At 42.5% G+C, this 138177-nt stretch overlaps 2 protein-coding genes across 7 annotated transcripts in view; one reads left to right on the forward strand and one right to left on the reverse strand.

Moving 5' to 3' along the window:
• The first annotated feature begins 55580 nt into the window (after nt 1-55580).
• SERPINE2 (serpin family E member 2) lies at nt 55581-121299 on the forward strand. 5 transcript variants are annotated; one of them, XM_030916204.1, is made up of 10 exons: nt 55726-55827; nt 58965-59087; nt 94331-94611; nt 97922-98149; nt 104275-104472; nt 111549-111747; nt 113659-113759; nt 116040-116126; nt 118828-118911; nt 120544-121295. In XM_030916204.1, the coding sequence occupies exons 3-10, from the start codon at nt 94353-94355 to the stop codon at nt 120579-120581; spliced, it is 1194 nt and encodes a 397-aa protein (XP_030772064.1). In that variant the 5' UTR covers nt 55726-55827; nt 58965-59087; nt 94331-94352; the 3' UTR covers nt 120582-121295. The 5 variants fall into 5 exon arrangements, with proteins under 5 accessions (XP_030772066.1, XP_030772064.1, XP_030772065.1 ...); XM_030916205.1 differs by lacking the exon at nt 55726-55827 and adding an exon at nt 56257-56446; XM_010356037.2 differs by lacking the exons at nt 55726-55827; nt 58965-59087 and adding exons at nt 63704-64181; nt 64960-65095 and having other exon boundaries at nt 120544-121299.
• Nucleotides 121300-127381: 6082 nt separating this feature from the next.
• MRPL44 (mitochondrial ribosomal protein L44) overlaps nt 127382-138177 on the reverse strand; it is a 12175-nt gene continuing 1379 nt past the window's right edge. The window contains exons 2-5 of one of the 2 annotated variants that reach the window (XM_010356039.2): nt 136936-137404; nt 132682-132860; nt 129383-129593; nt 127382-127600 (exon numbers count right to left, since the gene is read on the reverse strand). In XM_010356039.2, the coding sequence (XP_010354341.1) occupies nt 129422-129593; nt 132682-132860; nt 136936-137404 (820 nt within the window). In that variant the 3' untranslated portion in view covers nt 127382-127600; nt 129383-129421. Of the gene's footprint in view, nt 127601-128742; nt 129594-132681; nt 132861-136935; nt 137405-138177 lie in introns of those variants that run through there. The other variant, XM_010356038.2, reaches the window with a different exon arrangement.

Below are 138177 nucleotides of genomic sequence, written 5' to 3' on the forward strand. Positions count from 1 at the left end.
ATCCTGTCTGCCACAATTCTAAGACGATCCCCAACATCCTCTCCCACAACCCCAGTATACACCACTTGCGTAATTCCCAGGATTGTGGATGTGATGGATTTTATTCCCAGGACTAGATTATATTATATGGCGTGGGTGACCTTAAGGTAGGGAGATTATCTAGGTGGGCCTGTCATAATACCATGAGTTCTTTAACGGTTTTCTCATTTAGAAAAAAAACCCCACAAAACACTGCTGCTCACTGTCAGCACTCATTTAATTTTACATAAACACACTATTTGAGGCTGAAGCAAATATGACTGATTTTCACTGTGAAAATAAAATATAAAAACTGTTCTTGGAATTATTATTTTTTGAGAGTTTGTTCTTTTTTTATTATTATACTTTAAGTTCTAGGGTACATGTGCACAACATGCAGGTTTGTTACATATGTATACCTGTGCCATGTTGGTGTGCTGCACCCATTAACTTGTCATTTACATTAGGTATATCTCCTAATGCTATCCCTCTCTCCCCCCTCCCCACAATAGGCCCTGGTGTGTGATGTTTCCCTTCCTGTGTCTTGGATTTATTTCTAAACAGAACTAACATGGGAATCATGTGACTCATCAGAATAATCTATTTCGGAAAAATCAGATTCATCCAATGAATCTTCGGCCAGCAACTGTTCGAGAACGATGTTAACATCACTCGTAGGAATGCTAAGTTTTCTAGGATTTGACATTTTCAGTGACCGAGAATTACTATATTTTGTAAGTGGAAAAACCACTACTAAAAACGAAATGCTATGAATAGAATGATGCCTTTTGTTCCCAAAATTGATACACTACAGCGATGTGAAAATAATAATGAAAGCGATATATTTTGTGACAAAGTTATCTACAAATAAATGCTGTAGCCGCAAGTGCTACCGGTGAGTGTCCTTAAAAGCAGAGTGTTTTCACCAGTTCATTGCAGAAAAAGAAGTCAGAGATTCAGAACTGGGGAAGGATTGGATACACTCTTGCTAGCCTGAAGATGTTGAGAAGGCCATTTGGCAAAGAATGCAGGCAGCTTGTAGGAGCTGAGTGCAGCCCCTGGCTGAAAGCCCACAAGGAAATGAGACTTTAATACTACAACTCTAAGGAACTGACTCCCACCAATAACCCGAATGAACTTGGTAGTTGATTCTTTTCCTGAAGCCCACAGACAAGAACTCAACTTGACTGACACCTTGACTTTGGCCTTTGTGACCCTGAGCAGAAAACCTAGCTACATCGTGCCTAGACTTTTGACCTGCAGAACTGCGACCTGATAAATGGGTATTGGTTGAAGCCACTAAGTTTGTGGTTATTTATTACATATCAATTGAAAACTAATACACAGGTAATGGTTCTTTGGTCAACCAAAGTCAAGGTTTTGAAATAGAAATGGATGTCCTCAGCCTCAGAGTCCTACTCTCTGCTCCAGGGAGGGATGGGACATGCCAGCGCAATCCCCAAGCCTCCAGAAAGTCATACATGTGTACAGTCCCAGGGTGGGATCTAAGATAGCCAGCTTGGTCTCAGACCACGAATTATTAGAAATACATTATTTAATGTTTATAATTTCCCCAGAATCTTTCTTCTTCCATTCACTGATACATGGGAAGGCTCCTCTCTCCCTTCCTCTCTCTCTCTCTGTCTTATTATTTTCCTCACTTATGAAATATTTTCTTAGGCATAAGAATTCAAGCTGTGTTCCTTCTATGTGCACCTAATATAGGTGGATGGAATGAACAGATGATGGTGTACAAGAGAGAAGAGGAAACAAAGATCACAGGAAAAGAGAAAGAAAAAAGAAGGAAGAGAAAGAAAATGAAAAGGAAGGAAAGAAAGAAGGAAGGAAAGAGGGAAAGCAGAATGAGAGAGAGGTGTTTCAGTTATCTATGTAACAAATCACTCTACAACTTGGAAGAGTTTGAGAAACAGCCGGGAGACCAATGAGTCTGGAATGTCCTGAGCTAAGAAGAAAGTTCAAGAGGTTGGACTCAGGAGAGGCTCAAGGGTTGGAGCAGGTTGTATGACACTTTGGAGATCATTGTAAGACCCTGAGTGGGGCACTGACATGATCTAGACTGAGTTTTAGAAGGATACCCCTGGCTTTGTGTCAAGGAGCAAGGGTAGAAGGAGGTAAAACAAGTTATTTTACTTTCTTCTGATTCTGTGGGTTGACTGGCCCAGCTGGATGGTTCTTCAACTCCATATGATATTAGCTGGGGCTACAGCCATTCAGGGATGTCACTTAGTGAAGCCACTTAGTGGTTTTACCTGGTCCAAGATGGCACACTCACATAGCTGAGGCAGTGTCAGCTGCTGTCTGGGAGCTCATGTGGACTGTCAACCACAGTCCCATGGCTCTTCTCCGTGTGGTGTCTCCATGTGCCTTGAGCTTCTCCCAGCACGACAGCTGTATTTCAAAAGGCAGGAAGTGAAAATGTTTCATCTTCTTTAGATTGGGGCTCAGAAGTTCAAGAACATCATTTTCCCTGCATTCCCACGGTTGGAGCCCACCATAACAATAGCCAAGATTCCAGAGGAGGAAATAAGCTCCACCTCATGGTGTGAGAAGCGATGTATGTGTACAAGTTGTCCTAAACCATCTTTGGAGACTCGCTGCCACAGGGTGAGAAAGAGAAGTGCACACCGCCACCCCAACCTCTGCTTCTACCATTGCTCCCTGACATGAAGCCAGGGGGATACTTCTAAAACAGACCAGATCAGGTCACTCCCCCACTCAGGATTTTACAATGATCCCCAAAGTGTCACACAACCTGCTCCAACCCTTGAGCCTCTCCTGAGTCCAATCTCCTGCACTCTCTCTGTCTCACTGCATTCCAGACTCACTGGTCTCTTGGCTGTTTCCCCAACTCCCCAAGCATATTCTTATCTCAGGGACTTTGCCTTTGCTCTTTTTTTAGTGTCTGAAACGTGTTCTCTGGTTATCTACAAGTTTCATTTCCTAGTTTCTTTTAGCTCTCAGATCAAGTGTCAGGGAAGATCATCCTGACCATCCTACATAAAACAGTAACCTCCATCATCCCACTGCTATGGACTGAGTTGCATCCCCCTAAGTTCACATCTTCTTTAGATTGTTTAGATGCTCTTCACATCCATCCCCAGCCCTCCCCACCATGCTAGGACACAGAAAAAGGCAAGGAAGAGAGGAAGAGAGCCCTCAGAAGGAAACAAATTATCCAGCACCCGGATCTTGGACTTTCCAGCCCCCAGAATTGTGAGAAAATAAATTTCTATTGTTTAGCCACCCAGCCTATGGTATTTGCTATGGCAACCCAAGCTGACTAATATATCTACCAACACCCTCTGCCTACCTAGTCTGCCTGTTTTTTTTACAGCCATTATCACCATCTGGATGATCATACATTTATTCGTTATTTGTGTGTTGTTAGTCTCTCTACCACCCCCCAGACTACATGCTCCATGAGGAGAGGTGTTGTCTGTTATAATCACCACCATCTTGTTAATACCTAAAAGAGGCTGCTCAAAGAAGTTGTTGATTAATATTTGATGAAAGATTTGAATGAATGGGAAAATAGGGATATTTTGTAGCATGAATAAAGGGAGGAGGAGCATTGTTTCTTTACCAGCTGAAAGCAGAATATTTCTCCTCTTTCCTAGCAAAGACAGCAGGTGTTTTCAAAAAGTAGCACAGATGAAATGCTGCAGAGATAACCCCTATTTAAACCCTACAACAACAGAGTGGAACAGGAAATAGAAGGGTATGAGAATGGTAGATGATTCTGGACAGTATCAGACAGCCCAGAATCTCTAATGCAGTGAGACTGCTCGATTTTCATATCTGTTTTCTCACCCACAGGGACCTGTTAGTGCAGCATAGGCTAGATAGACCTATCCACGGGGAAAAGGAGGTCCGGTTCTCATTATAGATCCATGATGTGTATTTTGAATCTGCAGCAACACTAAAGGTATATCTCAGAGCATCTTTTAAGAGCTCTGAGAGTTTGTTTCCATGGCAGGCTTGCTGACAGTGCCTACTGAGACGTTGCATCATAAGTCTGTGCCAGAAGAGTTTGATGCCAGAGCATTAACCCTTTATGGGGACTATCACTAACTCTTTAACACCAAAGGATAAGTTTGCAACAACCTCTGAGAGAGGTGAATTGGGAAGCAGCTGTCATGTGCTCCTTAGGCTGAACATATCTCACTTTTTTTTGTTGTTGTTAATGAAGATGATTCTCTCTTTCTGGCCAATGGTTGAATAAAGAAGCTGGTGTTGCAGTCCTGGTTTACCAACCAGGGAACTGATATTGAATAAATTGTTTAAAGTCGGGTCACAAAGGAATTAAAAGGAGAATCAAGATGAAGAGTTGAGAAATTCAAGCTAATGGTCTGACTTTTAGTGTCATTTTCAACAATTCCATAGCAAGAATATAAAAACTACCAACTAAGAGCCCACATTAAGGGACCATTTCTAGCTTCCAAACCAGAATGTCCAGCTCAGTTTCCTCTTATCAAACCATTTCTCTGCAAATGCACCATGAACTCCTAGGAGAAACCTGAGAGATACAGAAGGTGGATCCACAGAAACAAACTTGACAGGCACTCTGCATTAGTTGCTTTGGGTCGCCATAACAAATTGCCATGACTTGGTGGCCTAAGACAACAGAAATGTGTTCTTTCACAGTTCTGGAGGCCAGAAGTCCAAAATCAAGGCATCAACAAGGTTGGTTTCTCCTGGAACTTCTGAGGGATAATTTGTTCTATATCTTTCTCCCAGCTCCTAGTGGCTCTGGCAGTCCTTGGTGTTCCTTGTCTTACGGACACATCACTCCAATATCTGCCTCTGTCTTCACAAGGCTTTGCTCTCTGTATCCATTTGTCTTCTCCTTTTCTATCTCTTACATGGACATTCATCATTTGGATTTAAGTGCCCATCCAGATCCAGGATGATCTCATCTAAGCCCCATACCTTCATTACATCTTCAAAGACCCTAATTCCAAATAAGGTTACATCTTGAGGTTCTAGGGATTAGGACTTGGGCATATTTTTTGGGGGGAAACACTTGAACCCACTATACATTCTTAACCCAAACTCTCAGCAGGACCCCAGTCGCAGCCACAAATATTAGTCATTACTTGATTCTAAAGCACAGACAGAATGGAGAGCATTGAGCCCTCTCTAATCTGTAACACCTCGACTCCTCTCTAAAGTACTATTTAAGTTTTCTTCAAAGCTCTTCTTGACTTATATCTTCCCAAACACAATCCAATAATTTCTACAAATATCAGTCATCCCCTCCTAAAAACCCACTTGTTCTTCAGACATCTCCATTTCCATACATCTGTATGTAGTTACAGAGTATGCTGAAAAGCATATGGGCTTTAGATCCTGGCCCTGTCACATGCAGCACTGTCCCCATCACCATGGGAATGGGGTACCCACCCTCTCTCAGGCTCAGTCTCCTTATCTATGAAATGGGAGTTGCCACAAGAAGTAATGGAATTGCATGTAAAGCACCCAGCTCTGTGCCTTGCTCATAGATAGTAAGAGCTCAATCAATGCTGGCTAGTATTTTGTTCTTCCAGGAAAACATATTTCATCTGTGTGTTACTGAGTGCTTACTCTAGGTATGGCATGGTAACAGGCATTATGGGAGTTTTTCTGAGGCCAAAAAAGAAACATCGTTGCTCTCAGAGAACTCACAAATGGATTTTTTCCATTTTCTGAAATTCTTAGAGGAAGGTTTAGTAATGTTCTCAAATCAGAATGCATGGATCGTGATTCTTTCTGTCTCTACAAAGGCCTTAATGTTCTACCATTACCAATAATGGGCATTTATGCTAATTTAACATCTCTAAAAAACAAATTACCTTTCAAAAACAACCATTTCTCTCCTTAATATCTGTTTTCTGTCACAGCTTCCTGGCTACTCCTGTGAACTAAACAAGCCCATCTCCTAGTTTTCTTTGTGATTACGGATTTTCAACCATTGGGCACTTTTTAGCAATCTTCTGTTGTTTTAAGTTGTGGCATTTTGATTTGGCCAGCAAATTCCACAGGTCTAACCTGACCATGGCAAACTCATTATTAGCACTTGTACTGTTCAACAAGAAATGTCCCACTTTGAGTCTCTCTAGTGTAATGTGACTGTTGGTCAAAATAATGTCAGGCCTCTGAGCCCAACCTAAGCCACCATGTCCCCTGTGACCTGCACGTATACATCCAGATGGCCTGAGGTAACTGAAGAATCACAAAAGAAGTGAAAATGACTGGTCTCTGCCTTAACTGATGACATTACCTTGTGAAATTCCTTCTCCTGGCTCATCCTGGCTCAAAAGCTCCCCCACTGAGCACCTTGTGACCCCCGCCCCTGCCCGCCAGAGAACAACCCCCTTTGACTATAATTTTCTACTACACACCCAAATCTTATAAAAACAGCCCCACCCCTTCACTAACTCTCTTTTCAGACTCAGCCTGCTTGCACCCAGGTGATTAAAAAGCTTTATTGGCTCACACAAAGCCTGCTTGGTGGTCTCTTCACACGGACGCAAGTGAAAAAATAATGCCCCAGAAGCAGGGCTCCTCTAGAGTTCTCTGAACTATCAACCAAATCAATAATGATTAGGCTAGTTTGGATGATAAATATATTTCCTTCTCTGCTAAGTTCATAGGAATGGCAAATCCGCATATTGCTTGTAAGATAAAGCTCATGGATTGTAATCTTGAATCCTAAATCCTGACACTGTTATGCTCTTCCTCTGTTCCCTGATCCTACAAGGTAGCAGAACGGCACCATTTCCTAGGATCACTCTAGCTGCTATTGCTGAAATCATGCCTACACTTTTAAGGCTAACACAGAGCACATAGTCAGCCCATGTAATAATTCAGCTCACAAATGAATCTTACGTGGATGATATAGTGTAATTTCTTTGTTTTGCTTTTAGGGGGTAGGTGGTCCCCAAATTGAAATGGTCCTTTCTACTACTTACTGTGTTTTTCTCAATGTATGCTATTGCCTGGTCCCTGAAGGCATAGGAATTGCATATCCTCTAGTGAAATATAACAATTTCACTAGCAGACGTGTGATAGTATTGGTTAATAGGCCCATTTAGTGTTACTAATAATTCTTTGTCTACTAGGCACACCCATGTAGAGCTGGCTTGGTCATCGTGACTCATGGGTTCACATTTCAAGCTTACTCAGACAGTTAATTGTCAGATTGTTTGATTCCAAAAACCGCATGCTAAATTTCACCGAGTTATGGCACTTTGGTATTTCCTAAGTTATGGCATTTTGGTATTTTGCTGTTAAAATGCTGGAAACAATATACCTGAAATTTTCCCCTAGTAGAATATTTAATTTTTTAATTTAGCATTTTTATAATTTAAGCTGGCCCAATAAACCTCAGAACAGAGTTAAAAAAATGTATCCAGAAGCTTGAGTTTATGAGGCAGAACAAATACCAAACAGACTTACAAGTCTTTCTCACATGGAAAGCTTGACCTACTCATGTTGAGTGAGTGTTCCACAGAATAAACTTTCCTTGGTCGAATATTCTGGGAAAACTCTCTGATAAATATAGGTAAATAATTTTTTTGTTGGTCTTTAGTATGCTCCAAGAAGAGCTACAGTACACATTACTTCCCAAATACATTTGTCTAGTAAAGTCTTTTTGTACAAAATATGAAGTCTTGTACAAAATATAAAGTCTTTTGTACAAAATATCTGTTCACTAGTATTCTAAGGCACATGCTTTGAGAGAGGCTAATGGAAGCTGGTGAGCAGAAGGGGTGACAAACACTTAATAAACACTTAATCTTGGTGCCTGAGCTACCCCTAAACAACCATCAGCCCTTTTGAGCAAGTCTCACAACTGCTATGAGTTACTCTTCCTTCATTTAGAAAGTTAATAGGTTATATTCTCTTCCAGCTCAAATAGTTTCTGACTTGCCTCAGAGATTCATAATATTATATTTGGTCATTTTCACTAAATGATTAACGGAGACAAAGAAAAAGACTACTACTGTATTGAACAGAATTCTAGGACTTTCCAGGCCAACCTGATTTTGCAGAACTACAGTTAGTATTCCAAGGCAATACGGTAATAATTTCCCGAGACTCATGGCATTTTCTCTAAGAGGTGTTTCAAGTCATGAAGTGTTAAGATCACTAAAAATGTCTGCTGTTGGCTGCTTTATTAATCCAAGATTTTTCAATGGAATTATCACCAGAACCCTTAGACAATCTCACTTGTAGTACAGAAACTGAGAGAGCATAAAGAATTTTATTATTCAGTTTCTTAACCTTGGTAGAAGTAGGTCTAAAGTTAGGACCCCCAGGGTTTCCAATTTATCCATATGGTTGGGTTTTCCTTCTTTACTGCAGTGAATGAGGATGGAAAAGGAGGTCACAGGCCCATCTCCTCTCCTTCTGAGTCTTCACTTCCTAGGGTTTAAATCTAATGACTCATCTTCGGTATTAGCTTAAGTGGCCTGGCAACAACCAGAACACTATTTTCAACAGCAGTTTGTCTTTCAATGGCTCAGGAAGTGGGAGCATTTTGTACAAGTCACAAATACAGGCCACCGAGCTCCCCAGTTTATGACTTTTCTTTTTAAATTCAAGATATAGGAAAAAATATTCACTTGTTTATCAACCTAAGGAAAAATAGGTTTTCTTGTTATGAATAAGAACAAAGAGTTGGCTGAAAATACCACTTCTAATTAGGTAATGAAGTTGTAATAAAGTACATTGAAAATGAAAATTAATTTCCATTAAGCAACTCACTCTCAGCACTGTTTGTTCTTATCACAGATACAAACATATGCTTTGACTTTTCTTCTGGATGATAATCTGTGCTTGAAGAATGGAAAGTTTTCTGTTATATATTTGAGTCCAGAAAAACTACCTAACTGTCCTACATGAGAAATGGCCAATGTTTGGTGGTGGATGGAAAGCATACATGAATTGATATCTAATTTTTCCAACAAAGTTTGGTGGAAATGAATATGTGAGTGTGTATGTGTGTGTGTGTGTGTGTGTACACAAGAGATGGAAACAACTCAAATTAGCACTTAAGCAAAAAAAAAAAAAGTAATATATTGGCTGGGAAATCTGAAATGTGTGTCCAGTTTCAGTGTGAGAAGATCTGGGCCCCAGTTTGTGATTACTGTACTCTCTCCTCCCTCTCTCTCCACATACCTCTGCTGTGTTTCAATCTTAGGCTCTCTCTCCGTCTATCAGCAAGATGTCTGCTCATAGCCCCAAGCCCACCTTGTCCTTATAACTCCCAGCCCTCAGAGAAGACAGAGACTCTCTTTCCGCTTTCACAGATCACATCTCAAGGCATGGTTTTGGTGGGCCTGTTTGAGTCATGTGCTAATGTCTGAGCCAATCACCACAGTCAGAGTAATGGGCTACTCTGATTGGCCAGTCTTGGGTCATGTGCCCACCCTAGTGTCAGGGCAAAACAGGGCCCTTAACCTACCAACATGGAGGGAGGGACAACTTTCCAAAGGGAGAGAGGCTGGGAGCCACACACAAGAGACAGCTAGTCCAAAATACACAAACTTTCTGGCAATCACAGCACCAGAATGCTGAATGTAACCTCCAAGCTCAGTTATTCTCTTTCCTACACAAGGTCCTACTGAGGCACACAGCACATTTCCAAACCTCTTCCCCCCACTGACTATTTCCCTTCTCTGAGGTGCTCGCTAATTGGAGATGGAAACCCAGACACTCAAAAATGTAATAGAAACAGAAAGAGTAGTGAGACAGTTTCTAGAATTCAAGAAAAGCAAAAAGCATTCTTTATTGGGAAATTATGTTTTGCTTAGATATCAGGAATTTTCTTTCTTTTTTTTTTTTTCTTTTTTCTTTTCTTGGCCTCTGGTTTGCAATAGTACAAAATAAGGATAAAGAAAAAAATTAAACATAGCATTCTACTATCCTACTCAAATGTTCCCCAGCCTACTAGTCAACTGGTTGGAGAACTATAAAACATAGTTTATAGTCCATAGTTCGTAGGTGGAGAGCTATAAAACAAAGAGATGAATAACTGAGCTTGGAGGTTACATGTTTGTTTATTTGCCACGCACACATATACACACGCACCCTCACATACACCCTCACGTATTCACTTCTACCAAACTTTGCTGGAAAACTTAGATGAGTGAGCACCGACTTCTGGAAAACATTTGCTGAAGACTCAGGTAGAATCTATGATTCATGATTTTTTTCTTTTTCTTTTCTTTTTTTTTTGAGACAGCGTGTCACTCTGTTGCCCAGGCTCTAGTGCAGTGGCACTGATCTCAACTCACTGCAACCTCTGCCTCCTGGGTTCAAGCAGTTCTGTCATTCAATCTCCCGAGTAGCTGGGATTACAGGCACTGGCCACCATGCTCAGATAATTTTTGTATATTTAGTAAAGACAGGGTTTTGCCATGTTGGCCAGGCTGGTCTCGAACTCCTGGCCTCAAGTGATCCCCCCGCCTCAGCCTCCCAAGGTAGTGGGATTACAGGTGTGAGCCACTGCACTCGGACTTTTTATTCATTTTTCTTTAAATTTTGGCTTGCCCTCTGAATCATGGTTTTCCACACTTGCTGGTGGCCCCGTCTGGAACACCTGTTTTCCTGCCCACATGTGGCCTCTTCCATCCTCCATCTTTATGTCCACGGAGAAGCTCTTCTCCCCGGTCTATAATAATGACTCACTCATCGGTTTTACCAATCACAGAACCCCATTTGTTTCCCTCATGGAGAGAATCACAGTTGATTTGCCTATTTATTATTGGTCCTCGATTATAAGCCTCATGAAGGCAGAGTTCTGCTTAATTTGCCAATGCCCGCCAGCAACTAGCATGATGCCTGGCACTCTATAGAGGGCAAAAACTGAAAATAAAGTATACCAGAAGAAAGAGGTAACTTAGGACTTCTTGGTCCTTAGCCAGGCTGGAAAAAAAAAAAAAAAAAAAAAAAAAAAAAAAAAAAAAAAAAGCGGGCAGGCTTAACCTACTAGGCACAGATAGTTTATTCCTGGCAGAAATTGGGAATGTAATGAGATAGAGTCAGTGTTGGGCAAGCGGGGCCAGAGCCTCTGCTTCAGGCACCGTCTGTGATTCTTCCCATCTTCTGTACCCATTTCAGTGTATGCTCCCCATTCTCCATCCTGGCGAACTTGTTCTCAGGAAAGAGCAGATAAAACTCCTTCACTGTGTTGTATGTGACTAAAAACAGCTTAATATGGTAACCCATGCCAGGGCTTCTTGAATTTTCCTACAGACCAAAGCCTTAAAATCTTATCAGTCAATTTCAGCCACAGGACTGGGGAGGATAGGAGATATAAGGGGTGTCCTTAGAGTCTGGAAAAGAAGGCAAATATGCATAAGGTTGTCTATGATATTCTCAATGTGTAAAGTAATGAAGTATTATCTGTGTTTCTATACTTCATGGACTTAATCCTGTATTTCCCATTATGTACATATTTTCTAACATATATACAATATGTAATGTATATGAGAGGAGTGAATGTTTAAAACTCACACTTTTAGAAGGTTCTAGGGCTAAAATGAGAGAAAATGGATTCTTCTTGACCAGACATAAAGAAGGGGCAAGACAAATAGCCTAGCACTCTGGAAAAAATGGTCATAAAATGCTGTGGGGTAAGACACCGGCAGAGAAATGGGAAGACACAAGGGGAGAATGAGAAGGACAGAAGCCTTCTTAATCTTAGACTTCTAAGAGTGAGATTGGAAATAAACATTTTTGCCTGGGCTAGATGGACCAGGATCTAGAGTGTGTTTACTTACACGTAGGAACCTATTTTGTTGTTGTTTTTATCGGGGATTGAAGCTGAAGTCGGAATAAATCCATCCTTAACCACTGTAATTTGGCTGAAAAAACTGTCTAACCAACATTCGTGGAATTCAGGTTTCTAAAGAAAGATGCTTCTTCTGGGACACACCCTGTTGGATTACAGGTTTCTAATCTCTCTTGAAACAAAGAAGTGCATTTAATCTCTCTCTGGATGTGGAGCCAAACTGGTGGGTAAGGCCCCATCATAGTGTCCTGTTAATAAAGGCACTAGGTCACCATGGTCACATAGACAAAGTCTTTGCATAGTGGCCTGACCATATTGTGTAAGAATTCATACTTCCAGACTGTTCATTCTCAGCTAACCAGGTCTTTTGAGTCCTTGCAGATGAGCTCACTTCCAACCTGTTACCTACCCCTGTACCTCAGCTGTTCAGTACTGTGAGTAGTATTTACACTACCATGTCAACAAAATACTTGAATCCAACTTACTTAAGAAAGTGTAAATAATGCTACTAACAATTATAGGTGCTGGGCTTTAAATAACGTAACTTGCTTTTGAGTTTTTCTTTCTGGAAGTCCCCACTAGAGACTTAAGGAGGATGAAATGAATAGTTGGGTACCAGCAAATATCTTAATGCCAGAAAAAACTTTTTGACACCACAGACACCCAGAAAATCAGACCAGATATGACGTGTGGTACATATGAAAATGGCATCGACCTGTACAAAGGGACTGAGCCCAGTGTTCAACTGGTATCTCATGTCTGAGTCATAAGTTTCCTTAAGCCAAGATGACCATTTTTCTGTGGTTTTCTGCTAGGCCTTGGATTAAAGAACAAATCTAATGGTAATTTTATGCCCTTGTCCCTGCCAGTGAGCCTGTCAAGAGGATTTCTCAAGTTTCAATACCTCTGTCCTTAGCATGAAAGAACAAGTTGATACCTCAGTCAATACTGTCATTTCTTCAAGCATTTGTAATATTTTGAATGGACCACAAAAGCTCTGGATTTCTTGTATCACTTGTAACCATTTCAAATGGACCCTAATGCTTAATTTAATTTGTATTGGGGATTTATACACTGACTGATCATATTCTGTCTGTAAAGTGGTTTTGGAAATTGTGAATACTGGAATTTAATTACACAGACATATTTTTCCAATAAGGGCTTGTTCAATTTTGGTCATAGATATGCCTCGGGTCAAAACAAGCTGCTCTGTGAAAAATCAGATACATAAACCAGTTAGAAAGAGAAACTCCCGGCGTGAGGCTACAGCACAGACTAATGCACTCACACAACTCCAGAATGTACTCAGAAAGTTCTAGCTGCATAACCCTGGAATTAGAATGAACTCTTCTCAATTCCCATTTTATAGGCGAGACTAAGAGTTTGAAAGTCTTTTCCAGTCACAGGGTTGGTTAATGGCAGAGTAAGACTGAGCTCTGCACCATGACTTTAAAAATGAAGCATTGCCTTTACCTTATGATCCTTTTTAAGTAAAACCTGTTAATTTTCTCAATCAACAGAAACATAATGAGTCACTGATTACTAGGTTCCAGGTACTAAGAGTTGATTGTGAAATAGTGTAGACTGGGTCCCTGCCCCTGTGGAGCTCACATTCACATGAGTGAGACAGACAAATGCATAAAGTAATAACACGCTGGGATATGTACCATAAAGGAAACACTCAGGGGGCTGAGAGAGAATAATAGGGAGTATCTGCTTTACCTACCTAACAGTAACTCCTGCCTTTTGACAGAAGGGGCATTTAAGCTCAGAAATCTGAAGGATGAAAAAGAGATAGCCATGGAAAAAGTTTGGATGGCATAAGAAGAAGATTCCAGGCATTCAGAGGTGTCTTCAATGATGGTGAACATGAAACCAGTCTAAACTGTCTTCTGAAAAGGGCATGCCTATTGTTTCCAAGGATGGACCAACTGCCTGACCTCCAGATATATTTAATACCTGGTCAATTCCTCCTTCAGTTCAAGACAATGCTTCTTATATCCATAAGAAGGGAGCTCCTCTTGTTATTTAGAATGAGATGCACACACTCTTCCATCTTCTCCCCACCTCTGCTATCTATCTGTAAAGTAAATGCACCTGACAGTGGTAACTTAAGCATAGCCTTCAAATGGCACCTTGTATGGCCGATGCACCTTGTATTAGTCTGTTCTCACACTGCTATAAAGAAATACCTGAAACTGGGTGATTTATAAAGGAAAGAGGTTTAATTGGTTCATGGTTCTGCAGGCTGTACAGGAAGCATGACCGAGGAGGCCTCAGGAAGCTTACAGTCTTGGAGGAAGGTGAAGAGAAAGGAGTCCCATCTTACATGGTCAGAATAGGCGGAAGACAGTGACGGTGGAGGTGCTACACACTTTTAAACAACCAGATCTTGTGAGAGCTCACTCACTGTCATGAGAAAAGCAAGGGTTGAAATCCATCCTCATGATCCAATCACCTCAAACATTGGGGATTACAAATCAACATGAGATTTGGGAAGGAACGCAACCCAAACCATATCACATCTGAATGTGTGTTTTGAGTTAGGGAATTGGGTGCTGGCAATCCAGAGATTTCTTCCTAGTCCACGAAGAATATCTGAGCCCTGGGCCCATCCCATGGAACACGGGCCATCCAGGGGATTGAGGCCCTGAGTCTGGGTTGGATGGAGGTTGCCAGGTGGAGGTGGTAAGGGGAGGGTGTTAAGTGAACTGCGACATAAACTGCATGCTGTTTGCAAGTGGTTGCAGTTCTTCTGCCTAGCCCGTTGCCACACCACTGGGCTATGCAGTAATCTGGTTCAGCCTGCTGCCACTGAACTGTAGGTAAGGTGGATGGATACCTTGTTCAACTTTCTGTCACTGGATTCTCTTGCCTGTATGTAAGCCTCTAATAAAACCTCTTGTTTGCTGGCTCTGGGTCTCCTTTTCTGCCTCTTGAAACTGGGGCCTTCCCTATTGAGGTTAACAGGGGTTTGGCACAACAAGTAATTGATAAGGCAGGCAGGAGGTCAGAGAAAATCCTGAGAGCACCAAGACAATGGGATCAGGGAAGGGGAAATCGGTGGGGGAAATCCCAGGTTGGCCATCCACATCAACGTGGGGCCCAATAGCTGCTATCTTTGATGGATGGGGCCCACCACATGAGTACAGGATGCCCTGAAAATGCTGAAGGATCTTAAAGAATTGTTGCAGGGGGTGGATCCAACTGAGCATGGGTCAGATGCCTGAGCGGTGGCAGCCACGGTTGGCTGGCCACTTCTGACCACTCAGAGGCTGAGCTCCTGGCACAGGCGAGGAAGAGTTCATCTATTACAGAGTGAACTGTGATTACCACGAGGTGCCAGATACCGCCGAGACCCTGGCTTGTTGGTTGGCCCGTTTGAAGGGCCACCACCTTCCCCACACCCTCAGGGAGCAGACCCGCAAGATTTGTCCCTACCTGGAAGACAACAGCACAGCACAGTGCAGGACTGCACCACTGTGGAACTGGTGGAGCTGAGGAATAGGTTCATACAGAAGGGGAGAGTCAGTCATGGGGTGGCTTCTCCATCTATGGGACATGGGGGTGGAGGGTTTTATACTCTCTGAACTAGAGATGAATAAAATGGCACAGTCCACCCCGCCCTCAGGCAGTGCTGCTGTGGCGCTGGTAATGGGGATCAAGCCATCCCCCTCAGCTGGGGGATGCCAGTGGTAAAGCAGCCTGGCTAAATGAGGGAGATGCCCCCACCTCCTTCACAAAAGCAGACTATGGAGGAATTGTGGGAAATCCTCCAGGAATAAAGGATGAAGTATGCTCTCTATGCTGAGCATTACCGAGGTCGTCATGATGAATGTCTCCCTGCTGGCATGAAAGATGCTATTTTGCAGTCTGTACTTGGATAGAGCACCCTTGACATAACTAACTACATTTTAGAAAAAGGCTTCATTTTATATTTCATAGCATACTTTGCCAACAAGATATTTTGCTTAATAAATAAATAAAAACATAAAGTCTGCATCCAACCAATAAAAACACAAACAAGTTCACTCTTCCACCAGTTCTCACCAGAGGACTCCATGACTGTAAAAGAGCAAGCTTTCAGCTCAAAACGGCTGTCTTCACTGACATCATCTTGCAGCCACTCATAAGAGTTAAGCATCTGCTGCCTAGGGCTCTGCCACATCAAAGCCTCTTTCTTGCGAAACAGATAGCCTAGACCAGGACTCTTTTTGCCTTCTTTGCTCCCCTGGACTGGTTCATTAACTCTTTCTCCTATATCTTTTTCCTCTTGATGTTAAAAGTTACTTTGTTATGGAATACTTAATCTGTAACATTTATATTTTACACATACTATTATGTTTGGTTTGCAATATTGACTGACTGGTGGAGTGGCTTGAGCCTGGTGCCCATGGCTCTGACCACTGAGTGAATGGGAAGTACTAAGAATTGCCTCCTTTGGAACTCCATGCGGTTCGTGACTTTTGTGACTGAAATAGCATCAGTAAAGCCTGACATTGTGGAAAGACACAAATATGCACAGACCTGGTTATCTCTAACCTTGCAACACTCATGTCAGTACTCAATCAATGGTTTGGTGCACTAGTGTCTATCCTGAGCCTCCTGGTAGGACAACCATTGTCTCAGGTGGCCTTGGTGGCCACCAAATTAGGAAAAATGAAGAAACTTGTGTGGACGAGGGGTGCGTGTTGCTGGGATGAAAGACAAGGGATCCAAAGGGAAGGAGACAGCCAAGAGGCCTGTCGGAGTGACGTGCAGACAAATGTGATATAACCTGGTAGTAGCAGGGACACCTTTTTATTAAAAGGCTTAAACAGCCTAATGCTGTTCTAGGGGACAATGGCCAAAGCTCAAGCCAGAAAACAGTGCTTCACTAAAGAGCTTCAGGTTCAGCCAACTGCCCCTTGTGCAGAGGGAATGGCAGGTGCCAGCCCCTTTAGACTAGGATGAAGGCCAAGGCTCCAGAATTCCAGTAAGAGAAATGGTGGCCAGGTGTCTGGGGACCAGAAGCCACAGGTAGCACTAACTACATATTGGTTCCCTAAAATTAAACAGACTGTGCTGGATACTGGAACCGAACACACTCTCACATATGTTAACATTCATCAGTTCCAAGGGTCACTAACAGCAATAGATTGGCAGGGCCATGAAGGTCAGACAGGCTGACTAGTGTGACAAGTTGGGAGACTGCCACCAAAACTCTATTTAGTATACGCAGCTCCCATCCCAGAATACATTTTGGGAATGGCTATATTATCATGCCTGACCCTCCAAACAACTGCTGGGGGATTCTGATTGAGAGTTGGGTGGTGAAGCATGTGATTGGGGGAATGAGAAATGGACACCAGGACAGTTGCCAGTCCCAGGGTGAGTAGTAGCCCTGAAGCAGTACCATCTGCCACAGGGCATGATGAGATCACCGGGCTGTTAAGGAGCTAGCCTGGGTAGGCACTGGAAGGCCAGCATTCAGCCCATACGGCAGCCCCATGTGGCCTCTGCAGAAGCATGATGGGATGTGGAGAACGAAAGTAGATGACCAGGAATTAAATAAGATGGTCCCCTCAATGTATGCAGCTGTTCCCAATATCACCTCCTGTATTAGTCCATTCTTGCATTGCCATAAAGAAATACCTGAAAAGGGGTAATTTATAAAGAAAAGAGGTTTAATGGACTCATGGTTCTATAGGCTTGCAGGAAGTGTGCTGACATCTGCCCAGCTTCTGGGGAGGACTGAGGAAGCTTACAATATGGCAGAAGGTGAAGCAGGAGGCACATCACATGGCCAGAGCAGGAGCAACAGAGAGTAGGAAGGGAGGTGCCACACACTTTTAAACAACCGGATCTCATGAAAACTCACTGTCAGAGGATAGTTCCAAGGGGATGGTACTAAACCATGTGTGAGAAATCAGCCCCCATAATCCAATCACCTCCCACCAGGCCCCACCTCCAACAATGGGGATTACATTTCAACATGAAATCTGATATGAACACAGATCGAAACCACAGCACCTCCCTCTTGACAAGGGTAGGAGAGCCCTGGGCACATACGATTTTGTTAACGATTTAGCCAATGCCTTCTTCAGCATCCCCATTTCCGCAGAGAGTCAAGGCCAATGTGCATTCGCCTGGGAAGGAGAATGGACCTTTACCCTCTTATCCTAGGAAACTGACCCAGACGGGATACGTGATTTCCATTACATTGATGATACCATGCTAACTTCAGAATCTTTTTCCAGTTTACAAACTATGCCCCGACCCTGCTGCCTCAATCAGCCAACAGAGGGTGAGCAATTGGCACAAAGTCCAGGATCTAGGCTTGTCAGTCAAATACTTGGATGTCATCTGGTCAGGTGAGATTAAAGTCATTCTGTCTGAGGTTATGGAATGGTGCAGGCCTATCCACATCCCACTGCACCAAAGCAGAGCAAACCTTCCTAGGCCTTCTAGAGTAAGGGCTTCCTTCTATTCCTCATCTGGCCCAATTCCTTAGGCCCCCATACCACTTAGTCAAGAAGAGCACCTGCTAGGAGGGGCCCACGAGAAAGGATGCAGCTTTTGAATGAGCTAAAGCTGCAGTGAAACAAACACAAGCCTGTGTGTTCTAGTGCAGGGACAATCCCTGAGTTAGATGTGGCCAGTTACCCTGAGGGGCCTGAGTGGGGCTTGTGGCAAAGGCAAGGACATAAACATGTACCTTTAGGATTCTGGTCCCAACTCTGGAATGGATTACGACGTCATGGGGCAACAACTCTGTGGCATGTCGTGTCTTGCAACTGGTGGAGGACAGTGTGGAGGATGTCCTCATGCTGATGCACATTCAGGACACCATGGCAGGTTGGCTGGAGGATGCTTTTCAGAGACTGAGGTCTGGGAATACCCAGACACAGACTATGGCCAGTTGGCATGCATGCCTGCAACAGAGGAGCACATTGACTGGTAGCCCCTTGAGTGCCAAGTTCCATTTGGTGCTTGGCCCTGTCATCTTGTGTGACGACTGAAGGACAGTCTTTGACAGAGACCACTGGACTCTACAGTATCCCCCCTTCATACAGGAGGACAGGGCCCAATTCCTGACACACCTTTGCCCCAGCCTGGGCTCAAGGCAACCTCCTGTTGCCCTTATCACATGGCCTGCTCACCAGGGAGCACATCATTAAGTAGCTGCAGAAATAGCAAACCAGCTACTACCAGTTCAGTTTTCTTACCCCATGGTGGAAAGGCGTAGAACAAGTGATATAGGTCACACCTATTTTGTACTCTACTCCCACTCTGGGATGGTGAATCCCCTCATGCAGGAGGCCAATCATCCTCTCATTGTGGAACATGCAGTGTCCCAGTATCTTGCTCTGGCCTTCCACCACGTGTCAAAGAGGGGGAACAATCCATCTGGACAATAAACCAGGCATCAGGCCAGGGGTGATGTTCTCTCGGAAAGACATAATGATATGGTTTGGCTGTGTCCCCACCCAAATCTCGTCTTGAATTGTAATAATCCTCACGTGTCAAGGGTGGGGCCAGGTGGAGATAACTGAATCATGGGGGTGTTTTTCCCCATACTGTTCTCATGGTAGTAAGTCTCACAAGATCTGATGGTTTTATAAATGGGAGTTCCCCTGCACAAGCTCACTCTTGCTTGCTGCCGTGTAAGATGTGCCTTTACTCCTCCTTGCCTTCTGCCATAGTTGTGAGGCTTCCCCAGCCATGTGGAACTGTGAGTCAGTTAAACCTTTTTTCTTTATACCCAGTATTGGATATGTCTTTATTATCAGTGTGAGAACAAACTAATACACACAACTTCTTGTGTCTTGCTAAATGGCCATGTTTCTGGTACCCACTAAACTTCTCACCTTCCACCCATTGATGGTGTGCAGCAAACCTCCTTGCCAACTGGTCACAGATGATGGCCTCTCTTGAGAACAAAACTGAATATTGGGCCTGCAGAGAGCTGCCCCCTCCTCCTCCACAGGCCTGCTATGGCGCATCCAAGATCGACACCCTGGTGCTTGAAGGAGCTTCGTCATTATTGTGTTTGTTGTTCTTTTGTATTTGTAGTTTGCATTGCTGCTGCTGGCACCTGGCTGCAATGCTCCTCAGCATACCTGGCCCGAGGAAAGTTGCAGAAAAATGGCATGATAAGAATGTGAGAGTCATGCAAAGGTATGCTGGATTGGAATGTAGGGTAAACTTCACCTGATGGCAATGACTTGAGCATGGCCTTGGAATGGTGCTGTATGGCTGATCCACCTGAACATGTGTTCCGAGCTGGGGAATCCAGGAGTGGCCAGCCCGAAGATTCCTTCCTTGTCTATGAGAAGTATCTGAGTCCCCAGCCTGTCCTGATGGACAGGGGATGGAGGCCCTGAGTTTTGGGTTGGATGAAGTTTGCTTAGGTTTCCACTACATGCCCTGCGTAAGGAGTCTTGACTCCTTCCTGATTTAATTGAGGACCCATCTTCCTGGCAGGAAAAAATATATATATATATGCAACAAAACATAGGATTTGAGAAATTATTCAAATAGTTTCTGAGTTGAAGAAAATTCCACTTGCCCTCATCAGTTATATTTACAGCACAGTGAGCTCGTTCTCCTTATTTTACAGACTAAACTGACGTGTAACTGAAAAATGATGTTCAGAAAGTACTGTTGCATTGGGCCTGCTGATTTGATGACATGGAAAGTCCTGACCACATCCAGATCCATTGCCCTTCTTCAGATCTGTCTCATTAAAATGTCCTAGGGCCCATGAGGCTCATCTCTATTTAAATATTTTGTTGTTCCTTTGGGACATAAATAGGAAAGGTTTCTCAAAGTTTCAGCTGACCAGCCGGGCGCGGTGGCTCAAGCCTGTGATCCCAGCGCTTTGGGAGGCCAAGGCAGGCGGATCACGAGGTCAGGAGATTGAGACCATCCTGGCTAACGTGGTGAAACCCCGTCTCTACTAAAAATATAAAAAACTTAGCCGGGCGTCGTGGCGGGCACCTATAGTCCCAGCTACTTGGGAGGCTGAGGCAGGAGAATGGCGTGAACCCAGGAAGTGGAGCTCGCAGTGAGCCGAGATCGTGCCACTGCACTCCAGCCTGGGCGACAGAGCAAGACTCTGTCTCAAAAAAAAAAAAAAAAAGTTTCAGCTGACCACACTCAGATCCCCTCATGCCAGACCTCACATACTATGATGTAGTGTTTTGTAGATAACATGGACAGACACCCACCCTGTCTGCCTGATGTAATAAATAACTTTATCCATCCGCTGATCTTGGATTTGACTGCTGATGCCTGCCTGAAGCCTGGGTACTCTCTAGCCAGTTGGTTCAGCTGGGATGATACTAATGAAGCTGTAGCTACAAACTCAGTTCCACTGGGGACTCATTAGCTTTAGCAGAAAAAAAAAATTCCAAATTTTCCTCATAGCCCCAGCCATCTATTTTGGAAGCACACCCACTGGGGAACAAGGGGCATTCTACATCATTCTCCCTCTATGTAATCCCTCTTCTTCCCAATAAAGCTTCTTGCATGAGAGGTTTAGACTCGCCAAGCCACCTTATCTCTCAGTTATTTCTTAACTGTCTGGATTTCTTCCTCTTTCCAACATCATTGAAACAATTCCTACCAAAACCATCAGCAATCGGCTAACTGCCCTGAAATAAGGACTCTTCAGGGCCAACCCATTTCTCCAGAGAGGAAAGAAGAAAAGACAAACATAGTTCCTTCACAGAAGATAAATGAGCCCTAATGGATGCTATGCAGCCAGAGCCCTCCCAGCTGCTGGGACATCTGGGAGCTGAAAGCTGTCAGCTGAGTTGGTCTTTGGCATCTGTGTCAGCTAAGGAATTTGTTGCCGTCTTGCCCAGTTTTTTGCCTTTCTTGGGACAGCCAGCATCCAGTAACTGGTTGTTGTGGCATGGGTATAAAGTCCAGCCCTCTTGCCTTAAATCATGACAACTCTGAAGGGCCATTCTTGCTCCCAAGCTCCCTGTAGGATCAACCGAAAACTTTATCGTTACTGCCCTGATATGACATCATCCCTTGAGGAGACTGGCCATATAGTGACAGTGTGAGTATATTGGTCCCTGTAGGACATGAGTCCTATATAACATCACATTGGATCAAAGAACATTATTATGGTATCTCTGGGTCCCATTACTTACCATACTTTTCGTCAGCTAGAGGCCTGATAGAGCAATAGCATGGACTTTTGAAGGTACAATTAAGGTGTCGACTTGGAGATTATACCCTGCAAAGGTGCCCCCTCCCCCAAGATTCAACATACATTCTAAATCAGTTACGATTCTATAATGTTGGGTCTCCAGTATGCAGAATACACATATCCAGAACCAAGGGATGGAAAGAGAAGTGCTCTGGCCACCCTTGTGCCCAGCAATGTACATAAGTCTAGTCTCTGTGGATTAAAAGGTCCTAGTTCCCAGGGTGGAAACACCTGCACCAAAAGGCGAAGCAAGAGTCCCATTAAACTTTAAGCTACTGGGCTGTACGAAGGCATTTCAGGTTTCTCATGCCAAGAGACAAGAAAGCAAAGCGGGTTGTCCCCATCCTGGGAGGAGTGCTGGATTCTGATCCTCAAGAGGCAGTAAGGCTGCACAGTGGGAAGAAGGAAGAGTATGTTCAGCACCCAGGTGACCCACTAGAGTGTCTCTTCACACTTCCTTGCTCGATTTTGACAGCAAATGGATACATGCAGCAGCCACAGCCTGAGAAGGGCATATTGAGCAGTGTTCAGACCCCTCGGGGTTGAGAGTCTGGATCATTTACTAAGCGAACCACCTAAACCAGCAGAAGAGACAGCTGAGGGTGAGATACACCTAGCATGGGCAGATCAGGTGCTGCTTCAAGACCACCTATAGTGATGAAGCCTGTCATTCATCCCATTCACCTTTTTCTTGTAAGTTTTCTCAGAGAAAAAGATCAACCAGAATTCTGAGGGAGTTGTTCCCACAACTTGTTATATGAAAAAAATCGGATCCCAGCAGCATAGGGGGTGGACTGGAGAGCATGTTTTAATGAAGCACCCAGTTCCTCCCTCTCAGGGTGGCCACCCATTCACTAATTGGAGTGGTGGAAGCTGAAGACTTTCAGTTCAGTTGCCCTCCAGAAATTATCCTATGTTAAGTAGAGCAACCCCACACCAGGGAATGCTGTCTTCTCACTTGCAGTGCATGTCCAATGACTACTTCATCCTAGGAGGGTATAAAGAACCAGTTCCTCTAAGCTGGGCGAGGTTGCTCATGCCTGTAATCCTAGCACTTTAGAAGGCCAAGGCAGGCAGATAACTAAGGCCAGGAGTTTGAAACTAGTCTGGCCAACGTGGTGAAACCCCGTATCTACTAAAAGTGCAAAAATTACCTGGGTGTGATGGTGATTGCCTGTAATCCCAGCCACTCCGGAGGCTGAGGCATGAGAATCACTTGAACTAAGGAGGTAGAGGTTGCAGTGAGCCAAGATTGCACCACTGCACTCCTGCGGGCAGTATCAAAAAGAAACAAAACAACAAGACAAACAGCCCCTTTGCCTCAAGACGTGACAACTCTGAAAGGCCATCCCAGTTTCTGAGCTCCCCATGGAATGGGACAAAGCCTTTGTGACTGTACCACAGTCCAACTCCTCCCTCTGATCAACCCTGCTTTCGTCACTCCCCTGTGAGTATTGATATTGGCCACACTCCCCAAAGAACTTTTTACACACTAATCTCTTAGAGTCTGTTTCCTAGGGAACCTAAGACTGGAGTTTTAATATTGGAAGATGCTACAATATAGTGCTCAGGGGCATTGATTTTGAAGTCTCATAGAGCTAGTTCAAATCCCAGCTTTCTGTTGTTTTAAGCTACCAAGTTTGTGGTAATTTTTATGACACTTTTCCATAAACTACAAATCTGTGAACGCTTAAGCTTAAAGAATGCTTTATTTTCTAAGCTTCTGTTTCTGCATCTATAAAATGACAATAATGTGGGTCTCAAAGGGCTATTGTTAATGAGCAAATTAGATACAATGAATTTCTTAGCACAATGCTTGGCCATAATACTCCAGAAATGGAAGCACATATATTTAAGTGCATCTCCTGTGGCGTTCCCTCTGGAGCATACCCTGTGCCAAGTATTGAGTGCAGGTAGTTTATTGCAGAGGTGATCTCAGGAACCATCCATAGTGGAGAAGGGAAGTGAGATGCAGAAAGAAAGGAAGCCAAGACTGAGTACATTAATGTGAAAGTTACTGCTGTGGGCAGTTAAAGCTCGGTCCCACTAGGGACCTCTGAAAGACTGAATAGAACTTGCTTTTCTCAAGTGGAACCACCAAAGTAAGAATCTAAGGTATTGGCCCCCAACTTCTATTCTACATCTTTTCCCCGTGGCATTAACACTTTGATATTTTTAGTCGAAGTCACCTGCCCCCAGGCCAAACACAATGCAGCAAGCAGAGAAAGCCCTTAAGCAGACAGCGAAAAGTGCATACAGGTAGAAGCCATTGGTGTGCATGAGAGTGGTGAGTGCTGAGGGTATATGGATAGGATGATGACAGCATTTGCTGTGACATGTGTCTGCACATATTATATAATACCAGAAACCTCGTAGCTTTCACTGTATTTATTAACTTTCTTCTTCTCTTGGTTCCTTCACTGTCTTATATTTTGGGGGTGTAGTGAGTTGGATGATGTCTCCCCCAAAAGATATGTTCATGTCCTAACCCCTGGAACCTGTGAATGTGAACTTATTTGGAGAGAGGGTCTTTGCAGATGTCATTAACTTAAGGATCCTGAGATAAAATCATCCAGGTGGACCCTAAATCCAATAACAAATGTCCTTATTAAAAGAGAGAGGCAGTGGGAGTTTTGAGACAGAAGAGGAGACACAGTGTGACCACAGAGGCAGAGTTTGGAGTGATGTGGCCAAAAGCCAAGGAAGTCTTGGAGCTACCGGAAGCTGCAGGGGAGAATATTCTGCTGGAGCCTTCAGAGAGGACCTGCCAAGTCAGACGTCTCACTTCCAGAACTGGGAGAGAATGGATTTCTGTTGTTTTAAGCTACCCAATTTGTGGTAATTTTTATGACAGTCCTGGAAAACTAATACAGGGAGTTTCCGGGAATTTGTTTCTGACCCTTCTTCAGAGTGCCAGCAGCCTTTATAGCAATTGAGCTTTCAGGGAGTGGCTTGCACACAGACTGTCTCTCCAGTCATAACCAAGTTTTTTGCTTGGGGGACCTGCACCGACTGTATTTCCCAGAAGTACTTTAGGAATTGAGATCCCGGAGGTTCTAGACTCTGGGCCCCGGGCTCCGGGCTATAGGCGTAGCCCTTCTGTGAAGTTCACTGGACATTTCAGAGAAGCCAGAGGACACAAGGTATCTTCTATACTAAGAAAGCTTGAAAAAAATGAGTTAAATTAAAGCTAATCAATGAAGCTGATTATTCAAAAACACTCAAAATTTTCTTCAAAATGATGCACAAATTGGATACTTATTCTACAAACACTTATCCGCTTCTGCAGAATGCCAAGACTTCTGCTGGGTGCTAATATCTCACAGGCAGGAATCCCCAAGGAAAAGTAATCATGAGTTTATTAAATACACAGGTACTGAGGCTCATATTTCTACTCCAGGCAAAGGCTATGCCTGTGGTACGTCAGGGTGGAGAAGGTCTACTGTGGCTCTCTTCAGAGCGTTCCAGCTGTCTGGCCCTTTACTTGGTGTTCCTGATGTTCCTGAAATCCATCTGGTTCTGGTTGGGCTGTCTGAGATGTACTGGGAAAGCACTGTCTCCAGGCGACATTGGATGCAGAGGCCACAATGCCCCCAGAGCCCCACTCACATTTTAGAGGATGGCATCTCCATACTTGAAATAGAAGAAAAATATGACCCTTCTCACCTGTCCTTCCTGGACCGTCTAGTACAGCCTCCTCCAAAATGCTTCCCAGACTTTTTGGACCCAGTTAATCCATCCACCTGTGGTACTCTGAGCTGAACTATCAATGCTGAACATTTAGATTGTTGCCTAACTGCTTTGTTAACTGTTATCCGCCCAAGACAGTTGATGAGCACCTGGAAAGCAAGAACATTGTCCTAGCTCACTTGAATACTAATAGTTATCCAATAATTTGTTTGAATGAGTATTGAATGAAATTCACTCAACAGTTGAAAAAAAATGAATGAATCTTGACACTTCTCTGATCTAAGCCTCCCACTGTTTCCCTTCACACCCACAGGAAAAGCCAAGGTCAAGGTCATTACAGCTGCCCACAGGGCCCGCTGTGACCCAGCCACCCGCTCCCGTCAGGACCTCACCTCCTATCAGTCTTCCCCTTGCTCATTCTCTGGCCTTCTTGCTGTTCCTTGAACACACCAAGCACACCCTTTCCTGAAGACCTGGTGAGGGTTGCTAGATACAGCAAACCAAAATACAGCACTCCTGGTTCAAGCAGAATTTTAGATAAACTGACTTAATGTATATCTTATGCAACATTTGTGATATACTTACACTAAAAAATACTTGCTTTTTATTTGAGATTCAACTTGAACCAGCATCTTGCATTTTATCTGGCAGCCCTATTTTCTGGTTCCTCTGCAGGGAACGCTCTTTTACTAGATGACCACGTGGCTCAGTCCCTAACTTCCTTCTGATACCACCTTAGTGCAGAGACCCACCCTTTGCAGCATGTCTAAAAGGGCACAACACCATCACCAGCTCTATCCCTCTTCATCCCTGTTTCCAGACTCAGTCTTCTTAGCACTATGAAAACTGGACAGTATATTTCTATAGGCTCTTGTCTGTTTTGCTTCACTCTCAAGTCAACCCCATATGAGCAGGGACATGTGTCATTTACTGATGTATTCAGTAAACACCTGGGACAGTCTGGTACAGTGAGCCCTTAGTGACTACCTATTGAATGGCTTTAAATTTGAATGGCTTTTAATTTTCTTTAAAAAGTTAATTCCTTGGTTATTAAAAAGTCAGATAGTGGCAAGGTGGCAGAGAAAAGAAAACTTATTTCATTTTATTTTACTTTAAGTTCCAAGATACTTGTGCAGGATGTGCAGGTTTGTTACATAGGTAAACATGTGCCATGGTGGTTTGCTGCACCTATCAACCCATCACCTAGGTATTAAGCCCAGCATGCATTAGTTATTTGTCCTGATCCCCTCCCTCCCCACGCCCAACAGGCCCCAGTGTGTGTCATTCCCCTCCCTGTGTCCTTGTGTTCTCATTGTTCAGCTCCCACTTATGAGTGAGAACATGTGGTGTTTGGTTTTCTCTTCCTGCATTAGTTTGGTGAGGATGATGGCTTCCAGTTTCATCCATGTTCCTGCAAAGGACATGATCTCATTTCTTGAGAAAAGGAAATATTTATGCACTGCCAGTGGGAGTGTATATTAGTTTAGTCATTGTGGGAAGCAGTGTGGTGATTCTTCAAAGAACTTAAAACGGAATTACCATTCAACCCAGCAATGCCATTATTGGGTATACACCCAAAGGAATAGAAATCATTCTACCACAAGGACACATGAATGCAATTGTTCACTGAAGCACTGTTCACAATAGCAAAGACATGGAATCAACCTAAATGCCCATCGACAGTTGACTGGATAAAGAAAATGTGGGACATTTACACCATGGAATTTTATGCAGCCATAAAAATGAATGAGATCAGGTCCTTTGAAGCAACATGGATGGAGCTGGAGGCCATTATCCTTAGCAAACTAACACAGGAACAGAAAACCAAATACTTCATATTCTCATTTATAAGTGGGAGCTAAACAACAAGAACACATAGACATTAAGAGGGGAACAGCACACACTGGGTCCTACTTGAGGGTGGAGCAGGGAGGAGAGAGAGGATCAGAGAAAATATCTATTGGGTACTATGCTTATTATTTGAGTGATGAAATAACCTGTACAACGAACCCCTGCGACACGCAATTTACCTATATAACAAACCTACGCATGTACCCTCAAACCTAAAATAAAAGTTAAAAACTAAAAAGTAAACCAAAAACATGTTAATTCTTATAGAGACTTTTGGCAGGTAAATTTCCAAGTTTAAAATGTTAGTATGATTCCCCCTTTAGGAGAATGGTTCCCTCTCAGTCTCCCCTTCATCCAGCCTGACAGACCTTCTCAATAAGAAAACATCTCAAGTGAAAATGGAATGGGCCTTGCCTCTTGGGCTTCTTCTGTGCAGTCTTTTCCCTCCTTTGTTCTATGCTGAACTCCAGCTTGGAAACATAGATATTGCTTATTTAGAAGTCACAGGAAAACATTTAAGTTCTCATCCTTTAGTTGGCAGAAAAGTCCACCAATACTTAAATCAGAAGACGTGTTGGACCTTGAGTTTTCCCTGCGATGTTGTGTGAGCCAATCTATCTGTAATTGACCATTTGAAGAAGGCAATGATGAACATTAGTGATTGAGGGGATGACCGTGCTATTCCATCCCCCATGTCCCACTTTTCTACTTGGCCCTTGCCCACAGATACGAAGAGAAACTCTTCTCTGTTTCATTATAGAGTTCAGCTTTAAAGGAAATTTTAGCTATTATAACAAGCTGCCAGATGAGGCACACTATTCTCATTTCTGTCTCTTAAACATTTGAAGGATGAGGCATTGCTTGTAAGCATCTAACAGGCAATACTCTGGCTTTGGAGAAGTTGACAATAAGGAGAGGCAATCTCAGCTCACCCTGCCAGTATCCAACAGAGGACCTTTTGCCTTCTGAATCTTTGCCCAAAGCATATGCATGAGCCAGAATTGTGTTGGCTCAATCTGGACAAAATGGGCTTAGAACCTACAGCTCTCTGATACTCTAATAGTAAAGTCTTTGAGATTTTCTTCTGCCCCTACCACCACCACCACCACCACCATCACCACCACCACCACCACCACCACCACCACCACTACCTCCATATTAGGCCAGGTTTCATCACCATATGCTTGACATCCTGCCAATCCACACATGATTCCAGGCTCTGAAACTAATCATGATTGATCTGACTTGTTCAACAATTGTTAGTTTGTGGTACTCTAGGTTTCCGCCCCATCGGGAGTCTTCTGCCTGGCTTTCAAACCCGCCATCATCTACCTTCTACTTACCTGATCAGCCCCTACCCCCATCTCTCTAATTTTTAGCTTCTTTTCTAGTCTATATTCACCTCCAGGTATCTTTCAGAGTGTTTCTTTTGCCACCTTTATACACTGAAAACCTGTCTAGCTTTCAGGATGTACTTCAGCCTTTACTTATCTCTCCTTGCCCTAAAACTCCACATTTATCATTTGAGTAGATACTTGCTGCATTTTAATGTTTTCTGTTCCTTTTCTCCCCAGCTAAATTGTAAGTGTTTTAAGATCTGGAATAAAGATATGAAAAAATGAAAACTATATCTGATTATTGATTAATTTCCAAATGGCCCCAATGGCACAGTTAGCACCACACCTAAGTTGATAGCTATGCCTTTGGTTCTCTCCTACAAACAATAAGTAAAGGAAATGTCATTGTGGGTTCAATGGCTTCCTGACACGGGACTTTAAACAAGCTTATGTGAACATTTGGAGAATCCGAAGCAACTTGACCCCAGCACAATAAAAGCTGGTCTATAGCCTCTTTTGAGGAGTCTAAACATTTATGTGATCGACACTGATTATACATCATCCTAAATTCTTGTAATAATCTTGAATTGTTAACAAAAGGATTGTTATTTCACTCTAAGGTTAAAAACAAGCTTAGACAGGTCAGAAAATGTGTCCAAGTTCACATAGTTGGTCAAGGGTGAAGTGTGGATTTGAAGACATGGTGGGCTAACTTTCGAGCCCTTAAGCTGTGGCTTCCAAGGCACCTTCCATTCATACCACAGGTATTCTAGATTTCAAGCACCGACATCATCAGGGTAGAAATGAGTAAACAGAAGTGTGGACTCAGAGCAGCTATCTGCCAAATGCTGAAACACACTGGCAGCATTGTACGCCTAAGAGCTAGTCAACAACATTATTTCTTTACATTTCCATGGATGTTTGAAAAATCTAAATTCACAAAGCCTTCAGAGAACACTGGATTTCCTCAAAATTTTGACATGCTGAACTTGACAGTGCTCAGGAAATATTAAACATCTAAATATGATTGATTGTTCTCCTGAGGAAGGAAAAAAATCAATGTTTTACTTTTCCTCTAGTTTGGTAGAGTTTTCTTTTTTCAAGGCCTTCCTTTAGATGTCTAAATGCTTAATACAAATAAGTCCTAGAAACCTATATAACTCTCTCACAGTTGTGTTAAAAAAAATAGGTGGTTCAGGCCAAGTGCGGTAGCTCGTACCTGTAATCCTAGCACTTTGGGAGGCCAAGGCAGGTGGATCACTTGAGGTCAGGAGTTCGAAACTAGCCTGGCCAACAGGGTGAAACTCTGTCTCTACTAAAAATACAAAAAAGTTAGCTGGGTGAGGTGGTGTGTGCCTGTAGTCCCAGCTACTCGGGAGGCTGAGGCAGGAGAACCTGTAGGCAGAGGTTGCAGCGAGCCGAGATCACGCCACTGCACTCCAGCCTGGTCAACAGAGCAAGAATCTGTCTCAAATATATGTGTATATGTGATTCGGTAGTCAAAAAGTAACTTAATGGAAATTCTACTCTTTGCTTGCATGTCTCAGAGAATATCAGCGGGGATCAAATTGCTAAACCACGGCCTCTCATCCCCATTTCTTCTCTATACTGAAGTTGCACCAAAGCCTCTCATTTGCCACATCCCCAAAATTCTTTCTGATGTTCAACCCACAGCAATTCTCTCTGTTCCAGTTCTCTCCTCTCTAGTTGAGTATCCCTCTCCACCCATTCCTCTAGTCTGGCTTCACAAAACAACAACAATCAAAACCAGACTAGCAGAGTTGTTATATTCCCACCTACGGGAAATTAATAATGGCGTCCATTTTGCATGCCTCTGTCTATCCACACCGTTTGCAATGTGATTTTGTAGCGCCTCCTGACAAGGGGTGGAAATGACTCCGTGCTTGCTCTGAGCTCAGACCTCAGGAGGCCTTGCATACTTCCTCTTCCTTTCTCTCTCTCTTCTGCCCTTCCTCTTTCTCTCCCCTTCTCTTTCTCCGTCTCCCTAATAACCCTGACATCGCTATCGAAGATGAGTAGAGGACAGCCTACTTGTCCCAGCTGAAAACATCCCAGACCAACAACCAACCAACCAACCCAAACACACGAGAGTGTGCCAGCTGTCAGCTGGTCCACTAGTTCATCACAGATGCATGAGCAGGTCCAGCCAAGAACAGAAGCAGCACCAGGCCAATCCACAGTTTCATGAGCTAATTAATGTTTAAGCTGGTTTAAGCCATTCCTTTATGGAGTGGTTTGTTATGCTGCACTAGAAAACTGATATATTTGTAAAAGAGGAGACAAATCAGAGCTAGGAGAGAGGGGAAATAGGGAATACTTGCCTGTGAATAAATTGTGTTTGCATTGAGTGGAAGCTGATATTTATCAGTGAGAGTTTCTAACAGCAACACTAGGGTTCAGTGTTATGTTTTCTTCTTTTAGTGTCACCTACCAAACTAATTCTGGTAGAACTAATGTAAATGTAAAAACTATCCATAGACTTCCTATTGCAAATGTGGAATTTTTTCTAGCCCTTAGTTGACCATAATAATTTAATCTGCAATCTTCTCTATAATCCAAAGCAAAGGTCTTTTTCCACCACTCATGTGGCTTTTGGTCAGAGTCCATTGCTTAAGGATTTTGCTGAAAGCAATGCCTACTCTATCAAAGAAGCATTTATCACAATCTGTGAAAGGTTTATGTGTAAGCAACAGCAATGTGTATGTCACTGGGTCCTGACAGAGCTGTAATAAAATCTACATATTGGCTGTATCCACTTAGGATATAGTTCCCTTCTGAGAATATTTGTTTGCTTTCAGATATTTTGGACATAAATTGTTTTGAAGTTAGGGAATACACTTTTGAGGCATTGCCAAACAAGCTGCTTTCATTACATCCAAATTCTATCCGCATAAAAAAAGTCTATAGCTAAGTTTTTAAAAAGTAGAGCTACAACATAATGATGATGATAAAACATTTTCTCAAGATTTAACAAACACACAAACTTCAAGATAAATTGGATTAGGAAATTCTATGTAATGTCACCATCTGGTTACTCCTGCAAAATGTTACAACTATCTCGATGCCAATGATCAACATTTTATTAATGCCTTAAAGCAAGAAAAGATCATTTTTTTAAAGGACCTAAGAGAATTGTTTTTGCAGTCTTTGATAGTCTCATGAAGGACAACATATTGAAGTATCTTTGGGGATGCTTTGCTTCCAACACAGAAATCAACTGTAACTAAATTAAGAAAAAGAAAAACTTATTGAAAGGATACAGGCTCTCATAATCAGAAAAGGAAAAATTTGAAACACACACACACACACACACACACACACAAACAAGCAGATTTCAGAAAGGGTAAGGAACAGAGCAGCTCCAGGTACGAAAGCGTCAGAAACTATTTAATGTGTCACCTCAGATTGCGATTGTCATGATGAACAATCTCCAGCTGTTTTCCATCTTCTTGTGTCATATTGCTTAAGATTCCAATTGCATGAGGAGAGTATCTACTTGGCCTAACTTGTGTCAGTTACTCAACCTTGCCCAAGGGAGGGCTGGGTCACCTTGATTGGCAGTCCCCCCAGGACTGCTTCCAATGGAATCAAGTGTCTGGGAGAGAAGGAGGTAGTTCCCTAAGGCAACATCAAGGTTCTGTAACTCAAAGAATGAAAAATGAGCACAGGAAAATGAAGCAATAGAAGCCTACCACAGAAGCCCATGCTCAAAAGACTGGCAAATGGAATAAAACTTGAAGTCAAGACTCCATCTCCCATTCCTCTACCGTCTTCTACTCTATGTGGAGACTTGTAAATAGCCTTAAAAAATACTCCATGGACAGTGCCTGGGGTGGAAGTGGGGGATAAAATATTTTAATGGCAATTTAAAAGAAAAGAGGGTATTAATTTTCGACTTAATTGGACAGTAACTCTCATTATCATCACAGAAGCAGAGTGAAAAAGAAAATAGAGATTATGGTGAAGTGAAAGTGAACACAATGCAAGGCAAAGAAGAAAGAAAGAAAGTCGTTATCAGAAAAAAAAAAAAAACATGATAATTATTACTTCCCTATGAAACTACACAGAGTAGATAGACTCAGAATGGGTGTTTGCCAGTGTTAATGTCACTGCATTCTATGCCTTAAATGTACTTTCAAGGATCCCTAGGACAATCCCAATTTTTGTTTCTTTTGGGCTGGGTCTATTTGGACTATCTCTATACTCTCTTCTTTGTATCTAACCTGAGTCTTTCCTCTTATAACTTATTTAATTTATTCTTGTGCTGTTATTGGAAATGGTGGAGAATAACATGTCACAAAACTTCCTATAAATATCTTCTCATATGCTTATAGTTCCTAATCCTATTCTCAATCCTGCTATGAACCAAGCAGCATGATTCAACAACCTTCTGCCATCAGTCCTATGTACTGAGCCTTTAACAAGGTTTTCAGAAAAAAGAGGTGTCCATTTCACTGTGTTCCCAGAAGAGACAGGGGTCTGTTTGCTCTCCATTCAGAGTGGAAATAATAAAAAGAGGAAGAATCTCAGTGAACTGACTTGGGCGTTGATCACCAACCCTCCCTAAAAAATGTGTACATGTGAATGTCCTTTCACACAAATGCAATCACAGAATTTCCCTGGAGCACATTAGACCTGGAGATATGTTAGACTCTCAGCATCCCAGATTGGTGGGAAAAAGGCTAAAGTCATAACAAAAAGGAGCCAGGGCAAGGCCAGGGACAGTTCCTATCCCAGTTAACCAATTACGAAGCATACCAATATGAGAAAATAGTTAGATGTGCTGGACCTTATGCCAAGTGTTATGTATGAATGATCTCATCTAATTCTCTTATCCACTTTTGCTTTAGAGTTATTTTTCTTACCTACAGATGAAGAAACTAGAGCTCATAAGGTGAAGAAATGCATTCAGGGTTACACTTGTAGGAAGTATCAGAGCCAGAATTGCCACCAGGTCATCTGGTTCCAAGGCTTAGGCTGGAAAAAGCACCATATTCTCAAGAGCCATGATACTCAATGCTGGAGCTGGAGAGGGAGTGCCCAGTCTGGTAGGGGATCTGGAGGAAGGTGGAAGGCCACGATACCCAATGCTGGAGCTGGAGAGGGAGTGCCCAGTTTCCTAGGGGATCTGGAGGAAGGTGGAAGGCCAGTACTCCAGGAGGGGATGGGGGGTTCCAGTTTAGTCTGTCAGGGCTTGGGCCGGCCTCACATCTCAGCAGGAAACTATATGCCAAGCAGTGTCAGAGCCTGACTGCCTTAGGCATGCCCATTGTAAAGACTGGAGACCAGTTACCCACTGCGCCAATTCAGGCAGAGTTTGCCAGCCAATGAGAGGCAAGCCTGGCAACACATCCACAGCTCCCAAACCCTAGGGCCCTGCTCAGTATCTGGCCCAGAGCCTAGATTAAAAAAAAAAAAAAAAATTACCAAAGAGTCCCTGAGCCTGCTGTGTACTTCCTACACGAGCTACAGTGCCACTCACAACCAACACTACGTCCCAATCACTACATCCAGCCAGGTTCCTAATGAGTCCTCCATTTCCTGCTGGACCAAAACCCTAAAAATATCCCCAGCATCTTCCTACCCATTTCCCTCTCCAGTGAGCTGAATCCTGGCCCTCAACCCAGCAGTCATTTGTCAGTAATACTGGTTCATTCCAAATGCACCTTCCCTGGATTCAAAATAGTACTTTCCATTGATGCTGGCTGCCATGACCACTCAGAGATCTTATTACCCTTAGCCATCAAACTGGACCACTTGGTTCCTATTATCAGCCCAGATTAAATCCCATCTCACTCGGTGATTAAGGTGACTGGCTACCTCCCCTGGGCAGGCTCCCTGAAAAGGTCACTCCCAATTCTATCAGTCCCAGTGACCCCAGTCCAATCTGACTCAGTTTACTCCCCCTCTCTACCAGTCCGTTGGTTTGGGATTTTCCAAATGCCTGAAGGCCAAGCTCAAACATGTCATCATAACACAGGAAACAAAGCAGTGTGCAGTTTTATTGACTGGCTCTACATAGGATGGGGCAGGCTATCGTGAGCAGCCACACAGGTTCACAGTAGTTACCTGCATGACTGGTCATTGGCAGACAGGCTGGCATGAGCTGCAAGAGAAGGCCACCTGACTCTTGCTAGCAGAGCTAAGGATCACGAGAACTAACGTGCCTCACTCCCTATTGCACACCCTCCCACTTCTCAGCGTCTATACTGGATGTTTGCTTATGGAGGACCTGCCTCCCCTTGCCTCTGCCCCAGGTGATACGGTTTGACTGTGCCCCCACCCAAGTCTCACCTTGAATTGTAGCTCCCATAATTCCCATGTGTTGTGGGAGGGACCCAGTGGGAGGTAATTGAATCATGGGGGTGGGTCTTTCCCATGCAATTCTTGTGATAGTGAATAAGCCTCACAAGATCTGATGGTTTTATAAAGGGGAGTTTCCCTGCACAAGTTCTCTTCTCTTGTGTGCCGCTATGTGAGACTTGCCTTTCACCTTCCACCATGATTGTGAGACCTCCCCAGCCATGTGGAACTGTGAATCCATTAAACCTCTTTCTTTTGTAAATTGTCCAGTCTCGGATATGTCTTTATCAGCAGCATGAAAATACATGAGGTTTCCCCTGAATATCCACTAGCTTTTCCCATTTTGAAGCTGCATCTCTTCTCTGCTCTTGTTTTTGGAAAATACAGTTATAAAAGCCTTTTTTGTGGCTGTCCCCATGGACCATCTCTGTGTGGGTGGCACTGCTCCATTCAAGCACCAGGCTGTTAAAACTAATGGCTTCACTCATTCTGGGCAACACTGGACTACTCCAGGCAACCCTCACAGTCTCAACCTGGCTGCTGCCCAGTAGCTCTCAGAAACGTGAAAGAGAGGTCTATCGTTCATTATTCCAGAGGTCTATGATGATTTCTCTAGAGTCAAGGCTATGAACCTCAGGACTGAAAAAGGGCTTCAGGAGTCTATAGACAAGAGTCACCTGTACTAGTAAAATAATTTTTGGATGTGCATTTTTCTATAAAGAGGCTGCATAGCTATGAGGATATTTTCTCTCTCACCCGCTCTTCCTAAGTCCTAGCAGTATTATTCCCTGGGATATTTTGCCACTGGCATTCCTCCATCATCATTCTTATCCAAACTCTGAGAACTGCTACCACAGCTTCCCAGTGGCCTTCTAACCTATGTTCTTGCCTGCCCCCTACAATCAGACTCAGACACTACAGGCAGAAGGCAAATAAAAACGCAAACTTGATTGGGAAGGCCTGTTAACTTGAGTGTGTTCTTGTCTTCCACATCCATCCATCCACTAAAATATTTTGCTTTTGCTGCCTAATTTCCTCCCCTTTGCTCTGCCCTCTAATGCAGTTCTGCTTTTCCGGCCCAGTTCCTGTGATTGTTGTGATACTGAATCAAGATGAATGTACGGAGAGGTGGTACAGAGAGATGTGAGGAAAAGGGGAGGCAATGGTAGAGCAGTGGCCATTCAGTCTGAAAGCTGGGAAAATACTAAAGGTGAAAGAGGGACAGGGGAATGAAGTGAGAGTCATACAGCTGCCATGGGGTTCTGAGAGGAGAAAAATGGTGTTTTTAAAGCAGCACTGCTATGTGTTATAAATCTGGGGTACCCAACCCTTGGGCTGCAGGCTGGTACTGGTCCGTGGCCTGTTAGGAACTGAGATGCACAGCAGGAAGAGAGTGGTGAGTGAACCAGCATGACCACCTGAGCTCTACCTCCTGTCAGATCAGCAGCGGCATTCAGTTCTCACAGAAGCAAGAACACTATTGTGAAATGTGCATGCGAGGGATCTAGGCTGTGAGCTCTTTATGAGAACCTGAGCTCTAAGATCACCATGCCTGATGACCTGAGGTGGAAATTTCATCCTAAGACCATTCCCCTCCTCCTCCACTCCATGGAAAAATTTATTCCATAAAACAGGTCCCTGATGCCAAAAAGGTTGGGGACTGCTGTTATATCCTGTATTAGTCATTGTAGCAGGTAGAATAGTGTCCCCTCTGGAATGCATGTCCACCTAGAACTTCAGAATGTGATCATTTGGAAATAGAGTCTTTGCAGATCCAATTACTTAAGTGAAAATAAAGTCATACTGGATCAGGGTGGGCCCTTAATCCAATTGCTATGGTTTGGGTATTTGTCCCCTCCAAAACTCATGTTGAAATTTGATCCCCAGTGTTGGAGATGGAGCCTAATGGGAGGTGTTTGGGTCATGGGCATGGATTTTCCTCATGAATAGATTAGTGTCCTCCCTAGGGGATGAGTGAGTTCTCACTCTACTAGTTCCTGAGGGGACTGGTTATTAAAGAATAACTTGGCACCTCACTCCTCTCTCTCTTGCTTCCTCTTTCACCAGATGATCTCTGCACATGTTGGGTCTTTTTCTGCCTTTGGCCATGAGTGGAAACAGCCTGAGGCCCTCACCAGATGTAGATGCCCAATCTTGAACTTTTCAGCCATCAGAATCATGAACCAAATAAACTTTTTTTTCTTTATAAAGTACCCAGCCTCAGGTATTCCTTTATAGCAACACAAAGTGGACTAAGACACCAATACTAGTGTCCTTATAAGGCCATCTGAGCACACAGACATACACAGAGAAGGCTTTGTAAAGATGGATGCAAAATTGAAGTAAACAAGCTACAAGTTAAGGAACACCAAGGATTGCCAATAACTCCTAGAAGCTTGGAAGAAGGAGGGAAGGATTCTTCCTTCCACCCTTCAGAGGGATCATGGCCCCAGTGATACCTTGATTTCAGACTCCTAACCTCCAGAACTGTGAGAGAACACAGTTATGGACAGTATAATGACTTTTAGGTCAAAAACAGACCACACATATGACAGAAATCCTGTAAGACTAAAATGGAACTGAAAAAATCCTATCACCTAGTGATGTCATAGCCATCATACATCATAGCCTAATCATTTTATTTTTAAGTAAATTTTGTGTAGCCTAAGTGTATAGCAGGTCCTCAAATAACATCATTTTGTTCAAAGTCATTTTGTTATAACATTGACGAGAAAAAAATAAAGTCTACTCCCAGTTCAGGCCAGTGTCTGTGCGGAGTTCCCACATTCTCCCCAGGTCTGCATGGGTTTTCTCCGGGTACCCCAGTTTCTTCTCACATCCCAAAGATATGCATGTTTGGTGAAGTGGTGTGTCTAAATGGTTCCAATAAAGCCTACAGTCATGTAGAGTTGTGTCTTAAAAGCCATCGTATTCATTTGCCACTTACTTAGTGACTCACCCAAAGCAACTTCCAGTCCTGCAAGCTCCATTTGTGGTAAGTGCCCTATATAGGTGCGCCATTTTTTAATCTTTTATACCATATGTTAGTGTGCTTTTTCTATGTTTAGATATAGTTAGATACACAAATACTTACAATTGTGTTACAACTGTCTACAGTATTCAGTGCAGTGATATGCTGTACAGGTTCATATCCTAGGAGTAACAGGCTATGCCACATAGCCTAGGTGCATAATAAGCTATACCATCCAGGTTTGTGTAAGTACACTCCATGATGTTTGCACAATGAAATCGCCTAATGATGCGTTTTTCAGAATATATTCTCATTGTTAAGTGATGCATGACTGTAAATTTCTGTTGCCACCCAGTTTGTGGTAAATTGTTACAGCAGCCCTGGGAAGCTAGTATAGTCACGTTACACTGCAGTGACAAACGTGGTGAAAACTCAGGACCTTAAAAGGGGTATTTTCTTGGGCATGTGGGGAATAACCCTTCTCCAGCTTCCAGTGTGAACTGAGAAAGGGAAAGAAACGCTTCCTGTGGAGAAGCTGGGATCTTCCCAGCACCAGAAACTTCCGCAGGCCCCTGACTGACTCACGGCTAACCTTTGGGTGGGACTGGAGTTTCCTGAACAGGGAACAAGGGAGCCTTCCGCAGACCTCTGACAGGCAGGCCTCTGAGGGCCTGTGCTGTGTGCTGTTAGGATAGCTTGGTGTCATCTATAACCCATTATTAAGTTCTGTCTTAGTGTGTCCTCGCTGTTCATTGTCTAATATGGTAACATTTATTTTGGTCCTGACCCCTTCTGCTGCTGCTGGGTTTGAGCTTCAGTGCAGGTGGAATGACATTCAAATAAAGAAACACTTTCTATCAAAAAGAAAAAAGGGAGGGGATTTTATTTCTGATTCACTGAAGTCTGCTGCACATCACCAGCCATCTTACACCTTGAAGAGATGCCACTTGGAAAGATGGCCTCCAACATCACTGTGGCAGATGAAGCAAGGGCCACAGCATCATACAGAATATTTTTAAGAAAGAGACCTGGAAATGGCTTACATCATTGCCACCAGAACCCAGTCCCATGATCCCAACAAAACTGCAAGGAAGGCTGGAAAACGTAGAGAGGCACGTAGATATTGGGTGAGCTCTGATATGGTTTGGCTGTGTCCCTACCCAAATCTCATCTTGAATTGTAGCTCCCATAATTCCCAAGTGTTGTGGGAGGGACTAGGTGGAACATAACTGAATCATGGGGACGACTTTCCCCATACTGTTCTCATGGCACTGAATAAGCCTCAGAAAATCTGATGATTTCATAAGGGGTTTCCCCTTTCACTTGGCTCTCATTCTCTCTTGTCTGCCGCCATGATTGTGAGGCCTCTTCAGCCACATGGAATTGTGCATCCATTAAACTTCTTTTTCTGTATAAATTACCCAGTCTCGTGTATGTCTTTACCAGCAGTGTGAAAACAGACTAATGCAAGTTTTAATATTCTCTGCCCTTTAAAAGGCACAAATAATAAGAACTACCTTTGATTGCATTTCTCAATCCAATGAGAGTGTTTTGCATTTGAATACAATATTATGGCAAGACTGAGTCTTACGGTACTCAGAGGGTACCTTAGAATATATTAGATCATATAATCCTGTCTTTCTCAGATTAGAGCACTTCATTGTATTTCCTTTTTCTTCTAGGACAGAGAGAACAAGCCTTACTATGGTCTCCAAGGTCTATCCTATGTCATCTGAACCTTGCCAACCTCTTCAGTGTTAGATGTGCTACTCCTCTCTCTGTCTTTCTCCTCCTGTCCCATAGATCTTCTTCAGGTTCCTCCAGGGCACCACGCTACTTCCCACATGGAAGCTTTGCACACGCTGCTGCCCCACACTATTGCAAGGACACTTTCCTCCTTCTCCCTTCATTTTCTGATGTCAGTTCATTCATTGCTTACTAAGTGAAGTCTTACCTTAACAGGGCCTCTTCCCAAGCTAAATTCTATCCTTCAGTTGTTCTCATAACGTTTCTTATATTTTTTGTTCTTCTTACCGATCATACTTTGTCATATGTACGTGTGATTATTTGATCAATGTCTCTATCTTTTACTCCCATATTTGAGTAAATATTTGTTTAAAATCAATGAATGAATGAATTCTAGAAAGGGCCTAGGATCTAAAAATATTTGGTGACTGCCTTAAAATATTTTAAAGTAGTGTGTGTTCATTAAGATGCTTTTGGCTGCAAGTAAGGGAAATAATAACTAAAAATTGCCAAGACAACAGGAATATTTATCTTATCTAACAAGGGGGACCTTGGTAGGAGGCCGCCTGGGTTGGTTAATTCAGCAGCTCAGTGACACCATCAAAGACCCAGAATCTTTCTATCTTTTGTCTCTTCCACCCTTAGTATGTTGCCTTAATTCCTCTCATGGTCACAAGATGGCTGCTGTGGGTCTGCGCATCAAGTTGAAGAATGGATCTCCTTTTTGCTTGAATTTTTTTTAAAATCCTCAACACAACCTTTCTCAGAAGCTCTCCCACCAATTGACCATCATATACATAATTGGCTAAAATTAGGTCACATTTCCACCCCTAAGCCAAACATTTGGCAAAGAGAATGAAATGATCATGATTGGTCAAGATTAACCAGGATTTTCTTTTAAGGCAATTAGCAGATGGATAGATGGATAAATGCCTCAACAAAATCCAGATTCTGCAAGCAGAAAATGGGATGGTATTTACAGATAAACAACCCTATCTCCTACACACTACTATAATCAGTGTTATGGAATAAAATAAACCTTCCATGAATGTATTGCCAGGTTTTTATCCGAGTATATAATTTATTATGTGGATACCCATCTTGATGTGTTAAAAGGTATCAGCTAGAATGCTATATTGAGCTAATTGTCTTGATGTGGTCTGGCACTTTTTCATGACTAAGAGGCAGGAAGCATAAAATATTACCAAGCTATATGTACTGACACACATAAAAACCTCTTCACATGAGTAAATCAGAATAAGCATTCAGAACAATGGAGACACAGGGATAAAGAGGGACCAAGTGGATTATTTCATACCTATGCTCATGACGTGTGCACCAAAACCTTGACATTCAGAAGTGTGCCTCAGTGGCAGCAAACACACATAGGACCCAGATCTTGGTTTCTAAATTACTTTTCTCCAATAAAAGTAGCCCGGGCTCCTTGGAGAAATGTCTGATTCTAGGGCTAAGGTAGAGAAAATACAAGCTAAGCCTGGAACATCTTCTAGTTCCAGAAAGCAAAAAGTGGTCAAAACACAAAAGAATATTCTGTAAAAGTTAATGGATTCACAACATTTAACTTAAAAAAAAAAAAAAAAAAAGACAAAGAATGAGGGCATATCAAAGGGACACAAGAAGGGCTCCCAGTGGCCAACGCTGGAAAAATTTGAGCAATAAATGAGTAGCGTGGTATTCTATTACAGCTCATAACATAGAATAAACATAAATGAGCCCACATTTATATAAAAATATAATTCAATTAAATAAATGAATAGGGGAGAGGATACAAGTCTTTCCTACAAAAGAATTCCATCTAATTTAAGTAGACGGTAGCTATTCCCACCTCCAGAAGGCAGAACGAAACCTCCCTGAGTGTGAGCTGGACTTAGTGAAATGCAACCAAAGAACAGAATATGGAAAGGGGCAAAATAGTAACTTTACAGTAGAGAAACATGGCAAACACTACCTCAACCAAATTGATCAAGGTTAACTCCACCGCTGATGAGTCGTATTGATATCATGTGCCCTTGATTTGATGTGATGAGGACACTTCACCTGTCTGGTAGCCTTCCCCAGGACTCATAACCCCAATCAAATCATGAGAAAACATCAAACAAACATGTATTAAGGGATATTGTGCAGAACACTTGACCAGTACACCTCAGAGCTGTCAAGGCCATGAAAAACTAGAATGAGAAACTGTCACAGACCAGAAGAGACTAAGGAGACCTGACGACTAAATGCAATGAGTATTCTTCATGGAATTCTGGAACAGAAGAGGACATTGGGGGAAAAACTGTTGAAGTCCAAATAAAAGCTGGAGTTTACCTAGTGATAAGGTGCCAGTGTTAATTTCCAAGCTGTGAGAAGTATAAGAGAGATTCTCCATATTATCTTTACAATGTTTATGTTCATGTAAAATTACCTCAAAGTAAAAAGATTTACTTTTATTTAAGATTAGTTTTTTTAAAAAATAGGTTGACAACCACTGCTCTAAAAAATCTGTCCTCGGATTAGGCAACCACATCAATGTGGTTGGTTGCCTAGGTGCATGAAATAAATGATATTGCTACTCTGCCTCCACTCTCTCCATTACAGCATTTTCTGATTGTGCTTTGGTATAATGTAATGCCATCATTAGAGACAAATCTGCAACCCACCTCCAGGAGTTTCAGGACTTCAGACACAAACCTGTGTACCATCCTCATTCCTAGCTTCATGTCACTATCTTCTCTTTGTTCAGATTTCCATATATATCCCTGTAGTCAAAGGAGGAATAAAAGATAAATCCATATACAGGAATTGGGTCATTCATCTCTGGGCCCACAGTACACAGCTCAGCTTTAGGCTCACAGTAGCAACAACTCAGACACCACTTATTCTGAGCCAGGCACTCTTCACTCACCAAATATGCATGCCTTTCCACTTTATAACAACATGATAAAGTAGCTACTGTTCTCAACCCAATTTTACAAGGAAGGAAACTAAGGCCCAGGGAGGTTAAGCAACTTGTCCACATAACAGAGACAGTAAATGACAGAGTGTGGATTTGAACCCAGGAAGTCTGACTCCAAAGTCTGTGTTCTTAACCTTATAATGTCAAATGGTTTGCAAAATGAGAGAGAGGGAGAGAAAAAGGAAAAGAAGGTAGGGAGAGGAATAGATAGAGTGTGGGTCTCTAGAGACCATTTTGATGGAAGATGGTGCTGGCTGCTGCTCGCAGTCACAGGATTTGAGGAGTGCTAAAAGATTCCCATTGTCACTCCACTCAGATACATCTGTACCATGGATTGATACATTACTTACTCTTTGGGGGTCTGAGATAAGAAAAGTTGTCACTGAAATGCAAATATTTTAACCAAGGAGGTGAAAGAGCTCTACAATGAAAACAAATGAAAAAACACTGATGAAGGAAATTGAATAAAGCAGAAAAAAAAAATGGAAAGACATCTCACGATCATGGATTAGAAGAATTAATATTGTTGAAATGATCAGACTCCCCACAGTGACAGCGATCTACAGATTCAATCCAATTCCTATCTTAATACTAACGACATTCTTTATAGAGATAGAGAAAACAATCCTCAAATGTGCATGGAACCACAAAAAAACCACAAAGAGTCAAAGCAACCCTGAGCAGAATGAACAAAACTGAAGACATCACATTACCTGACTTCAAATTACACTAGAAAATTAGTTAGACTATTAACCAAAACAGCATTGTATCAGTATTAGAAACAGACACGTAGACCCGTAGAACAGAATAGAGAACCCAGAAACAAATCCATGTCTTTACAACTAACTGATTTTTTTTTTCACAAAGTCTCCAAGAACATACATTGGGGAAGGATAGTCTCTTCAATAAGTGATGCTGGGAAAACTGGATATCCATATGCAGAAGAATGAAAGTAGTCCCCTATCACTCACCATATGTGTATAAAGATCAATTCAAAATGGATTAAGGACTGACATGTAAGCCCCAAAACTAACTACTAAAAGAAAACAGACAGAAAATGCTTCAGGGCATTGGTCTAGACAAAGATTTTATGGCTAAGACTTCAAAGCCACATGCAACAAAAATAAAAATAGACAAATAGGACTAAATCAAACTAAAAAGCTTCTACATAGCAAAGGAAACAATCAATAAAGTGAAGAGACAATTTGTAGAATGGTAGAAAACATTTGCAAACTATACATCTGACAAGGAACTAATATCCAGAATATACAAAGAACTCAAATAACTCAACAGCAAAATACCAAATCCGATTAGAAAATGGGAAAAGGATCTGATGGATATTTCTTAAAAAAACAAAAACAAAAAAACAAACATCCAATATGAAAAATGCTCAACATCACTAACCATTGGGGAAATGCAAATCAAGATCACAGTGAGATATCATCTCACCCTAGTTAGAATGGCTGTGGTCAAAATGACACAAAAAATAAACACTGGTAACAAGGTGGAGAAAAGAGAACTTTTATACACCGTTGGTGGGAACACAAATTAATACAACCATTATAGAAAATAGTATGGAGATTTCTCAAAAAACTAAAAATACAACTACCATATAATCCAGCAATCCCACTACTGGGTATTTATTTAAAGGGAAGAAAATCAGTATATGGAAGAGATATCTGCATGTTTAAATGTATTGCGGTACTATTTACAATAGCTGAGATAGAATCGTTCTAAATGTCCATCAACAGATGAATGGATAAAGAAAATGTGGTACACATACACAACGGAATACAACTCGGCCATAAAAAAGAATGAAAGCCTGTCATTAGTGGCAATAAGGATGAGTCTGGAGGACAATTAAGTTATGTGAAATAAGTTAGGCACAGAAAGGTGTGTACATGCAAGTTCTCATTTGTCTATGGGAGCTGAAACATTGAACTCATGGAAGGAGAGAGTAGAATAGTTGTTACTAGAGGCAGGGAGGGGGAGGAGAGGGTGGCTAGGGAGAGGTTGGTTAATGGATACAAAATTACAGCCAGACAGGAGAAATGAGTTCTAGTGCTCTACAGTGCTGTAAGATGAACATAGTTAATGATAATTTATTGCATATTTTCAGTAAGGGGCAAGAGAGGATTTTGAATGTTCCAAACACAAAGAAATAATCAATCTTTGAGATGATGGATGTGCTAATTACCTTGATTTCATTATTACACATTAATACATGTATCAAAATATCACATTGCACCCCATAAATAAGTACAATTATTACAAGTCACCTACGAATAAAAGAAAAAAAATACTCTGTCACAGAAAAATGCAAATATTATTCGAAAGGAAGTAAAGCCAGTGTTAAAATTAATTAACTAGCCAGTCCTGTAAAATGAGGCAAGGGGCAGGTAACTTTTTTTTTTTTTTGAGACAGGATCTCACTCTGTTGCACAGGCTCAGTGGCACAAACACAGCTCACTATAGCCTTCACCTCCTCAGTGCAAGTGATCCTCCTGCCTCAGCCTCCACCTGTGTTGCTGGGACCGCAGGTGCATGCCAGCACACCTGGCTAATTTTTTGTTTTTTTGAAAAGATAGGAGTCTCACTATATTGCCAAGGCTGGTCTCAAACTCCTGGGCTCAAACTATCCTCCTGTGTTGGCCTCCCAAAGCGCTGAGATTACGAGTGTGAGGCACAGGTGACTCTTGATATGTGGAAGAAAGGCCCAGAATTTGTGGGGCTTCCCAGGAGACAGGAAGAGGTAGAGTCCCACTTTGGAAGGCTGTGAGAAGCCTGCATGAGAACACTGAGGGGGCAAAGGGAGGCAAGCACTCAGAGGTGAGAGGAAAGAGGGTGGGGAGAAGCCCCAGAAAGCTGTGGCGGAAAGTGTGGGCAAAAGCCTCACCCACCTGGACATTCCTCCCGTGGTTGGTTGGTTCTGCAGGTCTTCATGGACAAACCAAGCCAGAAAGAGTCAGGCAAGCAAATATCTGCAATCTCACAGCCGTACAGTTTTCTGTTCACTTTCCTCTGGAAGCCCCTCTTCCTTGTCCTCATTCTTACAAACCATAAAATCTAAATTAGATATAACACTAGTCTCAGAAAGACCAAATGTATCTAAGTACACTATTTCCCATTTCTTCTATGCTACATGGGATGCTTATGAAGCAGCACAGAATGTGGACATCTAAGTTAGAATAATGATTCTAACAGCTGATTATTGAGAGTTCTCTAGGTGCTTTCTACCTACTTTTCATTTTAACTTCTCAATGAGCCTCTGAAGCAGCATTGCTACTCCTTTAATAGAAAGTAACTTGAGCCCTAGAGGTATTCAGGGAATTACCAAGATTTTAGGCTGGCAAAGATGACAGCCTGGATTCTTGAACTGGCCTGTATAATTCTAAGCACAGGCTCTTACCCAGTGTTTCACGGGCTCCTCATTTACCTATGCAACCTTGGGCAAGTCATTCGGGTTCTTAGACCCCAGCTGCCTTGTACATTAGATAAGCAAGTTAACGCAGTTTTTAAAACTTTCACGTTCATATGACTTCACTGGGGATCTTATTAAAAGCTGCCAGGCTGGGCATGGTGGCTCACACCTGTAATCCCAATACTTTGAGAGACTGAGGCAGGAAGATCGCTTGATCCCAGGAGTTCAAGACCAACCTGGGCAACATATAATGAGCCAAACACTATAGGAAGTGTCTCAGTTTGCTTGGGCTGCTATAACAAAATACCTTAGATGAAGTGGCTTACAAATAACACAAATGTATTTCTCACAGTTCTGGAAGCTGGGAAGTTCAACATCCAGGCACCAGCAGATCCAGTGTCTGGTGAGGGTCTGTTTCCTACTTTCAAGAGATCAATCTTCTTGCTGTGTCCTCACATGGCAGGGGGGTAAGGATCATTCTTGGGTGTCTTTTATAAGGGCCTTAATCCCAATTATGAGGACCCTGTCCTCATGACTTAATCATCCCCCAATGCCACCCATGGATGATTAAGTTTCAACACAGGAATGTTGAGGGGACACAAACATTTAGACCACAGCAGTTTGCATAAGGCAGAACCAGCAAGGAACTAAATTGGACCAATGAAGATCAAATGTGTGCTTCGGAATTAATAATAGCAGTAATCTGTGAAGGTTTTTAGACTTTACAAAGTACTCCACCTATCTTATATTCTCTCAATAGCCCTATAGTAGATATTCAATTATCTCTTTATTTATTTATTTATTTGACAGACATGAGGAAACTGAGCCTCAGAGAACTCAAATGACTTGCCCAAGATCACAATTAAGAGGCGGTAGAAACTGGATAAAAACCCGGGTTTTCCAACTCCCAGTGTTCCGTTTTCTGAGTTCTTCCCATCATGCAATGCTCTAAGAGTTGGAAGAGGTAGGGAATGTGGGACGCATAAGGAGGAACAGAAGCTTGCAAACTGCCCAGGCACCAATTAGAATAGTAAAATTAATTGCATTTTTTGTTCATTCCACAAATATTTATTATGGACTTCTCTGTGCAAGGCACTGTATGAAAACATGAAAATATACAAGACATGGCCCATTGCCCTGAGGTTGGAACCTAAACCAAATGCTTACATCCAAGGCCGGATGTGGTTTTGTGGAATATTTAGCCCACACTCAGAACCACAAGAGCATGGAGTAAGGGGAAATCGACAGTGGCTAGGCTGAGAGGGGAAAACCGTGAAGAATGAAAATGATTTCAGTGGCAAAGAGTGGTGGCAGATTATGTCCAAAAATGGCCAAAGTAATCCCACTCCTCTCGCATGCCTTTTTGAAATGTGATTTCACCGCTCCTCTTATTATGAACTAAATTGTGCCCCACCAAATTCATATGTTGACGCCCCAACCCCCTAATGTGACTGTATTTGAAGGTAGGGTCTTTAAGGAAGTAATTAAGGTTAAATGAGATCATAAGGGTGGGGTCCTAATCCAATAAGACTGGTGTCCTTTTAAGAAGGGAAAGAGACAGCAGAGGCTGAGCTCCATGGTTCACACCTGGAATCCCAGCACTTTAGGAGGGCAAGGTGGGTGGATCACGAGGTCAGGAGTTCGAGACCAGCCTGGCCAACATGGTGAAACCCCATTTCTACTAAAAATAAAAAAATTAGCTGGGTGTGGTGGCATAAGCCTATAGTCCCAGCTACTCAGGAGGCTGAGGCAGGAGAATCACTTGAGCCCGGGTGGTGGAGGTTGCAGTGAGCCGAGATCGCGCCACTGCACTCCAGCCTGGAGTGAGTGAGAAGAGTGAGACTCCATTTCAAAAAAAAAAAAAAGAAAGAGAGACAGCAGCAGAGATCTCTCTATATATATGAAAAAAAAAAAAAGTGAAGCCACAGTGAGAAGGTAGCCATCTGCAAGCCAGGAAGAGAGGCCTCACCGGAAACCAACTCTTCTGGCACTTTGATCTCCAGCCTACAAAACTGTGAGAAAATAAACATCTATTGTTTAAGTTACCCAGCCTGCAGTATCTACTTACGACAGCCCGAGCTGTCTAATACACCTCTCATCAAGAGGTAGAGTCTACTTCTTGAATCTGAGATAGCCCTGTGACCTGCTCTGAATTGTGACAGCAGAGTGATATTGTACCAAATCCAAGGCTAGTCCTTAATAGAACTTGAGGTTTCTGTTTTCCCCACCTTGGAGTCCTGAGCCATCCTATAAAGCCTGACTACTGCTGGAAAAACCATGTAGGAAAGCCTTAGAGCTTGAAATCCAACAAGGTGAAAAAGGCCCATGAAGATGAAAAACTAGAGAGAAGACTGAGGGTTCCAGTCCTTCTCTCTGAGAGTCCACATGTATGAGTGTGGCCATCTTGAGTCCTGCAGCTGCACGAATGAGGTCAGACAACAGGAGGTGGAGCAGAGATGAACCATCCCAGCCAAACCATGCCCATTCAACCCAATCAATCACAAACAAATAAAATGCTTGTTATTTTAAGCCATTAAAATTTGTGATAGTTAGGGCCAGGCACAGTGGCTCCTGTCTATAATCCCAGCACTTTTGGAGGTGGAGGCAGGCAGATCACCTGAGGTCAGGAGTTTCAGACCAGCCTGGCCAACACGGCAAAACCAAGTCTCTACTAAAAATACAAAAATTAGCTGGGTGTGGTGGCATGCGCCTGTAATCCCAGCTACTCAGGAGGCTGAGGCAGGAGAATCACTTGAACCTGGGGTGTGGAGGTTGCAGTGAGCTGAGATTGCGCCATTGCACTCCAGCCTGGGTAACAAGAGTGAAACTCTGTCTCAAAAAAAAAAAAAAAGAAAAAAAGATAGTTTGTAATGCAACACTAGATAACTGATACAGGTGGAGTAAGAAAAGGGTATTCAGGTTGGAGAGAATGGTTTAAACAATGGCATGATGATGGAAAAACACAATCTTGATATAGGTGAGTAATTCTGATTGGGAAAGCCTTTAAAAACAGAGAAAATGAAAAGATAATGCAAGAAAGGTGGGTTGGGGTTAAATTGTAGAGAGCTTTCATTGTAGTAAATTTTTATTAAGCATTTACTGTGTGTCAAATACTCAGTTCTTTTTATGAATTAACTACACAATCCTCACATAGCCCTATGAGTGGGTTATTCTATTATTATTCCCCATTTTACAAAATGGACACTGAGGCTCACAGGTTAAATTATTTGAAAAAAAAATTACATAGTGGTGAAACTGGGATTTGAACACAGGCAATCTAACTTCAGAGCCTATGCTCATAACCTCTACAGAAGACTGACAAAACCAAGGAATCGGAACCTTTGTGATAAACGGTGGAATTATTTTAAGCTGGGGAATGGCATGACCGAAACAGCACTTTAGAAAGACTAAGCTGGCAGTTACAGATACAATCTGGAAGCTGAGAGAATAGTTAGGGTGCTTTTGGAGTGGTAAAAGTTTGAACTGACTTGCCAAAATGGAAAAGGGGTGACTCAGAGGGACTTGGGGGAAAAAATTTAAAAACTACTAACAGCACCCAAGGAATGGCTAGAAATGGGAGGAATAAAAAGAAGAAAAGGGGCTGAGTGTGGTGGCTCACACCTGTAATCCCAGCACTTTGGGAGGCTGAGGCGGGTGGATTGCCTGAGGTCAGGAGTTTGAGACCAGTCTGGCCAACATGGTGAAACCCCCTCTCTACCAAAAATACAAAAAATTAGCCAGGCATGGTGGCGCACGCCTGTAATCCCAGTTACTTGGGAGGGTGAGGCAGGAGAATCACTTGAACCCAGGAGGCGTAGGTTGCCGTGAGCTGAGACCATGCCACTGCACTCCAGCCTGGGTGACAAGAGTGACACTCTGTCTCAAAAAAAAGAAAGAAAGGAAGGCAGGAAAGAAAGAAAAAGAGAGAGAGAGAGGGAGGGAGGGAGGGGGAGTGAGAGAGAGAGAGAGAGAGAGAGAGAGAAAGAAAGAAAGAAAGAAAGAAAGAAAGAAAGAAAGAAAGAAAGAAAGAAAGAAAGAAAGAAAGAAAGAAAGAAAGAAAGAAAGAGAAAGAAAGAAAGAAACGAAAGAAGGAAGGAAGGGAAAGAAAGAAAAAGAAAAGAAAGAAAAGAAAGAAAGAAAGAAAGAAAAAGAAAGAAAAAGAAAGAAAGAAAGAAAGAAAGAAAGAAAGAAAGAAAGAGGGAAAGAAAGAGTCACAATTCCCATCTTTGTGCTTTGGTGACTGAGATGGAAGTCATGTCTGTAAAACACAAGGAACACAGGAGGAAGAACTGGTTTGGGGATGAAGATAATAAGTGGGTTTGACTTGTTAGGTGGGAGGTGATGGTGGGATATTAAGTGGAGGTGTCTGCCAGGCACTTGGAGATAGATGAGTGGTACCTTGGGATGGTGGCCAAGGCCATCTGTAGATACAGGCTTAGAATTCATCCAGAACTAAGAAAAGTTACATACATTTAAGATATGTCAGTTAGGCGTCCCAGGTTGCTAGCAACAGAAACTGAATCTGGCTAACAAGTAGAAAACTCTCACAGAAACAGAGTTCACTGTGGACCTCTGCTCAGACGGGACAGGGTCTAGGGCAGCTCTGAGGTCCAGATAGGAAGAACTCACAAATTCATCATTCATCAAGCTGAAATGAGTCAGCGGCAACTACTTTTTCATTCTTTTCAAGATTCAAAGAACTGGGAGGGAATCCAGTGAGCTTGGTCATACACCCATCCCCTGGCTAGTGAAAGTAAGGATACCTTGATTTCCTTCCCAATAAGATGCTGCATAAAATAGCAGAGGTGTTTCCACTATCAAAAGGCAAGGAGGGGAACAGGTGTTGGTGGCCACAGATAAATCAATGTTCATTCCATTAGGAGAGAGTGTGGAGAAAAGAGGAGGGAGCTGAGGACAGTCAACTGCATGGTGCCCACCTGTTGGAAGATCTGATGAAAAAAGGAAAAAGGCAAGTTAAGGCATCGGAAGAAAGAAAATAGGCAAAGGAGTTTCCAAAAAATGGGCACACACATGAGGGTGAAATCCTGCCAAGGACTCAAAGGTGATAAAGAATGTTGAAAAACTACTGGGTTTGCCATTGGAAGCTATTGGTAACCTTTGGGAGAGAAGGAGGGCCCGAGGAAGTGAGGGAGAAAAGGAGGGGAGCCCGATGACAGGGTAAGAAGATACACGGAAGAGACCCATGGAAATAAGGATACTGTTTGGTGGTAAAAGGAAAGAGAGGAGTGGGGTTGTTGTTTGAAGGGGTCAATATCACAATGACTCTCAGAACCTGGCTGTTACATCCTATTTGGTCACATATTACTAGAAAATAATACCCAGCCCAGGGCCAGGCGTGGTGGCTCACGCCTGTAATCCCAGCACTTTGGGAGGCCAAGGCGGGCAGATCATGAGGTCAAGAGATCAAGACCATCCTTGCTAACACGGTGAAACCCCGTCTCTACTAAAAATACAAAAAATTAGCCAGGCGTGCTGGCAGGTGCCTGTAGTACCAGCCACAGGCTGAGGCAGGAGGACGGCGTGAACCTGGGAGACGGAGCTTGCAGTGAGCCAAGATCGTGCCACTGCACTCCAGCCTGGGCGACACAATGAGACTCCATTTAAAAAAAAAAAAAAAAAAGCAAAGAAAGGAAAGAAAAGAAAACGGCAATTAATACCCAGCCCAGCACTTAGTAATATCTTTTCTCTGAAGCTCTTGGTGAAAACTAGTGACGACAATAGCAAAGTGCAAATTGATGCTCTGGTTTAATCTGTTTCAGAAGTTACAGAAAGAGGAAATTGAATTTATTAGAAAGCCAACTTTAAAGGGAAATAAAAAGACAAATGCCTTTTCTAAGCTAAAAAAAAACAAAAAAACAAAAAACCAAAGCAATGCAACAGTTTCAGAAACGAATTGTATAAGTGTACTGTTATTACCAGTCTCTTTTCCCCTGGTTGAAACAATCTTCCATAACAACATTTGCAACTATAATATTGTGTAACAAGCACTGTTATGGTGTAATGTCTTTTAAATAGGGCTTAACTAGGAGAGAAGTGAGTATCCATTATCTTATTATCATAACATCCCTCAGTCTTCCAGACAAAACACCATCATCCCACTGGGAGCTAAGGACAGTTTTTACTTAAACACAAGGTCATACTGTTTGGGTGCATGGGACAGCAGTGGAGGTGGGGTGGGGGATTTTCATTTATTCCAAGGCACTCAACACTGGACTTCTTCCAAGAGAGGAAACAAGACTAAATAGATCATTTGTTTTATTCTATTTGGGCATTTCTTGCGTTTCTCCCAACTGTGGCTTATGGACACAAAGCCAAACTCAGAGCCTGGCTGGAGCTGGCTAAACTCCAGGTCAAAGGAATAAACAATCTCAAGCTCTATTTGCAGATGAAGGCAAGCCACACAATTGCAGGACAAAATGAAATTCCGCTGTGAATGTGAAATCGCAAAGAAACAGCCAGGTAGAAGTGTTCAATGATTTGGATTTCTCAAACAAAACTGAAGTAGAGGTAGGAAGGAAATGTCGATTGGAAGTACACATCTATGAGAAACGCATCTCAAAAAGGGTCAAATATTGGAGAATACTGGAGGAGGAACCTGCTGCTTGTGGGAACCAACTGAGGTAGGAACACAACATCTTTGGAACAGCCCCTCATGGTGAGTGTCAAAGAGCCTGGCCATTTGAGTGTAATGGAAAGTGTAGTTTGGGTTATTACTTCCGTTTCCTCTTGCTGGCATCAGGAAGGTCGGCCAATACCAGTCATGCACACTCAGTAACAAGTATAGTTGGTATTCCCAGCATATCCCACTGGCAGAATGGGTCTTTGTCTTGAATCACTTTCCTTTGGGAGACCTCATGGTCGGCCTCATCGCATGTCTAGAGAGAGAGAAAGGAACATTAGTGGCTAGGCTTAGTTTAGCATATTAGTTAGCACTGCATCCTGTCTGATTTCGGAATTGACAAGTCATGTACAGTATTGCTCAAAATGTTCCTTCGACAGTACAGGAAAGAAAAGGAAATGAATGTCAGTCATTAAAATGTAACCCAAAGAGGTAAGTCCCAAGGACTTCCAATCTCTTTCATAGATGAAGAATTTGGACCCTATTTATACTCTAATTGGAAAAACAAAGAAGTTTTTTTTTTTCTTGAAAAACATTTGCTCCTTCAAGACAAGAGACTGAAACTCTTCAAAATAGCTATTTTGTGCATTTCTCTCACTGATTTAACTTTTGAGTAACTTTACTAAAAATTTAAAGTTACACATAATTAACCAAAGTGTGTGAGATAGGAATCAATGTATCAATGTTAATATCCTGATTGTGATATTATACAATGGTTTTGCAAAATGTTACCATTGAGGAAGACTTGGCAAAGTGTAAAAGAGACCTCTCTGAATCATTTCTTAACAACTGCCTGCCAGCCTACAATTATCTATATTACAAATTTTAATTTAGAAACGTGATTGAGACAGAAATGGATGCAGGGATTCTGGCACATTTTCATAATAATCTGGCTTCACCCACATTTCCCAGTTATTTCTCCAGTAGTTTCTTGAATGACTCCCTTCCATTTGGAAGAGGATACTCCCAGCTTTTCAACCACACTGAGCAAGTTCATTCACACCTGTGGGCTTTTCCCCTCCTTTGAATTGTTCCCAGCTCCAGCCCACCCACCCTAACGGGACCAAGCACAATACTGTCACTGGAACCGTTCTCAGCATGTCTAAAAGTCACTTGGCTAGTAGTTTATCCACTCGTCAACAAAATTTACTGAGTAACTGCTATAAGTGTGGTATGGCTCTAGGCAATTGGAAACAATATTGAGATTAGTTTCTCTTCCCTGGTCTCTGGGAGTATATTCCAATGAAAGAGAGTAGAAGAAAACTAGCAAGAAACCAGGTAAAAAAAAAAAATCAATTCATGATGAGGGCCATGAAGGAAGTCATAGGTTAGAGGGGATGAAGCGACTTTATCTCAAGTGGCTAGGGAAGGCTTCCTAGGGGAGAGGACATTTGAGTTGTGATCTAAAGTGTAAGGATGCAGACAGACATAGAAGATTCTGGGACAAAAAGCATTTCAGGCACAGAGAACAAGAAAGGAGGTATACCGTGCCCTGTAACTGAATATAAATATTTGGTATGACTGTAAAATAATTAAACATGCTCATTTTGTAGACTGTTTGCTCCTTATTTTAGGACCAAGCCTCCCATAACCTGTTTCCCTCTATGAGAGACTGAGAACACTGTTAGGCTGGTCCAGATTTTACACTTAAAGAGCAACCCCTTCCCCAACACACAAGTGCACACTCTAGCACGGCCATCTACATGCCAAGGCGTGACTGCAGGCTGATCTTCCAAGTGACTCTCATCAGTAACTGTACCCTTAATTAAGGGCTGTGTATAGGGAGATTTACATTTCTTCCTCGCTGTTGGGGCCATCTGCCAGCTAGCGAGGATTCTACACTAACGGCAACATAAATTATTGTCATTAAAGTTGGGTCCCTGGGTCCCCAGAAACCTAACTAGACGCAAAGGAGGAACCAACTAAGAGAGATCCAGGTAACAGAGCCCGGAGCGGGACGGTCATTTGTTGCAGGCCCCTGGGGTATGCGCCTTTCTACCGCGCACCGGGTCCCAGCAGCCGTGGTTACTGGCTGAGAAGGGCTGAGTTCCCAGGACGCTGCGGGTACCTCATACTGTCACCATAGCCAGGAATCCAGTTTTCTGGATCTCTTCGTCTGTATTTGCCTAAGGCGACCTGCCGCCGCTCCTCTGTCCCCTAGGCAGGGAGAAGTCAGTCTAGGACACCCTGCAAAACGACTCGAGGGGTTATCTGCCCCTTCCCGGCCGCGTCCTGGCACCGTTTTCCCCATCATCCGGAGGAGTGAGCACTGTCTCAGGGCGCCCTCTGTCTCTTCCAGGGGGCAGCCAAGACGACATGCCCTGGGTCTCAGGGACGCGGTACGAGCCCCGGTATCCCCCCCGCCACCTCACACACCCCCATCCGGGAGACCCACGTGCAGCCGGGCCCGGGCTGGCGCGGCACCTCGGGGTCTGTGCGTCTCCCCGGCGCGTTCCGGGCGCAGCCCCGCGACAGGGACCCCTGGGGGAGCGGCATCCGAGAGGTCGCGGGCGGAGAGGGGGCGTCCCGGAGGCCGGGCGCGGGGACGCTGAGGCCCGCGGCCACACAAAGGAGGCGGCGGGAAGGCGGGGCGAGGCGGGCCGGGGGCGGGGGCGGCAGGAAGGGGCGGGGGCCCGCACGGCGCCGCCGATAAAGCCCCCGCCGCCGCGGCAGCCAGCTCGCGCTGTGGGGCTGCCCGGGCTGCGCGGCGTCTGCAGGCGCCACCGCTGCCTCTTTCCGGCTGTGACCCTCCTCGCCGCCGCTTCGCTCCGTCCTCTGACCCCGCGCCGCCGAGACCAAGCTCCCGCTCCGGTTGCGGCCGCACCGCCCTCCGCGGCCGCCCCCTGGGGATCCAGCGAGCGCTGTGAGTACAGGCTGCGCCGTGACTCCCGGGCGCGGCCGGCGCTGCCCTCGGCGGGGGACGCTCCCCGGGGCTCCGCGCGCCGCCGGCCCCGCGCCCCGACCTTGCCCCGGGCCGGGAAGCTGCCGGGCCTGCGGGGCCAGCGGCACCCGGGGGTGCCGACGTCGAGGAGGAGTGAACTTTCTCAGCCTCCCGCGGGCTGCCTTGGCCGGGGCTGGGTGCGCGCCGGGCATCCCGGTCCCGCCCGCGGGGAGCCCCGAGCGGGACCCGGGCAGGGCAAGGCGGGGCCGCCCCGGAGTGGCGTCCAGAGGTACCCGCAGTGGGGAGCCCCGGGGCCGGCGTGGCTCCTGCCCGCCCATCCAAGCCGGCCCTGACCCTGAACCTGAGGTTTCCAGCTGCTTGCCGGCGTCCCCCTACCCCGGACTTAGGCTGCGCGCCGCCGGATGGGGAGAGACTGGCGCACTCTTACTTGTTACCTCTGCCTGTGCAGGGGGAGGTGACGCGTGGTGTGGGGAAAGCCTTTAACTTGGCCTCTGGCAGCCGGTTTAACCCGAGCGAGCAGGTCTTTGCTATTTTCATCATCTGTAGAAACGGGAGTTGCGAGGCGGATGAGTGACTGCAGGTAAAGTGGAAGTACGGTACTCAGAAATTCTGGAAGGAATTAGGCATTTAATGTGTCCACAAACTGAGCGGCGAAGGCAGGCTTCTATTACATAAGACAGCACTCCACCTTCAGGTATTATGGAAGATGCTATTGAAGGTTTTAGTGTTTTAATGAACGAAACACATTCTTTGTGTGTGTGTGTGTGTATGTGTGTGTGTGTGTGTGTCTGGAGAAATCTCGAATTCTGCTGTCTTGCTTTGACTACTTTGCAGGAGACGTTCTTATATTTAGCATCAGCATAAAAAGGTGTTCGAAGGTGTGAGATTTCCTCTTTCAAGCCAAGAAGCCGTTTCCTTGCCTGAACTGTTGTGGAACAATATATGTGATAATTGTGTACTTTGAAGATTTTATATCAGAACTTGAGCACAGATAACTGGAAGAAATGTCTACATTGCTAATTTATATATTCTAAACCACACTTCAAAAATTGAAGGCAGTTTCAACACTATCTGAAGGTCTAAATCAGTAACTGTTTGCTATTTGCAGTATTTCAATAGAAAAAATTTTGGCTATGCAAAAGAAGGTACTAACCTAAGTAAGCTAAGGTTTCTTTTAACCCCCAAATTTTGATTCTTTGTTAAAGTAATGTTTGAAAATATTGTACCATGCAGGGCAATTACTGAAGGTCATGAAAATGTCATTGTGTTTTATTCTAAAACAAAAGTGAATCTATGCAGAAAATTTCTGTGTCCCATGAACTTCATATTAGTTTAATTTTAAAATTACTGTCTCCAAAAGAAACTAATTTTCACTTCCACACAAGGGTGATTAAATACCAGTGAGAGATTGTTTGAGGTGATAGAGTTGGAAATGAGGTGGTGACCTGGCCACATCTCTGGGTGCATCTCCGCCTTGCTGTCCTCTTCCAGCCAGTTCCTTTCCCATTGCATGGGGACTTTGGCTCTTGGACTATTTCTCCACCTCTAGACCTAAAGTCCATGCGGGGGACGCTCTAGATGTGCACTTCCTTGACTGACTCAAATCCAGTGTCTTCCATGTACTCCAGCTACTAAGTCCTCTAAGTACCTCCGAGTCTTGCCCTCTCTGAGATGCTCAACTTCTGAAAACTCTTAGTGCCTCCATCCCGCAAGCTCTTTCCTTCTGGGTTGCAAACCGGACTCCCACTGTAATCTTCCATGCATCGATCTCCAATCCTTTTCCTCCTGCGGGTTTGGCAGATGACTTTGTAGCCCATTCTACCAAGAAAATAGAGGTCATAAGGGTCTCCTCACGTCCTCCCCCATCTCCCCTGTACAGACTTTTCTGTGTTTACCCAGTCATCCAATAAATCTTCTTAAGCTTCTACTGTGTCTCGGTACTTTGCTGGATACTCATAGGTGGTAAATAGAGCAGATCCTTGCTCGCTTGAAACTGTCATTCTTGTGGGAGAAAACCAACTAAAAGCAAACACAACATATTGTAAATGTATGATAAATGAATAGGGTAGAATTACAAAGAAAAATCAAGTTAGACTGAGAACTTAGAGAAATTTAGAGAGATGACATCCTTGGGGCAGTGACTAACGTCTCCAGCTGTGTCCTGAATCCCAACTCCCAATGCCTCTCTCTCCTTGTGAATGTTACTGCCTTTCCTTACTTTTATCTTCAGTCTCTCCCTATGAGCTTTTTTCTTTTTTAGTAGTATTTTAAGAATGCCTTAACCTCCCTTGTCCCTGCATCCTCAGCTCACCTGTAATGACCACCACGTCTCTCTAGGCTTCTTAAACTGGTCTCCCCTTCCCATCCAGCAATTTGCAAGCCGGCCAGAGTCTCCTCACAGTTCAAGGCCCATGACTTCCTGAACAAGCAATCTTTTTTTTATTTTTATTTTTATTATTATACTTTAAGCTCTGGGGTATATGTGCAGAACGTGCAGGTTTGTTACATAGGTATACATGTGCCATGGTGGTTTGCTGCACCCATCAACCTGTCACGTTAGGTATTTCTTCTAATGTTATCCCTGCCCAACACCCCCCTGCCCCGGCCATAGGCCCTGGTGTGTGATATTTCTCTCTCTGTGTCCATGTGTTCTCGTCTGAACAAGCAATCTTATGGATACCCACTAGGCTTCTCCGTGGCATTTGATGAGGTTCTTCCATTCCTTTCCGATGGTTTTTTTTTTTTCCACCCCTGGTTGCCACCTTCTGGTTTTCCTTCTTCCTCCCTGGCATCTCTGCTACCTCTTGAGGTTACCCAGGGTTCGCTGTCATCCCTCTTGTGCCCTGTGTATTTGGGTGAACCATGTTCCCACAGCTTCAACTGTTACCAATATGAAGTGAGTCCTAGATTGGCATGTAAGCTAGCTTGAGCATGCTCCTGTGTTCCAATCAGTTACCTGCAGTCTGGTGCACTTACCCATGCCCTTTAGACCAAAAAAACACCCCACAGTAAATCCAAAATTGATTTTAGTTTTCACCACCCACCCCATATTTGTTTCATCATTAGCCAAGATTTGTCCGTTTTTTTTTTTTTGGCAGTGGCGCCACCATTCATGGAGGTGTTGGAGCAGGAGCCTCACAGTGATGCCGGGTTCCTGCACTGCCCACATCCAGGCCGTCACCAGATCCTGTTGCTTCTCTATGCTGTGAAATTCCACAAAGGTCTGCTCTAGTCACGCTGGCCTTGCCTTGCTTTGGAGTCCAAAAGTGGCAAAATGGTGGCCGGTGTGCCACCTCTAGCAGTAGGCAGTGGTGTTGTTGGCCTGAACAAAGTATGTAAAACTTGAGTTAATATTTAGACATCTGGAGACGCCACTTGGATGTATAGCTTCTCTTAAAAGCTAGAAGACCTGGAATAGGCAGAGCGCAGTGGTTCACACCTGTAATCCCAGCGCTGTGGGAGGCTGAAGCAAGCAGATCACTTGAGGTCAGGAGTTCAAGACCAGCCTGGTCAACATGGTGAAACCGCGTCTCTACTAAAAATACAAAAATTAGCCGGGCGTGGTGGTGTGCGCCTGTAATTCCAACTACTTGGGAGGCTGAGGCAGGAGAATTGCTTGAACCCAGGAGGCAGAGGTTGCAGTGAGCTGAGATGGCGCCACTGTACTCCAGCCTGGGTGACAGAGTGAGACTCTGTCTCCAAAAAAAAAAAAAAAAAAAAAAAAAAACCTGGAATAGGATGCTTACATTTCCATGTGGCAACACTCAGCTGCTGCTGGCTTTCCAGTGCCTGTCTACACTGGAGGTCACTTGCTTTCTGGTTCCCCTGGACCTGTGACCCTTGCTTATAGTAGTGTTCTGACTCCCATGGGCTTCAGAGCTAGAGACCCTAGGCTGAGGTGACCATCGACGGCCTGGGAATGTCTAGTGCTTACTGCACAGTGTCGTGCACCTCTTGTTGCATCCCTTCTAACTCTCTTCCGTGTTGTTGCTGGTGTGACTTTCCTCCTGCTGCCCCAAATCCAAGTCTTCTTGGGTCCCTCCTAATAAAATTCGATGGCTCTCTCTTGCCTGAGCTTAAACCCCTGACTCTAAGGAAGTGGCCGTGTCATATCACAAGTTGGGTATCTCAGATTAAAAGATGAGCTCTCCGCTATCTTGATACAGTGACCCGTACCTGAGTTTCTGAAGATGCTTTTGAGCTTCTGTAGGGTAATTAATACAGAGTTCTAGTGTTGATGGCAGTCCCTACTGTTTAGAAACCATTTCTACAAACCTTACTACGGCCCCACTTCCTTGCAGCCCCCCTGGGTGGAGATAGGGCAGCGTCAATTCTACATCCCAAACAGCAGTGGGGAGTCTGTAAATATGGAGGCACAGGCCATCCCAGGGAGTCCCCAACCCTTAGAACATGGGGAACCTTGTTTTACGTGTGGTACCCAGAGTAATACAGTGTGTTCCCAAGGTCATTTAGATGCCTTAGAGTAGAGTCCTGACCCAGAACTCAGTTCCTGTCAGCATGCAGCCAGGGAACTTTCCACAGTGCTCCATGGGCTCACCAGGCTGCTGGCCATTTGTAATGACCCAACAGAGTGAAAGCTTTCTTCACTCCCTTCCCATCTCCCTGCCTTGCCCTCTGCCTGAAACATTCTTTTCTTGCAAAACTGCACCTCCTTTAAACTCCACTGGTACTGCCCAATGCTTTTCTGCCTTTGTTCCTTCTGTACCTCTGCCTGGAATTCTCTTTCTCCTCTGTTCATTGTCTGGCTGATTTCTCCTTTTCAAGACTCAGGTTCAAAAAGGCCTTGCTGGCAGTCACCACCCCAACCCTCTGTGGCACATGAGCGTGTACACCCCTCCCCGGGCGTACCTCAATGATGGCAGTTTTGTGTTGTAGCAACATGCCCTATCCAGGAGACTCTCAGCTCCAGAAAGACGTGCTTGTGTTTTAGTTTTATTTGCACCAGCAGCGGTGTGTGGCCCAAAGGCAATTACCAGATGTCTGAACTAAACCATACTCATATTTTTTGTAAGTTTACTGCATGCTTTATGGAAGAGTGTTTGTATTCCAGACTCAAAGGGGAGCTCTCCCTGCCAGACCACCAGCCCTCATTTTCGTACTCGCAAATTTAATATACATCCTCAGACATTTTAAATTTTTGATTAACCTTGTCTTTTGAGATAAAACATTACTAAGAGAAAAGCGGAAGTCTAATACAGAAGCGCTTCTCTGCCTGTGTTCACTTCAGTTATCCTCATCTGAACCTTCCTTTGGCATGGTTCTGCCCTCCTTGAGGTCTGTTGGCTGGGTTGCACTCTGCATTTCATGGTTTTACAGGGTAGGAGGATGTATTTTGGTTTATTTCTATTAACCTTGGTGATGGTGATAAATGACCTCTTGGTGACTTTTTTTTTTTTTTTTTTTTTTTTTTTGGCTGATATCTTCAATCAAATTAGGTAGAAAGAGCAGGCTGGGAGAGGATATGGGCCGCGCCACCAATAGAGTATGTAGGTTACCATCTAGAACTCAATTTCTTTGTCTATATATTGGGTATGTTGAAATAAATGATCTCAAAGGCGTCTTATTTTTAAAACCTATAAATTATTGGCTCCCTTTCCTTTTGATGTGGCTTTCTCATAAATGTCAAGTCTAGATAAAATTTTTTCACAAAAGCATTATCCTGTGCTTATATATCTTAAAGTTCTTGTCTCTCACTTTGTTAAGCCTATAAAATCATTCAGCATTAGTATTCAGAAAGAGCATCATGGGCCAAAGTGAAGATTTAGTTTGTATTCCTTAGAGCATTTATAAAGTTTTAAATAAATTAGGTCCCGTATACTTGAATCTTGTCAACCTGTTCTCCACACATAAATGTGCCCATCTTCTCTTTTCAAACCATCTTTCCTCATGAGTAGATTGCATGCCTAATCTGAAAACCAATGTTGGGTTTTTTAAAAATACCCTTAGGTACAGAATGGAGTCAAATGCAATAAACTACCTTTTTAGGTTATCTCTTGTCTCCAAGTTCCCAATTTAAGAATACTGAACGATTAGTACGATTTTATTTCTCTTTTGAGAAATACCACCTCCCATCCAACAGGCCAAGTCTATTTCTACAGTCAGTGAGTCTTGTCTTTATTCTGTTGTTAGATTTCTAGGTCTGGATGTAAGCCCAGCCCAGGAAAGTCGGCATCCCTTCTGGGATACTTTCTGTGCATGAGGATGGCCACTGAGCCCAAGCAATCCTCTATTTGTAATTCCACTCATATGTTTTGACAAACATGTCCTGGGATTCCTCCAAAGGTTGGGGTGGGCACCCTAGTTCAAGATTAGATCAGGAACACCCAGGCTTTTGCCACAGTTTGACCTAAGACATTATCCTTTGCTTCAGAAGATCGTTTGAGAATTGGAATTTACATCCATTGTGCCTTTCCATTTTTCTTATTTAATTCTTTGAAGAATAATACGAGGAGACTTTAATATAAAAGAAAAAAATCCCTTCAAGAGTCAGGATTTCCTGTTAGGGCTGCAAATCTTGGTAAACGCACTTTGTTTTTGTAAACCGTGCCCTACCCCCAACCCCTAGTGAGAACTCTGGTAACCTGGGGAATTTCTCTTGAGAGCATACCAAAATTAGCATAAGTGCTTTCTCTTACCCCTACCCCAACTTTCGCCCTCCATGTAGTGCCAGCAAATATAGCTATAGAAAAAATAACCACTTGTTTTTATCCTAAGTTTTTATGGGCCAAATCTTGAAGGTGGATGTGGGTATGTGAAAGAGTTTAATGCCAAATACAAAGCCCACTCGGAAATGAATAAGGTGACTACAAATGAAAACGGATGTTTCTTTCTTCCTTTCGTGAAAGTGCTATGTAAATAAAGGCAGTGTTTGCTTCCTCTACTAAAATTTATTTCTTCAGTTTTTAAATAAGAAATTCACTCAAGAAGTTATTCTTACTGAGGATTTGGTCACTGTTAAGATTATAGAAACTATTAACTACTGCATTATCTTTTGCTTACAAGAGCACAAACCCAAATCAAAATAACTTGGAAACAAGGTGGAGCTGTTGGCTGACAGTGCCCACTCTCAAGCATGGGAGAGGTGGTTCTGGCCCTGAAGTTGGCTGGAACCAAAGACTGAGGACTTGGAGGCTTTCTTCTCTCTCTCCTTGCCTCTCATCTCTGCTTCTCTCTGCTGATTGTGGTTGTCCTCTCCGGGACCATGACTGTAGGTAGCTCCAGGCTTACCTCCCTACAGCCTCTTGAAACAGGAAGAAAGAGGGGCTTTTCTGCCAGTTCCAGCCGCTGGGGAGTGGAGGAGGGGGGGGCAGAATCCTAGGGAGGAATTCTGATTGGTTCAGTTTCAGTCACATGCCCTTCTCTGTACCAATGACTGGGCAGCGGAATGAGGTCCTATGATGGGCTGATGCTAAGTCACATGGTCAAATGCTCTTTCCTGTACCAATGGCAGTGGGAAAAGTGAGGTCCTATGATTGGCTGATGCTAAGTCACATGGTCAAATGCTCTTCCCTGTACCAATGGCTGTGGACAGAGGAGTGAGGTCCTGTGATTGGCTGATGCTAAGTCACAGGGTCACACAGGGTCACATGCCCTTCCCTGTACCAATGGCTGTGGGAAGAGAAGTGAGTCCTATGATTGACTGATGCTAAGTCACATGGTCAAATGCTCTTACCTGTACCGATGGCTGTGGACAGAGAAGTGAGGTCCTATGAATGGCTGGTGCTAAGTCACATGGTCACATGCCCTTCCCTGTACCAATGGCTGTGGGCAGAGGAGTGAGGTCCTATGATTGGCTGAATTCCGAGTAGCATGGTCGATCTTTGGTTAGGAGGAAAGGGAGTGTGGAGAGGACCGTGCTGGCTGGCGTTCCCCAGCTGCCTTTCCTTAGGTTTCCCACCCAGCAGAGGCTCTGTGTGGTCTCCTAGAGCCTCGTGCCTTCCTCTCGGCTAGATGCTGATACCATTCCCACTCATGTAGTTGGGAAGGAAGGGTGTGGCAGAGATAAAGGGTCCACAGTCACACAGTGTGTGGGGATCACACAGCCTGTATGCCAGGGTCGCGCAGCCTTTATGTGTCAGTGCCGGAGCCTGGACCCAGGTCTGTAGATGTGTGAACTGTGAGCTGATACCATGGATTTTCAAAGATTTACATCCCATCAATGTTTATACCTTCTTGAAAAGAAATTCGTGTCAAAGCACACTCCTCCTTTCAAGACTACCTGCTCGCTGTGCTGCGTAATATGCCTAGAATCACAACCAAAACACATGAGACAGAAAGAGGCTGGTATCTCTGTGGTACGTTTGAATCATGGTTTTATGCCTTTGGCCCCCTAGTTCCTTCCTTAGACACTTGTTTTTTTCTGGGACTGAAATCTAAAATTAGTACTGACCTTTGGATTGAGAAGGTAGAGAGATTTACACAGAGTCCAAGCGGATAACTGAAGCTGAGCTGGATGAAACTCAGCAGAACCACAGAACAAGTGTGCCATGACTTTTCAAAGATGCCTAATTGAATTCCGTTTGGGATTTAACTTCTTTTTCCAAGGTGTATAGTTACCTTTATTTCAAAATTTGTCATTTTAAAATACCTTTTTCCTCCTCTTCCTCCACAGTATAGTAATTAAGAGTGTGGAGGATTTGGAGGCCAGCGGGCTTTGGTTTGAATCTAGAGGCTAGATCTTGGAGGCCATGAGCCAAAGCCAAATGTCTAAACATCTCCAAGCCCATCCGTGAGTTGGGTTAGTGAGGTGTTTAGGCTTAAGGGCCACCCCTTAAGTGTTGTGAGGATGAAGTGAAGAGTATATCTTAGGCGCTAAGCACAGTGGCAGGAATGGAGCTGACTTTCGGGACACAAGGTGGCTGTGGTTGTGACACTGGGTAACACTGGGTAATATTTGTCACACAAGTACAGGTGAGCACTTCTCCGAGACTCATGTCTTCCTTGTGTGTTTGACCTGATGAATGAGAGACTTGCTCTGTGTCTTTGCATGCTTCGTTTCCAGACCCCTTTCTTGCAGCACTCTCAGTGGGCAGTACTCCCCAATGGTCACCTGGTCATCTGTCCTGCCTGCAGTCTTCAGGCTCTTGTGCGTTAGCTATGAGGCAAAGGAAGGCTGTTGCATGAAATAACCTCCTTCTGACTCCACCCTTGCATTTGTGAGATGTAAACAGCCGTGTTACCAAGAGATCTTCCAGGGAGTACGTTGCAGGTAGCCCTGTCATGCTGGCTGCTTTTTTCCATTAGGTTAGTTGTGAATAACGAATAAATGTCTATGCAGGGCCAGGCATGCTGGCTCACGCCTGTAATCTCAGCAGTTTGGGAGGCTGAGGTGGGCAGATCACTTGAGACCCGGAATTCAAAAACAGCCTGAACATAGTGAAACCCTGTCTGTACTAAAAATACAAAAAATTAGCTGAGCATGGTGATACACGCCTGTAATCCCAGCTACTTGGGAGGCTGAGGCATGAGAATCACTTGAACCCCGGAGGCAGAAGTTGGAGTAAGCGGAATTGTGCCACTGCACTCCAGCCTGGGTAACAGAGGGAGGCTCTGTCTCAAAATAAAACAAAACAAAAAATGTCTATGCAGTAGGAAAAATAATCTATTTGGTTTAATATTTAGGTCTCTGCAAGGGTAGCATCCAGAGGCTTCTCTTTTCATTCTTGTTTTTCTGACTGTGAACAAATCATTCTGCTGTGTCCAGTGATGTCCAGATACCAAGAAATAACTTATTTTAAACATGTGGTGAATATTTTTAAAGCACATGATGATGGTCATTTAATTGTGATTTGATTCCATCAATATGCAAAAGAGTTCTAAGAATGTTGGATTAACCTTAGCAAGCATTCCCAGATAAGAAATGTGTTTTCTGCTTCCATTGATAGGATTTTTTTAAGGATTTTTCTGGCAGTTAACCACTTTGGACTTCATACAGCAGTCTGAGTATATGCCAGCACCTGAATTGTTGCTCTAACAGTGAGATTGGGGGATGCCAGGAAGAGTCTGTGTGATGACTTAATTGTAACGGAGAGCTTTCTGTCTAAAGGTGTGGATTTTTCTCTTTGAAATTTATATACTGAAAGACTCCTATTATCTTATGCCAAACCTGTGCTAATTTCTTAATGGCATGTTAAAATAACAATTTGGAGGATTGGTTAAGGATGCCACAGTATTCCTAATAAACCTGTTCTTGTGCAGCAAGGTGGTAAATCATGAATATCAAAGTGCTGATCATACTAATTTGAATTAATGTAGCATAGTGGAAAGTATGAAGACATAGTTTTTCCAATGCGTATGTCACTTTTTAGCCTAAAATTTCAATGAGTGGGATAAGTACATTTTTTACATGTACAGTGGCAAAATTATGCTTATGTACTACTCTCTACCTTGTGTTCTGTTTCTGCATGTGTTTTCTCTGCCATGTTAGGAACCTCCAAGTGGGGTATCTTATCCTTTTGGGCTCCTTCCACCAAACCTGGCGTAGAGGAGCCCAAAAAGTGCTTCAAAGGGGAGAGGAAAGTGGAAAATTATGCATCATGAGTGTGTCAAGTACTATTAGGTATATTTTATACATGATCTTGTTGAGTCCTAACAACTCTTGTAAGGTAGAAATCATTCCTAGTTTATAGGCGAAAAAAATGAGATTCAGATGTGTAGAACACCCTGCTCCGATTCCCACTGATGGGTTATAGACTCCAGGTCTGTGTCTCTCTGGGGTGGAGACTTTGGATCCTGAAACACTATCTTTAGTAATGATTGAGGCTAAGCCATGTGGCTGAGCAATGATACACGGCCCCACAGATTGAAGGTCAGAGCATTGCTGGGCAGAGGATGAGTTGATAGAGGTCAAATAAACTTGGTTTCAAACCCCAGGTCCACACTTAGCAGTGTGTGTCGTTAGGCAAAATACTTCCCTCTCTGTGCTTTATTTCCATGGCTAGAGAATAGAGAATGATGAGGATATTACCCTCCTTGCAGAAAAAGATCATAGTGTCCCCAATTAACAAGCAGGGAAGTAGGAAATACAGTGACTCAAGTCACTTGGCAAAGTCAGGGCTGTGGCAGGTTGAGAATTCACGTCTCTGACTCCTGTCACCTGTTACCTCTCCAGATGTCAAGTCTGGGTACGGTTTGATGACAGAACTGCCATCACCTGCCACTCACCCTTGATTAGCTCTTAGCAGCCCCCATAACTTGGTGGCTCTTACAGCCCAATCCTAGAGCCCCATGGCTGATTCATGCTCTTTTTCTCTATTGTGTCTTTTCTGTATTCACTCCTATGTTCTCGAGGAAGATTCATTCCAGAGGGTAAAAGAGATTCCCCAAGACTTGTTCTTAATGTGTACACCCCACACAGGACATGAAGGAAGTTGAAGGCAGCATGCTGTTGTATTTGGGTGGTGTGCAGCTGAAGAGCTAGTTTTTGAGCACTTACTCTGTAATAGGTGCTTAGAGGGACACAGAATTATCTGCAAAACAGGCCAATCTTTGAGGGATTTATCTATTTAGGTAGAAAGGGCACATCTATGATACCTAATAACAATTCGAGATCATCTAGAACAGTGGCATATGGCGTGAGGGAGGGGGAGGCAATCAGGGTGCATTGTCTATGGAAGATCTGAAAGCAATAATGAAATTACCTCAGATGATTTGCTTTTTATTATCATCATGCACCATGGTGATAAAATATTCCTCCACCAGAGCCAGCCACTTCTACCACTCCCACCTTCTCCCTAAGTCCTGCACTGGATCAATAATCAGCTGCCAAAATGAGTTGATACTAGTGACATGTTTGGGAGGTCAAGCTGGCAGTGGTCAGTGTGGACTGAACTGTTGGGGAAGGCTGCATGGAAGTCCCCTCCCCTCCCTCTCAGTTAGGACAGGACATCAGGAGAGCAGTCTGTGACCCTGAAGACTGGAGCAGTCCCTGATGCCTGTGCGAGCCATAGGTCAGGAAAGTGCTCTCTGTGCATTGCCTTACTGTGTGAGAGGCTGGTAGCCCAAGATGGTTCTGTGGCTGAGGAATCTGGGTGAGTGGTAGGTGTCCTCCTATGTGAGATTAGGGGAGTAATGCCCAGCTTTCAGACAGCCAACAGGGGGGCTCAGTAGTGCTCATGCCAAGCCCTTCATGCAGAGAAGTATCTTAAGTGTCAGACACTACTTTGTGCCAGAGGTAAATCTCTCTGCAGAGGGAAATGTTGGCACATAGCTGATAAACACCAGTGTCTGGATAGCCCTCCTGGGCACAACAGTCCTCGTTTTTTCTTTTACTTGACTCTCCACAAAATCCTTTTTGCCTGAAACTTTGTAGAATTGGTATTTATTGATTTCTATCAGCTGAGAGTTGGCTGTTTAGTCTCTCACATGCTCTTTATGGCCAAAGAAAAACAGGTAACTCCTTCACAGAGGAGAGATTAATTCCCTTAAAAGGAAGATAGAAGTTTTAATGGACAACTTTGGAAAGGTATGAAACATTAAATATGACAGCAAGACACGGGAATACACAAGCCTGCGTTAAGACCTGATCCCTTCTGGGCCAGGCACATAAGCTGAAAATGGTACCTGAGCAATTTCTGAGTGCATCATGAAAAGGCACTGAAATACAGAATTTTCTCTATGAAAATGAGTGTCCCGGCTTGTGTGCCTAAACATGAAGCAAAAAATTTGCTCAAAATTGTTCTGCAAAAAGGGAGTTGCTATCTAGTAGGGTCCTTACGAAATCATTAGAGTTCACACACAAAAAAAGCTAGATAGATGAGATCCATGACAGAATGACTGAGAACAGATGGGGAAGGCACATTCCCCTGAAATTCTCTCAATCAATGCATATAATGAATGTTTATCAAGATTGCTTCATGAAAAGGGGTTAAGTTTTAAAAAGAGAAGCAGAGAAATTGAATGCAGATTTAGTACTTGTTCCTGAGGTTATAACTTCAGAGTTGCCAGATATTGAACATTGTATTAGTTAATATAGTGCTAGTTGTTACAACAAATAAACCCATATATGTACCGTGACTCAAACATGAGGGAAGATTATTTTCCACTTGTATAAAGCCCAAAGCGGGCATGTTTATGTGAAACCTGGTGATTTGGCAACCCAGCCTCTTCCTGTCTGTGGTTCCACTTTATTTAACAGACACTTGCTAAGGTCACTGTGCTGGTCAGCATTGAGCTGGTGGAAGCAGAAAGATCACCGAGGACTTCATATGGGAGCTTTTGATAGGGCAGGCCTGGGAGTGGAATGTGTCACTTCTACTCCTATTTCATGAAGTACAGTTCAGCCTTATGGTCACACCCACCTACCTTGGAGGCTAGGAAATGTAGCCCAGCTCTGTGGTTGGCAAGAAGAGGAAATGGGTTTCCTGAGGAGCTAGCTGCCCTCTGTCATTTGAAATTTTGTTAAGACCATTAAAGGTCACTTTAAAAGTAACACCATCACTCATATGCTGTGCGGATCATGAATGTGTTTTTACCTCTGAGGGCAACTTTCCTGATGCACTCTGAAGGGCTTCTGATGGCCTAGGGTGGGTGTTGCAGTGGCAGTGTCGCACATCGTTTTGAAAAGTGCTGTATCATAGGCAACTTGGAAGGTAAGGAGGTGCTGTGCTTAGAAGAATGGTTAGACAACTCAAAAATTGAGGACAGGCGTATGGACACTACCTGGGAAGACTGTGAGCTAAATTGCTTCATGGAAGGTGGACATAGAATGAAAAGTACTATTTCTGACTCATAGTGTGTATGATTTCATGTGTGAGTCATAAAGCTTATTCAGGCAGATTGACCAAAACTTGTAGAGAGTAGGGATTTTCTCATTGGGAAAAGAAGAGGTCTGTCTTATATGGGGGATGCCCTATATCCTAACACACATGGGAATTAGAAGCTGATCAAAGGAATAAAGAATTAATGCTGGAGGAGGGAAGCCTCACTCTTACAACGTGGGAGAAATTGGTCAGATGTGCTGGAAACATACTTCTGCATCTGGGAGGAAAAGAGAGGTAAAAGCTGGGGAATGGGGTTAGTGCCAATCCTGCAGTCTAAGGTAATGAAAAGAGACCCAGGGGATTGGGCAGAGGGAAGGCAGGTGACCTGTCCCTGGGATAAGCCCCTGGCAATGCCAGTCTCTTGGTGGTGGGCACCCCCATGTGCTCTTTTTTTCTACGTGATGTGGGCAGGTTTCCCAACCTCTCTGCATCTCTGTGTGTAAAAGTCTGTGAGATGATGTGTTCACAGAGCTGTGCACATAGTAGGGCTTCATGAAAGTTTCCTCTCCCATCTTCTGTGCAGCTACTCACCAGCGCCATTGTTGGGGATCGTTGTCTCCATAATTGGCTATGAGTAACTGGGGAGATGTTCTCCCCTATAAAATGCAACTTCATGACAAAAAGAAGCTCAGCCCCCTTCGTCCCTAAAGATTCATTGGTGCAGTTTCTTATACTAGAGGTTAGATAAAACTGAGAAAGAGAACTTCCATTGTCATTGACTTTTAATTCTAGAAGTTCTTGTTCTCCTACCTTAGCTTTGGATGTTGGGCAGTGGGGCAGCAGGCTGGTCTTGTGAAGAAAAGTTCTGTGGTACCTAAGAGTTATTGACTTGTTCTTCAGCATCGCATTTCATGAGATCCTCATAGCAGCTCTCTGAAGTTCAGGGTGGGGAAGGCTGCTTGTCACTGGTCTTATAGATGAGGAAACTGAGTCACAGATCAGGTACATGACTTACCCATTGCAGGCAGGCCCAGGACTAGACAACAGGCCTGTTCCACAGTAGTGTTAAATGGGCATAGGTTTATTCTGGGAAATAGCTAATGTCCCCTGGCCCTTAAATCCCTTCACAAGGAGTTAGCATCAGCTGTAGCAAAGGAAATGGAGTCAGGTTATAGGAAGAAATTCAGTAGCTGAGTGACTAAAGCCCAGGTTCGGAACCGTGTTTCCCATCACTTAACATGGTTTCTGAGCTTTGAAGAACTTTTTTCGTTTGATAGGTGCTTGCTTGGCAGGAAGAGGGGGACAGTGATCACCTTTTTAAAAAAATTTTTTGAGATTTTCTTTGCAAACTCTTTGTACTGAAGGAAGAAAGCAAAAGGAGCAAAGAGTTGGAGATAAAAGCACAGGAACCTTTCTTAAAGTGGAAGTTGTCTTCTCATATCTTCCCCATCCCTCATTCCCTTTTCCTGCTTTAGAAGTATTTCTACATCCTGTGCCTATAGATACATATATTTTTATTTACTTACTATATTTTGGAAAATGGCTCATATAATTTTTCCCCAGAAGTCAAAATGTGGGAATCAGGGACCACCCACCTCTTGTACCCAGTTCGGACTCTTTCTGGGTCACTGTTTTTCATGTAATTCATGCCAAAAAGTTACACTGAAGGATATGGATGGACCAAAGCTGTATGGGTTTCTTACAACAGGCCTGGGTAGAGAGGCTTGGTATAAGAAACCCACCTTGATTACAAGAGCCAGAATGGAAAACTGAAAAAGGAAAGAATGTCTGCCCAGTGTCACAGGATTACTTTTGTGGGTGCCAAAACATATCTCAAAGTAGCCCTTTAGTCACCTAATAAAAGATGGACAATATTTATTCCACGTGTACTGCTGGAATCCATGTATTTTAATATGACACCTTTGATATATTTGGAGGGAGGGTAGGAAAGATGTTCTCTGTTTTATTTCTATTGAACCTTTTTAAAGGTTTCTGAACTGCTTAAATCAACCTACCTGTAGACTAAGTTTGTAAGGAAGCTGATTTAGCTACATTGAGCTCTTCCTCTCCCTTACTTCCTCCTCAGGTTCTAGAATACAAGCTCAGTACTTTCCTGCCTTCCCTCTATTGCCCTGGGAAAGATAGTAAGTAAATAGTGTCTGTTGCCAAAGGGATAAGAATAAACATAGGCTGGATCACCAAATGGTGCTGCATTTTATTTGTATGGTGTCAGAGACACTGGCTGCTTAGATGGCATCGCTGAGGGAGATCCCCAGCATGAAGCAGAGAAGACAACTTGGAGTTTGTCGGGATACCCAGGGTCATTGCAGGTCAGAGAGACTGACTAACAATTACCAGACAGATAAATAACAAGAGGGTCTTCTGACCAATAAGGACTTTCCCCACCTTAACAAAATCTTCATGGGAAGCCCACATGTTATAGGAGGCTTGATTGGTGTATTAGTCTGTTCTCACCTTTCTATAAGGAAATACCTGAGACTGGATCATTTATTAAGGAAAGAGGTTTAATTGACTCGTAGTTCTGCAGGGCTGGGGGTGGTGGGCTCAGGAAACTTACAATCATGGTGGAAGGCAAAGGAGAAGCAGGCACCTTCTTCACAGGGTGACAGGACAGAGTGAGTGCCAGCAGGGGAAATGCTAGACACTTATAAAATGATCAGATCTCATGAGATTCACTCATTATCAGGAGAACAGCATGGGGGAAACCGCCCCCATGATCCAGTCACCTCCCACCAGGTCCCGCTCTTGGCACCTGGGGATTATGGAGATTATAATTCAAGACAAGGTTTTGAGTGGGGACACAGCCAAGCCATATCAGTTGGTAAGTACCATGTGAAAGCAAGTTAATGGCCCATGTCAGAGAGCTAAAACCATTTGTTTTAGTTCTGTGTGGCCTGTAGGGAATTTCCTAGTCAGTCAGCACAAGAGATTTAGTGGTTCAGCAAAGTTCCACATACCAGGGCCCTTCATTGCCAGATACTGGGAGTGTCTAAAGGACAAATTTTGTAATGTCAGATAATGTAAGAGAATAGCCTCTGGTGACAGGTGATTGAAATAGATAATTTCTGAGTCCTTTCATTATTTCCTATCTGTTTCTTAATTTGTGAAATAAAAGTCAAGGGTTATCTAAGGAAGAACACTAAGTTATGACTAGTACTTTCATTTGTTGAATAAATACATGTCTGGTGTTCATTATGTCATTTAACTTTAATTTTTTTTTTTTTTTTTTTAAATAGGGTCTTACTCTGTCACCCAGGTTGGAGCACAGTGGTGTGATCTCAGCTCACTGCAACCTCTGCCTCCCGGGTTCAAGTGATTCTCCCACCTCAGCCTCCTGAGTAGCTGGTACTACAGATGTCAGCCGCCACACCCGGCTAATTTTTGTATTTTTAGTAGAGACTGGGTTTTGCCATGTTGGCCAGGCTGGCCTCGAACTCCTGACCTCAAGTGATCCACCTGCCTTGGCCTCTTAAAGTTGGGATTACAGGTGTGAGTCACTGCACCCAGCATTAACCTTAAATGTGGATACTTTTAATTATTTGGTTATGGTTTGTTAGGTGCTGCCACTGTGGGTCACTGTCTTATCCTTCCCAGTAGGGAGAGAGAGGTATGGCTGCTCTTCTGATTTTCACCTCCTCTTACTAATTTACCCTGTGGTGGGACACACATAAACTGATAGTGTTGTTTCATGTTAAGTAAAAGCAAATAGCCAACTTCCTCGTTTGACTGAAACTCAACGTGTCACTTTCTACCTCTTTTCTTAGTCCTTAAGGACTTCTGTTATCTGTTAGTCTGCAGGCTCTTAAGGTTGGACTCTGTCTTCCCTTCATCTTTGAAGCTTCTACTCTTGTGCTTCCCTCTTGATGTAGGCCCTGAATCACTGTTTCGTTGACTAGGAGAGCATATGAACTGTTTGTGCAACCTCTCAAGCTCTGTTAGAAATGGAAGATGATCATACATCTTGTGGCACCCCTTTTTCCCAGATCCCAAGCTTCTGGGCACCCTTTCTTTCTTCACCTCCACAGATGAATGAATGTCGAGGGCATTTCTAACGCCAGGGCAACAGCTACGAGCACTTACGAGACCATGGGTTTGACTCCTGAACGAAGGATGTCCTTATCCATGGTCTCTCTTTCCTGGCAGGCATCTTATTGCTATTTTGGAAATTTTTCTCAGCCATAGAGGTTTGAACCAGTCATGTCTAGGAGTGTTTGTTTTCTCAGGAAAAGCAGCCCTGTTAAAGCCATTGTTTTAAAAAGTCACTTGGAGCATTAAAAACCTTCGAACATCCATTCATCGTGCTAAAATTTAGGAGTGGTTGGGGCTTCAGGCAGGCAATATTGACTTAAATGTGTGGAGCACTTTAAGACAGCATTTGATTGTACATTTAAAATAGGGAATGCAAATCAAAATTCCTCCTGGGTGCTTTAAATCATACATTATATGTGCAGTATTTTCAATTAGCTGCAGAAAAAATTATGTTCGGCGTGGCTCTATTTTTACAGCTGGGAATTGCTCAGAGAACACAATTGACTATTTCATACATGTGAGATTTATTTAAATGACTCGTGGGGCATTTGCAGTTTAGCCAATAATTGAAAATATTGTTGCAGTGTGGCAGGTAAAACTAGGAAATCATTTTGCATTTCTGAAGAGGTGTTCCAAGTTCAGCAACATATTATATTAATTGAAGAGAGGCAAACAGGGAGTGAGATCAGTGTTGAGTCTTAGTCTTTCACGTTTCATTCCTGGGTTTTGCCCCACCATGGAAATATATGGGATGGTGCTTTCCAGAAGGACGCAAAACACGAAGGTGTTATCTTGTTTCTATTCTGTTTTTATATGCCAAACACAAATGAATGGTCAGACCAGATATGAAAAGACTCATCCATCCCCCAACTCTCTTCTGACTCCTATACCTTTCCCTCCATTCTTCGTACCATTTCACTTCAGATGTCACCTAGAATACTGATGCAGAAGGCTAAGCTGAGACTCTCAGGATAGACAATTCAACCTTTCCATGGTGGTTCATAAATATCACTAGGGATTTGGAATGCATGCTCCCACTAAAATGATGTTGTAAATGGCAGTTAGGTGATACCATATTAAAATGGATCATTACTTGTGTGATTCAGACAAAGTATGGGTTAACTAGGCATTTTGAAGGCAGAATTAAAATGCTAACCACCAGTTACTAACCTTCCTCTGTAATAGTGGTTCCCAACCAGGGATGATCCTTCCTGTCTCCCTCAAGGACATTTGTCAGTGTCTCCAGACATTTGGTTGGCACATCTGGGTGGGGTGCTATTAGCATGTCTTGGGTAAAGGCCAGGAATACTGCTAAACATTCTGCAATACACAGGACAGCCCCCTACAATGAATAATTATCTAGACCCACATGTCAGGAGTGACAAGGTCGTGCAACTTTGCTCTAGAAATAAGTATGCATTCTTTTTTTTTTTTTTTTTTTAAAAAGACTTCCCCAAATATTTTAGACCGTACCTGCTTATAAGATGGTGGCTACTGTCATTGACCTTAATACGTGATGGCAATCAACAGATCATTGAAAGCTTTCCTTTTCTTCAATATCTCCATTATATATCGAGCACTTCAATGTCCATGTGCCATGCTGGAGGCTGGGGTGCCATAGTGAACAGGACGGACAAGGTCCCCAGTGGGCTCACAGGCACAGAGACAAGGGAAGATGACAGTGATCCAGTCAGAGGGAACATAGGCATGAAGGCCTGAGGCTGGGAAGAAGCAGGCATGTTCTGTGATCTGCAAGGACGACAGAGCACTGTAGTCCCCACCTTATTGGTGGCCTAAGTTACCTGCAGTCTGAAAATTGGTACATGCAGTACAGTAAGATGTTTTCAGAGAGAGATCACATTCCAATAACTTTTATTACAGCATATTATCCATATGTATAATATATATGTAACAGTATGTTTTTATTATTATACTATTTTATTGTTGTTCATCTCTTATTATGCCTAATTTATAAATTCAGCTTTATCATAGGTACTTATGAACAGGAAAAAACACAGTGTATATAGGGTTCCACATATTCCATGGTTTTGGGCATCCACTGAGGGTCTTAGAACGTATTTCCTGCGGTTGAGGGGGGCCTGCTGTCTGTGGAAAAGGAAGCCAAATCCAGACCAGGCAGGCCGACTCAGAGGCTATGGAGAGAGGGTGCTGAATTTTCTTCAAGAGCGTAGAGAAGTCATCGGAGGGATTGACTCAGGTTTTGGAGTCACTGGGGCAGTGCAGGCAGAGAGTTGGGTCTAGGAGACCAGTGTCCTCCTCCAGAGATATTGGTGGCTTGGGCTGGGGATAGAGGAACTGGAGAGGGGTGGATCATTCAAACGATAGAGAGCTTTTTGCTTGTTGATGGCTCTGTGGGATAAGGGAAAGGATGAAGGACAGTTTCCAGACTTTGGCTTAGGTTCTTGGATGGATGGTTGGTGGTGTCACTTAGGAAGATGTGGAGCCTGGGAGAACAGCAGGGTTGAGGTGAGGAGTACTTTTTCCTCTCATCGTAGTTTTCTATGATAAAGGGACTTCTATATATCTTTCTACCCTTTTTTGGAGAAGCACAGTGTTTTAGAGTCTGCTTGCAAAAATGGAAGATTTTCCTCCTGGATTACCTCACCTTCCAGTTACCACTGTAATAGGCTTTCCAACGGAGCTCGGATCTATTTCTAAATGATCTCTTTGAGCAATGATCAAGCATTTTCTATATGAGGTATTTCATTCATCTAAACAAAACTGTGATGAGAGTTGGCCTAAACTCTAGACTTCTATCATGGAGTCTGTTGACCACTGAGGCAGGGCTGGTCTGGCTTTGACACACTAAAACTTCTTTAAAAATTATGTTAATGTAATCCCACCCTATTTCAGTTTCAGACTGGTAGGAAAACACTTCCTTATTCATGAGGTTGGCAGCCTTGGAAAGAACACAAGGAAAATCGCCAGAGCCTGACGCCCATTTCCTCAGTCGTCAGTGACCATCAATCATTTCTTGAGCCCATCACCAGGGTTGTCGATGGAGTGACAGGGCTGAGCTGCTTCCCCCGGGGAGGGCAAGGCCTCTCAAGTCACCTTCCCTGAGGACCTGTGACCAGATGTGAAAGTCTGATAAAGTCATATACTAGAGATCCTTGACTCCCTCTAATAGCAAAGAAATAAAGGAAATTGAAAAAAGACCAAAAGTCTTAAAGACAGCTTTAAACATTCGTTTTGATTTTTAGAAATTATAATATTTGAACATTTTGCACTTGAGGAAATGTTAAGCTAGACTGTAGCATAGACCTTCAGAGGCTGAAGAGAGGACCCCAGGCCTTCATGATGATGGTGGTAAATGGGGTAACAGCAGAGGCCAGCTTTGAGTGGGGCCTCAAGAATGTCCTAAGAACCTGAGATGTAGTACTTTTTAAAATCGTCATAACCACTCTTAAAGTAAGAACTACTATTACACCAATTTTCAGATGGAGGAGCTGAGGCACATTGAAGGCAAGCACTTGTCAAAAGTCATACAGTTAATTGGCAGTGGAGGTGACATCTGAACTTGGGTAGTTTGTCTTAGGAACCTGCAGGGGCCATGTATAGTGTCCTAAATCCTTTTGTTAATTTTTTATAGAATAAGAATTAATACTGTTACAAGTCAAATAATTATGAAAATGTACAGTTATGCAAGCACACTAAAACTGTAGCTATTCTTTTTAAAAGGACCAAAAATATTACATTTTTGCATAATTGTACATTTGCAGTACAGGGAAAAGTAAGAAATAAAAAGATCTGTCCTAAGGTACATTGGCATTTGTTTGCTGACTAAAATTTTACAGTAGGGCTTTTTTTTGTTGTTATTTTGAAATAGTTATATATATTCACATGTAGTTGTAAAAAAAAAATAGTAATTCAGAGAGCTCCCATATACCCTTTACCTGGTTTCCTGCAAAGGCATTGTCTTGCATAACTGTAGTACAGTACCACAACCAGGAAACTGACATCACACAATCCACCCACCCTATTCAGATTTCCAGGTTTACATGTACTCACTGGGGTGTATGTATTTACTTCTATGCAGTTTTATCACATGTGTGGACTTGTATGGGCACCACCACAGGCAAGATACAGAACAGTTCCACCACAGGGACCCCTCGTGCCTCCCTTTTACCGCCACACCCACCCCTTCCCTCTCTTGTTCTCTAACTTCTGGTGACTACTGATCTGTTCTCCATCTCTGCACCTTTGTTATTTCAACAGTGGTATATACATGCAATTACACAGTATGCATCCGTTTGAAGCTTTTCCATTCAGCATAATTCTTTGAAATCCAGCCAAGTTGTTCAGTGTATCAGTAGTTTATTTCTCTTTATTACTGAGCAGTAGTCTGTGGTATGAATGTACCACAATTTGTTTAACCATTCACCCACTGAAGAACATCTGGGCTGTTTCCACTTTGGGGCTATTGGAAAATAAAGTTGCTGCGAACATTGGTATACAGGTTTTTATGTGGAATGATTTTCATTTCTCTCTAATAAATGTCCAGGGTTGCTGGATTATATAGTTAAGTGCATGTTTAGTTTTGTAAGAAATGGCCAAACTTACATTAAAAATAAATAAATAAATAATAAACAGAAACTACCAAACCAATTTTTTTTTTTTTTTTTTTTTTTTTTGAGATGGAGTTTCACTCTTGTCACCCAGGCTGGAGTGCAATAGCACAACCTTGGCTCACTGCAACCTCCATCTTCCGGGTTCAAGCGATTCTCCTGAGTAGCTGGGATTATAGACATCTGCCACCGCACCTGGCTAATTTTTATATTTTTAGTAGAGACAGGATTTCACCATGTTGGTGAGGCTGGTCTTGAACTCCTGACCTCGGGCTCAGGTGATCCACCTGTCTTGGCCTCCCAAAGTGCTGGGATTACAGGCGTGAGCCACCTGACCTACCACCTGACCTACCAAACTGTTTTCTAGAGTGGCTGTGCCATTTTATATTCCCACCAGCAATGTGTGAGTGATCCAGTTTCTCTGCATCCTCACCAGCAGCTGGTGTCGTCACTAGTGTTAGCCATTCTTCTGGACATGTAGTGACATATCATTGTGGTTTTAATTTGCATTTCCCCAATGGCTAATGATGTTGAACATCTTTTCATGGACGTATTTGCCATCTATACATCCTCTTTAATGGACTATCTGTCCATGTCTTTTATTTCCTAATATGATTTTTTTATAGTTGGGGTTTAAGAGTTTTCCGTGTAATCTAGATACTAGTCCCTTGACAGATACGTGATTGGAGAATATTTTCTCTTAGTCTCTTCATCATCTTTGCAGGATCTTTTGCAGAGTAAAACTTTTCATTTTGATGAGGTTCAATTGATCAGTTTTATAGTTTATCAGCTTTTCCTTTTATGAAACTCAGGCTTTTAATGTCAACTCTAAGAAAAATTAGAGTTTTGCTTCCTGCCTGTTGTCATGCACAGTGCTGGATGTTGAGAAAGAGAGCCATGGAACAAGATAGACACTGGAGTGTGAATGATTTTTCCAACTTCTGTCCGGTTGGGTTCTGTGGTATGTCTTGATGAGCTGCGTATTTGTTGGGGTCATGGACACAGGGTCGCCCTTGTCTTGCAAAGGCTGTAAGGTGATGATGGTATGAAAAGAAAAATATTTCCAGAATAATCCATGGTACCTCCCAACACAAGGTTTGTTTGCACTTGAGAGCGTCTATCTGAAACACTCTTCCCTGCCCCCATCTCTCCACCCCTTTGTCCAGTCACATCCAGCCCATCCTCCAATGTCTGCCCACGTGGTCCTTCCTGGGAGCGCTTCCCTGGCCACTGCCTCTCACCCTGGCCCACGTGTGCCTCTGCTTCCATTCTTACACACTCTCCTCAAGTTTAGAGCATTTGTAAAGTAAATATGTGAAAATGAAAGTAAATATCAATTAAGTAGTAAGATGATTTGATTAAGGTCTGTTTCCCCTCTATACCAGGCTTCCCCAACCTTGGCACTACTGACATTTCGCTGGGTAATTTTTTGTTGCAGGCGGCTGCCCTGTGCATTGTGGGTGCTGCTTGGTCCCTGGCCTTCTCCCCTCCAAATGCCATGGCACCACCCTCCCTGGCCCCCACCTACCAGATACCATAGCACCACCCTCCCTGGCCCCCACCCAGTGGTGAAAACCAAAAAAAGTCTTCAGATATTGACAAATGCTCCCTGAGGGACAGAGTCACCCAGGTGGAGAACTATGCCTTGAGACTCTGAGAGGTGGGATGGCAGGTGCCAAGTGCCTTTTCATGCCTGTTCTCTCCCTAGCATCCCAGCACTGGGCCTGGCACCGTGGTGCTTCATTAATATTTGTAGGATAAATGAAGGGATAAACCAACTTAATAGGGTACACTTGTTTACACGGCAACCTTGGAAATACTACCCTGACTTCAAAGGAACAAAGTGGGTTTTTTTTGGACACTTGGGCCCCAGGAATCTTGAGTCTTCTGTATGCTGTTGGGTGTGGGTTTCCTTGCCCTTCTGTCTGGCTCACTGAAATAGGAATGCAGGAGCTGCTGAGTTCCTGCCTGATAAAACCCGACATCCTCCATGAACCCTGCCAAAGCGGGGTTCTCACAGCCCAGAAAAGGCGTCTCTGTTTATCCAAAAGGCATGGACTCCCCTTGTGAGAAAAAGAGGGCCGCCCAGCGGACAGAACAGGCCCTCCTTCAGGTGGCCTTTCTGGGGTGATTTGCACAGGGTGGTTTGGAGACCTAATGCAGCGTTCTACTTGCTGATTCTCCTTTCCCTCTAGCTGGGCCTTACTCCCTTTTCACAAGGGACTGGAGGGAAGTAGGGGTTTGGGCTCCGTTTTGCCTAGCTAAGCGGGTAACTGGGTAGAACCGGTTTAGAAAGCTCCCAGGGAGTAAGAACAGTGGTTGTAAGAATAATTTAGGTTATATGTGAATGTTTTAGATTTTTCTCTCAGTGCCTGGCTGTTCTGTTTCCTGAACCTGAGTGATAGAGCTGGCTTTGTCTTAATAAGAAAAAGGCAGCCTGTAAGGAGTGACCAGGCGGTGGGTGGGGAGGACTGATAATGCCATCCACGGTTCCCTACTGCTGCTTTGTAGGTTTCAGGAGGTGCACTGCGTCAGGAGGCTGGGGCTCCTCTATTCCTGCAGTGGAACAGCTGCCCAGTTACTCAACCTGGGGTTCACACCTTCCCCAGTGCTTCTTGCAGGAGGCTCAATGTGCTATGTGCATGTCCACCTCTAGCTGCCAAACTTCTCAACAGGCTGTAGATGAACCTGGGTTGACAAATTGGATAAGGTGGACTGGCAGGCCAAAGCTTCAGTTACCGGTACCACATCCTTTCCCTTTTAAGATGCACAAAAGTAACTGCCTTCATTCCTTCCTCTCCCAAATAGAGAAGGCTTGACTTGAAAATTCCAGGGAGTGGCCACGTCAGGTGACTCACCCCTGTAATCCTAGTACTTTGGGAAGCCAAGGTGGGTGGATCACTTGAGGTCAGGAGTTCAAGACCAGCCTGGCCAATATGGTGAAACCCCATCTCCACTAAAAATACAAAAATTAGCCGGGCATGGTGGCACCCACCTGTTATCCCACTACTCGAGAGGCTGAGGCAGGAGAATCACTAGAACCGAGGAGGCGGAGGTTGAAGTGAGCCAAGATCATACCACTGCACTCCAGCCTGGGCAACAGATCAAGACACTGTCTCAAAAAAAAAAAAAAAGAAGAAGAAAATTCCATGGAGAACCACTGTGTAAATTGGTACCAACGCAGTCATTGATTTAATGAGAAACAGTCTAGGACTTCAGACGGAGACTTTGGTTTTAAACTAAGGAAAATCAGAGGTATCAGTGTGTGGCACCTGGGGGGAGAGTGGGAATGTGTGTTCTCTTGTGCCCTGGAGCAGGCTTTCTTTATCTTGGCACTACTGACATAACCCTTTAGTGTGGGGGCTGTCTTGGGTACTGGAGAAAGTTTAGCAGCATCCCTGACCTCCATCCACTAGATGCCAGTAGCACCTCCTTCCCAGGTGTGCAACCAAAAACGTCTCCAGACATTGCCACATCTACTCTGGGGGCAGAGGGGCAACGTCACCCACCACCACCAGTTGAGAACCACTAGAGTAACAAACATTATGTTCAATTCTAGTGCCTTGTAAAACTGGTCACTTGTTTACTTTGAGTTCTCGATGATTTAAGCAAAGGACAGAGAGGTAGAAGGAAGACAGTGTTTCTTCACCTTTTTTTCAGTTGACCCTTTAAACTCTGTCACAGGGATGCAGTGTGGCATGCAGAGCACTGGCTTTTAGGCATCAGGTCTTTTTACCATGTACCATTTATACAGTCTTGCCGGAGTCTTTAATTTTTCTGGGCCCTGGTTTTTATTATCTATAAAATATAAATACTAATGCCTACTTCTTAAGTTGAGGATTAAACTGGATGTTGAAAAGGAAGCTCCAGGTACAGTGTCTGTCATATAGTAGGTGTCTTATTCTGTTTTAGTCTGTAACAGAATACCACAGACCAGGGAGTCTATAAAAAACCAATTTATTTCTCACTGTTCTGGAGGCTGGGAAGTCTAAGATCAAGGCAGCAGCAGGTTCAGTGTTTGGTGAGAGGCTGCTTTCTGGTTCGTAGATGTTACCTTCCCACTGTGTCCTCACACGGTGGGCGGGACTAGCTAGCCTTCTGAGACCTCTGTTATAAGGGCACTAATTCCATTCATGAGGCTTCACCCTCATGATCTAATTACCTCCAAAACACCCAGCTTCTAATACCATGGGTTAGGATTTCAACAAATGAATTTTGGAAGGACACAGTTATTCATACCACAGCAGCAGGCATTCAATAAATGATGGCTATTATTCTTAGAGGGCGTAAGAAGGTATTCCACAAATTCTAAGCAAACCGGAATTTTTTCAAAGTTAGCAATAACAGTTGCTGCTGATACCTAAAATAGTAATGAAACAGTTACTTTCCATGGAATTACAATTTATTTCATAAACCTATATTGAGTTACTACCATAGACTAGGTACTATGCTAAACACAGAGAATAAAAAAATTAAGTCATAATCCCTACCATTAAATATCTAATATGTAGATTTGGCCACATAAATAGGTCAAATCATGTTCACCAAAATAGCACCATGATTTACTGAAACAACTCAACATGAAATGGTCTGTGGGTTGTAACATTCATCTTAGTGTATATAAAAAGATTCCACTCTATTATTTTTCAACTATTTCTCCTTTTCCAATAAATACTATTTTTATTAAAGTTTTATGATCCTTTGATTTAGCCACTGTTGTGCTCCATAACCTCCTCTCCTCCCGTTTAGAACACATTTCAGCTATTCCAGAGTATAAGTTCCTGATAAAAGGAAAAGGGATCCTTGTTGTATGTGACAATTTCATTACAGAAATTTTGAAGGATACATAACAGTATACAGAATAATAAATAATATTCATATTCCCACCACTAGAAATAACTATATAGATATTTTAATATCTGTCCTGTTAGTCTTTTTTGTGCCTGTGTATAATTTTTACGTAGTTAATTATACCGTAGATTTTTTCCAATTAAGATACATCCAGAATATATTACCATGTCTTTAAGTTTTCTTCAGAGATAGGTTCTTAACAGCCAAAGAATATTGTGTTGGATGGATGTCATTAAGTGTTCATTATTGTTGGACATTTTAGGTTATGTTCTTCCAGAAGCAATCCCTGAGCCAAGGGATTCATTAAGGAAATGCTCCCAGGTGAAACAGTAAGGGAAGGGGAAAAGTGGGAATTAGAAAGGGAAGAAACCAAGCAAGAAGTATCAGGCAGAGTCCCACGTTCAGAGCTCACGGGGAGCTCTGGAGAGTCAGTGAACAACCAGACCAGTAGTCAATGGCTGTTAGTCCTCAAGAAGGGAATGGTGTTTGTGAACTCTCAACCACTTAAGGCCAACTAAGAAAGTGGCCTTCAACTCCCTCTAGTAATTGTCTGAGGTAACAGGTATAAACCGTTAGCAACAAAGCACATAGAAACTAGGGGATAAGTGCACAAAGCTGGCAAAAGGTCACCCACAGTGTCCCCTCCATGGGAGATTTAATTTGCAATTATAATTGCTGTTGCTATTATTTATTGCAAAGAATATTGCAATGCTTTTGCTACTGAAAATAATAGTAAACATTTTTGGACCGGAATCTTTTTTATTATTACATTAGGATTGATTGATAGAAGGGGTATTAGTGTTCCAATAGGTAGATACATTATTAAGATGATTTATGCATACTAGGGATTGCCTTTAAGAAAGATTTTTAAAAAATCAATTTACACTTCTAGCACTTGATACTCATTTTTTTATTGGCAAGAATCCAGAGAGTGTTAGTTTCTCGTCTCTGAATTGAGGGCCCATAGGCATATGAGAGTTATTCTAAAGGATCAGAGAAATCATGTTCATGGCCCAGTTTTGAGTATAGATTGATAAATAATATCTCAAAATATGATTTTTTAAAATGTATCTAGATACTGATAAAAAGAATTTGCATTTTATTAACATGTTTAAGAATTCATGGTTGTATTTTATTATGTATTTTTACAAATACTAAAAACATACATGTGTAATATTTTTTATGTCTAAAAAAGGTACTTCCGTGTCTCTTATTGAAGAGAGAAATTAAAAAGGTACTTCCTTGTTTCTAAAGATTGAGAACCATTGGTCAATATCACTGTAATGTCTTGGGTCACCTCTTGGTTGTTGGATTAGGAAATCAGCCATTTGGACCATTACATCTTAATGACATGTCAAAAAGAAAAGTCTGTAGGACTTGATACGTAAGTAAACCAGATTTAATGATCTGTCAGCAGACTGAAAAACATATCTCAGCACTATTATAGGTTTTCTGGGACACACTTACCTGCCTTCATTCCCACAGTAATGTACCCCTCAGTTCTCTTACAGAGACAGCAAAATGCACTAGCATTTTCTTAATCTATTTCTGAGTCTTAAATAGTCTAAGGAAGTTACAAAGATACAGACAGGGCTTCATCAAGGTAGCAGTGTTTGACTGTTTTCTTAGCTTGATTCTTGAGACTTTCTAAATAGTTGCTGAAATACAAATCAGAGTATTTCAGGTCTTGAACATTGAAGAAGACTAGAAGAAGAGAGCCAGCATTTACTGAACACTTGCTCTGAGCCAGGTATTAGGCTGGTTACTGTGTCTTTCTGTTTGCACCTATTGAATTCCCATGGCCACCCTTGAGATACGATTTCTGATATGGCAGAGGACAAAGCTAAGATGGATAAAGATTGTGACTTGCCTTGGATCTCTTGGTTAATGGGTAGTAGGATTGGAGTTTGAACCTTAGGTGTATTTTCCCGGAAACTTAGAGGAAAATAGAATAAATATCCTATAATCTTGAATTTTAAAAGACAGACTGCTAGCAAAACTCTAATCCCCTCCTTCCCTCTAGCCTTTTCCCATCAACCCAAGGAGATTTCAGAACGTATAATATGTGGATAAAAGGTACTTGACATCAGAGTGTACTTCACAATAAAATATGTGTCTTTTTGTTGTAGGAACCATTTGGATGTTGCTGCCATACTTTTCAGTGGCTGAAAAGTTATTTCCTAAACATTTTTAGGTTCCTTTTTGGCCAAATTATTTCGCGTCATAGAACGAGCATACACTTTGAAGGCAGACAAAAATTTAAGAAAAAATTCAGATGTCTCTTTCTCCAGTAACCTGAAAGAACACATTTTAAAACTATCAAGCTGCTGTCTCCTTGATACGTTGGCATTTCCCGTTTGTTCTCTACATTTTAAAGACGCTGAGTCATTTTGATAATAGTACACTTCCCAAGGATAACCAAGATGCACTTTAGTTTGCTTGTTCACCTGACTTGGTATCATAAGAAAATGTGGTAGGGCGCGGTGGCTCAAGCCTGTAATCCCAGCACTTTGGGAGGCCGAGACGGGCGGATCACGAGGTCAGGAGATCGAGACCATCCTGGCTAACATGGTGACACCCCGTCTCTACTAAAAAATACAAAAAACTAGCCGGGCGAGGTGGCGGGCGCCTGTAGTCCCAGCTACTCGGGAGGCTGAGGCAGGAGAATGGCGTAAACCCGGGAGGCGGAGCTTGCAGTGAGCTGAGATCCAGCCACTGCACTCCAGCCTGGGCGACAGAGCAAGACTCCGTCTCAAAAAAAAAAAAAAAAAATGTGGCAGATGTTTGGAAAATGGACATTATTTCAGTATTGCTTATACAGGTTTGAGAGACAGAGACCGTATGTGAGGCTTAACCCCGATTACTTGTACATTAACAATTACTGTCAACTTACAGAGACAGCCTTCATCTCCAAGGGTCACCTCCTGAAGAGTCTCTAGAATGCCTCTTGCCAAACACCCTTAAGAGTGTTGGCAAAGTACTGTTGAGAAACATTTGGTCCAAATGCTGGACAGCACGATTCTACTTAAGGCCATTCAGAAGTCTCAGTTTGGCAGCCCCAAACCTTTCCTGTACATTTTTATTTATTCATTTATTTATTTTTGAGACAGAGTCTCACTCTGTCCCCTGGGCCAGAGTGCAGTGGCACCATCTCAGCTCACTGCAGCCTCTGCCTCCCGGGTTCAAGAGATTCACATGCCTCAGCCTCCCAAATAGCTGGCATTACAGGCATGTGCTGCCACACCTGGCTGATTTTTGTATTTCTAGTAGAGACAGGGTTATGCCATGTTAGCCAGGCTGGTTTCAAACTCCTGGCCTCAAGCACGCTGCTCACCTCGGCCTTCCAAAGTGCTGGGATTACAGACGTGAGCCACTGTGCCCGGCCTGTACATTTATTTCTCCGGGAAGCTGTGACAGGAAAAGCTGTTGAGGGATGTCATGATTCGGACACAACATGCCTGCTGTTTTTCTCTACCTGCTCTAGCCCATGTAGATTAATAAGCGGTCTTAGGTTCCAAGAACCAGGATCCTAGCAACACAAGGCTAGAAGGATAGCAAGACTTTCCCAGGGCCTGAGAAGGTGTCAGCTGTCACTGAGGGGCAGGGAGGGGAGAGGCTGAGATAAATGCGGGGACTCTCCTTGCTGGGCTGTGTGTCAGTTGTTTATCGCTGGCATCTGCACTGTTAGGATTCCATTTTTAGGCTGGGCTTGATTCAGGAGACTCTCTGCTGTCACACGAGGGCAATCCACTTTGATTCTGCCAGCCCAGCTTTTAATGCTCAGCAGACTCCTTTTTCTCGTCATGATCCAGCGAGCCTCCCTCCATCTAGATGGCCATGGGAGGCAAACCGATTCAGTGTCAGCAGCTGGTCTTTCATAATTTGATTTTCCAGTGATGTGTGAGCCGTCAGTGTAAAACAGTGTCAGCAGTCTGGCTTTCATAATTTGAATTTCAGTATTTGGATATAGTCCAGAGAGTGGTGCAAATGGACTTTGGATTTTCCTTATCACTGTTGCTCAGCATTTCCACAGTTAATTTAGAGTTTATTAGATAAGGGTGCTCAGTGCTACTGTTTCTCACTAAAAGGAACCAGAGCTCCCTAGAGAAGTGGCTGATTCCATCTGGAACAGAAGATACATAAAATGAGCCTAAACCTCTAGTCAAACTGGAAAGCAAGGAGGCTAACAAGACTTTAGGGTTGTATCAGAAGGTTTAAGAACCAGTGTGAAGAGGCTCGTTTTGAGCATCAATAAGAATAATATTTGCAGTGGATCAAGACCCTTAAAGTCTATTGAAAAACATGAGTTTATGTGATACAGAAAACAAAACAAAACCCTCTGGTCAATCAACCTATTTTGAATTATTTTGAAAACTGTTAGATATGGGAAATGAATGAAGAATTTATCCTGCCCTTGTAACACAAAATAAACCTCAGGGCAACCAAGTAGTTGATTATGGAAAACTTCTTTTTATATAAATATTCTAATTAATAAGTAAGGAAGGAAAGTTAGAATTGTAACAGCATCCACGTTTGGTAACTTTTAATAAAACAGTGCACTTAGGTGGTCATCATGAGCAGCTGCTAACACCATAAAAAGAGACAGTCAGCTACTGTCTACTGATTTCACCACCCTCGACAGCACCTCTACAAAATATGCTTGCAAAAAGAGAAAATTGACTTGAATCTGATCAGTCCCTGCGGTTGGGGTCAGCAGGCTTTTCACGTAGAGGGCCACATGATAACTGTTTTTGGCTTTGCAGGCTATACCGTCTCTGTTGCAGCCAGGCACCTCTGCTCAGCTCCCTATCATAGCACAAATGCACCCATAGACAAAACAAAAAGTGTGGCCAGATCTGGCCCATGGGCCGTAGCTTGCAGACCCCTGCTCTAGCTCTAACGGTTTACAGGAGGGACAGAAGACAGAGGAACTTGTTGAACAGCATCACATTAATGCAGTTAGTAAAATCTACCCTGGGGAAACTCTACAGGGCAAATAACCTGGTTTCTTCAACACAAAAATTCCAAGGGAAAAAAAAAATGAAGCAACTAGGAGATGAAAACCAAAACAAAACAAAGGCAGGAGATGTAACCAGTTGCAATGTACGGAGCTCACTTAGATCCTAATTCAAATATACTATAAGAAAAAGAAGACGGCCGGGCGCGGTGGCTCAAGCCTGTAATCCCAGCACTTTGGGAGGCCGAGGCGGGCGGATCACGAGGTCAGGAGATCGAGACCATTCTGGCTAACACGGTGAAACCCCGTCTCTACTAAAAAAATACAAAAAACTAGCCGGGCGGGGTGGCGGGCGCCTGTAGTCCCAGCTACTCGGGAGGCTGAGGCAGGAGAATGGCGTAAACCCGGGAGGCAGAGTTTGCAGTGAGCTGAGATCCGGCCACTGCACTCCAGCCTGGGCGACAGAGCGAGACTCCTTCTCAAAAAAAAAAAAGAAGACAATTAGAAAAAACATGAACCTGGACTAGATATTTAACGTGTTAAGGAGTTATTTTGTGGTGTGATAATGATGTTATGGATATATGGATATATATGTTATATATATTTGAAATCCTTAGGCTTAGACTATATGTTGAAATTATTTTGAATTATATGATGCCTACAGTTAACTTCAAAATCATCTTTGATTTGAGTAGAAATAAACCAAGGCATGAGTTGATAATTCCTTTTTCTGTATGTTGAATATGGGCGGAGTATTAAATATTTGCATGTATTTGATAACTCCCATGATATAATGTTTTTAAAAATACACATTTTATAAAACATGATCACTTTAATTAAACCTTTTATAGACAGTGAGAGGGGATGGAGAACTTTTCCTTCATTAGACGCTTCTGTGTCCTCCCAAAATAGGTGTGCACCCTCCAGCTATGAATGGACCCAGAAGAGTCTTTCCAGTGGTTTTTCCTACCAAACTGTCTGCCTACAACTTATTTATTTTGCTACATAGAGCAGACTAGTGTTACATTATTTATCGTTTGTTCATGTACTATATGTAAACTATTTTAGTTCATAAAAAGGAGAATTTGTTAGGTCGAAAATGAGCTTCATGTTTTGTGACTGTCTATCCTGGTCTCCACTGTTCAGTTGTTCAGCACCGGTTCCAGGCTAAGGGGTCTGGTCACAGGTGCTCAAGCAGCCTGGAGAGGTGATGGCAGTGGCGGCTGTGGTGGGGTGTGAAGCAGCAGGGAGCAGCGGGAGCGAGGCACGCTGGGAAGTGGGTGCCCAGCCCATAAGGGGTAGCGGCTGTGCAGAACATTTGCAGTAGGGGGTGAGGGCCCAGTAGTACCAGAACTTTCATTCCTTTTCATTTTTCCTGAGAATAACCCTAATCTAGACTTGTGACGTTTTTGACTTTTAGTTGCTAAAATTATTTTTAGAACACTCTGTATTGCACAGCAAACACTTCTGGATTAGTCCCACAGCTCAACCTCTGATTTTGTGTCTACCAATGAATGGTAAGGCCCTAAGCTGACCCTGTGGGCACCAGGATTCTAAAGTCCCTGCTTTCCGTGAGTTTCCAGTCTACTTGGGAGGAAAGAAAACACACTTGGAAAACAACCAAAATGAGGCATGCAAATGGGAAATGCTATAGGAATTCAAAGAAGGGAATAAAGAACCCCATCTTTAACAATCAGGAAAAGTATCACACACACCGTGGAAGGAGTTGGGTAGAAGTGTGACGGTTGCTAGGTGGGGGCTAAGGGAGAGAAGCAGAGGTGCAGGCTTGGGTAAGCAAGCTCTATCAACAGAAACTATGACTCTTGAAAAAGAGAAGATTTGGTAGATTTTTGGAGACTAGTGCCCCTCCCCACCAGTGGATAATTTTTCTGAACAATGAATTGAAAACAGGTAGTGAACTGTTGAAAAGTACAGCACTGAAATTCAGCAGAGAGTTTGAGGATTTGAGCTGCATATTTGAGCATCACCTGTGTAGAAGAGAGGGTGGACGCCATTGGGTCTATAGAGAGTGGGTTCCTCTAATGTCTGCAATTGGCACGTGGTCTGTTTATAAATGTTAGGGATATATTTTGAGTCTGGCATTTGCAAAACTACCATCCTATTATTTACTACATTAAATCACGGTTAAAGCTCAAAGCAGTACCCAACTGTTTCATAAACATTCCCCATACTGGAAAGGAGAAAGGTTTGAAGTAAGAGAAACTAGAAGAACATAGGGAAGGAGATACCTGACATTTGGAAGGATATGCCTGTGGCGATGGCTCTGTTGGTGGGCTTATGATCTTCCCTCCAATGATGGCCTAGAGACTTACTTTTACTGTTGTGAAAACAATATTCAAGCAAACGATAATCTTCCATTTTGTTGCTATGCAGTACATTTGGGCAGCACTCATTTCTCTCTGATTTGAAAGTTTAAAAGTGTAATTTCTCTTAAAAAGGAAAATAAACAGGAGGTTTCTATGTACTTTCCATTATGGCATCTGCTTATTCCAGAGATCAAGCATTTCAAAGCTTGAGAACTCCAACTTACTTCATGTAAGTGACTGTCTATTTGGACATGAGTGTGTTTCATTGTTAGGAATTATGCAGGCCTAAAGTAATTTATAGATCAGCACCCCCTCTCCCGGCTACTGAACTTTGGAGAAAAATGAAAGCTTGTTCTTAGACACGTACATAAGCCAGGTGAGTTTAGACGAGTGAGCATTTGGCCGAGGAGAAGTTGTGCTCAGCACATCAATCAAAAATAGCTCTGATTCCAAGTTCTGCATAGCTCTAACACTGTCCCAGTGCACTTTTATGAAATTGTACATAGACAGCTCTCAAAAACTTCCGAAGTCCAAGAAACCCAGAAAAACACCCATAACAGCTTTCTTCCATGTCATAGTAAAACTGTTCTTTTAGCAAAAATTTATAACCAAGCAGAAGTCTTCTAAATAAGTTAGCTATTTATTTGGGAGACTGTCCTTGAGACTTTAAGACATTGGAGCTGTTAGATTTCTCATTGTCACTGATCCTTTCACCCTGTTTTTACAATGTTCTCTCTCGATAGATAGATAGATAGATAGATAGATAGATAGATAGATAGATAGATATGTGTATATATATAGGAAATATATATCTGTAGTATTTGAGATATATATATATAGTAAATGTATATCTATATATATAGAACAGATATATATATATGTGTATATATATCTGTAGTATTTGAGTCTATCAACTTTAAGCTACCAGAGCCAAAACCAGTTTAATGTTCATGTCTTGTGAATCCAAATTCTGATATTTATTCAAATATTCACTAATCTAGGAGGATTTCTTTGGGGAGGCTTCAGGAATACAGATTATAGCGGGCTGAATGTAGACACCAGAATAGACTATAATGCAAGAGTCAACAATTGAGATGGATGAAGTTGGTCACTGGATTTGGCCATTTGTAACAAAGATTATACACAATGTTTTATACTTGTGATGACTTTGTGCTATATTAAATTTTAAAGGGGATATTTATTGCCCAAAAGAAAGAAAAGGCAAGAGGGAAGAAGGAAGGGGAGAACACAATTTCTAGTTTTTAGATGAAATGAATAAAGCTTCCGTGGTCATGATTTGGATGCTCTCCAAAGTCCAATAGGCTCCAGGAAACTCAAGGGATTGTCGTGGCATTAGAGCCAGTCCTAGGTGCCAAAGTCAAAATAGGCCATGCCGGCCAGTTGAGCCCAAGCGGGAGCAGCGTATGTAGGTCACTTACATGTTTTGAATTTAGACAGGCTGAGTTTTTACAATTGTTGTACAATTAAGCTCTGGAGAAACACGGCACATTCTAAATCTTTAGAAAAGCGCTTGTTTCACAACACATAAGAAACTTGCAACGTCAAGTGGAATGATGGCCTCAGTGGTTCACGGTGGGGCCGTCTGTGTCGGGGAGCCGGGCAGGGAGTTCTGTGTGAACCCACAGTCCTTACTCTACGTAGTCATGGCTCTTCCCTCAGAGAGTGTCTTGAGCTGACCGTGAGGATTAGAATTAAACACAAGCATTTTCTTAGCCACACTCCATAAACACTATTTTGATGCAGTGAGAAATTAATTAATAAAAATAGAAAGTATTTACGAGCCATGGGATCAGTCTCACAAGAGTTTATTGAACATCTCCTACTCCCTAGGGTGGGATGCACAGAAAGTGCATGGAAAGGAAGGCAAGGAGACACCAAATACGGGGCCAGTTCTGCCTAACACTGTGGTTGTGCCCGTGCCTTCCCCCAGAGCACACAGAGACACGATTTCCCCCTCCCTCCAGGTCACCTGTCTCTTAGAAGGCTCCCCGCTGTTTTATTCTCTGCAGTCACCCCCAACCTCCCACACGTAACAACAGAGAGGGACACATTGACTCCACGGGAGACTTGTGCTCAGCAGGAGCTCGGGCCTCTCAGGGAAGAACTGAATTAGCAACATCACGAATGCTGCTTTTGTTTTACCAGCTGCCACTGTTAAGTTCTTACTTAATGAAAGTATTTGCTTTTCCATAAATACATGTAAATTTCCTACCTCTTACTTGTCATAGCCAGAGAAAGCTTTGTGAGTGGTAATTAAGGAGGGAAGCTTCTTTAAAACAAATGACTGTAGTTGAGAACATCCATGTAAGCAACACCATCCTCAAAATTGATGAACTTACCAATTGTCCTACCCTATTGTAACTTTAAAGCAGTCGCTTAAGTTTATTTTAATTAATCATTCTTTAATTTTAAAAGCAGTGTGCTTATGGTAAACGAATCAAGCACATGTGGTTATAAGATAATCATAGCAAGCCGAGGGATTCACTCCCGTGTTTGAAATCTTCCAGGGGTTTCTTGTGATCCTTGGAATGAAATCCCAGTGCCTTTCCAGGCTCTACAGGACCTTCCCAGATCTGAACTCTCCTTCAGCTTCACCCACCTGTCTCCCTTCTTTACTCCACGACCTTGACTTCACATCCACACTGGCCTCTAATACACCAAGTTTATTCCCATTTCAGGGCCTCAGCCCTGCTCTCCCTCTGCCCAGCGTACTGTTTACCCATCAGAGTGTGGCTGGCTCCTTCCCCCATTCAGGTCTCATCACCCACGTTCCTACCATAGAGGTGGCGTCCTGACCACCCTATCTAATGACCACCTCCCGACCCCTCCAGCCCTTCATCCACTCACGTCCCTGTATTTTATATTGTGCTTTTTATCCTTTTCTGAAAATGCTTTATTGCTTGCTGGCTTATTTTCTGTCTCCCTTCTAGATTGTAAGCTCGGTGAGGGTGGGAGTCTTGTCCATTTAGTTACGTCATATGCCTAGCACTTAGAAAAGGGCCCAACACACAGTGGACCCTCAGTAAATATTGGTTTAATTGGATGAAGGGCACTTACGAGAATTAAATAATGATTAGACCAAGCATGGTGACTCACTCCTTTAATCCCAGCACTGTGGGAGGCCGGATCACTTGAGGCAAGATATTCGAGACCAGCCTGGCAAACATGGTGAAACCTCGTCTCTACTAAAAAAAAAAAAAAAAAAAAAAAAAAATTGCCAGGCGAGTTGGCGCACACTTGTAATCCCAGATACTCAGGAAGCTGAGACGTGAGAATCACTTGAACCCTGGAGGCGGAGGTTGCAGTGAGCCAAGACTGCACCACTGTACTCCAGCCCGGGCAACAGAGTGAGACTGTCTCAAAAAAAATAAAAATAAAATAACCAAGAATTAAATACTGATTAGTATAGGACCAAGAGATGGAAGTTTGCTTCCTTTCCTTCTCCACCTCCCCAGGGTGTGTTTTGAAAACTGATTTAATTACACTGTTCTGTCTTAAATGTATTCACGTGGCATTCAATTATGCTGAGTACAGTCAAGCATACCTAGGTGAGTACAAAATGGTCTCCTAGGCCAAGTACAGTGGCTCATGCCTGTAATCCCAGCACTTTGAGAGGCTGAGGCAGGCAGATCACTTGAGGTCAGGAGTTTGAGACCAGCCTGGCCAGCATGGTGAAATCTCATCTGTACTAAAAATACAAAAATTAGCCAGTCATGGTGGTTCACGCCTGTAATTCCAGCTACTCAGGGGGCTGAGGCACGAGAATTGCTTGAACCCGGGAGGCGGAGGTTGCAGTGAGCCGAGATGGCACCGCTGCACTCCAGCCTGGGCAAAAGAACGAGTCTCCATCTGGAAAAAAAAGAAAAAAAAAAAAAAAAAACAGAAACAAAAAAGTAGTAAAGTACCCATTTAAATATAATTTAAATTTTTTTTAACTTACTTTTTCAGGTCGTCCTTGGCGGAAGGAACCATGAACTGGCATCTCCCCCTCTTCCTCTTGGCCTCTGTGATGCTGCCCTCCATCTGCTCCCACTTCAACCCTCTGTCTCTCGAGGAACTAGGCTCCAACACGGGGATCCAGGTTTTCAATCAGATTGTCAAGTCGAGGCCTCATGACAACATCGTGATCTCTCCCCATGGGATTGCATCAGTCCTGGGGATGCTTCAGCTGGGGGCAGACGGCAGGACCAAGAAGCAGCTTGCCATGGTGATGAGATACAGCGTAAATGGTGCGTGTGCACGATTGCTCACTGGCGGGGCCTTTGCCTGAGTCTTGTGACCAGATGGTTTATGGCTTGGTTTTTGCTCACAGCCCCAAGAAGCAGAGCAGCCAGAAGAGGTTTTGCTGGTGCCACTTAGGGCTTGGGGTCAGTCTTTTCTAAAGAACTAATAGTGTGGTGCTGGCAGTTAGGAGAACTAGACTCTGGTCCCTTTTCTGTACTTTTGGAGCTTGGGGTCTGTCACTAGGTCTCCCTTTCCAAGGCTCCAGTCCTCATCGCTGCAGGGGACACTTCCTGGCTCACCACCTCCATGGTGCCCAGGGCTGAGTTGCACTGTGGTTGTAGGTGTGCTTGTAAAGCATGTGAGAGGAGCTGGGAAGGGGTGGCTGTGGGGGGCCCAGGGGTCTTGTGGTGGTGGAGCCATCCTGGGTCCTGATTGTGGCGGTGGCCACACAAATCTACACAGACCCCCCTCCCCAAGCCTACAACAGGAGTATATGGAAAATGAGTGAAGTCTGAATGCACCCTGTGGACTGACCTGATGGAAATTTCCTGATGCAACGACAGTACCATTGGGAAGACTGGGTGAAAGGCACGTGGGACTTCCCTGCATATTGTTTTGCCATTTCCTATAAATCTATAATTATTTCAAAATATAAAGCTAAGCAAAGACTTGGAACCAACCCACCTGCCCGTCAATGATAGATGGGATAAAGAAAATATGGCACATATACACTGTGGAATACTATGCAGCCATAAAAAAGAGTGAGTTCATGTCCTTTGCAGGGACATGGATGAAGGTGGAAACCATCATTCTCAGCAAAGTAACACAAGAACAGAAAACCAAACACCGCATGTTCTCATTCATAAGTGGGAGTTGACCAATGAGAACACATGAACACAGGGAGGGGAACATCACGCACCGGGGCCTGTCGAGGGATGGGGGGCAAGGGGAGGGAAAGCATTAGAACAAAAACCTAATGCATGCGGGGCTTAAAACCTAGATGACAGGTTGATGGGTGCAGCAGAGCACCATGGCACATGTATACCTGTGTAACAAACCTGCACATTCTGCACATGTATGCCAGAGCTTAAAGAAAAAAGATAGATAGATAGATAGATAGATAGATAGATAGATAGATAGATAGATAGATAGATATGTAGCGAGAGAGAGAGCTAAAAAATTGTTTTAAAGTAAGACCCAATGAAAAAGGTTTAGTTTGATTTAACGAAAAACCTTTCTTAAATGACCCGTTTAACTGCACGAGCTTCATCCTCTGGCACTGTTTGCTTCAGCTGAGGGGTCTTACCCAGAGGCGTGTCCTGCCTGCTGTCTCCCTGACTGCAGCACACAGTGGAGCAGGACTGGATCCCCCGCTCTTCCGGGCCACCAACACCCTCTGCGACCTTGCAAAAGTCACATTCACATCTAGGTCTGCTTACTTCATTGGAAACAAGGGAGTCTTCCTACCCGTGTTCTTCCACCCAGGCTGGCCCGAAAGTTCTGAGAATCTTGACTGCACTGGCATCGTCAGCTGGAGAGTAAGATCAGGGAGGTGGCGATTTGTGTCCTTCAGTGCCTCCCTCTGCACACACCTCCGACTCTGCTCAGCGTGGCCTCCAGGGCTGGCAGCACCAAATGCCTAATCTCACCACTCTGTTGATGCACTTCACACTTCTGCATGAGTTTGCAGTTTGTTCACCTGTTGGAAGCATAGAAGGACTAAATACTTGGAACACACTGTTCTGCCCCTTGCTTGGAAGTTCGGAAAACTCTTGATGATTTATAACTTTGTGGCGAATCGCTGCTAAAATTTATGGCCTTTCCTAGTGTGATCCAGGCCGTGTCAGCCGAGACAATTCCAAAATAGCAACTGGACTTTTGTTGTTTGTTTTAATGCTGAGCCACACGATGTTAAGCCATTATTTCTGAAGTTCTAACAATATTGGCCTGTTGGCCATCCACCAGTGCCTCACCCCTACTCCAAAAGGGCCAGGAGCTGGCAGTTGGCCTTGGAAGTGTCTTTCAGCCTCTAAAGCCTGCCGTTTTCTTGCTTGTAGAATGGGCCTGCACCGTAGAACAATTGTAAGGTGTTGGTCATGAGTGTCTAAGAGAGGGCCATGCACTTTGTAAAGCCCTACACGCGCCCCTCTTTGTGGGCCCTGAGAAGACTGCCCCACCCTGTGTAAGGGGTCTGAAGAGCATGTACATTCAGAGTGACAAATCGGCTCTTTAGGGGACCATCAAGGTGACTCTGGCAGGATGTTTTAGGACAGTGTCATTTTGAAGAGACCCCAAGCGATGAAGAAGGATCTGTAATTTGAGCTCTCTGTAGAAACACATTGCATCCTTATAACTTATTGGCCTCTTTTTCACCCTCTCAAACTAAATGGAGCATGTATGAATGGCTCATGTAAAATAAAGCTTATATTGCCATAAAATTAATCTCCTTACTCTTTGAGCTTGATACCGAGTAAAAACCACATTGTTCTGGATGGTGGCACATGGTAATTTTTTATAGTCTTTCTAACGCTTATTTTACTCATTTTTTTTCCAAAATAGAAAAAACGAAATTACATTGTTAAATCTTTGGCAAGAAAGGAAGTAGCGCTTAATAATGTTAGACAAGAAAGAGAGAAAGAATTAGGAAGTTCGCTTTGATTTATTCCCCCTTGGCTATAGAACTGAGGACTGTACCAGCGTTCATACTGATCTGGTGCCCAGAAAGGCTACCATGAGAATGAGATCTGCATTGGGAAGGTGGCGAGAACACCTGGAATATCCCTGTTTTGATGCAGAAGCACAATTGATTTTTGAGAGCTTCAGTGGTTAGACTTTAACCCCATTCTCTCCTTTTCTTAAGAAATAGGCCCCTGAGAGGACAGAGACTTAGTTTCTTGCTACTCATAGCTATCCTGTTTGTACTGTTCTTTTATTTTTATTTTTGAGACAAGGTCTTACTTAGTCACCCAGGGTGCATGCAGGGGCGCGATCATGGCTTACTGCAGCCTTGACTTCCTGGGCTCCAGTGATCTTTCCACCTCAGCCTCCTCAAGTAGTTGGTATCACAGGTGTGCTACCATGTCCAGTTAATTTTGTATTTTTGGTAGAGACAGGGTTTTGTTATATTACCCAGGTTGGTCTTAAACTCCTGAGCTCAAGCAATCCATCCACCTCAGCCTCTTAAATTGCTGGGATTACAGGTGTGAGCCACTGCATCTGGCCTGTACTGTTCTTTCTTGCTGCAATATAAAAGATTTTTAAAACTTTTCTAGATTCTTATGGAAATACTGCTGTATTTTCTGGTTTCTCTTTTAGGAGTTGGTAAAATATTAAAGAAGATCAACAAGGCCATCGTCTCCAAGAAGAATAAAGACATTGTGACGGTGGCTAACGCCGTGTTTGTTAAGAATGCTTCTGAAATCGAAGTGCCTTTTATTACAAGGAACAAAGATGTGTTCCAGTGTGAGGTCCGGAATGTGAACTTTGAGGATCCAGCCTCTGCCTGTGATTCCATCAATGCATGGGTTAAAAACGAAACCAGGGGTGAGTGGCCACCACATGTCATATGATTGCATAGTTTGTGAATGAAAGCATGAGTTAGACTCCAGGGTTCAAAGTGGTGTCTGCAAGTCCAATCCAATGGCCTGTCGGTTGAGAAACTCCTGGACCCAGGGAAGCTCTGTTCGGTCTCCCACCTTCCCCTTCAATCTGCCATCGCTCACTGTGCTTCTGGGAGGTTTTTCTCCTGTAGTTTGGGCAACAGAACAGAATCCAGCCCCTCCACTGTCTCCTCTCCTTGCCATGTCTGGTCTCCAGCGTCCTTGCCCACAGGCTCTTGTCAATTTGGAAGGTTTTCTTGCTCATTCCTTCCTGTTTTTGCATCTGCCTCTCCCTTTTCCTGGAATGTCCTCCTCATCCTTCCAGATTGATTGATCCCTTTGCCTTCCAGGCCTCTTGCTTCTGCCATTGCCAAAGACATGGCTACCCTGTTGTCCGTTAATGATTGGCACACGATTACAACTTTTACACACCCCTTCATTACAGCCCTTTCCACGTCTCAAAATGATTACGCATTTGTAGGTGTCTCTTCTCCCATTAAATAAAGTACAGTCTAATGTTGGTGTTTTAAAACTTAATTTGTAGGCCAGGCACAGTGGCTTATGCCAGTAATCCCAGCACTTTGTGAGGCCGAGGTGGGTGGATCACCTGAGGTCAGGAGTTCGAGACCAGCCCGGCCAACATGGTTTATCCCATTTCTACTAAAAATACAACAATAAGCCAGACGTGGTAGCGGGCACCTGTAATCCCAGCTACTTGGGAGGCTGAGGCAGGAGAATCACTTGAACCGAGGAGGCAGAGATTGCAATGAGCTGAGATTGCACCCCTGCACTCCAGCCTAGGCGACAGAATGAGACTCTGTCTAAAACAACAACAACAAAAACAAACAAACAAAAACCTTAATTTGTAACCTGGAGGTCCAGATGGAGACATGCAGGAGGAGCTGTAGGTCTGAAACAACAGGAGAATGTAAAGCCTGGGAGTACAGACTTGGGACCCTTTTTCCATTTTTTTTTTTTTTTTTGGAGACAGGGTCTCGCTCTATCTCTTATGCCAGAGCGCAATGATGCAATCATAGCTCACTGCAGCCTCAACCTCCTGGGCTCAAGTAATCCTCCCACCTCAGCCTTTCCCGTAGCTGTAACTACAGGTGTGCACCACCATGCCTGGCTAATTTTTTTTTATTTTTTGAAGAGATAGGGTGTCACTGTGTTGCCCATGCTGGTCTCGAACTCTTGGGTTCAAGCAGTCCTCTAGCCTCAGCCTCCCAGAGTGCTGGGATTACAGGCATGAGCCCCCGTGCCTGGCCACAGAGCCTTTTTTCATAGAAGAGAGAGAGTCTATAGGGAGAAGAAGCCCAAAGACGAAACCTAGGGAAACTGTGGCCTTTCAGGGTGTGTTTCTTAAAGTGTGGTTACTGGTGTCCCTGCAGCAGAATTAGCTGGGCTGTGTGTTGAGAAGGCAGATCCCTGGAGCCCAGCCCACTGCATTGGAATCTCCGAGGGAGTGGCTGGCAACTCCCAGGCTGCCTCTGCCTCCCATCACCATTCTTACACACCCAATGTTGGAGACCCATTAGCTGAACTAGTGAAGGGGTGGACAAAGAAGGCTCAGGGAGGGTGGAGGAGACCTGGGTAAATTCGTGGCATCCCTTCTTAATGGGGCCTGGACCATGCAATCGAGGTGCCCTTCCTAAAACCATAAACCATCAGGAGGCCAGCTCATATGAGGGTGTTCAGTGGAGTTTCCAGGTGTCTGGCATCTGTAGGCTTGTGAAGAGTGGTCGGAAGCAGACACCCTCAGGACTGGTTCTTGGTCCCGACTCTGTGGCTGGAGCTGTGTGACTGTGACATGTCATTTTGTCCTCTTAGCCACTGCCTGATCTGTAGAATGGTAACATTAAGCCACATTAGTTAGACCATGTGACAGTCTTCAGAGCACCTGGAGAAAACCCCCACATGTGCTGGGAAGAAGCATGGAGACTCCTGCAGTGCTTTGCAGCCCTGTCAGCCCTAACTCCCCTGTTTGTAACAAATATTTTTAATACTCTCTTTACTATTCTGAAATGAAATTCATACATCATATTACCCTATGCACACACACACATTTTTAAAAATTTGAGACAGTGCCAAACTGTAATACAAAGGAAAACAAAAGAAATGTATATATGTAGTTCAATAGGTAAACCCTTGGGTACAACTACACTCAAATACAAAATAAAGTAGTCAGAGTCTCAGAATAATTGTGAATTGACAGCTATAAAAGCAGACAGAGACAGGCATGTTGTACTGGTGACTCATAAACATGAACTTTGTTGCTATTGCTGATGCAGTTTTTTCTGTAACGGTGCAAGACTCTTGATAAATTTCCGAACAAAACAAAGCACAAGCTCTGCTTGATTTGCATGGGAGTCACATTCCTGGCAAATTCAGCATACATGAAAAGGATGCAAAAAAAAAAAAAAAAAAAAAAAAACCACCCTGTGTTTACACACGAAAAAGAACAAGGTTCTGGGCTCGGATAATTATAAGTAGGTGTCCTACCAATGCAGAGATCCGGTGGGGTATTTAAAAGCCATGGGAGAAGCAGCACAATTCTTCACTGGATGGGACTCTTTTGAACATTGCAGGACAGATAGCATTTCTGGCCACTGGCCACTGTCCACTCAATTAAAAACATCCCTGCCGATTTCCAAACTGCCTTTACCTGGGAGTGAACTGCCCCCACTGAAAGGTACATGACCACATGGTAGAGCTCGGAAGCGACTTGGAGCTCAACTGTCTGTGTCCAGAAGACTGCTGGGTCTGTCTCATGGAAATGATAGTTCCTTCCCTACAGAGAGTGGGAGAGCCCAACACACAGGCCTTTTGCAGTACATTAGGGATGGGTCTGGCCTGTTGGCCTCTGCAGCCTCAGCGTCTCATCCTTGTACTCTATGTTGCAGCCACACGTGCCTCTTCCCAGTCCCCTTACTCACCATCCTGTCTCCTGTTGGAGAACCCCACACATACAGTCCTGCTGCCTACAGTGCTTTCTCTCCCTCTTCCCTGGTTAAGGTTGACTCGTTTCTCTACCATCCCACGAGTGGCAGGCATGAACATTTAAAGCACACATTCTGAATTTGAATCTCAGTTCTGCCACATACTACCTGTATAACCTTGGGCAAGTTATTTAACCTTCCTGTGCATCAGCATTCTCATCTGTAAAATGAAGAGATGTAATAGTGATACCTATTAGAATAATTCTAACAATATTAAGGCTGCTGTGATGACATGAATAATACATATAAAGCATTTAGCAAAGGGCCCTGCACTTAGTAAATGTTCAACCAGTGTGAGCTATTTTTATAGCCGTTATCTGAAGTCCCATCCATCTCAGACCTCGCCGACTAGGTCAGGTCACCCTCTTCTTATCCCTCCATAGCCTTGAGTAATTCCACTTTAAGGTATGTATTAAAATTGCAGCTGCATACTTTTCCAAGTTATTTTATGTCAGCCTGCACCTCTCTCCAATTCATAGCTTTTGAGGCCAGATTTTCTTCTCGGTTTCTTATTTAAGAGAGTACCAGGCACGTGGTAGGTAGGTAGGTATCCAAGGACAGACAGATGGATGGATGGATGGATGGATGGATGGATGGATGGATGGATGGATGAATGGATGGATGGATGATAGATGTCTATCTGTGGCAGTTACTGATGGCAGGTTTCCATGTGCCTCTTTGCCTCCAAACTATGCATTTTCTTTTTATTTCTTCATGTCCCCATATTGTATCTTAGTCCTCCCAGGGGCAATTGGAGGCATTATTTGTCTCTGTAAAAAGGGGCTAAGAACATTTCTTCAGACACTTTTTGAGCACTGCCTGTATGCTCAGTGTAGTGCTAGGAGTAAGCAAAAAGTGAACGGCAGAGTCTCGTTCAGGTCTCAGTGTAGTTGGGGGAGACAGACACATTAAAATTGGCTAGAATAAAATGCTGCAGGTGTCATGGTGGGGCCAGGCACTGGGCTTTACAGAAATCGAGAGCAGAGGCATCTCTTAGGAGGTGACGAGGATGATCAGACAAGATTTAGAAGTCCAGGGGACCATTGAGCTATGTGTTAAGGGCAAGTAGGAATTGAACTTGGTAATGTTCCCAGCAGAGGCAAGAAACAACATTCACTATTGGGAAGTCAATTACGAGCTTGCTAGTGGGATGTCATAAAGTTCTAACTTCGTTCCCACAGGACAGAGTGTGTTTGCAGCCAGCCTTGTGCTGAGTTGAATGATGGCTGTTTATGGCTTAGGTATTTTCCTTCCTTGTCCTGACTTAAGGCAGCATTGGTGCCCCCTTGTGGAAGTAGTGAGTGGTAATGAAACTGTCTTAGCAGCGCACTGTGGGAAACGTCAGTGTTTATTTACCATGACTTATGTAAACACTTGTTTATTGTACATCAGAATCCTCTTGAGTTTCATTTAAAAGGACTTAATGCTCTCACCCCTGAATTAGATATTCTCGCTTCTTCAAAAGCTGTTGGTTTTACTCTCACCATGTAAAGTAATATAACTTGCATTTAAAGTATGCATTTATACACATACACACACACACATATATATTTGAGCTAATAATGCAGTGAACTAAGTTTTAATAGCTTTGGGCATTAGTGATCCCTATTTAAAAACACACACACATACAGACCCATACTTACACAACTGAACCTTCAAAGACCTCAGAATAATTGTGAAGCTACCTGTATAATAACTGTACAATAAAAGGAAGCTAACTGGAAGAGTAAACCTTCAGCCACAGGTAGCATTTTGGAAGACTCTTTCAGCCACGGGTAGCATTTTGGAAGCATCCTGAAATGATAAGAGTTGTGTTCACTCCTTCACTTCTGATACAAGTAAAATGGACCATTCCCAACGTCTTGTAAAGAGCATTTTCCTTTAAAAATAGGAGTTCTAGGACAGGCCTTATTTTTTCCTATCTTTTTAAAGATATACTTTATTTTATTTTGTGTTTTTTTAGAGACAGGGTCTCATTCTGTCACCCAGGCTGGAGTACAGTGGTGCAATCATAACTCAACACAGCCTCGAACTCCTGGGCTCAGGCGACCCTCCCACCTCAGCCTCACAAGTAGCTGGGATTACAGGTGCATGCCACCATACCCAGCTGGCTAATATGTTTTTAATTTTTATTTTTTGTAGAGATGGGATCTAGTTCTGTTTCCCAGGCTGGTCTCAAACTCCTAACCTCAAGTGATCCTCCCTCCTTGGCCTCCCAAACTGCTGGGATTATAGGCATAAACCACTGTGCCTGGGCTTTATTTTATTTTTCATTGACCTGTAACAATTGTACATATATGGTGTACAGTGGTAATGCTTTGATACATGTATACAATGTGTAATGATGAAATTAGAGTAATTAACATTTCAATTACCTCAAACATTTCTCATTTCTTTCTGGTGAGAACATTCAAAATCCTCTCTTCTATTGCCTGTAATATTAGCACCTTGCTTCATGTCTGATCCATAAACAAAGACACTGATTTTTTGTTTCCATTCTTCTTTAAGCAGTTATGAGGCCTTGTAATATCCAGAGATTCCAAAATAATGTTTGATGTTTCCAAAATCTTAAGAGAAATGAAGCATTCACCCTTAATAACATACAGGCTGAAGTGTTTATTTTTGACTGGGATTGAATTAAACCAAGTGGAGCAAAACAGAACAAAATTGCTTATCTTGTACTGACCAGAAACCCTTACTACCATTTATTGGCCAAAAAAAGAAACAATTCATTATTAAATATAGCTTATTTGTATGAGTAAGATTTTTTTAAAAGGATGGACTTGCAGGGAATTGATAATAAAAGAATTCCTTGATGAAAAGTTTCATAACCCCTAGCTAGGGATTTCTAAAGTCTTTTCTGTTTCTCTTTTAACTTCTTTTTAACTTTAATATTTAGTGGGGGAGGAGGAACCTAGAAAGTACAAAAGGGTAGTTTTAGAAGATTCTCTTTAACATTCCTTAAAAATCCTTTGATTTTTCATTCTACTTGATGACAGCTGCCATTTGCCCTCAAGCTGGCCACCAGTCCTGAGGTTATTTTTCCCTTGTTTGTTCTTTGACTTCACAGATATGATTGACAATCTGCTGTCCCCAGATCTTATTGATGGTGTGCTCACCAGACTGGTCCTCGTCAATGCGGTGTATTTCAAGGGTCTGTGGAAATCACGGTTCCAACCTGAGAACACAAAGAAACGCACTTTCGTGGCAGCCGACGGGAAATCCTATCAAGTGCCAATGCTGGCCCAGCTCTCCGTGTTCCGGTGTGGTGAGTTCATGCTCGGCGAGGCCTGTTCTAGGATACGCTGGCAGCAGAAAGGCCCTTGAGTGCTTTAACTTAATTCAAGAGCAAATCTAACTTTTCATCTTTTAAAAAAGTGGGAAACAGAGCAGGGTGCTGAGAGGCAGGATTTTTATAAAGCTCACGTAAATCTGTGTTATGTACAAAGGTTACTATGCATAGCATAATATGTATAATGTATGCATATGTTATATACAAAAAGTATTAATGCATGGCATGTGTAGGCTTTTTGGTTGAAAACTTAAAAGGACAATTCATGAAATAAGTATAAGTGAGCGGTAAACATATGAAGGCATCAGCAACTCATTAGCAGTCTTACATTACCAAATTAAAAATTGGATTTCTTTTTTACTTAGCAGATTGGCAAAAATTAGAAAGATTGATAAAATCCCTTGGTGGCTTTGGTGGGGAGGAAGCAGGACCCTTGGGCACTGTTTGTGGCAGGGATCTGTGGTCTGAGGACTTCCTCGGGGTCCTGGCTCCGGCAGTCCCACTCCAGGGAATCTATACTCTGAACATAAGCACACATTGACAAATAAATATAAGCCAAATACAAATATACAGTGGAACATATATGTGATCATGAGACTTAGATTTATATAAGTGGAAGGATTATGCAATATATGGTTGATTTCAGAAAACGAGATATAGAACAGCAGATGTCAATCTCACTTATGTAAAATTCTTTCTTTATATTCACATATCTATAGAGATAGGTCTCAGAGGATGTTCAGTAAAAAATGTTAATGGTAGGATTTCAGAAAAATTGTTTCTGAATTTGAAAAAAAAAGTTGTTTGAGATAGAGTCTCACTGTGTCACCCAGCTAGACTATGGTGGCACAAACATGGCTCACCACAGCCTTGACCTCTTGGACTCAAGCAGTCCTCCCACCTGAGCCTCTCATGTAGCTGGCACCACAGGCATGCACCACCACGGCCAGCTACTTTGTTTACTTTTTGTACAAATGGGGTTTTGCCGTGTTGCCCGGGCTAGTCTTGAACTCCTGGGCCTAAGTGATCCACCTGCCTTTGCCTCTCAAACTGCTGGGATTACAGGCATGAGCCACCGCGCCAGGCTCAAATGAACTTCTAAAATCACTTTGCTTGGCATATGAGCAGGTGGCCATGCTAGCGTTTCAATGAAGTGATTTTATTTTAGGTCAATCTTTTGTACACACTTTACAGTCCATAAAAAAATAAAAAAAAAGTGAGGGGGCCCTCATTTACTGTATGTTTCTCTTGCTGGAAAAAAAAAACAACAAGTTAATAGTTCAAGATTAAAATGCAAGGATTCCATTAACATTCCTATGGAAGATTTCAAAATGTTTGTTTTTACAGAAATGTAACATGCATTTCTTGAGTAGACAGGCTATTCCCAGAGAGTTACATGTCACGGTAGCTCTTCGTTTGGAAGCTGATTTGCCTAGGATACATGTGTGTTTTATAGAAAATAATGCACAAATACTCTTATTGTCAAAGATTTAAACCCTACAGAACCCCCACAGTGTGTTGGTATCTTCCCTCCACTTTCCCTGATTCATGCCTCGCTTCTTCACCCGCTTCCACCCTGCCCTGGGCCCCCTTGCTCTCTGGCCTCTTGCTGAGTTGGCTGGTGGGAGCCGGCAGGCGATAGGAAGGACAGAGGAGAAAGGAGTCAGGGTATTTACTTCCCAGGCCTCTGCTTACGGAGTCATGGGCCAGCTGCATTCCTCTACCAAAGGTTTCAGCTTCTGCCAGGGGATGTGCCCAAGAGCTGTTTCTCATTGGGTCACCTCCCCCTCTTCCTTCCTCCCAGCCCAAGGCTAACCATGGTGCCCACCGTTTCTTGTCCAGGGTGCTGTCCATCATGTTTCTCTGTATCCTGTCTATGCTTTACAAGTGGTCCTTCATCACATGCTGCCTAAATGGCCCAATTTGATGTCTTATCTGTTTACTCTCTGCCCTGACTGATCTGTACCTAATTTGGAACAGAATAAGAAAGTCCCCTGCTCACTCCTGTTCTCATTCCCTCACAAGTAAACACGGTAAATGGCTTAGCTCACCCTTCTCAACCTCCTTTCCATGCCTGTCATCGGGTTTCACTGAGGAACCTGGAACTGGACGCGACTCTGTTCTGGGCCATGCAGCAGAGCGTGAGAGTGTCGTAAGTTCCCTGTTTTCTTGCCTTGGCCAAAACCCAGCTTATCATGATAAGACAGGGAAGGATTGTCTTGATAGGGCTGTGAAGGAAGTACTACCATTTACGGTGGCCCCAGGTGCTGTTCGTTTCCATTTCCACAGACCGTCCATCATTTTCTGCCTGTTTCCTCACTCTGACCTTCAGGAGTGGCCTGGCTCGAACTGCTCTGTCCAAACTCACAGGGCCCAGGGTGCTACCTGTCGGATGCTTCCTGGGCCTCAGCATGCCTCACTATTCTGGGTCACTTTGCCAAAACATTGTCATTCGATTTATCTGCCTTCTTGACTGTTTTCCCCAAGATATCATCAAGGGCTCTGAGAATATTTGCTTGATCACAAAGGAGAGTGAAAACTAAGAAGAAGAAAACCTTTCTGATTTATGTTCCATAAAGTAGAAGCACTTCAAGGGTAGAAACTTTTCTATTAAAAAAAAAAAAGAAGAAGCCTTAAAATCATTTTTAGTAGAATTCTATTTCATGCTCATTGCAAAATCCTCAGTATACCTCAATATATAATATATGTGGCAGAAAGTAAAAGTTCCCCTAAAATCCTGTTTCCTTGGATAAAAATTCCTATTAAGTATCAAGTATATCATTTGAGAACCTTTCTAGGGATATGTAAAATATGTCTATGAAACTTTTTGCATACATAGGATTGTACTGTAATTTCTATTCTATAATAGGCTTTCATTAGACAGTGGACAACTTTTTGTGCCAATTCATAAGAATTTACTTGATTCCTTTATCAGCCACGTAATATTCCATAATATAAATGTATCATAATATCCTATGGAAGGCCATTTGCTTTTTTTCTATAATAGCACTGCAGTGAGTATTCTTGTACTTGCATTAGTCAATTTCTACAGGTAATTTCCTGGAATAGGAATGAATGACATAGGAATCTCCATGTCAGTTGTTACAAATGTTTTATGGTTATGAATTTAGACATTTGATACTTTATTTTGGAAAAAAGCCCACAGAGAATAACATTTATATTTCCATCTTCTTTTCTCCTGAGTTTCCAGCTCATACCTGTCTGTTCACATTACGTCTTAACTTGCTTGCCTACTGAATTCTAGTTGCATAGATGAAACTCATTTATGCCAGGCACCGTGGCACACACCTGTAATTCCAGCACTTTGGGAAGCTGAGGCAGGAGGATCACTTGAACCCGGGAGTTCAAGATGAGCCTCGGCAACAGAGTGAGACCTTGTCTCTACAAAAAAATGTTTAAAAATTAGCCAGGCGTGGTGGTGCTCACCTGTGGTCCCAGCTGCTCAGGAGTGTGAGGTGGGGGGATCACTTGAGCCCAGAATGTTGAGGTGGCAGTGAGCCCTGATCACATCACTGCTTTCCAGCCTGGGGAACAGAGCAAGACCCTGTCTCAATAAATAAATATACGTATTGCCCTTGCCCATTTAGTTCTCAACCCACAGTTCCTTAGCAGCAAATGGCACCAATACTCACCCAGTTGTTTACGCCACCCCTCCTTCCCCAGCTACACTCCCCGAACTCCCTTTGGACTCCAGCCTAGAATGTAGAGTGCTACACATGGCAGGGCATTTTGCTGTTGTTTTTCCAAAATGTCCATTTCAATTTCTACTAAAGTACAGTCTAAAAAGTTTCTTAAGTTCTCAGGAAATCCATATTTACTTGTAGTAGAAGGTAATTAGAGGGACTTTCATCTATGAAGGTTTTCTGATATTAAATATTTAAGATACCCTCCCTGATTTTACAGGCTGAGTTCCTAACATTTCAGTGAGCCTAGTTACGTCTTCCCTAGTAGCACTTAAAGTGGAAATTGGATTACTTCAGGGGCTTTCTGGAAAAACTGGGTCACCCAAAACACCACTTAGAGAAAGTTCTAAATCTCCTCCACATTTTTAATACTTGATTCTTCACTTATTATCTCCCACCATTCATCTAAGAGAAAATCCTTATTTTCTCTTTTTAATCTCTGCTCCTTTTCAGAGTTAATCAACATATTATACTTACGTTTTTATACACTGCAGAAATGATCCTTGTTAAAGAATACTCAGTCTGCCTTCCAGAGGTTAAAGAATAGAGAGCATCGGGTAGGGGATTTTAAAGGGAAAAACTCTGGGACGACGAGAGGCTCCATGCTCCGACACAAGGCTCCCAAGTCCCCTTCCTTACTTGATTCATTCTGCTTGGGAGTTATGCTTTTATCAGCTACGTAATATTCCACGTGGTTTACCTGGGTGGGCCAATTTTGTGTTTAGACTGTGAGCAGGGACCTCGCATTGCAAGAAGCGAGGTATTTTACACAGCTTCTTACATCAATAGATGGCAGTTTTTGCTGTGGCCCAGCTTATGCTGAGTTCTTTGTATGTGTTGTCTCATTGAATGTTCCCAGCTCTGTAAAGTAGGTGCCATTATTACAGCTTTTTACAGATAAAGAAACTAAGACTTGGAGTCAAGGAACTTGCCAAAGTCTCAGAGCTAGTGTGCTGCAGGTGCAGGATTTGAATACAGGTCTTATAACCCCAGATCTCATGGCTTTGGCACGTGCCCTCTATAAAAGGATGCAGTACTTGAGTGACCAGGTAGACAGAAAAGGTGTTATTTTATCTACCAGCTCCTCAAGGCATCAAATAAAGGTAAGCCTGGATATGTCTGATGCACCCTGGCTACCACTGGTCATCAGCTTCTGTGGTCAGAAGCAGAAGGAGTAGGGGGAACTCAGTCATCAAGCAGAGGTGACTGGATGCAGAATGGTTCATGGTTATTAGTGTTACTCGTCAGTTAATGATGGATCCAGCCAAGGATGGATTAACTGGTGAAGCTAGATGATATCTCTCCTCCCTCAAACACATTCCAGCTCATAAAAAATAATGAAAAGTTTTCATTATTCATTACTTCGATCCTTCTTAACAGAATAGTTAACATTTCTAGAAGCAGTTAACACCTCCAGGTCCTTATTTCATGCCCTGGAGCAATCACTTATTAACCACTTCCCAAATTTCACAGTTTCAGAAAATTAGCTCTGCCAGAATAGGGACTTAATGTTTTCTTCAAGGATTAAAGAGCTCATTAGGAAGTGATTTTTTTCTCACTTTCCCATTGATTTTTCTGTTTCTGCTGAGACCATTTTGTTATGCAGGCTGAGAGTAAAGACGAAGAATCCTCTCTTTCATTCTTAGGTTGCTGCAAGACAGAAGCCAGGCTCGGGTGAGAGTTCGAAGCACATGGGAGCTGAGGCGGGCCGCACCTGGGTTACTGAACAGCCCTGCAGGAAATGCAGTGTGCTAGGACCAGGAGAGCCCCAGTTCCTCTGCCAGTTGTCTATGTTGTTTCTTCCTTAGGGAAAAACTGTAGTGTCATCCTGTAGTGCCATATATGCTAATAACCTCACTATTTTTATCATATTTCAGTGTTCATCAAGTTCACTCTCTTTCCCTCCCTTGGTGTCTTTCTCTTCATCTCTCCCTCTGTCCATCCCTCCCAACCCTGTTCTGTGGAGAACTGGCATATTGAAGTTCCCTGTCTTAAAATGCAGTGATTGGCACATGTCGTCTCCAAAGAAAGGATCAGTGAAAATCATGCAGGAAACTTGCTTTCTCTCTTCTTGTTTGCTGAACTCCCTAGGATGTGGAATCTGTTTTGTCTGTAGAGCATCTTGTAGGTAGACTGCTCTCCAAATAACATTTGAGAAATGCTGGCTTACATTATTCTTGGGTTTTCATTATTAAGTAGAAGTACCATAAAATATCTAAAACCCCAATGGTGATTCCTGGAATGGGTGAAGAGTGAATAGAGCGGGGTGGTGAAGTAGGAGGAAGACAATCCTTGGTCTCTAAACCTCCACATGAGCATCAGCTCTTTATGGTACTGAAGGGACTTTTTGATATATGTCATTGTATTTAAAAGACTGAAAATACATCTGTGTCATCGTAGTATGGATGAAAGTACAGTGACGTTTAATAGAACTCGATGTGCTTTCGTAAGGAGCTTCATTTTAGTTATTTATTTATTTAGCTAGAAGTTCATGAAGACCAAGGCAGCCAGTTTTTCTGTTATACCCTAAGAGTTAGACTCTCCTGGCTCCTCACTTCTTAGCCATGCATCCTTTGGAGGTTACTTCACTTCTCTAAAGGTGGCTTCCTCAATTGCAAAATAGCGCTTCTTATGCCTACCCCACAAGGTGCTGTAGATCCTCAGCCTGTTGCAGGGTTGAGATGGGCCTGGCACAGAGTGGGCCCTGTGGATGCTGTGTATCCCTCTCTCTCTTCACATGCACATGTAGGCTTATCCAAAATGAGGACTATAGAAAATAAAATTGCACCATGTTGGGATTCCTGCTCAATGAGTAAATTTTAGCTGGTCTTGTCCCCAAAACAGCAAAATGGGTAATTACGTGAGATAATGGATATGTTAATTTGCTTTACCATAGTAACTATTTTACTATCTATACGTATCCCATAACGTCATATTGTGTACCTTAATATACACAATACAGTTTATTTAAAAAAAAACAAAAAACTAAAAACAAAAAGGAATGATTCTAAGGCAGCTTGAATGTATTCTTTTATTCATGTAAGGGTCAACTTCTTGCAAAGCACTGAATTTTAAGCACTTTATGATTTAGTTAAATTCTCCTCAACAGAATTAAAGTGATTTCAGTGATACCCAAAGGCATTCTGTCTAGACCGAAGAAAGGAGAATTCTTCACCGGGAAAGGAAGAAATAATTGTCCTTATCTTTATCCTTCTAAGGAAGCTATTTGTGGAAAAGGAAAGTTCTCCAACTGAGTTGCTCTCTGAAGCTATCCCGGTGACCAGCAAGCACTCATGCCGCTTCTAGAAGTCAACAAGGATACATTGAACCTGCTTCTGATTTCTTTAGGGTCGACAAGTGCCCCCAATGATTTATGGTACAACTTCATTGAACTGCCCTACCACGGGGAAAGCATCAGCATGCTGATTGCACTGCCGACCGAGAGCTCCACTCCGCTGTCTGCCATCATCCCACACATCAGCACCAAGACCATAGACAGCTGGATGAGCATCATGGTGCCCAAGAGGGTGCAGGTGATCCTGCCCAAGTAAGTGGCCCCTTCCCCTCAAAGAAAACAGTGGCATTGTTCAATCAGCAGCTGTTATGTCGGACACCAGACAACATGAGGTGAAAATATGGCACATCATGAAGCCTTTTCTGTTCTGCAGAAATTTCATGGTGAGATTACGAGGCCGTGCTTTTCTGAATGCCTTTATTCAATGCCTGTGCTTCCTGTATGGTAAGATGTGGATCATAAGAAAGGAGAGAGGGCAATCTTGGTCTCTGAACCTCCACATGAGCATAAGCTCTTCAGGGTACTGCAGGGGCTTTTTGACATATCTCATTGTATTTAAAAGACTGAAAATATGTGTGTCATCATAGTATGGATGAAAGTTCAGTGAAGTTTAATAGAACTCCATGTGCTTTCATAAGGAGCTTCATTTTAGTTATTTATTTAGCTAGAAGTTCATGAAGACCACGGCAGCCAGTTTTTCTATTATACCCTAAGAGTAAGACAGAGATGGAATTTGAGCTGTTATGACTTGAAGCCATAGGAAAAGTAACCCCAAATCCTGTATGAATCTTCATGTTCTAATAGGTCAGAGAATGTTTTGTCCACATCTGTGAAGAAGCAGTGAACGTTGTTCCGTTTCTATGAACTTTTCAACATTGCTGCCTTCCCACCATCCAGAGCTTTTAACAACCCAGGTCTTGGTGGTAGTGGAGAGTTCTAATAGCTTTCGATTCTTTGGTCACCGAGTTAAGTAATCAGAGTAACACATTCACAATAAGTGTTACTAATCCTCTCAAGATTTTTATTTTTATTTTTTTGGCAAAATAAGCCTTCAGATAGGCAATGCTTGATATAAATAAATAAATAAGATGGTGGCATCATAGGTCTCAATGGGTGAAGAACAGGTTCTTAACCATTATAGCCCATCTGTGGTGAGAATCTGCCCACCTCTCCTTGGTCCTCTTCCACAGGATGAGATCAAATCTGATAAAGCATCCTCTGATGATAGTAACTGACATTTACACATCTATATCCATATATCCCCAAGGCCAGGTAGTTCACAAATATTCAGGAAACCTATGTTATACCCAAATATAATACCATGTCACCTATGCCTAATCTTTGCTCCTGTTTTAATAGTAAAATACTTTCAGAATCTCAAAAGGGGCTGGGCACGGTGGCTCACGCCTGTAATCCCAACACTTTGGGAGGCTGAGGCAGGCGAATCACGAGGTCAGGAGTTCGAGACTAGCCTGGCCAACGTGGAAAAACCCTGTCTCTACTAAAAATACAAAAAATTAGCTAGGCATGGTGGTGGGTGCCTGTAATCCAAGCTACTTGGGAGGCTAAGGCAGGAGAATTGCTTGAACCCAGGAGGCAGAGGTTGTAGTGGGCCAAGATCGCACCATTGCCCTCCAGCCTGGGCGACAGAGCAAGACTCTGTCTCAAAAAAAAGAATCCCAAAATGAACTACCAGGAATGTTTCTCCTCTCTTTTGACCATCTCCAATCCCAATAAGGATGACAGGTCTTAGAGCAGCCAAGATGAATATGGAGAAACTTTAGCTGGAAATGGGGAAGAATGATAGATCTTCCAGAGTACTAGGAACTTGTTAACACTCAGCCTCCACGTCAGTATAAAAGAAGTATGTTTATGTCTGTAGATCTTCCTAAGTATTGGAACAGGGGGCCCATTACACCTGAGGGTGGGAGTGCCCATTCTTGCCGTTAGCATGTACAACTCATTTTGCCAACTAAGTGTTTGAGAGATGAGGTGTCCTTTACTTATCTGGTATTTAAATTTGGAATTCAAATTTAAGATGCAATTCAGATCGGTATTCAGATATTACTTCAAAAGAATCAGTTTGTAAACATGCACCGACTCTATCATGTTGCAGCATTTATAGCCTCGTGACTTTTTTCTCCATTTCTGCTTTCATGCTAGGTTCACAGCTGTAGCACAAACAGATTTGAAGGAGCCGCTGAAAGTCCTTGGCATTACCGACATGTTTGATTCATCAAAGGCAAATTTTGCAAAAATAACAAGTATGTTCAATTTGAAATGTATTTGTATACTTGAAGAAAGTGTTACAAACTGAGACTGATTTGTTCAGAGAAAAAAGGATCAGAATTAGGAATGTGTTGCCCTAAAACTGTACAAGGTTTCATTTGATATATTGCCAAATGATGCTATTGACCTTCGTTTATTTATTGACCTTCGTTTATTTATTTTTTTCTTTTATCTTTTTATTTCAATAGTTTTTGGGGTACAAGTGGTTTTTGGTTACATGGATCAATTATATAGTGATGAAGTCTGAGATTTTAGTGCACCCCTCCCCCAAGTAGTGCACATTGTACCCAATATTTATTAGTAGATTTTTAGCTCCTCACCAACCCACCCTCCTCCTTCTGAGTCTCTATAGTCCATTATACCACTCTCTATGCCTTTGCATACCCATAGCTTGTCTCCCATTTATAAGCGACAACATACGGTATTTGGTTTTCCATTCTTGAGTTACTTCATTTAGAATAATGGCCTCCAGCTCCATTCAAGTTGCTGCAAAAGACATTATTTCATTCTTTTTATGACTGAGTAGTATTCCATGGTATATACATACCTCATTTTCTTTATAGGGTCATTGCTCTCGACCTTCATTTAAGTCATCGTCCTTACATTTTGCACGTACGTTTCATGGGAAGCCCCAGTGACTACATAAAGGAGTATTTCATGTATTGCTTTTATTAATATTGGCTCTGACTTAGATATTGTCGCTCTGTTTCCAGATGCCAACTTTTTCCTTTTGCTTGAAAAAAATCAAGACTGCAGGCATACACTATACCCAGATATATATTTTGGCATTTCATGCTCATTAATCTGAAACAATATAAATTCAAATGAATCTGATGAAAACTTTTCTTTGCCAAAGCAATTAAGGCATACTTTTCATTTGCCAGCAGTGTATGTACCTTTCTCTAGAGTTATGTTTGAACGGTCAGTCCTTTGTTCTTTAAATTTAGAACATAGCAATCTTTCCAAGGAAAAGTCATGGCTTGAACATGATTTGCACTCCAGTTTGCAAATAACCTTGAATGGTAAGAAATTAGCTCATGACCAGCTTCAGTTGCGTACTAGTAAACACCTAGCACCTGTTCTGGGGACAAACATGACTGCCCTGGTGAACCTGCAGCTCCATGGATATTCTCATAGCCGTTAATCCCTCATGACTCAAACTCAGGCCTCCAGCCCAGCAGCATTAGCATCACCCGGGAGCTGGTTTGAAATGCACAGTCTTGGGTGTAACCCAGACCCACTGAACCAGAATCCATTTTAACACAGTCCCTCAGCCCACCAAAGACTGAGAAGCACCATTTTCATCTGCACGTTCCCCTTCGAGGTTATTCATAGCAGCTGAAATGCTAAATAGGGGGTATTCACAGGAAGAACCAGGTGCCCCAGATTCTCCTGGAGAGTCCTCTTTAACACTGCATGTAACTTGGGCCCTATAAATGTGCATCTCAGTCACAATTTGGTCATATTAGAGCTGGGCATTGGTGCAGATAGTTCAGAAGCAGATGACACAAAAAGCACATTTTCCCTTTGCATCCAGACCTGTGTCCCATCCAGACTAATGTCAACTTCAGTTTGCATTCTCTGTGAAAGCTATACCCAGTGGGTGCTGCTGGAATGGTCAGAATTTGCTGAGAAGTAAAGTGAGTTCACCAGAAGGTCCCTGAGACACAACTGCATTTATGCCTCGGCCCTTCCAGGAGAATCTAAACTCTTCTCTTGTTCGACACTCTTCTCTCACTCGCATGCCCATGAGATGAGTGGCTGTTGTGAAGAGCCCGGACTGACTCTGCCACTAACTAGCCCTGTGATTGCAGGGAAGATTACTTAACATTCTAGGGCTCAGTTTCCCCATCTGTCAGTGCTGTCTGAAATCCCTTTTGCATCTGCATTCTGTAACTGAAAAATAATCTTGTTGCCTTGCTGCTTCCAGAAAACTGGGCTTCCTTTTCATAGCTCTGCTCTTTTCATTTTTTAAATACAATTCTAGTGATCAGAATTGAACTGATAGAGGCATTAAATCATTTAAGAGCCTGGTCCCCTCTCCAGAAGTGAGTATCACAGTTCACTTAGCAGGGACTGAAATTCACAAGTAACAGCTGTCTGCAGCCTTCAACACCAGGACTGTCAGAGGTCATGTCTTCTGACACTTTAAAAATTGGAATTTGCCATGGCTTTGAGCTTTGAGGTTACTTCCCCAACCAACCAATGGCCTGCCGATCAACAAATGCTGATACTGTTTTATTTTCTGGATACAGGGTCAGAAAACCTCCATGTTTCTCATATCTTGCAAAAAGCAAAAATTGAAGTCAGTGAAGATGGAACCAAAGCTTCAGCAGCAACAAGTAAGTACTGGGTCACGTGGCAGGACTTCCTCTAGCAGGGGAGCAGACACACTCCTGTATACTCATTGGTCGAGCAAGTATGTAATAGACCCTCTTTCCAGCCAGGCACTGTGTGTGGGTTGACCCTCGGGAGACAGCAGTGAGTACAGACAGATTGAAGACCTGTAACCACAAAGCTCAGAATCTGTTTCATTAAAGAAAAGCATTTCAGTGAGAGAAATTCCTCTGGGACAGGAGTCAGCAAACTTCTATAAAGAGCCAGGAAGTATGTATTTCAGATTTGTGTGTCATACCGTCTCCATCACAGCTTCTTAGCTCTGCCATTGTAGCATGAAAACAGCCAACAACAATACAAGTAAACAGATGTGGCTGTGTTCCAATAAAACTTTATTTATAAAAACAGGATTTGGCCTGGTAGACTTGCCTTGAGGACAGTGGTTTGCTGACCCCTGCTCTCGGAGGATAAAACATGGTCTGGCTTCTTACTGGCAAAAAAAGACCAATCTTCAGATTTAAACATAAAATAAACAACAAATACTTAAAGGAAAATAGGCAATCAGGTCTATCCAGGATAAACTGAAGAATTCGCCACCATCTGTTGAATTGCGGCAGGATTGCTTTACAGCCTTCCTTGATAATTAGAACATCCACATCTGCTTCCTCCTCAGTGGTTTACATAATGAAGGAGAAAACAGAACAATCTTAAGTCAGTTTTTTCACCCCTCGTTATCTGTAGGAAATTAGATGAATAGATTTGGCCAACTCTGTGAGCCCATAAAGTGAAAATCTTAGTTATGCTTGCAGCTGGGTCAAAGATCTCTGGTTATTGAAACATACCAGTTATACTCAACAATGGATGTGTTATTACCTTTCTCGAATAAACATTTTAAAAATTCCTTTGAAGTAGCATTTAAAACAAAGACCCTGGAATAAAAGGGTTGGAAATTTTAAGATGCTTTTTGTCTTTTCTAGGTAATTTTAAGTAGTAACATCTAAAAGTCATTGACCAATTTTGCCGAGTGTAACTATCAGGACCAGCTACATAGTTTGTGGGGTGTCCTGTGCAAAATGAAAATATGGAGCCCCTTGTTCAAAATGTATTAAGAGTTTCAAGATAGCAACAGCAGAGTATTAAACCCAGTGCAAGGCCCCATGTAACTGCCCAGGTCCTCCTGTCTTAGTCTGCCTGGGCTGCCATGACAAAATACCATTGACTGGGTGGTTTAAACAACAGAACTCGCACTTCTGGAGACTGGGAGTTCAAGATCAAGGTGTTGGTGTTGGCAGGTTGGTTTCTCCTGAGATCTCTGGATCTCCAGAGGTTGCCCCCTCCCTGTGTCCTCACATGGTCTTTTCTCCATGTGACACATCCCTGGTGTCTCTCCCGCTTCAAATAAGGACAATAGTCCTATTAGAATAGAACCCTACTTAACCTTCATTGTCTCCTCAAAGGCATTATCTCCAAATACAAATACAGTCACATTAGGGGTTTGGGGCTTCAGCATATGAATTTGTAGGGAGACACAGTTCAGTCCATAACACCTGCTATTTAATACTTGTTTTTAATAACCCTAGGTAAAAGGCCTTGCTCCAGCATAACTGCAGGTGTTTCCTTTATAACTTCAAGCCCAAGTGTTCAACACTTTATGGGGTTTGAGCAAGAGGACTGGGCCATTGCAACAGGCATGTGGTAGTAATGCCACACGCCTACCCTTCCTTGAGGCCCTGGCTCAGGCTTATTAAGTGGAAGCAAGCCTGGCAGACAAGGAATGGCCAAGACCCATGAGCCTAAAGAAGTTTGCTTTCCTAGTCAGATGCCTATACCTAGGGAGTTGAACAGCAGAGGTAGTTGGTCCTGGATGAGTGGTCTACATTCCAGTGCAAAGGAAACCTAAATAGTGTGCCAAAGGAGAAGGCACAGACACAAAAGCTAAGAATTGGGCTGGGCCTTTATATACAGAAAAGATTTAGAGAAGCTAAACAGGACCAGGGGCCGGGCGCGGTGGCTCATGCCTGTAATCGCAGCACTTTGGGAGGCTGAGGCGGGTGGATTACTTGAGGTGAGGAGTTCGAAACCAGCGTAACCAACATAGTGAAACCCCGTCTCTACTAAAAATACAAAAATTAGCCAGGCGTGGTGGCGCATGCCTGTAGTCCCAGCTACTCAGGAGGCTGAGGCAGGAGAATCGCTTGAACCCGGGAGGTGGAGGTTGCAGTGCGCCGAGATCGTACCACTGCACTCCAGCCTGGGTGACAGAGTGAGACTCCATCTCAAAAAAAAAAAAAAAAAAAAAAAAGGACCAGGGACTTTATCAGCAAAGCAGATGGTGTGAATAAAAAAATAGCTAATGATAACAATGAATATGCATTAGGTGTGTTTAGTGGCAAACACTGTTCCAAGAGCTATAATATATCTTATGTCATTTAATTCTCATCAAAACTCTATGAGGAGTAAGTACGTTTATCAGAGATGGTGCTTATGTAGAAGAGATGAGACAGTAATGTAAAGGGCCTGGCCCAAGGTAGGCTTAGTAAATGGTGACCATTGAGCCTGTTGTAACATGGTCAGCCTATGGGACAAACATTAAGTGTGTCTTCAGACACCAGCCTCTGAGGGTCCTTGAAGCTAGCTAACTTGCTGGCCTTATGCTTACATGGCCTCATGTAATGTGCACAACATATTTTCCTTTTCTTCCCATAGCTGCAATTCTAATTGCAAGATCATCGCCTCCCTGGTTTATAGTAGACAGACCTTTTCTGTTTTTCATCCGACATAATCCTACAGGTAAGTGACTCTCCTCTTCCATCATTCCCTCTTTGTTAGAATTTCAAAAGGTATCTTGCACTCTTCATTATATCCAACAGTGGTGCCCATAATCCATTTCCCTAATGTCAGTAGTTGCAAACACTTTGAATATAACCACCCACGTTAAAGAGATAGGAAAACAAAGGCTGTGTTTACAGGTGTGATGGAATCTTTTACACACTGACAAGATTCTAGGTTTTGCAGATTGTTGTTTTTAACAGAGAGGCTTAGCATCCCTTAGGAACACTTTTGACATCTATTGACTTTTCCATATTTATATAAATGTGGTCGTTCAATTTTGCTAGAAGCTGTGTAACTTCAGCTTTTGTGTATTAGCCTGTTCTCACGCTGTTATGAAGAAATACCCCAGAGTGGGTAATTTATAAGGAAAAGAGGTTTAATTGACTCACAGTTCCACATGGCTAGGGAAGCCTCAGGAAACTTACAATTATGGTGAAAGGCACCGCTTCACAGGGCGGCAGGAGAGAAAATGAGAGCCGAGCAAAGTGGGAAACCCCTTATGAAACCATCAGATCTCATGAGAACTCACTCACTATCACGAGAACAGTATGGGGGAAACCGCTCCTATGATTCAGTTATCTCCACCTGGTCCTGCCCCTGATAAATGGGGATTATTACAATTCAAGGCAAGATTTGGGTGGGGACACATAGCCAAACCATATCACTTTGTAAGCCCACTCTATTGAAATACCTTGGGACCTGTTAATACAGTTGATTTTTGCTCTGGGAGTCATGCATGGTTCAAACTAGGCTCTGGCCTTAAGCCTGATTTTTAAAATGAAGACAACAGTAGTGCTGACTGCTTATTACAATTATGAAGTATAAGTTTATCTTTGTAGAGAGGTTGGCTTCTTGTTGGTACGAGAGTAGGCACTAATATATATATTTTAGCTTTTACTATTTCATGTAATCAGTAATACAAGATAGTTCCTTATCTTCTTATCTCACTGCATCTGTGATGTTCTAATTGGCATGCTCCAGAACTGAGCCAGCCAATGAGTGAGCTTCTGGCCGCATGTGGCTACTTAACATTAACTTTAAAAATTCAATTTCTGGCCAGGTGCGGTGGCTCATGCCTGTAATCCCAGCACTTTGGGAGGCCAAGGCGGGTAGATCACCTGAGGTCAGGAGTTCGAGACCAGCCTGGCCAACATGGCAAAACCCCATCTCTGTTAAAAATACAAAATATTGGCTGGCCATGGTGGTGGGTGCCTGTAATCCCAGCTTGTTGGGAGGCTGAGGCAGGAGAATTGTTTGAACCTGGGAGGCGGAAATTGCAGTGAGCCAAGATTGCGCTATTGCACTCCAGCCTGGGTGAGAGAGCAAGACTCTGTCTCAGGAAATAAAAAATAAAATTAAAATTAAATTTCTTAGTCACACTAGCCACATTTTAAGCACTCTCTGGCCACATGTGACTAGTGGCTACCATGCTGGACAACAAAGATATAGACCATCTCTACCACTGCAGAAAGTTCTGCTGGGCAACACTATTGAGCGAGAGGTCAAACATGATTGTTTCCCTTCCCTTGTTTCTTATTTTAAGGATTATTAATTTACAGAGTCATGGATTGTTTTCTTTTAATTCTGTAGGTGCTGTGTTATTCATGGGGCAGATAAACAAACCCTGAAGAGTACACAAAAGAAACCATGCAAAGCAACGACTACTTTGCTACAAAGAAAGACTCCTTTCCTGCATCTTTCATAGTTCTGTTAAATATTTTTGTACATCGCTTCTTTTTCAAAACTAGTTCTTAGGAACAGACTCAATGATGCAAGCGTTTCTGTTCTGGGAGGTATTAGAGGGAAAAAAACAAGCAGGATGGCTGGAACACCGTACTGAGGAATGACTAGAAAGGCTTCGAAATGTCTAAAAGATTCTTTAAACTACTGAACTGTTACCTAGGTTAACAACCCTCTTGAGTATTTGCTGTTTGTCCAGTTCAGGAATTTTTGTTTTGTTTTGTCTATATGTGCAGCTTTTCAGAAGAAATTTAATCAGTGTGACAGAAAAAAAAAATGTTTTATGGTAGCTTTTACTTTTTACGAAAAAAATATTATTTGCCTTTTAAATTCTTTTCCCCCATCCCCCCCAAAGTCTTGATAGCAAGCATTATTTTGGGGGTAGAAACGGTGAAATCTCTAGCCTCTTTGTGTTTTTGTTGTTGTTGTTGTTGTTGTTTTATATAATGCATGTATTCACTAAAATAAAGTTTAAAAAACTCATGTCTTGCTAGACAAGGTTGCTGTTGTGCAGTGTGCCTGTCACTACTGGTCTGTACTCCTTGGATTTGCATTTTTGTATTTTGTACAAAGTAAAAATAAACTGTTATGAGTAGTAAAAATAAAGCTATTTCTCTGCTATTTGAAAATACAATAGAAGAAACTGAGCCTTTTAAACATACGTCAGCGTCTTCTAATAAACCTTTGTACTTATGTAAACATCAGGAAGTTCAAAGCCCGGAAACTTTTCCTATCCTTTTCCTCTAGACCTGACAATCAAACATTTTTACCTGCTTCAACACGCCTCATTTTATAGATCACTGCAACAGAGTAACTACTACAGTAATCCTAGTTCTAATCTTAGCTACATTCACTCCAGCAATGGCTAAGAATTCTCAGCAAAGAAACGGATTTTGTAGCAAGTGCAGAATGAAGTTGCTGGGTACCATGTATTTTGGAAATCTCGGGGAACAGGGACTGTTTCGTTTTTGGTGATTGGTGATAGGCAGGAGTTTTTTGAAATGACGGGTTTTTTGTTTGTTTGTTTGTTTGAGGTAACTTTCCAAGTTGAACTCAAACATCAAAAATCTTTTTTTTCCTTTTTCTTTTTATAGAGATGTACCTTGCCATCTTGCCCAGGCTAGTCTTAAACTCCTGACCCCAAGTGATCCACCTACCTCAGCCCCACAAAGTGCTGGGATTACAGGCATGAGCCACACTGCGTTCAACCTACAAACATCATAATTCTGATGTTACCATTTGCCTGCTTTTTAAAAAACTAATTTTTTACAGATGTATGCAGTCTAACCTAAATCAGAATTTAAGTTTAAAATATTTATCAAAACTTAAAAACATCTTTTCTTTGTAGCCCTTGTGTCCTACTTGCCTTTATACATGAAAACCTCACATTCGGCACTCCGTCAGTTTGCCATTTGGAATTATTTGTCAAGTGGGCTGAGCTTTGCTGTTCACAACTATGTATGTGTACTTTGTTTTTTTCTGTTTTTCTTTTTTGAGACGGAGTCTTGCTCTGTCACCCAGGCTAGAATGCAGTGGCGTGATTCTCGACTGGCTGCAACCTCCACTTCCCGGGTTCAAGCAGTTCTCCTGCCTCAGCCTCCCCAGTAGCTGGGAGTACAGGCATGCACCACTGCGCCTGGCTAATTTTGTATTTTTAGTAGAGACAGGGTTTCACCGTGTTGGCCAGAGTGGTCTCAAACTCCTGACCTCAGGTATCTGCCTGCCTCAGCCTCCCAAAGTGCTGGGATAACAGGCGTGAGCTACCGCGCCCAGCTTACATTTTGATATCTTTAAGTCAATGGTCTGTAGGCCTTGTCTTACTTCAAAATGATCAAATTTATGGAAACTCCTTTCCCTGAGGGAAACTGAAATAAATTTAGACTTGGAGACTGCCACAAAAAGTACAGGCCTGTGATAGGTTATTTTTGCTGTGTAGACGTGGTTTTTTTTTTTTCTTAAAACTTTTTCTGGGCATTTTAAAATTCCATTTCCATGTTGCTATCTAATAATTGTTTTTGTTTAGAGATAGGGTCTCAGTATGTTGCTTATGTTACCCAGGCTGGTCTCAAACCCTTGGGCCTCCCAAAGTATTGGGATTACAGGAGTGAGTCACTGCACCAGGCCCCTAATAATAATGTTATCTGCAAACATTAACAGTGTACTTGGTGTGATGAAGAACAGTGATTTCTCATTTTGCAAAGTTCTCATTTACACCATCACTCCAAGATTTCTTAGTTGCCCAGGCTGTAATGCTGTGGTGTGATCATGGCTCACTGCAGCCTTGAACTCCTGTGCTCAAGCAGCCCTTCTGCCTCAGCCTCCCGAAAAGCTAGGACTTACAGGCATGCATTGCCACACCTGGTAATTTTTTTAAAAAAATTTTTTGTAGAGATGGGGGTCTTTGCTGTGTTGCCCAGGCTGCTCTCAAATTTCCTGGCCTCAAGCAGTCCTCCAGCCTCAGTATGTAGACATGTTTGAGCAAATAATTTATCATATAGATTAGATGTCACACTGAGTTTGAACAAGAGACAGGCTGCAGTTTTCCTAAAGTAACAAAATGATAGACCTTTGTTAAAACTGAGACAAACCATCAGTGTAGTCATTCTTTTGACAGGTCATGAGATGGGTACTTCCGATTCTGCCTTGGACACCGTGGAGGAAGAGAGTAGGTACTGACACAAATACACTGAAAGCTCCGACTTTACTGGCCTTTGACACTGTCCTAAAAAGAGATATGACAGGAAATTTTGAAGCAAAAGAAAATCCCAATCATAACAGAAGTTTACAAAGAGGCCCAAGGGAATGGCCTTCGTACCGGGAGTGCTGTTTTCTGAAAATGAAAAACTGAATAATACATGAGCTTCACATGCAGAGGGAGTAAGAAAGAGCAGGAATGCAGGCGTTTCCCCTGGGCCAGCAGATGAGCAATTGCCCACTTCCTAAGAGTGATCAGTGGTGACAGCTGGGAGAGAGGTGAGAGCTGGGTAAGCTGGGAGGTGACTTCTATATCCTCGACCTCCTGTGAACATTGAAAGACACTGTCATTTGCCTACTGAGAGTCTGCTTTGGGAGGCCAGAGTGGAAGACACTACTAGCTTTAGAGCCCCATTTCTCTGGGGATTCCCAAACTGTGCCTTTGACTATCTCTTAAATCTTGAAGAAAAAGAGACAGAGATGTGATTTAAATGAGAAATTTGCAAAATGAGAAACAGCTGTTCTTCATCACGCCAAATGCATCGTTAGTGTTTTCAGATAAAAGTATGGTTAGGTAGCAAAATGGAAGTGAGATTTTTAATTTCTTAGTGCCATACCTCCTTCATCTAAGTTAATGATCCCATCTTGACCCGCTCTTGAATCTTGAAGATAAAAAGAGATGGTGTGATTTAAATGAGAAATCTGCAAAATCAGAAATCACCGTTCTTCATCACACCAAGTACATTGTTAATGTTTGCAGATAAAATTATTATTAGGGGCCTGGTGCAGTGGCTCACTCCTATAATCTCAATACTTTGGGAGGCCCAAGGGTTTGAGACCAGCCTGGGCAACCTACTGAGACCCCATCTCTAAAACAAACAAACAAAAATTACTAGGTGGCAAAATGAAAATGAAATTTTAAATTTCTTAGTGCTATACCCCCTTCATCTGAAGTTTATAATCTCTTGCCAAAGGTCAAGAGAAGCGTGGCAGGCCTCCATGGGTATCCTTCCTAGACCAAAAAAAGTAAAAAATCCCAGGACCAAGAACGGAGTCCTGGTGGTGGACGGCCAGGAACCCCACGAACATCACTGTCAAGTCAGTTCATCTGAAGATGGTCAGCTGATGTTTTAAAATTAGATTTGTCTTATTAACTGTGTACGTCTATTGCTAAATGTCTCCTGGCCCTTACTGATATGTCTTCGTGTGAAAATGCTGACATCAATAGTTGATGCACAGGAAGCATCGTCAGAAAGTCAAACTCTTCCCCTCTCGGAAATATTCTTCCAATGACCTCTTGACTCACGTCTTCTGCAAAAAAGAGGATCAGAATAGAGCAAACTGAGTTCATTTGAAATTTTTAAAATTTTAAAAATAAAATAAAATAAGGACAGGGTCTTGCTATGCTGCACAGCTGGTCTCACTCCTGAGCTCAAGCAATCCTCTTACCTTGGCCTCCCAAAGTGCTGAGGTTACCTGCAAATGAGCCTCTGTGCCAGGCCTTCGTTTGCGATTTTAATATGCAACAGCTCAGATGAAAAGATACTCTGAATAATCAAATAATGTAGTTAGTTCTTCCTCAGTTGAAGAAGGAATAAGTTAATGTTTTTAATTTTCCCAATTGTTTTTGTCCCAGAAAGTTTTCTTAAACCATTAGTCTTCTGTAGTTAGCAAACACTCATAGGCAGGCAGATAAATGAACAAGTAAGTATTCATGGAAAGCACAAACACCACCAATGCCAAAACATCTTTCTTTTTTCAGGAGCATGTGTGATTTGTGATTTTTGATTGCATAAGTTCCAGGAAAAATTGTGATTAGTGTGCATGATGGGATTAGATCTAGCAATCACTCTTGGTATTATACAGAGAGAAACATGGCTTTCAAGTAAGTGCTCTGATACCCAACCAAAGTTAAGAGCCTCTAGGTCCCAGAGGAAATGATTGAGGAACTTTGCAAACTAAGGCTGGGGGAGATGGAACAGGGATGAACTGAAGGGAAAGAAAACAAAGTGGGCTTAGGATGGAGAACTTGGGCAGCATGCCAGCAGCTGAGCATCCTCAGTGCATACCCCTCTGCTGAGGGATGCTGTGAGCTGGCCGCCCTGATGGGAAGACTGTCTATGTCTGGCTTCAGGAACTGTCCCGATGGACGCAGGATTCCCTTGCCTCCGCAGTGCATCTTCTCCTATCAACAAAAGGAAGTAGGAAGAAAGAAACAGCAGGAAGAGACCTGCAAAAAAGTCTTTTAAAAGTTCTTCTTTACAGATCAAAGAAAAAAATAAAAATAAAAATGAAAGTTTTATGTATGGCAGCCCTGCAGTCTTCCTTCTCTTCAGTGAATAGAAAAGAGCTCAAAAATCCATACCTTCACATCAGAGGTGCATTGTTCATACATCAAATTCTTGTAACATCCAAAGGCGAGAGAAGAACAAGGTGAGCTGGCTCCTGAAGAAGTATTCATGGAACATTAGAGCCGAAAGGGGCGTTGAAAAGTCATATTTCATGGTAATCCCGTGCCATATAGACATAATCTTTCCTGTATCGGTAGAAAATAGATTCTCCATAATGGCCCAAGTCACATACTGAATTGTGCAATAGGATTACAGCACCATCTTGTGGCCAAAATCAGTACAGCGCTGAACACAAAAAGCTCCCATTTGTTCCATTCTTTCTTGGAGTTTAGTATTAGTTTCTAGTTTCCTGTGACCACATACAACATTTTGAGAAAAATATTCCTCATTATACATATGCATACAATAAAGAGTATGAATTTAAAAGAATAGGGGTTATGTAATTAAGTTTGTAGACATTAATGTTGCATTTTTGGCTAGGGGATTTTTTTGGTACAATTATACTTTGGGCACAGGGAACTAGAGAGTGGGAAAAGGTGGAAAAAGTCAGAATTTCAAAGTAAATGACTAATGTCTTTCTCTGGTGTGAACGTAAATTCAAATGTCAGTGCTTCCTTCCAGTCTTATGACTGTCTTCTCAACATGGACGAGGCATTAGTCAAAAAGCTAGTCCTTCACATGGTCACTGAATGCTCTTGGTCACATGCACCATTTGATGACACCCTTGTACTCACATGTTCCTTCTGCCCACATATCATTATTTATGCAGTTAGGCTCATAGGACAAATAGCTACTCAGAGACTGGTTCCAAATTTCAAGCTATATTTGATACACAATTGAAAATGTATGTCAATTTTTCTAAATTTTCTACATTTCTACCCTATTTTAGTGGGTGCTTTTAAAAAGTACAACTTAAGTTCAAAGAAGCCTTTACTTAGAAATATGTTGAAATTACATTCTACATGAGGCATATGGATCTCTACTTGCAAAGTAGTTTTATCAACTAGAGCTAGACTTGTCTCACATGTAAATTTGGAAGCATTCAAGGTTTAAAAGCTTGAAAACCTAAAAGGATAGTTCCCCTCCAAGAGTGTAGGTTAAGGTCCTGCAAACTCCCCTGAGCAGGCGAAATTTGGGAATGCACAATCAGCACTATTTAGCTGGGGTGAAAAAGGATTACTGGGTTTGCAAATGAATTCTCTAGACTTTCTTAATGTTTACCGTAAAAAAAATTAGAATCATGCTACAGCTAGATTCTGTCATCTCACAGACGCTGAATAAGTGGTCATAAGACGTCTTTTGCTTTCCAGAAAAGTTGGTCATATAATCTCCTTTCTCCTACAGTACCAATGAGATGCTTATTGAATCATGGTTACTTGTAACACACATAAATGGCATTTTACCACTGGTTTTGGCCCTCTATCCTTGTGTTTCATTACTAGGATTTGAAGTTAACTCTGAAAAAAGGGTAAAATATAGTTGACCCTTGAACAATGCAGGGATTAGGGATATTGACCCCTCATGTAGCAGTGAATCTGTATATAACTTTTGACTTCCCAAAAACTTAACTCCTAATAGCCTATGGCTAACTGAAAGCCTTACTGATGATATATTAATAAACAATCAACACATTTTGTTATACGTATTATAAACTTTATTCTTACAACAAAGTAAGCTAAAAAATATTAAGGAAATCAAAGGAAGAGAAAATATATTTACGACTCATTAAGTGGACATGGATGATCAAAAAGCTCTTCATCTTTGTCTTCCCGTTGAGTAGGCTGAAGAGGAGGAGGAAAAGAGGATGGTCTTGCTGTCTCAGGGTGGCAAAAACAGAAGAAAATCCGCGTATACATAGTGATCTGCAATATTTAAACCCACGTTGTTCAAGGGTCAACTTTAACTTACTTTTAACCTACCAATTCAGTCAACTAGTTATTTTTCAAATGTTCCCCTCCAAAAACAGTCTCTGCTTTACCTTTGGGAGCTATAAACCCTGTAATATAACTCAAGTTCCACTTTCCTAGCCAGTCTCAGGAAAGGCGCTTCAAAGTTCCTTTATCTTTCTTTATTAAAAAATGTCAGGCCGGGCGCAGTGGCTCATGCCTGTAATCCCAGCACTTTGGGAGGCCGAGGTGGGCGGATCACGAGGTCAAGAGATTGAGACCATCCTGGCCAACATGGTGAAACCCCGTCTCTACTAAAACACAAAAAATTAGCTGGGCGTGGTAGCATGCACCTGTAGTCCCAGCTACTCGGGTGGCTGAGGCAGGGGAATCCCTTGAACTCAGGAGGCGGAGGTTGCAGTGAGCTAAGATCTCACCACTGCACTCCAGCTTGGGTAACAGAGCGAGACTCCGTCTAAAAAATAAATTAATTAATTCATGGTAAAATTGTTGTTGGTTTTAACATTTTACCTCTTTTCTATTTTCAACTCGTAGGTCCTGCTATTCTTGTTAACCCCTGGGAGTGACTACTGGAAGACTCAAACTAAAAATAACGGTTGCCGAAAAGTTTTTAAAAAATGATAAATCAAAAGGAATTTGCAGTTAGGGGATTACTGAACTGACCACAAAGGATTAGAATACCAAAACCTCTCTACTGAATTAAATGTGTTCCAATACTTAGAAGAGTGCTTGGTACATACTATTATTATGACTAGAATACTAAATTGAACTGAAATATATGCTTTATTTTCCCTTCACCATTAACATTTTAAGCTGTTTTTGAGTTTCAACTTCTTAGAAAAGGCAATTTCTGAGAAACATAACATTTGCCTTTTCCTGCTATTTATAATAGAAACTGAATAAGAAACATACTAGAAGTATACAGAATTTTAAACTTAGAATTTAGGGATCATGTAAATAGCTGCCTACTTATAATCTATACTATGCATTTCCCAAAGAGTTTTAACATTACTATTTCAGTTAAAATTGTATTACAGAAGCAAAGTTCATCAACCTCCTGCCATTACTGGGTATATCAAATTAAAATGCAATGTAACGTGGAGAAAAAAGTTACTGGTATTACAGCAAAAAAATTCATATAAGATACATAAATTATGATACCTCAAAGCTAGAGGCAAATAAAATACACCTAATTATACAAATTCTATACAATTAAATCAAGAACTTTAGGAAAATTTCTTGTAAAAATGTCAAGAAAATATTTGATCTGGTTGGGCACAGTAGCTCATGCCTGTAATCCCAGCACTTTGGGAGGCCAAGGAGGCGGATCACCTGAGGTCAGGAGTTCAAGACCAGCCTGACCAACATGGAGAAACCCCATCTCTACCAAAAATACAAAAATTAGCCGGGTATGGTGGCATATGCCTGTAATCCCAGCTACTAGGGAGGCTGAGGCACAAGAATCGCTTAAACCTGTGAGGTGGAGGTTGCAGTGAGCCAAGATCGCACCACTACAGTCCAGCCTGGGTGACAGAGTAAGGATCTCAAGGAAAAAAAAAAAAAAAGATTTGATCAAACCAAGATTTTAGAAAAACAAAATCAAAAACACTGTGACTTGATTAACATTTATTTAATTTTGGAAACACAGTAGAAAAGAAAAACAAACCAAAAAAAAACACCTATTTCTTCACAATTTTGAAAATATCTGGCTTGAAACACCTTTGACATTTATCTCACTTTCAGTCTCAAGTTTCAGGCTGCCACATTCATGGCTGGCTAGCTGGCAGTGATGCTCTTTTCTGCTCTCAAGGTTTCTTTGGGCTTGGAATAGTTCCAAGGCCGTCTATTCTCTGTGAATCCATAAAGTTTTCTAAGTGCCACTCGAGCAGCCTCTTCTTCTGCAACCAATACTGTTTCCCCAGGTCCTTCTGCAATCAATTTTTTATCACTAGAAAAAGAACAAATAGTAGTCTTAAATTACATGGAATATTATAAGACAGTACACAAAGTAGTTATAAAGCAATTATGCCTTCTACATGTTATTTCAATAACACACATTAGAAGTAACACAATAGCTTTGATAGATCATCTTTTGGATTTTAACTAGATTTGTTGCAAGTTCATTACATATGGTAATTAGACAAAGATACACTCATGTTTCATTAGAAATATATACAACTCAATCAAGTCAAAAAAGCAAGTAGTATCTATGTTTTCAATTGTTGATGACAGAATTGGAAGAATATGTAAATAAATATCTCCTTACAAAACCCTGAAACTAGTAAAACTATTATCAGGAATTATGACTATTTTTATTTTTAATATGTGATATAACTTGGGAAAAGATTCTGTTGAAAAAATTATGCCTTTTGAGTTTGTTATCTAAACTTTAACACAAATGAGAAACCAGTTCTATATTTCAAATTAAGAACTTTAGGCTGGGCGTGATGGCTCACACTTTTTTTTTTTTTTTTTTTTTTTGAGAAAGAGTCTTGCTCTGTTGCCCAGGCTGGAGTGCAGTGGTGCGATCTCAGCTCATTGCAAGCTCTGCCTCCCAGGTTCATGCCATTCTTCCACCTTAGCCTCCCAAGTAGCTGGGACTACAGGTGCCCGCCACCACACCAGGCTAGCTTTTTGTATTTTTAGTAGAGACGGGCGTTTCACTGCGTTAGCCAGAATGGTCTCCATCTCCTGACTTTGTGATCCACCCGCCTTGGCCACCCCATGGCTCACACCTTTAACACCAACACTTTGGGAGACCAAAGCAGGTGGATTGCTTGAGCCCAGGAGTTCGAGATCAGACTGCACAAGATAGTGAGACCTCCAAAAAAAAAAAAAATAGTAAATGAAAAAAAAAAGTTAGAGCTTCAAAACAGGCTCCGATTTTAAAATTATTTCATATATGTCTAATCCACTCTAATTTATTTCCAAGTGAGATAACACTCAATGTTGGCTATGAGTATTCTATTGATAAATCTAAGGTAGGTATTCCTTTGCTTTTATTGGTATTTCTGTATCATAACGATTTATCTTCTTAAAAAATGTGAAATGTTCCTTCAAGGGAGCAAAGAATGGAGAATGTGCACATCAAATAACTATAATCTTTTTTGTTTTGCTACTTCTGAAATATATTTAACTACTTCCTGGAAATTTTCTGACCTAAAATTTCATCTGTGCAATTAAAAGAAGCATCTCCAGAAAGTTTCATGCACAGCAACTGCATTTACTAAATCAGATTCAATATAAGCTGATTTGAAAGTGAAGACTGAAGCCAAATTAAAGAAAAACTAGTGAAGCTACACAAATAAAAGAACAACAATATGGAATAAATTTGCTAAAAACATCTGTTATGACAATAATTGGAAATGAAACAAAGGTTATATAAGTTAAACTTTATAATAATAAACACAAATGTGCACAAATCTTGAGAAACAGAAAAAGTCATCTTAAAGTGAATAACAAGCATAGAATTTTGTTTTTAGTCTAATGTTGCTGGTTTTATCATTGATCATGTTTTAAAAACTCATTATGTAAAATCTACAAAAACACTACTACCCAACAGTAATCACTGTAGTGATACGGCAAATGACTTCTTACGTTTTTTTTTAGATAAAAGATCATTCTCTAAAATGTCCCAATCTCATTAAAAATTCTTTTAAAATGTTGCCTGTAATAGCTGTACTACATATTACATCATGTACATGTATCATTTCCCTCTTGTATAATATCAAATTTATTTCTAATTGCTTTTCAGTTCAACAACTATTTACTGACCACCACATCCCAGCAACTGTTCAATGTATGGAGCATAAAGAGGTAAACAACAAATGTCTTTGTTCACAAAATTTGTCTGCAAATTTAAGGCAAACAACCAAAAGTTGAAATACCAAAATCAAAGAACACAAAAAATTTTAAGATGCTTGGCATTTCGTCAAAATTATTCACAGAAATATGGTACATTTTTTTCCTATCAGCAGTGTATAAACTGATAAAAGATATGTTTGAAAGGTTTGCCAATCAGATAAGTAACAAAGAGTAGCTCACTGTTTTTGCATTTCAATAAATAAAACTTTTTACAACACTATCCATTTTCCCCATATGGTAACTTCTATTTCTTTTATACTTATAAAATCTTTCGTGATACAAGGATTAGAAAAATATTTACCCAAATCTTAATCTAGCTATTTTAAATATTCAGTATTTACATTTAACACTTTAATCTTAACATCTGAGATTAATTTGGGGCAGGTCAACTTTTTACTACCAAAACTAAAAAGCTCTCAACATGGGTTGATTTATACATTTTGATGGATAACTAAGGCCCTTCCTTTTCCAGATCTAGGCTCAGTTGAAGCTACTCACAAGAATGGATTAAGGTTCAATCTGTAACATGAACAAGTCAACATTTGTACTTTTACACAGAAAAATTTAAGATAACATACTGAAAGTCTATAGCAAATATTGTTGGCTGACAAAAGCCACCATTAGCAAAATTCAGATTCTTCCCCTAAGCATAACTAGCGGGAAGGGAAGTAGTAAATAATAACACGGGGAAGAGATTTTTTTAAAAATCTTTTAATGCAATTAGAAGTTACGTTAAGGAATTTGAAGAGGTTATGTTAACATTCCTCATGGAATGTGAAGAGTCTGTTTTATTTATTTTTTTTTTTGAGACGGAGTCTCGCTCTGTCACCCAGGCTGGAGTGCAGTGGCCGGATCTCAGCTCACTGCAAGCTCCGCCTCCCGGGTTCACGCCATTCTCCTGCCTCAGCCTCCCGAGTACCTGGGACTACAGGTGCCCGCCAGGTCACCCGGCTAGTTTTTGGTATTTTTTAGTAGAGACGGGGTTTCACCGTGTTAGCCAGGATGGTCTCGATCTCCTGACCTCGTGATCCACCCGTCTCGGCCTCCCAAAGTGCTGGGATTACAGGCTTGAGCCACCGCGCCCGACCAAGAGTCTGTTTTTAAGGCTTTGTGAGGAGTCTGTTTTCAGGATTTCCTCAAAGTTATAAAGTTATGATTAAAATTTCACTAACCAGTATAAGCCAACAAAATACAAAGGCAAAGCTGTGGTGCCACCAGACTGCCTTGTAAGTCTTGATTCAGGGGCTGAAATATTCCTTTTCTTCAGTTCTTCTACCAATAGCCCCATGGGATCTATTATCTTCCACATCTCAAAGAGCTCTTTTCCAGTCATTTGAGTAATTAAGAAGTCCTACATATAAAAATACAATTTACACATTTTAATTAGTAGAAAGAATATTAGGACCACAATTCAAAATATATTCTTTACACTTTTTAAATTAGAGAAGCCACAGAGTACATTTTTAACAGAAATTTAAAACTTAATGGGAAACGAAAAACAAAAATGTACTATTCTTTTTCATTCCCCCAGTTTTTACACATATTTTATTACAAAAATCATAGTTGGATTAAAAAAACTTGAAAGCCCAAGAAACCTATTTCAAGCACTACGATCTACCAAAGTTCCACAGAAGGTAGAATCCTGTAATTTTTCTTTTCTTTTTTGAGACAGGGCTTCACTCTGTTGCCTAGGCTAGAGTGCAGAGGTGTGATCACAAGTACACTGAAACCTCGGCCTCCTGGGCTCAAGCAATCCTCCCAGCTCGGCCTCTGCAGCAGCTGAGACTACAGGTGCACACCACCATACCCGGCTAGTTTTTAAATTTTTTGTAGAGACGAGGTCTCCATAAGTTGCCCAGGCTGGTCTCAACTCCTGGGCTGAAAGGATCCTCCTGCCTTGGCTTCTCAAAGTACTGGAATTACAGGCATTAGTCACCACACCCTGCCCTATCTTATAATTCAGAATTATATTCCTACCAGTAAGAAAAAAATATTTAAAGAATTGAGTTAACAAAAAGTAGTAACTTCTCATAGAAACTCATGTAAAATGGCACTCAGAGCCTCTAGATAACAATACTTCCTCCATTAATAATATTTTTAAAAACTTGGCCGGGCAAGATGGCTCACACCTGTAATCCCAGGACTTTGGGGGACCGAGGCAGGCGGATCATTGAGGCCAGGAGCTTGAGACTAGCCTGGCCAACATGATGAAACCGTGTCACTACTAAAAATACAAAAATTAGCCAGGCGTGATGGTGCACGCCTATAAACCCAGCTAGAAGGGAGACTGAGGTGCAAGAATCACTTGAACCTGGGAGGTGGAGGTTGCAGTCAGCCAAGATCATGCTACCACGGCACTCCAGCCTGGGCAACATGGCAAGACTCTGTCTCAAAAATTAATAATAAATAATTTTTTTTAAATCGCTTAATAATTTCACATAAACTTTTAAAACTGTAACATACTAGTAATTATTTATATGACTAAGATAACTGAGAAATTATGAACATTCAAAGCAGAATTGATTTTGCCAGTAAAAAGCATTATGCTGTATAGAAACTATGGAAGCAAACATTTAATTTACAGCAATTTACATATTGAAATTAACTTGTATTAACAAACATTAGTAATACGATAACAGGATGGATGGATGGAGGCAGGAGGGAAGAAATTTAAAAAGACCCCTTAGTTCATGAAATGAAGTCAATTCATTACAACACTCCTCCAAGCACCAGAACACTTTCAACTTCATTAATAAAAAATATTAGGCCGGGCATGGTGGCTGATACCTATAATCCCAGCACTTTGGGAGGCTGAAGTGGGAGGATCAATCACTTGAGATCAGGAGTTCAAGACCAGCCTGAACACCATAATGAGACTGCGTTTCTACAAAAAAAAAATTTAGCTGGACGTAGTGGTGCATGCCTATGGTTCCAGCTACTAGGCAGGCTGACATAGGAGGATGGCTTGAGCCCAGGAAGTCAAGGCTGCAGTGCGCTGTGATTGTGCCACTACACTGCAGCCTGGACAACAGAGTGAGACGCTGTCTCAAAAAAAAAATTTATAAATCCATTCTCAGTAGGGGATTTTGAAATGTTTTAATGTACAGAAGTAGATATGCCTTATGGGATATGTATGTATACGCACATACATAAAAATCACTGAACTGCTATCTATCATATAGAATAACCAAGTGTAAGGTAAGGAAACACAACTCTTTACCACCATCGAAGATATTAGTAGGAATACAGAAAGAAAGCTCAATTTTTCTTAAGTGATTACCTTCTATTTTTTGCTATTTGCTCCTGGTCTTACTAATTTATTATTAGAACTTTCTAGTAGGGTGTGAGTTGAATACTCCAATTTCATCTCCCCAGAATAGGGAAGGGGTATGAAGAAATGATGTTTCTAAAATGCACATTTGATCATTAAAAACCTCCCACTTAGAACAACTCCAGCTGTCACTATACAAGATCATCAAAATACATACTCTGTAGCATGGCTAAGAGTGCTGTTCTAATTTCCAGATGCAGAGATATCACCTGGAGAGCTACTTAAAATACAGATTCCGGTTGGGCGCGGTGGCTCACGCCTGTAATCCCAGGACTTTGGGAGGCCGAGGCAGGTGGATCACGAGGTCAGGAGATCAAGACCATCCTGGCAAACACAGTGAAACCCCATCTCTACTAAAAATAGAAAAAATTAGCCAGGCGTGGTGGCGGGCGCCTGTAGTCCCAGCTATTCGGGAGGCTGAGGCAGGAGAATGGTGTGAACCCGGGAGGCGGAGCTTGCAGTGAGCTGAGATCGCACCACTGCACCACTTGCAGTGAGCTGAGATTGCACCACCACTGTTGCCTGTGCAACAGAGCAGACTCTGTCTCAAAAAATAAAAAAATACAGATTCCTAAGTCCTACTCCCAGAGATTATGTACTCTGAGGGGGTGCCTGAGAATCTGCATTTCTATCAAGTTCTCCAGTGATGCTGATACTGACGCCCAAACCACTTTCTGAGTAACACTGTTGGCTCTTCTGTACACTGGCTCTCAAAGGTCCAGACTCAGCTCTGATCACTTCTCCAAATGCAATATGATCCAGTCACAAAAAATTAACTGTTGTTCCCAAGCACAAGCTCATCCTTGACATTGTCTTCCCAAAACATCTTTTTTAGGGGCACAAATCGCTTCTATAAAACCTTTCCTAGCCTTACTAAAGTTGGTTGTTGCCTCCTCTGAATTCACTCTGCGTCTTAACACCTCTAGGAAAGCACTTCCACATTGCATTCCATCTAACTAATGAGCTGTGAGTAGGATCAAATCCTATTTAGATTGTGGCTCCAGAGCTCAGCAGAGTGCCTGGCCCATAGAAAGGCACTCAACATTAAGTGGATGAACAAATGAAACAGGACAATCCAAACCTGTCAATTCTACTATGAGAGACATCAAAGCTCAACTTATAAATAGATATTTGAATTATCTATGTTTCGTAAGATCTTTACTTGGAACTGCTAAGAGGCATTAAAATATGGTAAATATTTCCAACATAGTTTTATGACTACCTTGTATACTTTCAAAATGGTGACCAAAAATTATTTAAACTCCAGAGGTTATAGTGAAGAGAATGGAAATCAAAGAGGACTTTGTCAGAATTTCTATAGAAAAAAACTAATTGGGGGAAGAAAGATAGGTCTTACCTATGAACAAAGTCTGAAGTGTCAGTAAATAAAGATATTCTCTAACAAAATTATCAAACTTGGCATCAAAACTAAATGAACAGATTCCAATAGCATGTGATGCTGGTTTAAAGACTGAATGTCAGTCAGATAGATGCTTGAATCAAAACTGTCTTTATGACTTAAAGGTGGACTCTCTATTATCAAAAAGTGAACAAAATCTCATGTTTTCATCCAATGGCAGAGGATAAAACTTCTCCCAGTTAATAAATTACAAAAGGATAGTGGGAGTCAAGTTGTACCAATTAAGAAACCGAATTAGCTAAGTCAGTAGCTAACAAAGAGTTAGGCATTAGAGGGACCTGAAATCCAAGATTTCATCACTTGGAAGAGCAGACAGCAGCTGGTACTGAAGCACAGGCCCCTGCATAGTGTCCTTTGACTTCATTCATTCACCAAACACCTACTGAGTATCTCTCATGCAGGCAGTATCCTTGGCCCTAAGGATGTATACTTAAAGATGACATGGCTTGTGGTCCTTCAGAAATCACAACCCACAATTTATTATTCACTTTTTATGATATCCACAGTAAGAGACAACTGGAATAGTGACAGCCCTTCCATAAAAAAGCTTGAGGTTTTTCTCAGTTTTTCTTGGGACAAAAATTCACTTCCAAGGTGATGTATCAAAGAAGTGAATGACAGAAGAAAATCTTCCCTTCTGTCTTTCTCAAGCATGTCCAATTAATAATTACATACCCTGATAAAAAGTGCAGTCCTCTCGGGTCCACTGCTCTGTAACAGGGCTCCAATAACTGCAAAGAAAGTTTGCTGTAATACAGTCGGGGGCACTGGGAATTCCTCACTCAGTGTTAACTGCTCCACAGCCAAGTTTCTAGCCACGTGACACACGACTTCCTCACCAGTGAGAAAGTCAACAAGATTTCTGATGCCTTCAGTGGGCAAGTCTGGGAACTCGTCTTCAAGAAACTGTGTGAGGCAAGTCTGTGAAAAAGATGTCCCTTGTTCAGATAGTTCTTGATTACTTTTAAGATTCAGAAGCACAGCTTCTTTCTCTATCCCAAGTTGCTGGCGCTTGGCCTCCTCACTTTTAATATAGCAGCTATTAACAAATGCAGTTTTGAGAAGATCTAAGGAAAAGTTTTCCTGTAACCGATGTCCAAAAGCCTGTATTTCTGCATGGTAATCCCAGTTCGGCTTCTCGGAACTGAAAATGTAAAGACAGTAAGAGATGGTAAAGAGAACAACCTGTTACTGTGATATAAAAATTTTTCACTGTGTTGTAATGTTATTAATTATATAAAGGAAATGAAAGAAGGTTATACTTCTTTTTAATGCCAGGCTGATATTCTAAATGTTAAGACTGAAGTCAGATAAATATTGGAAGTCCTTTGCTATATTCTACATATATGATTGGATTAATTTTCCCTTTGATCCAATTGTCACATGAAATTGGTTCTTCAATATAAAAGACTAAGCCATTAGCCTAACTTTTAGGTTCCTTATTTCTGCTCTAACCATGAAACTATGTTTTACACCTAAGTATGAAACATAAATGATAATTTCACAGATTCAAGCCATAAACACTAGGTATGTTATATTTACGGTCATCCCTCAATATCTGTAGGGGATTGGTTCCAAGGACTCTCCTGAATACTGAAATTCATGGATGCTCAAGTCTCCTATATAAATGGTGTAGTACAGGCACAGTTCATTTCATTGTACTTTGGTCTATTGTGCTTCACAGATTTATTGCATTTTATTTTTACAAATTGAAGGTTTGTAGCAATTCTGCATGTGCTCACTTTGTGTCTCTGTGTTAGCATTTTTTAGCAATAAAGTATTTTAAATTAAGGTACATACATTGCTTTTTAGACAATACTACTGCACACTTAATAAACTACAGAATAGTATAAACATAACTTAGGTATGCACTGGGAAATTTAAAAAGTCATGTGACTCGTTTTACTGCCATGGTCT

This window comes from Rhinopithecus roxellana, chromosome 14, assembly GCF_007565055.1.
Source record: "Rhinopithecus roxellana isolate Shanxi Qingling chromosome 14, ASM756505v1, whole genome shotgun sequence".
Classification (NCBI taxonomy): Eukaryota; Metazoa; Chordata; class Mammalia; order Primates; family Cercopithecidae; genus Rhinopithecus; species Rhinopithecus roxellana.

Coding starts and splice junctions, on each gene's coding strand:
- SERPINE2 (XM_030916203.1), top strand. Junction 104,473..111,548: donor GCTCTCCGTGTTCCGGTGTG/GTGAGTTCATGC, acceptor TGATTTCTTTAG/GGTCGACAAGTGCCCCCAAT. Junction 111,748..113,658: donor GTGCAGGTGATCCTGCCCAA/GTAAGTGGCCCC, acceptor CTTTCATGCTAG/GTTCACAGCTGTAGCACAAA.